Raw genomic sequence first — 144,179 nt, forward strand, 5'->3', positions numbered from 1 at the left:
GACTTGGGCATTCATCAGCAGACTTTAGTGAATAAGTGCCTTTGTGTTTGCTGTTTTATTTATTTTGGAGAAAGGGAGGCCTTCATCTAAATCTGATTTTGACTTACAACCTCACAGCAGTAACTTAGACTGTTTCCTCTGCCTCTTCCTCCTCCTGCCGTCCATCCCCTCTGCTGCCATTGAAAGCATATGCTTCAGTCGGTGTCCCCTGTTGGCTGGTGTTGGTCTTTGGATTGTTTGGGTTTATGCCCAGGAGTTACATTGTGCTGGAGACAAAATGACCACAGGGAAAGACGCACTCAGGACAGGGCCAAGAGCCCCCCAGGCCTGGGACCACACACGCAGTGCACATGGTAGAGAAGCTACAGAATAGAAGGTAGGCATTAATGATTCATCCATTGCTAACGGTGATTTTCTTTGTCTTTGTGGAAAGCTCCAATTAAAGACAACTATTTGCTGGAAGTGTTGGAAAGGGATGGAGGGATTAAAGTGACCAGGAAATCCAAAGATGCTCTCGACCATCTGCGCCGTGTTATTTAAGGCCCGCGCTGCAGAGTGAATGAATTGACGGTCCACAGTTACTCTACTGCTCAGACTGAGACTAAAAAAAGGGAGAATATGGATTGCATGTTTTAAGCATGACATCAAGGCACAGCTGCAGTTGCTGCACCTGTGGCAGAAAGAGGAGGGATGAACAGAGTGAACATGAAGTTGAGCTCCAAATCTATCTATGTAACAGGCTATATATCTGTATGTCTGTACAACAGGAACAGTTACAGCCAGGGCCGCTGGCAGGGTTTTAGACATACAGAGGTCGACTCTCAAGTCCCGCCAACACAGCAGAAAATATTGATTAAACAGACATCAGAGAGAAAGTCTGTAGAATGTTCTAATTGTGAGAATCTTTCCTTTTATGACTATAACTGTTCATGTATATTCCCCAAAGGTCTAAATACTGTTGCATATCTGCACTTCCATATAATCAAGGATGTGTAACTTTCAAATATAGAATGTAAATACCCCCTGGGTGCTGATTTGTCGTAGATTAAGGAAAGTAAACCCCAGGAACACGCTTCTATTGAGTTACAGAAGATAGAGGGAAACAGTGGCTCAATTAAATCACGTTTTTAAGCGAAGATTGATTTACACATCACTAAATTAATATGGATTGCTCCGTTTAGCGAGCTAATTCCTAATTAGAGATTAGTTGCTAAAGATTTGCACCCAGTGTCTAACTGAACCAACTGCTGAAAAACGAATGTTGATATATATCCAATTTAGATTGAAGAGTGTTAGTATATTGTTAGTATAGTATAGAGTCCAATTATAGACTAACCATCAATTAGACGGCATTGAACCTCTACATCTATATCAAAATAATGACCATAGGATTCACTTTTTACTCAAATTTGTTTGTCTTATTGCTGTTTATCCTCTGACTAGGCTAAAACACGGCTAAATTTTGGCTGTCAGTGAAAGTTTAGTTGACTAAACGTCTTACCATAGCCTAAGTATAGCCTAGTTAGTATACAACTACACATGCGTATATACGTCAAAACACCAAAATAATAGCTATACGATTCACTTTTTACTCAAATTTAACTGGGTCTGGTAACAAATGCTATAGCTAATTGTCTAATATACTTCAAATTGCTGTAACCATCACTGCATCCCATTATGAATCAAAATTGAATGTAGGTCTATTTAAGGTAATTTCCTTACCACACACTCTGGAGCTTTTACTGGCGCAGGATTGTCTCTAACTTCCTTTTTTCATTAAAAAAAATTAAATAAATGTATCCGAGAACTTTAGCTGGCTAACAGTGGCAAAACACGTTTTTCTCTACGATGTGTCGTGATTGGCGTGGTAACATTTAAACGTTACTGGTCATTGAAATTATGCTTTGTTTGAATATGTATGTGATTTCTTGAGCACATTTAGACGTAAAATTAACTAGCTTTGTAAATTACATTAACTTATTTATTTATTTAATCTAACCATTTAGCAGTACCTCCGCAGCCCACTAGATGGCGCTTGGAGGCCCACCAGTGGTTGAGAGTCGCTGCTTTAAACTGCTGGAATACTGAATCTGAAAATCATATTTCACCATGTATGCAGACAGTGAATAATAACTCATATTCATATGCTATCCACATAAAAGCATTGATAGTTAAGTTTATTAATTTGGCCAACAAAACAAAATTGGAAAGGTTTGTTACAGCTTATTGTGGAGTGACCGCCTATTTAGCGTTATCCTACTAATGTAGCCTAGTTGACTGCTTTTGATTGGAGGGTCGCTAGATGTTTTATGGTAATTTATATATGAATAAAGTCTTAACCGGCTAAAGACTACATTTTTTAATGATGTAGCTAATTTAGAAGTTAGGTAGAAGTCTACACAAATGGTACCCAAAACTTTCATGACCTCAGTAGCTACGGCTTTGTTTATAGAAACATTTAGAGTACACATCTGCATTGTATTGATGTATATTCATATTACCTTTTTTGCTGAAATAGGCTAATATTTTGAAAAATGGAATTGCATCGGATTGGCCATTCAGACTTCAAACTACCCGAAATTAGCCAGCAAAAACAACAAAAATCGAGTCCAAAAGGACATATATCACCATCACAAACCGCCTTTCTCGAAATGTCCCCCTGTCCCATCTCCATCAACTGCATGTCCCCTGTGTGTTCTGCTGTGTGTGCGCGCGCGGGTCCGCGTGTGCGTGTATGTGTGTGTGTGAGGGAGAAGTGGGCAAAGGCTCCGCCTCACTCAAAAAGCGAGAGAAAAAAAAGGAAAAGCAAACTGATACACACCTCTCAATTCTGGCAGGAGGAAAAGAATAGGAGTGTTTATGAACCGTAGAAGTAAACAGCAGGATAACCAGGCACACCGACAGCCGACGCGACTTCCCCCCGTTAAAAACGACACCAAGGCACCGTTTCCCAGCGCCGGAGATTGTCCCGTTGCGTTCAGGATTAAGTTTTTTTTATTTTTCTGTCATCTAAAAGGTGGATCATTATCTAAATCCGAGATAACAAGCGAATTTGAAATGCGTAGCCTGCGATGCTATTTCTGGAGCCCCCAAAGCCGACGTTTGAACTCTCAGTAAACATCCAGTCGAGGTAGGATTCAAGATTATTGCAAAAAAAAAAAAAAAAAAAAAAGGTGGTGTAAAAATATTTCAGTGTGTGCTCCACCGGGGTCTAGTTTGAAAGCTAGACTCGCGTCGCTGCCCATGTGTCCCTGCGCCATCGGCAAGGAGGGACAAGAGAGGCTGGGAGTAGACATGAGCCGATACACTTCACAGTGGTGTGGGAATAGGTTTGATTAAGGTCCTAATGAGCTGGGCAGCTACAGGGTAATGGTCAACTTAAATATATAATACATACATATATATATATATATATTGTAAATATTGATGGGCTGCTTTTCAAAAATACATTTGAAATCACAGAGACTTAAAGAGTTTGATCAAAAGTTTGGCACAAGTGTGTTTTGGTTTTTTTGCAACATTTCTTGCAAGCGTGCACACAACCAAATAAATCTAGTTTGAACTTAACTTATCATCTGTGGCCTACTAATTAATGAGGGCTTAATTAGGGACCCAACATGAGCACATTTTGATAGATGAAGGATGATCCTTCCATTTCACGGTTTTGACAGGCACAGTGGGCATTGGTTCCCAACTCTCCCCTCTTCTTCTTCTTTTCTTTTTTTCTTTTTTTTACTGCATTTTGAGGCTCCAGTGGAAGAAAGATTCAAGTGGAGGAGGAGGAGGAGGAGGAGGAGGAGGGCGGCTCCATTGTCTGGCCAGTGAAGGGGTGGGGATTGAGACTCTATGCAGATGTGCTCCTGGCAACGGACATCTGCTCTCCCCCTGTGGGCATTGTCACAACAGGCAGGGGAACTTAGAGTGGAGCCTGCCCGCAGAGAAAAGGCCTTTGTTGATGATATATGCAAGGCCGTGGCCCACACCCTTCCACTGGCGAATGTTTGCGTTTTATTTCAAGAACATTTGATCATCTCAAGTGTCAAACAAATGAGTTGCCGGTGATGCAACATATACAGCATAGATAAGAAAGTCATTTGCTTGCTGGGATTTTCTTTTTCTCCCCACCTGCAACACCACCCTCCCCGTTCGCCTCTCCCTATCCTTCCCCTCATCCGCCGCCTTTAACTCCGCTGGGGGTTGAACTTCCTCTCACGTCCTTGTGGCCCTGCATGTGTGTTATGTGATATGAAAGCTGGCCTCCCAAGGCAAACGCATCACAGACGGCAGCGCAATGTACACGGCAGCTCCTATCAGGCCTTTTTGAGTCATCGGCGAGGAGAAGAATGCCGAGAAAATGCTAAACCAGTGCTTTAATATTCATGATATCATGCATAGGGCTTGTGCTTGACGGTAGCTATCAGTGTTGACATGTGTGTGAGTGTGTGTGTGTGTGTGTTTGTATTGGAAATCAGGAGCCTCATTTGCCTCAAAAGATATTCCCCAGTGACTGCCGGAGTCGGTGTACTGTGATTACTAACATGATTTGTGCTTGCAGAGAGCACATGTTGTACATGGCGGATCTGCTGTACAACATGCTTGTGTAGGGACTCATTTGTGTGTGTGTGTGTGTGTGTGTCTGTGTGTGTGTGTGTGTCTGGCTGTCTGCTGTCTTTTGACACGGCGGATAGCGAAGCAGAGAGGCAATCTAGGGGAGCACGTGCACCGATGCAGGAAGAGATGATGGTTTTGAAAGGACAGGTGCTGTCTCTCACTTCTCGCTCACCGCCAGCATATTTGGCATGCGGTTTTCTTTGGACAGAGAATGCATGTCACGTTTATTCTGAGACCTTTTCTGCGTTGCTGCCTTCTTTTTTTTTTTTTTTTTTTTTTTTTGTTGACATACATTACTTTGTAAAGAGGAAGAGCAAAGTCTGAATCGTGCAATTGACTGCCTGTTTTGAAGTCACAGAAGCAATTACAATTGGTTAATCATATTCTCAGAGCCTAATACTCTATTTAACGCAGTAATTTAGACGCTGTCGAAATAGCTCTTATGAACTCTTATGAGAATTCCCATAATGGCCGGGCCACTAACGGCTTGTAAACGTTCCCATAGGAGCAGGTTTGAGAGGATTTTTGCCGTCACGTGACTGTGCTATGCATTGTGGAGAGGAGGTAATGGCTGTGAAATGACACCGTGCCATCTGCAAGGGGCCCGCAAACGCACACAGCCTGATGTCACTCAGACGTACTGCTTTGCGAAATCACAGAGCACGGAGGATTTAGGATTTATACCGCGGGCTCTTTTGACGTGGCTGCGATTCATTCTTAGTCGTCGCTTTTCTTTTATTTGAGAGTTTCGCTGCAGACATTATAGCCAATTAGCCAGTTATTTTTTTTCATCGTTCCGAGATAGAATATTTGAATGTGAAAACATTGTGCTTTGTTTCCAAAAAAAAAAAAGTCCTGCTGTATTTCTCTCGCGCAGATCTTCAGACAACTTAATTCTCGAATAGTATCAAGGCTTTGATGTTGTGAACAAAGATTGTTCTGTGAAGTAGTGCACTTTGGAAATTGAGAACTGTGTGCTTCAGAGGCCTTTGACAATGAGGTGACGATTGAACTCCAGTTATTCTTAGAGCAGCTAATATACTGTATCTCATGCCGGCTGGCTGGTAATAGTTTTCTCTCAGAGAACAGACGTTTTTGTAATCGTCTGTATATTTAGTGTAATTGCTGCACTCTACACATATTCAGCACCTGTTTCTTGCTTGTTATAACTTGCTCTGTTGCGTCTGAGTCCGTTTTTTGTTTGTGGTTGTGAAAGGATAGTTTCGGGAGAGTGGATGTCGACTGCACCAGACGGCAGCAGGTGTCTGATTCTCCTCACTGATAAGACCTGTTTGCTCATGTGTGCATAAAAGATACTATGTGCACGACTCTTGCCCGCCATTGTTATGATATATATACAGTTTGAAGAAAAGGTTACCTCCTCGATAGTATGCTCTTAAGTGTCATCTTGTTTTTTCCTCATGCATGCACAGCATCTCTGTAGCCCCATCGGCATCCCACAAGCCAGTTGTTAAGCTTTGCCGATCTAAAATAATGTATTTAACAGTCATAGTGGCCCGAAAACAAGCACTTTATAGTCCACTGCTATATTTCTACGGTTTTAAATGGAAACAACCAAATAGAAAACTGCAGAATTGTTGCCAATTCTTAAATATTCAATCCAAACTGATTAAGTACCACTGCTGTTAGATTTGCATTATTGTTCGTATAGTGTCTGATCACGGCTGCATCATTTCCCTGCCCACCACGTCACTGCGTGTTCACATGAAAGCGTTCAATGAAACCTTGTAAATATAGTGTTGCAGCATGGTGTCGAAAATTCAAGAGCAAGCTTTGATCTTAATTCTTTAAGATCTTTCACCTTTGAAGATTTTCCTCGTCGAGTTAAAATTCACATTGATGTGTCATTAAGGGACTCAAATTATGTTTTTTTTTCTTCATAATTGATCCGGTATGTTTTGATTAATCAATTAGTCAAGATGGTGGAAAAAGCCAATCAGAAATCACAAGAGCCCAGGAGCGTCGTTCCTGTAATTAACAACCAAAAAGATATTCAATTTCCAATGATAATACATAAAACAGAGTAAAGCACCACACATTTCAAACTGTGAAACCAGTGTTTCAAGTGTTTAATTATCAAAATTGAAGTCAATCATTTTTTTTGGTTGTTTGGCTAATCTCAGCTATATAATGTCATTGTTCAGATGGAAGAACAAAAAGTACAGTAAAAGTTTAGTTTTTTGCACATTCGGACATTTTGACACGTCGCAGTGGGAAAAGCAAAAGTATAAATAATAAAATTCTCACTGTCGCACTGTCACGGCTTACTGACACACTCGAGTCGAGCGGAGCCATCTTTAATGTTCATACTAACACCTGTGCTGAAAGGTCTGCTGTGCAGAACGCCAGTGTTTTAAGCGACTGTCGTCCTACAGCACGTTGAGTGTAGGTGCAGCATGGTTGTGCGGACGCATAAATGAGCATTTCTCTAAATTATTAACTCATGACGCTATTGTAGGAAAGCGCTTGGTGGCAGTTGAAGATGTTTACTGTTCCCCGTGTTTATGACCATGGGAGTTTGCTCACACCGCTTGGCTGTCTAATAGCCTCCCACCTGGTATAAACCATCACACTGTGCAGTCCCTGCTCCTCCTTAATGACTGGCTATTTGCCTCCAAAGAAGTCCTAATTGCTCTCAACTGTATGTATGGACATTATGCCAGAGATAGATGGTGCGAGGATGGATGAAGGGGCATAGTTTGCCGATCTAATAGGGATGTAATACACTGTCTTTCCAACATGGAAAAGCCTGTCTGTGTGTTTGCCAGCAGGAGAAAAAAAAAAAAAAAAAAAAGAGTTGATCTTCTCCCACTCACCTTCCCTTCCTTCTCTTGGCATAGCCAGCGCTTTAAACACCTGCCATTAACTTTCATGCAAACCACAGAGGATTAGGGATGAATAGTGGCACCGTCTTCCAACTCCGTGTGGATGCGACTGTGTGCTCGCGTTTGTGTGTCTGCGTCTCACTTTTGCAGGAACTCGCAGAGACAAAGCACCATCTGCACGCAGCAGGCTGTCCTGACTGCCTGATCCTCTCGCTGGGGCAGAGACGAGGCTTTCTGTGAGCATTGTTATGAAACCGACTCTGCCGCTGCCGCCGCCGCCGCTGCTGCTGCTGCGGCTGTTGCTGCTACGCTGGTTGTTAATGCTGACAGCTAATAATGTCCTCCTCCTGGATGACTGTGCCTTGCTGGAGCCAGAGGAGAGACGGACACTAGTGAAGAGAGGCAGGAAGTGAAGGAGAGAGGAAGACAGAAACAGATAGAAAGGAAGATACTGGTGGGGCATGCGGCCCTCTCTGTCTGAGCTGGTGAAGTTTGCTGAGGAAGATTACACACACACACATATATATATCTATATAGATATATATATATATCTATATATATATAGATATATATATAGCACACAGAGACTGAAAGTACAGGCATATTTATATTGTGATTTAGTTCCTCTTTCTTTTTCTGTTCCTTCCTTCCTTCTCACTCACTCCTGCCTCAGCGTCTCAGGAGGGAGGTGGGCATGAGGAGGAGGAGGAGGAGGAGGAGGAAGGGGTCCATTGTGTCTCAGCAGAGCCCCTATTCCAGTCCAGCTGACATAGGCTTGTGTCAGGAGGATCCATCCTGCTGATGTTAGGAAAGCTGTAAACTGAAAGAGATGTCTGAAATGCTGAAGTGGGCCCTGGCCAGTGGTGAGATGGCTCTTGTTTGTTTGCCATTCTGCTGAGCACCACTTCACAGAGAAAACTTTTCTGCCCAAATTTGCTGACGGGGAGAAAGGGACGGAGGGGGGGAGGTGGGGGGGGAGAGTTGGAGTTGGGGTTTTGGGAGTCACTTGTGGGCACACAGACATTGACATTTGGACATGGTGAGCGGGAGAAAGGAGTTAAAAGCTTACTTTTTTTTTTTTTTTAAAGCCGTCTCTTATCACAACTGTTTTGCCACTCCTCACAATACAGAGACAGCAGTCATTGAACCTTCCAACCACATGAATATGCATGTTAAGTCTTTTCTTCTCTGCCCTCTGAGCTGTATTTTTTTAATTTTGTTTTTCACCCAGAGACCTGTCGTGTTGTGTTTGATTGGCCCTGACATTTGAAAAGGTCCTTGAATAGGAAAAAAAAAAAAAAAAACTTGTTTATGACAACTGGAGAACTCTCCTTGCAGCAGAGTAAAAATGGAATTTTGAAAGGAGCACAGCTCCTGCATATTTAAATGCTAATGGCTCTGTGAATGTGCAGGCTAATAGGTGTTTCAATCTGGAGTAGTGCAGTATGTACACTTCCTGTGTGCAGGCACACTGTCTGAGTGCTACTTCTAATAGCTCTGGAAAGTGCATCAGCTCATTTTATTAACTGATTATGTGGAATCTGAAGTTTCTTTTGAATAAATGATCACTTTCTTTTTTTTATGGCCACATGGAGATTATCTTAACACAGAGGCACAAAGAATAGACTTTTATCCAGAAAAGAAAAAACCCTCAGGGAAATCTGTTATTTTTTTTATCTTAGCATCTGTGGTGTATTATCTCAATGGTTATGATGCAGATAAAGTTTAACAGCTTGTTTTACAAGCTTGCTGATGCCGTGTGGCAGAGTCTGACTGCCAGTCTTAGATGTTGCCCCTGGGGCTCTGCCTGGGCAGCCCTGTAGTGAGGCGAGGAGTCCTTGGTTTATTATGAGCTGCTTTGTTAGCAGTAGCCAGCTACAGGACAACTTTGACCTGCTCGTGGAGGCTTCGGTCTCATAGTCCTGCTTGCTTTGTATCTTTCACATTGTATACATTGTATTGTATGGTAGTTAGAGTGATTAGTTAGTGGAAAGCCACAGGAAATAAGTGTTTAAAAAAGGGGTGGTAACATGCTACAAGGTCCTGAAAGCAGAGGATGCAACACAGCTCCTAAGCTGTGACTGCTTTCTTCATTAAGGACTCTCCAGCTCTGTCACAGACGGCATAATAGCTATCGTGAACTTGTGTGTCAAAGTTGAACCGGTATGAACCATATTTGTGGATTTACTGGCCCTGAAGCGAATCCACTGATAGTGGCGATTATATTGGGGTGAATTGATTTTGCTGTGATGTTTCACTGGTTTTAATGCTGGTGTGATTGGGCCCTGAGGCCAACAGGATAAACCCAACCTTTATACTATTAATGCCGTGAGTTTATCCTTGCGATCCAGGTTCAAATACTCCACATACCTCTCGTTCATGCATCTAACAGCCTCTTTGTTTACATAAATACTGGCAGGCGTCCAAACAGAGAAATCTGGCAGATGTCCATGAAACCATTTGACTCCTAAACCACACTGTTAAGTGAGAGACGGCACATCCCATTGACTTACATGAGCAGGGGGCATCAAGCACGGCTGCTGCTACGGAGCATCGTAAACACTCACACACGCTTACACGATGTCATAAAGCAGTTATCCACTTGTTGCCGTATGGAAAGATCAACAGGATGAGCTGTCATCCTGCTTCTCATCGCTCATCTGTGGCGGGGAAGTGGCATATTATCTACTCGTCGCGAACAGTTGACTGGAAGTGTTGACAAAGTGAGCGGCGGAGCTGAGCGACGGAGGCTTATCGCCTCAGCTATCTCCATTATGAATATGGATGTTACCAATGTTTGGGGAGCCCCGAGGCTAATTCTTTGATTCCCGGCTGCTGAGAAGCTCAGTGGGATGGTTGGCTTTTCAACTTGTCAGCTTGTGCGCGCAAAGACATGTTTGATTTTCACCCGTATGGAGATGTTTGATTCCTGATCCTGAGCAACAAAAAAAAAGATGTACTGTGGGTTAATGTCTCACTGAGCCCCGAGTAGTCCCTCCTCCTCGGTCCTCTGTGAATACTCCCCCTGGGACTCTGTGCGAGGTTAGAAATAGGTGTCCCTGGGGTTTTCAGACAAATGCTATTTTAAGGCATTCTACACGTGTGTGTGCTGCAATTTTTCAACATCGTTTTAGTCTTTGTACTACACGACACGTCAAGCGGAGACACAACCCCCCCCATAATACATATAAAACATTTACTGAACTGGATTTTGCTCGTAGACTAAAAGTGCGTGCTCCCTTTTCTTTATAGCTCCCTACATCTTTTGACCTAAGGTGAACATTTTTTCCAATAATGACGTTTTGTGCCATCAGGAGATAAGGGGAGTGCATTAGTACGATAACAGAGCTTCAGTTCATTGGTATTGCCTTGTCAGGGATTTTGCTGATGCACGAGGTCTGTGTTTTACCTACAGCTATACCGAACTAAAAAAAGCAGCATAGTCAAATGTGAATAAGTAAGAGAGAAGTCTTTTTATCTCGTTCAGACATGCAGCACTGCTGGAAAGATCTTTTTTTTTTTTTTGTCATAAAATTGATGCACCAAGGGAAATATCGTATGAATTCCATGCACCAGTCACTTTATGCTGGTGTTGTTAATATTCCACATATTCCTCTCTTGTTGTGGGGGTTTGTTTCTTGTTTTAATCTTGTCTAGAATGTGCCATGAGACAGGTTTCTTCATTTCACTGCACACAGCAAGCTGAGATGATGATAAACTGGAACAGAGGTCATATGTTTTGCGGTCTTTTCAGCCCTCAGGAGAAGTTCAAAAACTACTGAAATATTTCAGATGACTCAAAGAACTTCTGTTCCACTTTTCACCCACTTGTCCGTGTCTTTTCTCCCTTTGCCAAACGTCAACCCTGACCTTTCTCTAAGCGCTCTTTCCTTATTTTCCTCTGAATATCAGTTGTGCATCCTGGTCCGTCTGTACCCTTATCACTTGTTTCCCTCAGTTTCATCTCTGCGTGCTCACAGGTGGCTGAGAGGTGTGCTGGCTGGCTTTGTTTCTTCTGTTTTTGGTATCTTTTGAATACCAGCTGCTGTCCTTGGTCGGGGAAGTACGCCAATGTAATAGACTTGCCTGATATATACGCGTACATTTACATAACAGCAGGCAAAAACCCCACATACCTGCATCGACATGGACAGAAACACATGTATGCAATGATAAATTGGTCTTATTATAAGCAAGCTAATAAAGCCTGCTGTCATTGAAAAGAGGTCTTTTCAAGTAGTACTGACACAAAATGTTCTGTGCAGACAGCCTTCATAGCTGCAATTATGAAGCCTCGTAAACATTGCTTGATATGATAGTTTGCCGCGCACCATCACGACCGCAGTCGCTATCGAATGTCTCGTTCCCCCATTCTCCAGCCTTTGATGCTGGGCAGAGTTCTTCAGAGCCCCCCCCCCTCCCCTCCCCTCCCCTCCCCTCTCTGAAGGCTGGATGCAGACACCCACCTTGGCCCCAGTTCCCAGCCGACACGTCTGTGTTTTTTGGTGTCCGTCTGTATATATATGTGTCTCTATATGTGTGTGTGTGTGTGTGTGGGCAGCAGCAGCGTTCAGCGGTGTTCTCACAGCCCAGCTGAGACTGACAGATGGAATCATTTCACACACAGACAGAAAAGCAGGATACAGGAAACCGGGGTGTGTTATAGTCCTGGCGCTGCTGTGGTTGGTATTAATCTAGGTCAGTGGCGTTCAGCTCACTGCGAGTCTGCCTCTGGGGCAGGCTTGGCCTTTCCTCAACCCCATTTACTCAACTAACTTACAGTCTACTTACCTCATACGTAGTTTGCTGTTCAAGAACCTGACAAGATGTTTAAGCTGTGTAGCAGTACACTACTGTACCTGGTTCAGCCCGAATAGCTCAAACCATTGAAGCCTCTGTACCTTCATAACACACTTCAACAATTTTTTAGAAATATAAATATTTTTGTGAAAGCACCAATGGTCAACCCTATAATGTCTATATGGAGGTATTTGTAAAAAATATTGTGATATTCTTTGTGTTGTTTGTTCTTTATGTTTATATTTCCTTTGCTGAATTGTATTGAGACAAAGTTCTCGTTTGGCTGCTTGTGTGAAGACAAACACTGATACACTGAGACGTTTGCCATCTATATTCCTCAAACTAAGATATTGACAAAAATACTGAATACCACTGAAACTCAGTTGTAATATTGACACCAGTACTGAAAATGTTGAAATGTTATAGCAAGAGTCATCCAGGTGGACTTCACAGTTTTGAATTCATTCCACACATGCCAAGAAAAATCATTTTAATTAGACAGTTTTAAAACGGTTCATACGGTGTCGCAAACCAAAAGAAGCGGTGTAACAAACCATATATTTGGGCCTAAACCAAGACGTGTACTATTTCACCTGTACCCAAAATGATTCAACAAAACAAATTGCTTTGCTTGAAAATGCTTGGCACAGCAACATTTGATCACCCTTCGTGTAAACAACAAATTTGCTTTATGAAAAGCTATTTAAAAATCCATTATTCCATGTTGTAAATATCAGCTCTGAATCTCTGAACTTCAACATGCCAAAGATCAGATTGGATTGAATTGAATTATGGGTACTTCATATGACCCAGGGGTTCAGCAAGCTCACTTGTTGTGAGGATGTCAGGTCTGGATCATGATTTACCTCTTCATTGGGAACCAAAGCTCATTCAAAATATGAGCGTTTGCACTCACACCGTGAACTCATCTCCACAGTTAATTTGCAGTTTAATTGCTTTTACAGTTGTTGCATATGCATCAGGTGCTCAGACGCTAATTGGTAGGAAATGACAGATTTTCAGGTTCAACAATTAAAACTTGCACTTGCCAACCTCGATACACACAAATGTACAAGTGTATCTAATTATACTAAAACCACTCTGAGGGGATTTCGCAGAAATAGTTTACAATTATGCATTCTCTGTGACGTGGTACCTGTTGTATTCAAATACATTTTGAAATAGATTGTTGGCAGTGATCATGGTGACATGGAAAAGAAGGCATTTGTGCTCGTCTGTCTTCATTCTCTTTATGTGTTTGCCTTCACGAGCCCACACGTAGACCCAGAAACAGTCGTTTAATAGTCCTCGTTAGTCATGCTCTGTGTTTCTTAAATATTCAGAATTTACTCCTTATGTGACTCTGGCAACTTCATTCTTCAATCAGCCAATGGTTGAGGGAGTTTTTAAGAGAATGGCTCTGTTCCAATACATTCATTTTTTCATTTAATTTTTGGGATTTGAAGGTCCATCTCCCCGAGGGGTAATTATTCTATAAAATATAATTGCATTTTCGTCGCTCGTCTTTGCTCTTTTCTCGAGGTTTCTATCATGATGCAGCTGAATGGCTTTAAACATTTCACTCTGGAGAGGTGTTAGAAATCAGTGAGCATAAGGTTACATATATTTCGAGCAAATTGTTTTGACTTGTGCTAAATGACAAGGTGTCTGTTTTTTTTTTGCTCTGGTCTCATGTTAATGAGCTGATAGCTGAGGAAAGGGGAGGTGCTAAAGAGCCGAGAAAATCAAGGTGAGACACCAACTGATTTCAGTTTCACACTGGCTGCAGGCTACGATTCACAAAAAAACTGATTTGTTGATATTTGATTGTGAATAAAAAGCAGCACTACCGCAGCTGTCCGCTTCACGCGCACTGAATGCACCACACGATGGGAGTCACACGACGTCACTTTTATTGATTGAAAAGGAAATGTAAATTTAGGTCAAGCCGAACGAGGAATAATTTAACAACAGTCATAATGATGACAGAGAACTTGGCCGCAGAGCGCTCTGTTATGTGAACAAACCACGTATACCTATCAGCTGTGAGCTCCAGATCAGACTGGAGATGTAACCAGTTGAAGGACGGTTGATACCTGCGGTCTTCTGACGTTCGTTCTTTTTAAACAGAAAACACGTTTTTTATTGTGAGATTTACTGGAAATTATATGACATATTTTCTAGCAAGTAGGAAACTTTGAGCTCCCTGGCGATTTCCTTGCAGCCAGCTTGGCACCTTATTAACAATACTCAACATCACCAATCAGCTGGTCCACGTCCATCGTGGTGCTTTCAAAGCGAGAGACAGGAATGACGTCATTCTCTTCAATAGAAAAGTAGAAAAGCATCCTGGAAACAGACTTTTATCCTTCAGCTTAAGTACCACAGGTTTTGGTGTGATTGCTTCTGCGGGTGCTCGTGCTTTTACGTTCTTGTGTTAGTTGAGATGAGTAAATTCAGTATTTAGTTTACCAGGCAAAGGAGACATGTTTGCAATGCTTTTTATTTTATTTAAACATGGATTCTAAGTCTTCAGTGGCCTGGGTTGTGAAACAAGAGATTATTCTAGTGGAGTTTATATATGCCAGACTTTGTTTTAGTTCATTAGATGTAAGGAGCTGGAGAGAAGAGGAATGCAGGCCATGCTGAAAGCCTCTCTGGGTTAAGAACAGGCTGCCATGCACAATAATGTCTCCATTATACGTTTCCTGGGTGACTTACACGAATAGGCATTATTACAAAATTGTGCATTAGCCCAAGTCAGCAGTTAGTGCTGCTGCAGTCTCATTTCGTTTAGAGTTGAGAGGAGAGAAAGATGGCGAGAATGGGAGAGGAGGAGGGAGGGAGGGAGGGAGAGGGAAGGGGGAAGATGGGAAAATGGGAGAGAAAAGGCGACGTAAAGGAGAAATGGGGAATGAAAATGGACGATATCTGCCAGAGGCTGACGGGACATGCAAAAGGATGTAAAAAGATACTCGGAGAGGCACAGATGGACTGACAGACTTGGTGGGATAGTGATGATGATGGAGAGGTAGAAAGAAGAGAGCTGTAGTTGTCAGTAACTGGTGTATTTAGACAGGGAGGGTTGGAGTAAGAAAGAGGCTGGCAGGCAGGAGGAATGTGTAAATCAGCGGCCTGAGCGACAGCTTTACGTGCCCCTCGGAGCCCCAACTATCCGATTAATGAGAGAAAAGAAACCTTAACCACCTTCCCCTCTCGGCTTCTTCTTTTTCTGCTATCTTGCACTTTCAGGGACATAAATCATAGCCTCTTAAGCATTTACTTTGGGTAGCTGCGACACAATTCTCCCCCAAAATGTTGGTACACTTAATTGTTTAAGAAATAGATGAGAAGATTGATACCATTCTCATGTTTGTTTGTTAAATACCAAGCTAACGCCAACAGCTGGTTAGCTTAGTTTAGCATTAAAACTGAAAAAGTGCATCTAAAGCTCACTTATTAATACATTATATGTAAATTGTTGTTAAAAACAGAACTGTAAAAAACAAGTTGCGGTTCTACAGGAAGTTGTGTGTCAGATTTAGATATCGAGGCCCTGGTAGGCAGATATTGTGAATTTTAAGGCAGAGCCAGGCTAGCTGTTTCCTCCTGTTGCCAGCTAAGCTAAGCTAAGCTAAGCTAAGCTAAGCTAAGCGGCTGCTGGTTGTAGCTTCATATTGACTGTACAGACATGAGAGCGGTATCAATCTTCTCATCTAACTCTCAGCAAGAAATTGAAAAAGCCCATTTTTGTCTAACTATTCCCTCAAAGGGATGACGTGTGAAGGGCAAGGCTGTCACATGACAAGGCTTCACTTAAAACGAAGATATTCAAACAATAAACGATGAAAAGGAGTGAAAAAGGGTGACTTCCAGTTCATCGTAAGGGCACCAGGTTTCCTTTCAGCTTAATACTTTGACTACAATCCCCATGTTTGTGCAGCTTAGTCTTTTTCGTGTGTGTCATGTGGTCATCAAGTTCACATAGTTAAACTAGTTCACTGAGGTCAAGGGCTGGAAGCTCGGCTGAACTAAAAACAGAACGAGCAAGATATTCTTTTTTTGCCTTGAAGTGAAGGTATTTCAGTCAAACACGTGTTAAGACAAAGTCAAAGCTGCAGCTTTACTTTATTCGGTGCCTTTTCACCTTAAGCCAAACCCACAGGTTTCTTAATCTGGCGAGAGGGCTCCTCTGAGAGATGGCCTCAGTCAGGAAAAGACCTTTTTCACTTTCTCTTCTCTCCCTCTGTGTCTTCTGTGCTATTACCAACCTAAACAGCATCTCCTGGGCTGCCTGCCTTGTTATATTGGCTTTTCATCACCAAAGGAGTAGGAAAGAAAGGGTGCGAGTGAGAGAGATGTAATGTAACACAAAGAGCTGAAAGAGAAATATGTTTCTGAAGTGTAAAACTGTCTCTTTCTGCTTGTGAAACATCTTGATGTACAGGGTGTCAATGGGGAAGTGCTGTTTGAATGCATAACTTCTTAGAGTGATGCAACAGCTGCAACAATGCAATGTAACGCCTGGAGCGACACCATTTTTTTTTTTGTGGCATTTTCTTGGAAATCTTACTTCTGTTTGTGAGACACAGTAGAGAAGCTGTGGTGGCACATATGTGGTGTATATCTGCCACAGTGTGAACAACTCAAACAATACTTTACCCAATTCACCCAGTGTAAAAGTACATCAAAAAGAGCCTCACTTTTTAACTCCATCATGTGAGTGCCATTTACATCTTTTGTTAAAAGCTTAACTGGGCAACTTCACGCTTTTGTAGCCCAATACATCTGTGTATTTCTAGAAAGTTTAAAGGGATTCATTACCAGAGATCTTGCACTATGACATGAACGACAGTTTTGTATTTTGCTGGTCACTTCCTGCATATCATGTAAATGTGCATGTTTGATTATATCTTACTGCAACTAACTGTTATGTAAAGTCTCAATCCATTTGCCCATTATTTTCTCAATTCATTATTTTGTAGTACATTAAATATCAAAATGTCAAATGTCTTGTTTTTACCAACCAAACTCAAAGATATTCAGTTTACAATGATATAAACAATTTGCATTTCAGGCTGATGAAATAGACTTAGAGTTAATTTTTCATCTTTAGTCTCAATACGAGTTTTAATGATATTGATGCACAAGAAAACTAGTTAAATATGCAGGCATTAAGAACTTAACAAAATATGTTGTGCAGGAACAACAGGGTGTTGCATTAATTTCCCAGGATACTTCAGCACTATCTTATGAACAATTACTTCATTATTCAAGACACACAGTATATATCTTGAAAATGGTCTCATTCGAGCATGCAGCAGGTTTTGGTCACAGACGAGAGTCCGGCAGTGCGTGAAATACATCAAAGTAGAAAGACAGGATGTAATTACAAAACGGCTATAATGCAGAAATGGTGTGAACTGAATGTCATATGTGTGTTTGTCATAAATCATTCTGTAGCTCGTAAAAATACTTTCATACATTGTTATGATGCATGTTTTTCAAAGTCAAAACCCTGGTTCATAAACGCCGAGACAAAAAACTTGTATTACCAAGAATATTGTGCGGTTTGCGACATTCATCAGATCAGACAACTGTCTCTTTGGTCGCGATCTGACTCGGTAATGTTCACAGTCTTGTCAGGGAACCTGTGAAGACGACTGCCGAGCCACAAGCAACACGGCGCTGTGTGTGTGTGTGTGTGTGTGTGTGTGTGTGTGTGTGTGTGTGTGCGTGTTGAGCAGAGCGCCTGCCCTCTCTCTACAGCGAGCCAGACAACTCCCTGGAGTTGTGTGTTCTTATTGTTTGCATGCATGTGTGTATGTGACTTTCTCCTCTTGCTCTTCCTCTCCTCCAGCACCGAGCACATATTTTATCTCAGGTCAATCCCCTTATTGTTAAGTTACATAACAGCACTTAGTCAAGTAACAATCCAGCAGCGCTGGTGCTAAGGGCTGCAGGATAACTGTACTTCCCCTCTGGCACTCCTCTGCCTGAGAGCCCTTCTCAGAGTTGCTGTTGACTTTTCAACCCGCTTAGTGGAGTCGACCCCCCCCCCACACACACACACACACACACACACACACACACACACACACACACACACACACACACACTTCTTGCATGAGTCAAATCTCTGGAATTAATTTATGGAAATGAAGTCATGTATACCACAGTTTTGGGTATTGGGTCAAATGTAGCTCTCAAAAACTGCTGAGCAGGCCGTTCTTCTAAGCCGGAGGGTTTTGCGATCCCTTCAGTTGAGACCAGCAGTGAGAACAGAAGTGATGAAATGTCATGTTTGATGAGCAGTGATCTGATTCTGAGTGAATGTTGAGGTGTGGGGGATACGAGCCTCGACATATTTTTTTATTGATATAATCAGTTAATCAATCCATAATAGTTGATCTTGGATGCTGTTTCTACAAAGATTGACGACTTTAGAAATGCAGTTGTACTGTATTGCACAATATTGTTTTGTGTAGCATCATGCTATTCCCATCCTGCTATTGTATAACCACCTCATGTTGTTGTACATTAGGAGAGAGTGCGCAGCCTGTATCACTGTTTTCCCACTGAGGCAGCCGTCAGTGAAGTGAGGTCTATATCAGAAGAGTTCATAACAACTCAATGACCAGATGCACCCATGACCTGTAGTGTTCCTGCTCATGCAGCACAGAGTAGGAGATGCCCATGCATGTCTCCTGCAGTCTATTCATAGCCAAGGCGGTGTGACTCCCCCCGTCTCTGCCTGACTGTTTCCTGCCTTTCCTCCTTGCTCAATTACTTCTTTTCTGACTCCCACATGTGGGTCTTCAGGTCTTTGGCAGGAAGGCCTACCTTGTGGAGGAGGGAAACTGACGCACAGCTGACTGGTGAAGCGAGGCGAAGCGCGTTTGCTTAAAGAAAGACGTGTTTGTGTCAGTGTCGGAGATCATAGTCTGTTGGATGCAAAAGAAATGTTGACGCTTACATCTTCAAACTTTTAAGTCCACACAACTGCAGTGCACCGCCTCCCAACAGCTGGCCGAATAACAATGCATCATCGATTCATAATTCAGCCATATATTGCTTAGCCTGCCCTCCACCCCACCAAAACATTACAGTTATAATTGCAGTCACAGCGCAAATATCAATATATATCATGGTATAAATACTCTAGTGTGAGCCGTTCTCAAAGTGCAGCACTCTAGGATTAGGCCCAGGGGCGAATATAGATATACACAGTGGTGGGGTTATGAATACGAAAGTGCTGAAAAAGATACAGTTAAAATGTAGGAGGATGGTGTCAAACTGTACTCATCCTGTTAGCCGATGTTTTTCTAGTACTTTCCACTCCCTCCCACCAACCCCCTTTTATGTCTTTATTCTGCTGATACAACCTCCTCTCGTCTGCTGACTAACTGACCCACATTCCTCTGTTTGACTCGCTACCCTTAGTGTGTGTGTGTGTGCGCGCAAGCCTACATTTTTGCTTGTCATCTTGTGTGTGCGTGTGTCTGTGTGTGTGTGTGTGTGTGTGTGTATTCTTGTGCACTCCTCTGTCTATCTCTGTCTGCTTCCTCCCCCCCTCAGAAAAACGGTGCCGCGTCCCTCAGGCTTCTGCAGGAACTAATTAGAAGATTGCTCTTTAGAGAAGCATCAGTCGCTGAACATAAATGATTCGTAAAACGCCTCATTTACTCACTCACTCTGTGTGTTTGTCTGGTCCTCGCTGTGTTCCACTCATTTTGGACGGCTCTGGTTGCAGAAGTGACATTTCCTCATTAAATTAGATAAATAGTGCTCGCTGAGATGAGGCTCCCTCTAGTGGAGAGTCACGTTTTCTGCAAGGTAAACGTCTGACTTTTGAGAGGTTTGAGGTGGAGACAGCTGTGCGTGATCGCTGTCGGGTGACAATTCTTTTTGTTTTCCTTGTGATGCACTTTCAGAAAGCCAAAGCCACGATCAGTATTGACTGAACGTTATCAAACTATTCAGCTTCTCACTGAGCATGACGTTAGAAGCCACAGCTCAATGGACTTATCTACCACATGATGAAAACAGTTCTGTCAGCAGCTTTAAAGACAAATCAAAGATTTAGCTAAAAGTAACCCAACCCTGTAACCGCTGATTGTATTTGTTTTGTATTGTGCACACTTTCCATCGTCTTTAATTTGCACATCATACACTTCTTTTATATGACAATATTTACATTAAATACTGTACAGTACATGGTCCATTACAAAAGAGTGAATAAGAACACAAATACCCTCAAATCCAACAAATTCCAATGATATACATACAAATCAAAGCCGCAATATTCACATTTGATACTGTACGTCACTGTCAGACTGGCTTTCGGTAATAATCTTTGTCCCTCTGCCTTGAATTTCAGGTTTAAAACATCAGCTAGTTAACGTCTGGAGGATTGGAGCATTTTAGACTTTAAGGAGGCGAGAAGTGGATACAAAAATCCAGAGAGTAGAGAGCATTTGACTCGGGGATGGCTCTGGTCGACAAACATAAAGTGAAACGCCAGCGTCTGGACAAGATCTGTGAGGGTGAGTCTCATTTAACTCCTCTTTCTTCCTCTTCTTTCTGCTTTTTATGTACATTTGGATTTGAGATGGTGGCTACACATTCGCAGATCACTGGAAAAATGGATTATGTAGCTTGTGTGGGATGCTTGTGTCTTTATGTGTGTACATGTAACTTTGAGTATAAGTTCCACAGGTTTATTTAAGCTATAAAAAAAAGATTCCCTCCGCTGTTATATGGAAATGAAGTTTCCACCAGTATTCAAGCCTTTCAGCCCGCTGCTACAAATTCAGTAAAAAAAAAGCCAGTGGGTTCGTTTGCATAAGTGTGTTTGTGTGTGTCAAAAGGGAGCCTTGGGACCAGACTACCAAACTTCAGCTTTGAAGGCTGTCTAGGAGAGTGTGTGTGTGTGTGCGTGTGTGCGTGTGTGTGTGTGCATTTATGTGCTTTGTCAAAAGGAGATTTTCCTGAAGTTTTTACTCTCTTAATATTTCCCCTTACCACCGTCAGAAAGTTAGTGTGTTTGCATGTCCAAAATCATACTCATCCTGCTCCACTGTATTGTGCAAGATTACATTTTGTAATGTGGGTATAGCCGCTAGCTGCTGTACCTCTAGCTTCTATAATTGCCAGACTCTCATGAAGGGTTTCTTTCATCCACCTTTGTGGGAAACCGAAACGTATATATCTGTGGTTTACTATCTCTACTTTAGTCAGGAACACCTACTACATCATAGAATTGACCATTTATTGTAACAAATATACAATTATGCTTGCCACTGATTGCTTCGCTCTGAAGATGCTCCCTGGATTAGCCAAGCAGGATGCTAAACCGAAACAGGGAGCGCAATGCAGCAAACCTCCCATGGGTATACAAGAGTGTGAGTGTAGCAGCATTGGTAGGGTTTAAGTGAGGAGGGAGTCATATTTGAATGGCCCGCCTCGTAGTGATAATGGGCTGTGATTGGTGTGTGTGACTGATTGGAAGCTGTCAGCTGATTACAGCTGGGGCCTATGACTTCCGTGTCCTGCGCGAACTAACGTGATGCTTCATTTCAGGTGAGAATCTTATAAAGAAAACACGTACCCCGTGTCTAAACCGCATATCGGACACGTTTTTCACCCGCCCGTCTGACACAACAGATACACTCTCTTGTTAATCTATGCAGTTGTCTACGCCCGGCTCTGTGCAGGCTCTGCGTCTCCAGCTGCGTCTCGTGGGCGTAACCGCGACTTCTTACTTTATGTAAACCAACATAGACGTTACAGTTTCACTTCAGCGCTCTATGAGCAAAACCAAAGGATTAAAACTCTACAGAGTAGCACGTATCAACATTCCTCTTCGCTCATGTCGAAGGAAAAAATCACGTTGAGATTGAGAAACACAGTATAATGAAGCAGTGATGCTGTATGTTTCCACCCTCAGAATGAGAGCCACATGTGGCATCTCAAACCTCTCCAAACCACCAAGCCTGCTTGCTTGGAAACACGTTTTCCCCATTTTCTTTAGAATGACTTGTGTCCTGTCTGCAACATGCTAAATATCATATTATAATATTTTCTGATCCGCCACATTTGTCCCCACAGACATCCATGTCTCCTCTGCTTATCAACAATGAAGTCATTCTATACCAAAGACGAGGAGGGATTTTTTTTTCCCCCCCTGCTGCAGTTCGTCATCACAGCTGCTCTTAAAAATGTGTAGAGGAGGGTGATTCACATCTCGGAAGTTAAAAGATCAGAGGGTGGTGAATCATGCTGTTTTCACAGTAGCGTTAAATCTGCTCAACCATATAAAAAGGGTATTTCAAAACCAGAGGCATGGGGTGTTCTGCCCCATAATGTCAAAGCCACCCACTATTGTCTATAAACAGAGTGTTGGGACCGAAGCGTGTAATAGAAATCAACGTTCGCGTCGTGTGTATTGACAAAAACAAGACCGTTATGGAGTGATTGTGATTGCGTTGCCGTCGTGGGTTGCACACGGCGAGACAGCGAGAGGAGCTTCTCTAATCTCCTATTTATCTTCAGAGGATAAGTGTGTCAATCCAATACTTGTTTCACAGCGGAGTGCATTGATTACATCTTTACTCATTGTGATGAGTGGCTAACTGAGCGACGCCTGTGGCCTAAATCCAATTCCAAATGGCTGATCAAGTGTAGCTGTTTACTCCAATCAAAGGTAGTCACGGTGCAGGAATGTAGATTTGACCGGAACGGTGGCTGTGTTTTTTTTCCACCACTGAGGATATGTCATGTGATTCACTGTCCTTTGCTTTCATGTTGGATTTTTGTGGTTTTCAAATTAGACCCGCAAGGTCAAAACTAAGCAGGAAACAAAGAATGTTTGGCTTTTTTTTTTTGCCTGATGAATTACTTTTGACAGTTAATCGATAATCAAATCAGGATTTTCCCCGAGGAAATTGTTTTAGCCGAGCTGATAAAACCCCCGGCTCTGGAAGCATCACGTCTTGTGATCACTTTTGTTGGGAGAGCACAGCCCAAACAATAACCACTTTTATTAAACATCATGGAATTATCCCCGGCTAGTTCATCTAATTATCTTTGGAGTTTTCGACTCAAAATAAATGAAGCATTGTGATGATATTACGTTGGACATTTTTCCCTATTAACAAATATAAGTATAAAATATAAACAGTCCTATGTATATATTGTTTCTGATGGGGGGCTCACCTCTGCTAAAACTATGGTAAATAGTAAATAACAGCGTTGTTTGGTTTAGATATCAGCTTTCAAAATGTATATGGTACAATTGCTCCTTCTGTTGTGGCTTTGATAAAGTGCCAAGAAGAGTGTAACTGCAATAAGGGAAATGTGGCAAACATCTGTTGTGAGCATCAGTTCCCATACTCTCTCTCTCTCTCTCATTCCCCACCCTTTTTCTCTCTCTCCCTCTCTCTCTCTCTCCGTTTCTCCTTCTGTCCGCTCCATCTGTGTACCCAGCATGCATTGGCTTGGGCAGCCGCGCGAGTCGTTGCCATTGCCGTTTAGCCAGAGCTAACTGACTGATCTGGGCAGAGACGGGTTTTGAGCGGCAGTGCGACGTGAACTAGGTCGCAGTAACAGCATGTTCCTGAATGTTGATTTACAAGTTGTAAATCTGTGCTTGGACGCAAACACCACAAGGTGGGGTAGTGGAATTTGTCATGGCGAGTCCAAGTGTTTTAGTTGGCAGTTAAATAAATATGTTAATCCTTGATAATCTTGTTTTGTCATGTGCACAACAAGAGGAGATGTTTAAACAGTGAACAATAAATAATGTGGCCAGTCAAGCAAAAATACTGGAAAACTTAGTCTGTGAATTATTCATAGTCTCACATTTAAGGGACCTGCGAGAGATGACAATCAGGGAGGCTGTGGAGGAAAAGGGAGGGGGGATGTCCTGATGTCATCCTCCCCTGCAAGGAGGGGGGGGGGGGTTCGTATCCAGAGCTTTTCAGCACAGATTCAGGGCTTTGCTGCATCCACCTCTTTGCTTTCGTCCCTCCCTCCCACTCGTCTCCCTACGCTCTGGCATCCAGTTATGGTATGAAGTCATCGGAGCGCTCTCTGGGCCTGACCCCCCCTCGGGCTTGTTCCGGGCTCCACACCAAAACCCGCGACTCCTTTATAGGCTTTGTGGAGAGGCAGGGAGGGGCATGGAGAACTGGGGGGGGGGGGGGGGGGGGGGGGGAAGGAGAAGAGCAGATGAAAAATGGTAGAAAGTGTTGTTGTTTTGGAAGGAAATTCTTATAATAATTTGCTGCAAACTGGCATGTGTGATTGTGTTATTATTATTATTATCATTAAAGTGTGACTCTCTTGTGCACACCTGAATGCAATGTTCTGGTACGGTTTCCCTTCTCTTCTCAGTGTCTTGTATTTGCCTCTGTTCGAGCTGGTATGTAGCTTTGCTGTTATTGAAAGTTGGAAATGAGTTCCTGGAAAAATCAAGTTTCAAAATGAATTCTTCAGCTACGACGCCAAGTATTTAAATGACCTGTGTCTTCCCTGGATCGGGCTGGAGATTGAATGAAAGATGGGTCGGCGAGAAAGCACTCAAAAGGAGATGGATTATGGGTAGATGGATCTCTACATTGAGGAAATTTGGGAGAATTTTTGGGCTGTTCTTGCTGTTTATGTGGTGCATGTATACTAGGAAAATAATAAACTGTATATCAATTCAGAATGTTACTCTAACTGAGTATGTGATTGTCATTTAGATAAGTACTAGCCTCATAGCCATCGACCTCCATTTTACAGTCCATTTAGTCTCTATGGAGATGCTTTCGACAAATAATCCCACTGGAAACGCATGCAAGGCAGCCATGTCGTGTCTGTTAAGTGTGCATTACAATTCATCTGACAGCGCTCTTTGCGGCCGAACTGGCATTGTAATCCCATTTCCAGTTAGTGCCTCCTGCCCCACGCTCATGCATAAATCAATGTGTGTTTAACATTCAAATCATGCCTTGAGTATACGTGACGTGTCACACTGTAGGAGACAGTTGTTTTTATTTCTGTTGCAGTGCAGCATTCACTTTGAGTTGGCATGATTATTCATGTATGCACGTCAGACCGAGGCCAAGGCTTTAGCGGCGCTTTGCGTGTGTGTATGAAAGGGACATTAACGAAGCGCTGAGGCCGCCGCTGTCACTGCTGCACGTCACAAGACGAGCAGAACCGGGTCAAAAAGGTGGAGTGGGGGATCCATGATCGTGCAAGCCGAGCGTGTGTGTGTGAGTTTGAGTCGGTGGATGGACAGCTTCTAAATGGGATTGTTGCATGTGAACCCTCTGATTGGCAAGGCATGCAAACATTTGACATAGTTAAAACATGCACCCACGAGCGCACACGTAAAGTGATCGACGTCCCGTTCCCCTGCTGGCTCGGCTGTGATGTTAATGTGGAGGCAGGGACTGAGAGGGTTGAGTGACATTGAGATGTGGAGTGTTTATTAAACAATGGCACGCGTCTTGTGTGAAAGGTTAGCCACAGATCTCACTGTTGTAAATCATGTTTGTCTTGTTACTTGCTGCTCAATGCAATTTTCTTCCACGCTGAGATTCAAAAGCAAAAGTAGTACACTACACCAGGCTAGAGTAGAGTTTTATGAAATCTATTAGCTCTTGAAAGAGCCCTGAGCTACCTAATTGCATCTTCACTCGAGGTTCATTTACTCCATCTAAAAAGTTTTACTCACATTTTTCACCAGTCAAGTCTTATTCAATGTAAGGTCTTCATAAGCTTCTGCTGCGGTGGTATTATATTTGTTCTAAAATCCCCGGCTTAATTCCTAAATCCCTCTGTTACAGTGAATCTGGCGTTGTGTGCACAGTCTGGCATGTATGGCAAATGGAGGAACATTAGAATTTGAAAGTCAAACATTGTTTAGTTTGAGGCAAACAGAACTCTGTGATTTACATTTTCTGTCAGGATTAGACCGGCAAACCCTGAGTACACACCTCTGCTCCTGTCGCTCTGTTTGAGGTTGACTTTGGGGGGGGGGGGGGGGGGGGGAGATGAGTGATCTGCTGCACTGAAAGCTACAGTCTCTTGAGAGCCGGGCTAGAAGAAGTAATGAGTGGAGTGGATGAGGTTGGGGAAGCCAAGGGATCACAAATACTCTATAGCATGTTGCCCTTGACATGGATGTGTGTCTATGTGTTTGCATATATTGGCTCTGAACATTTTCTTCCTAAATCTAAGGAGCTATAGTTTCAAGTCTCAAGGCTAAAAGAGATTGCCAACCTTGCAATGATATGAGCTTTTATATACATGAAGTTTGGCTTTTACAAAGGATTTTGACAAGGAAATTAGTTTCTATATGGCAGATGATTCAAATAAAAAACAGGATAGACTGTGTGCCTTTAGGTGACAGGTGACACCCATACTTGAAATGGCTGTAAAATGTGACTGACTTTATAATAGCTTTACTCTGATGAATGTAAATGGGTTTTCTTTCCAACGCTCCGCTTAATTCATCTTTACAATCGGTTTTTGATCTCTGTGAGAGCTCTTGCCTCCTCACCTTCCCATTTTAATTACCTTTTAACATCAAGCTGACTAATGTTCCTTTCACCTTACCAAAAGTTGTCAGTCAACTGTTTGCAACAGATTTTGGAGCCACTGTCATCAGCTTTCTCCCGTCATCTTGTGAAAATAGCAGAATACTCCGCTCCGCATCTGATCTCTTCCTACTTTAATTTCATAACTCTGATTAAACAAGATATAGGTGTCGACAACCGACATGCCTGCACAGTTTCCACAGGCACTAAGATATTCAGGAACTTTTCTCAATATGCTGAGACGGTAATTAAAAAGACTTCCTTCACAGTCTAAAATATGTATTACTACTCCGCCTCGCTCTGAGATTAGATTTGGATGGAAACGGACACTTCCTCACCTTACATCTGTTTTCATGCATTAATAAACAGGGATCCTCTGCACAAGGAATCAGGTTTCAGCCACAGTGACATGAAGTGAGACATGCAGGCAGCTAGGTAAGCAGGAACACCTTCAGCGTCCTATGTTGAACATCACCTTGGTTAAACAAAATGATGAATCATCATGTTTGCTTATGGCCAAACATAATATAAAATGCTGCAGCATAGTGCAAAGAGCTTCTTCCACGAGACAATTTCATACTTGAATGAAGTAGAATTAACTTGTGTTGTGTTGCAGCTTAAAACGCATAGTATGTTTGTAAGGCAAAGGTTGTAGGTGCTTTGGATTAAATGCTGTTAGAAAACCTCCCCCTGCTTCCACACACACACACCACACTCCCCTAGGGTTTTACTTTTCTCTGCAAAGGGGCAAATCCAGATTACAGAGCTTTTCTAAGTGGAGGAGATCAGAGTAGCTTTAGGAAAGATGGGGGAAGGTGCAGTAAGACAGTAAGATGCATATGGTTAGAAATCATGTAATGGCCAAATAAAACTATTTGGATTCTGCACATGGCCTTCATTTAACACTTTGTACTCTACATGACAGATGGTAATATTGATGATGGTAATATTGCTTGAAATGACAATCATTGTGAGGGCAAATAAGACAAACATTTTAGGTAGATTTGGTTATGCAGTCTGCATGTCATTCAGTTAACATACAAACAGCAGGTCTGTGGTGATCTCATATTTAGCAGAGTGGGGCAGTGACTGTGCGCGTCACAAAGGCATCAAGGACATTTCAGAGTTGGGCAGCAGTTGCGTGGTGGCTTGACTGCAAGCATGGGGCCTGGAGGATTAGTGTCCAATCAGAGTGGATTTGATGTTTACTGACAGCACATGGGACTTAGCTGAGAGAACTGTATTTCATTTGTATTCAATGAAGCCGGCACCCTGTCTGGCCTCCCCTCCCCGCGCTGAGAATCTAGATACTGAAACCTGTTGACGACTGTGCATCATCAACAGCTTCAGGTAGGTGACTCTTCAAGACGGGGTAAGGGGTTTGAGGGTGGACTCTTAATCATTGCCATCATCATCATATCATCATCATCACCAGATACGCTTTTATCTGGTTCACATGACGTCACAGTGGGAAGTGGAATTAAACGGGATTTATTCAGTTGTAATCCCTCATAGCAAAACGTCCCGGAGAAGCGAGAGATAAACCCTACTGGATTAGTACAAGCCCCTGCCCATCCCAACCTATAACCCAACCTATCCACTCCTTTCATTTTTTTGTCTTTTTTTAATCAGCGTTTGGTGGCCATCTCAAGCATGCAGCCTGCTACCTTGTCTTTCATGGAGTAGCTGTGCTACCTTTGCATTGTGCTGTGCCTGTGTGGTTTTGTGTAATGTGTTTGTGTGTGGTGTCCTCTTTCCTCACGCGCAACAAGGCAGCATGACCAGTGATTAATTATTCAAGGACGGACAGCCAAAGGGGGAGTCACCTGATAGCGCGGACTTACAATATTACAACCCGATATCAGGTGAAACGGTAGATACAGCTTCATTTTTTGGTGCTACTGTACAAGAAGACTTGAAAGACAACTCTCACAAACAGGTAGAAGCGGAACATTTTCTTCTGTTTTGTGCCTTTTTTCTTTTCCTCCGTAATCTTTTTCTCTACATTTTCCTTTTTTGCCAATGCTTGTCCCTAACAAACAGTTGAGTCTTGGTCGCTCCCACAGTTGGGACACATTAGGGGGGAATGAGGGTCAGTGGGACAGGACTGAGAGTGTCTACGAGCAGCAGGCAAGAGTAGCCGGCCGGCGGAACTCTCTGTCATACGGAGAGGGAGGAGGGTGGTACGAACCTCCACCAGGAGTGCATCCCCCTGACCTGGATTTGAAACGCAACCCGTATTCCTGCCAAGACTCTCTGTACGGACAGCTTTACGCAGAGCGACAGGACCCACGGGGGCTGAGGAAGGGCTCTGTTCCTGATCTAAACAATTACGAACGAGCGCCCATGGCTCATCGAGGATCCATTTCGCATCAGGATTACCATTCCCATGACCCGGCCATGACTCCTCGGCCACCCGAGGGCTTTTACCAGCCTCCGCCACCTCACCCGCACCCACTCAGTAGGTCTGGCTCTCATTTTGGGATGGCACCTGGGACTCGTGCTGTGTGGGATCAAGGTCAGGGAGGAAGAGCAGGACCGCAAGCCCCTACATCACCTCTCCCTCCTCCCCCTCCCCCTCCAACCGCACATGAGATGACTAGGAGTTATACTGCTGGAACTGCTGCCAAAATGACGTCAGATGGCCAACAGCGCATACCCTCTCGGGAGCCATCTCCTGCACACTATGGTATGGAGCATGCATCTCCTCGGTATGCCAGTGAGCCTCCACCTATGACCGGTCAAACGGTCTATACTGATATTAATGGCCGTCCGTTGGATCCCCAGCAGCAGGGTGCCACCTGTCTAGTAGTAGATCCTTCCAGTCAAGGTATGATTATGAGGCAAGAGACCGCCTCACCCTTCTCCATCCAACAGCAGCAACAACAACAAATACAACAGCAACAACTTCAACAGCAACAGATACAACAGCAGCAGTTACAGCAACAGCAACTTCAGCAACAACAAATACAGCAGCAACAACTTCAACAGCAACAATTACAACAGCAACAGCTTCAACAACAGCAGTTACAGCAACAGCAACTTCAGCAAGAACAGTTGCAGCAGCATCTGCAACAGCCCCTGCCACCTCCACCTACAATGCCTTCCTCCGACCCTAACCTTTCTATGATGGCTCCACCTGCCACAGTGCAGACCGCAGCAGTTGCTCCAATTGCACCTGCCCTTGCGCAGGTGGCCCAAACTTCAGTCCCTCCTCCACCAGTCACTCCACTTCCTGCTCCTTTTCCTCCTCTTCCCCCCATTGCCCCACAGACGCTTTTGCCTTTGGACCCCAAGAAGACAGTTGACCCTGAGTTCCTTGCCCTGCTGCGAAATGAGGGCCTCTCCGAGAGCACCATCTCCTCACTTATCCACCAGGGATTTGACTCCACTAGCATGCTGGCTGTTATGGAGGAGAATGATGTCCGCACCGTCGCCCCCAACCTCGGCCAGGCTCGTGTACTGTCTCGCTTGGTCCACAACTGCAAGCGGTCCACTGAGGCTCCGCCAGCCCCCTCCCAACCTCAGACACCCATGAGAGGCCGCTCCAATAGCTTTAGCCATCGCTCAGACATCTACCACCACCAGCAGCAGCATCATCCAACGCACCCCTCACAGGCTTTAACCTTGGATGCCCAAATGATGCACCCACAGACCCCTGGGGGCATGCAGACCATCTCCCCAAGGATGGGAGATGTAATGGGTAGGAGGCCCAATAGTGCCCCGTCTCAGCACCTCATGGAAGCCTCTGGAGGCTACCCAGGTCAACCACCTCGCTCCCCGGGGTCATACACTGGAGCACTTATGCCTGTTCAATCAAGACCCATGTCAGCCTACGCTTCTGGGGGGATGCCCATGCATGGTATGCAGATGATGCCACAGCAAATGACTGGGTCAATGCCTTCCATACAAGGGTCTATGCACTCCATTTCAGGTATGCCACAGCAGATGCCTGTGTCCTTGCCAGCTTTAACACAGCCACCACAACAGGTCCCTAAAGCGTACTCTACCAATTACACAGTGCCTATGGAGCTGATGAAGAGGGATAGGAACGTACTGCCATTGTCACCCATGCACAGCCCTCACCCTAGTCCTCAGATGATGCGTAAGGGTGGGGGAAATGCACAGGACAATGCTCTCGTAATTATGGGACCCCCAGGCCAAAGTACCCTGGCTGTTAACCAGAAACTAAGTCGACGCACGGGTCCACCAGTCATCGTGTCCACTATGGCGTCACCAGATACAAGTAAATCCTTTTTTTCTCCTTTCATCCTTATCATCTGTTTTCTTTTCCGATTAATTGTTAAATTTGGTCGCACTTTCTCATCGCTGTTTCACATATTTTAAATAGATAAGAAAATTGATTTGTGCTTGAGCTCTTCATTTTTGCCATGCTTTATGTAAGACTCCTTTCTCAAATCCTCTCATTGCTTTGAATAGCTCCACGAAGCGCTGCTGCTGCATTGTTAAGAATCATATCATGCCTTCACAATTTGGTTAACATTTCTAAGGGCCATTCAGTATACAAGGGTATGCATCCCAATGCTCATTCAGCAACAACTTGAGCATTGGGTTGCAGTCTTTGCTTTTAGAGAATAAGAGGGCACCAGAAATGTATTGTCACCCTTCATTTGTTGGTGTGCATACCATCTCTGTCAAATGAGTGGGTTTTTTTTGTGGGTTTTTTGGTATACTGGTTTGTGAAACCATCATTCAGCTGAGGGGCTTGTGATTTATTTAGCTGAATGTGCATGCTGGTGTAATGCATGATGTGTGACCTTAAGAAAGCCCCAACACAATGAGAATATTAAGTGAGCACTTTTTGTAAATCGTTTTATCTTTCCGGTCAGTGCTGTCATTTGTTTGCTGTCCTGTGTTTGTTCTCATTACATCAACAATAGATAAATGGTGTGGCTTTCTTTCTCATCTAGTCCAGTGGAGTGAAATCTAAATTGCTTGCTGACTATCCCTTTTCTAAAGCTGTTGTCAGGATTATGATTTATACCGTAAAAGAATAACTTTTACTGAGACATTCTGGCAATCCATTCCCTGTTCTAATTTTCGTTTCTACATTTGCCACGATCCTAAAACGATACTTACATCCGGCTGTCTTGTCTGCTTATCTCTGTGAGAGCCAGATTTGTCAGACTTCCATATACTTTGTGTCAAGTCCTTTATTATTTCAGTAATCTCATGTGGTTCTTTTGTCAGAATGGCATATCGCCCCATCAAATACAACACAAAACAGCCTTGATGAGGCGCAGTATGGAGGGTTTGGGAGGAACAGCTGTCAGCACCCTTTCTGATACCTTTTTAAATTTTAACAACTGCACACTGACTTCACGTTACAGTCTGTCAGTCGCTGCATTCATGTGTAAACAGTTCACATTAAGACTTCTATCATCAGAAAAGTCAGATATAGTGTGCGGTAGGGTTGACTGTGTCCTGGCGTTTGTGTGTGTGTGTGCGTGTGTGAACAATGTCTGTGTCTGAATTTGGCACAGTCTCCTTGCAAAGATATTTTCTCTTGGTGAACAATTGGAGCAAAATCAAAAGCTCAGGCCACTTTTTAAATCATTTAATCTGCCTCAACTATACAGTATTCATAGTGTTGCAGGATTAGTTGTATGTAGCTCTTTAGCTGTGGTACCTTTGTAACTGCAGCTGTTTTTGATGAAGACCTGTCTGCTCTTCACAGCCCCCTAGCTCTTGTTGTTGTACGCATGGTTGTTTTATTGCATTATGATAATAAGGTGGGTGCATCAGAGTAGCCTGGAAAGTCTATACAGCCAATCAGGATTCACAGCCGTCCATCAGTCCTGCTGCTGTCACTGTGGACTACTGACCTGACTGTTGAGTTAAAGGCAAACTTTTCATTATGTAGTTGTTTTTTCCAGCTGTTTTTTTTTGTCCCAAATTCATGTTTTGAATCCAGTCTGAAATTAAATTAATTCAGTCATTGAATGCATCCTTATTGTGTAATCACCTGAATCATTTACCCATATCAGATTAAAGCTTTAATTCCGCATAACAAAATTATCTTCTTTTCACTCCCAAGGCCTGATAAAAGTATATTTCAGACATTTTGGGCAATAAGGACTGATTTCTCCATCAACACCTGCTCACCAGAGGCTGACTAGCCGCATCACTGGACAGATAAAATCGAATTACAGTGCCGATGGCCGATGTGTGATTGTGTGTAATTTTCTCTGTGCAGGTTGTAATGAGAAGAGAGAAGAGGGGGGTTTAATCCTTCAGATCCTCCATTTCCACTGCTGCACTAATCCACAGATATTCTCATTTTGTTCAGACCAGCTTCCTGTCTTTCTGCTGGACTCTGTGACCTCACATTGCCAGTAGGTTGAAATGGAATAAAATAGGGGTCCGAGGCAGACTGGGAACACACGATTGCTCTCTCTTGCCTCTCTGATATTTTGGCCCTAAGAAGAGCAGATATTAAAAGACTCCCTATGGCTTGACTGTGCAAACAGACTGCTGCTCTGAGCTCAGGAGGACACATGCTTTTGAAAGGATGTCTTCAAGTCTGCCACATACACATGCATCGCATTGTTGGTACACACACACAGTCAGCAGAGTAGACCTCATTTGCATGTGGCTGACATTTGTTGCTTTAGTAATTTCATCTGTTAATGGACACAGCCGCAAAGCTGCTCTGAAAGCATATTCCTAAATTGTATGTTGCTAGGCAACGTGTTTTTTTTTTTTGTGGTAAATTCGTAGGCAGATTTGCCTCTCTAGTGAAAAGGTCGGTCCATTGTCAGAAGACACCGCAAATGTACATGTTACTTCCTTTTTAACAAAATGTCTGGTTAAGCTAATGCATCAGGAAGAAAGTATTAATTAATCATATCCATCCTTTGTGTGGGTGATAAATACAAAATAAAAGCATTTTCTTGCATATTTTTAAAGGAATTACACATTTTAGACCCGACAAAATACTATTTAGCCTTTCGGTTCAAATAAATTATTGAAATTTATAACATTATATTGCAGCAATAACACATTTTGCATTCCTTAAAATCCAATTTGTTATGAGCGCCTGATATTGTGAAAGCGTCAGACAATTAATTAGTTACGGCAGTGAGTTTGCACCCACAACCAAAAAGAATGTCTCTCTGAACTAACAGCCCTTGTGTAAATACAGATGGCATGCCCCCGCCCTCCTCGGTATATGATGCTTTGTGGAATACCCTTGAGCAAGACCCCGCCTTTATATGACTAACTAGGCCTCCCCATCCCCCACCCCGGCATAATCACCATATATGATACTGTGGGACTTCCACTCTTTCACCTCCACCCTGCGGAGTGTGTTGACTTCCTTCCGTGGACTCTGGCTAGGCGACCAGATGCCAGCTCAGGTCAGTTCTGATCCGCATGACACAGTAGCCACTATTTTTACTCCTTGCTCAGGCCTAGCGTGATGATGGGCGTGGGGGGGGGGGGGGGGGGGGGGAGGGAGGGTTGTGGCATATTAGTTTTGGAGATGGCAGATTATGTATTAACTGGGTCCAGGTCAGAGCTTCCGGCAGTTGTTACACAGAGTGAGGGATTAAGCGAGAGAGAGAGAGAGAGAGAGGGAGGGAGAGAGACACAGTCCAGCTGCTGATAGATGATGATTGCTTGCAGGGTGGGGGAGGGGAAACAGGGCGTTGACAGCTGTCAGTCAACCTTGGACTCTCAATGGAGATGAGGCTAGATGTCAGTGTTGCGTTTAGACTTTGAGGGTCAAACTTTGGCCGTAATCTGGGCTGACAGTCAAAGGTTGTTTTCGTTACGCTGCTGGTCACTCTGGCATATAGTTTCACCAGTGCTGCAACCTTTAGTAATGCTTTAGTAATGCAGCCAGTGGATTAAATTGGGGTGTTTTGCGGGCAACAATGGATTGACAAAGACATTATCGTAATTGTGCCTTTTGAAAATGTAAAGCCTCTTCTGTTTCAATCTGTAGAAAGTCAAATTAAAAAGGTAAGTCAAAGTACTGTTGACTTGGTGTGGATACAATAATAAGTGCCTGGCAGTTGGAGTACTTCCAAAGCTTGGACGTGTAAAATCTTTTGGTTGAATCTTTTCTACAAAAGATGAGCAAACGTGTAAGAATATATCTGGTTTAATAAAAAAAAACAAAGTTACAAGCTTGGGTCCATAGAAAGGTAGAGGAGAGAACTCATTTTGGAAACATAATCAAGTAATTATCTCATTCTGGGTCAGATTTGTATGAATTGATTGACTACGGTGCAGCATTTTGTTCCCAATTGCAATAGCAGCACAGGCTTATGGGTGTCGTAGTATTTAGAGCCAAACCAAATTTGCAAAGTTGAGATAATTAAAGCTGATAGCCATGTCTCTTAATCATCAAGGATACTGCTGTGTTTCTATGTTGAGGGACATTGGGGACATCCTATCCTCCCACATCACAAACTCTAAACAGCCCGTGTGTGTTCTTTGTATTTGTGTCTGTGTGCAAGCTGCTGTTGGCAGGTGTGGCGTCTGTTGTGGCACAGTGCAGAGTTCCTCTCACCTCCAGATGTTTCACTTAATAACAGGCAGTGATTTTCTTTCCCCTCATGACTGAATAAAGTCTGTGGTCACTTTCACAGCATTTGATTTATACAAATCCTAAGTACTCATTTTCTTTGTATAAATTGATCCCAGTTTCTCTTTGTCTCCTCTCCCTTTGTAAATTAATCTTTGTAGGAAAGGATTTTTCTCTGACACTCTCCTAACTCAAGAGAGTAGAGATGTGGGGGGGGGGGGCGGGGGTTGAGGTAATGGGAGAAATATGTCTCTAAACAAACGTCATACCCAGCTCAGCACATTCATCCATTGCTGTGGTTGTGGGTTACACAGCCCGTCTGCAGGAAAATTAGGGAAACGAGGGAAGTGGGAGGATGGGTGGTGATTGAACCCAACCAAAAACAGCAGAACAGAGGAGAAGATAGCGCCAGAAAGACCCAGGAATGGAGTTAAATGCACAGAGGGCTGCTTTAGATTGAATATTGAAGTATTGACTGCGTTAGAGGCAGTGATAGAGTCTTAGAAATCGGTGGAGGAGTGTAAAACGGGAGATTACATGAATGGAAACTCTTGGAGCAAGTGAAGGAGGGAAGGATAGCAGGAGGACAACCTAAAGTTTTTATTTGGTTTATTTTTATTATGAGGAAAAAGAACGCTTTGTAAACCTGAACCGTCATTGTTACATTTTTACACAATTCCCTCTGAGAGTGAATGACGCCTGTCAGCCAGGCACGTCTGTGTCTATTTGTTTGTGGATGTAGTTGTGTGTACAAAGTACAGATATTAGTCTGTACTGGTGCCATCAGCACAAACTGGACCTTGAAAGGTAAAATCTGACCATGGAGGCGAAAAAGGCTCTTTCTGGCCAGTTTGCTGCATCCTTTCAGCGAGACTTGAAGTGATTAACTGGAGGTTGTAGAAGCAGCGGTGGAGGAAGGACAAATACAAGAGGTCACATGCTCAAAACATTTGTAGCTCAAAAAAAAAAAAGCAGGGGAATAAAACCCTGACTCCTACTCCTCAGTCCTGCTACCTCCCCTCCTACCCTCTCCTACCTCTCCTTTCCTTTCGTCCTCTTGCTTCCTTTCCTATCATCTCATATTCTCTCCCTTCGTCTCCTTTCCTCGTCTCCTCTCAGTGCCGACTGGGGAGTCACCCTGAATTATTCATTTTGAGAAAATGAAATCTTCACGGGTGTTAAATCAGAGTGAATAGACAAAGATGACCATGTTCTCTGTATGCACTGTGTGTGTGTGTGTGTGTGTGTGTGTGTGTGTGTGTGTGTGTGTGTGTGTGTGTGTGTGTGTGTGTGTGTGTGTGTGTGTGTGTGTGCATGTGGGTGCACGTGTGTGTCTGTATGTGTGTGTGACCAGGCGTTGCAGAACTTGACACTTTGCTTGGCTGTGTTTTAACAAAAGCGAGGGGGGGGGGATATGTTTAGAGGTGCAGATGAATCTCATTTGCACCGAAGGAAAATATGAAACATTTCTCAGTCGGCATGTCAGTCGTGTTCAGGATCACACAGGGCTGTAAATGGGATTGTGTTTCACTGTGTTTTTAGCCTCACACAGGGCAGATTATTTGTGTGTGTCTGTACGTGTGTGAGCAGCCGTCACTCCATATTTCATCCTTAATTTATATAATGTTCTTTTCTGATATTTGGCCAAAACAACACATTTGAGGAAGCTAAACTTAAAGCAGCCAGGTGCTGGATGACTCAGTATCTCTGTGCATTTGTGCATGTCTGCATATTTGTCCATGGATCACTGTTTCATTTTTCATGGATGCCTGTTCACACTATTTGACTAAGCCTACAGCACACATGAAAGGTGTAATAAGCAACGCCTTCCAACATTCATCCCCTCAACACACACACGCACGCACGCACGCACGCACACACACACACACACACACACACACACACACACACACATCCTCTTTTACATCTCTTTCTCTCTCTAATCAGGCCAGTTGGCTCAAGTCACAGAGAAAGAGAAAGGTGGAGGAGAGGGATGGTGTTGGAGAGGTGGAGCGATGCACAGACGGGGTATGAATGGGAGAACAAGAATCTATGTGCTGCAATCGCCTCCCTGAAAAAACAAAGTACACAAAAAAAGCCTCAACATCTGTTGTCCACCTGCAGCTGTGCCATCTATCTCTCTCTATCTCTCTCCTCTCGCCCGCATTCGTGTTTCAATCATTTGGCAACAGCACATCATGTAGATCAGAAGAGGCAGATGGGATGGTGGATTTTGGAGGTCATATTTTACCGTAGACCTCTTCTCCCTCCAGCGCTCTCTTTTTCATGAATGAGGCTTTTTTTTTTACTCCGGGCCCTGTTTGTGATCTCTGATTACACGTTGTAACAAAACCTCAGTGGAACCCTTTAAACTCACTACACTCCTGTTGAACTCACGATCAATACACGCGGTACACTACAGTAAACACAGTATACAGCACTGCAGGTGTAGTTTGTTGATTTTGATTTTGTCACTTTTCTTACAGTTTCTTACAGTAACACATTCATTTGTTCACTCGGTCATCAGAGGTCTGCAACTAACACTTGTTTTATGAAAAACATTTGCATAATCGTAGATTTGGGATTTTTTTAATCAGCTAATTTTTCATTAGGTAATCAAACCTTTTTATAGGAAAAATCATATCAAATCAAATTTACATTTGTATAAGTCATAAATGGTTTGATAGGATCTTCAAATTCGAATTAAGAAAGAAAGCGATAAAACAATGCGGCCTGTAAAACAGTTATGCACTGTAATGTCTCACTTATAGTATCTGACAATGCTGCTGCTGACATATCTGTCACGCAATACCAAAGGTTTTACCGCCGCAACTATCATTTTCTAATTAATTGATAAATTGTTCGCTCTATAAAATCTGACAATTGTAGAAAATGTCCATCAAACTGTAATAATCCTGAGGTGACGTATTCAAATAGCGTTTATGCATTACAAGGAAAATAAGTGAATCTGTACTTTTTGAAAAGCTTGAACAATCAAAATGTTTGCCTTTGACTATCAACACGGTTGCACTTCTGAACTGTAACGAATGCCAGATTTCAGAATGCATGCTCCCCCTCCACAAAAGCAGTGTTGTGTCTGTGTACGACGACCCGGAAGCCCCTCTTAACCTTCATTATCAAAATCCTTTTCAAAGCGTCCGTCAGACTACGTCCGCATGCGTCGTAGTAAACCTGCTGTTACTGCTTGGGTTTAGATCCCAGGATCAATTAGACTCCTGGGAGGATTTTCCTAAGTGTTACCATAAGTTCACGAGTAGGACTCCTTTGTGCTTGTGTCTGCAAGTACACACACAACCACCACTCTGAGACACACACTGCTTTTCTTGATCCCCCAGAGAGCTCAGTAGCAGGTGTGCAGAGAGTTGTTATTGTTACATATGAGGATTCGTTTTGTACCTGCAGGGTTTTCTATTTCAAAAGACTGAACCCCAGATGTTTGTGCTACAGTAAAACATTTAACCTGTCTTTGCATGCCATTCTTCCAGTCTGGTTGCATGCACGTGTGAGTGCACACCTCAGCTTTCGGCATTCGTCCTCGTATATGAAGCAGTCATCACCTGTGTCTGAGGATTTCCACGTTGGTCCCGGGTTCCTTTGTGCAAGCATGAAGTATTGACGTGAACGCTGGTGTTGGAGCCTTGAAGGCAAAACCAATCAACTCCTGTTAAAGAGCGAGGATGAAAATTGCAGACTGAGATCGCGAAGGAGAGTTTGTGAGCAAGACGGAGTGAGACTGAGAAGAAAGGGGGGGGGGGGGGGGGGGGGGGGCTGGCACTCTTAAAGGACCGTGAAGGCCGGATCACAAATAATAAAACAGAAAGGCAGGGAGGGAGGGAGGGAGGGAGGGAGGTAGGGAGGAAAAAAAAAGAAGGAAAATATGTTGAGCGAAGGGGAAGGTCGGAGAGAATGGAAGAGGGAGTCGAACGTGTGCCAGGAGCGCTGCACCTCTCACTGTGACTGGTGCTCTTCAAGGATTTTTTGCTCCCTCTCTTTGGTCTTTCTTATTTACCTCCCTCTTTTATTTTCTTCTGCATAGCTGTGGCACCGGCTTGTTTTTTCTGTATTTTTTCGTCTTTTACCATTTTTCTCCCCCCACCCCTTCCTCTCTCTCTCTCTCTCACTCTCTCTCTCTCTCTCTCTCTCGCTCCCTCTCTCGCTCTCTCTGTCTTTCTGTGACTCGCAACAAAAGGCTGACGGAGTGAGCCTGACGTCTGAATGAATAGCCCAAACCTGCCGTGAAGGGAGAGAAGAGGGAGACAGAGCAGGGAAGAGAGGAGGCTGAGGAGAAAAGATGAGTGATCTGGCTGAAGAGGCGGAAAGAGGAGGACGCTCAGAAGTGCTGATTTCTGGCTGAAGACGAGTAGAGATCCAATTTTTTTTTCTCCCTCCCCCCCCCCCCCTCTTTGGAGATTAAAGGAGTTGACGCTGCCGCTTTGACCGCACGGGAGGTGACTATCGTAGTTCTCGCTCTCCCGTCCTCCCCCTCACCCACTGCCCTCCTGTGCCACCTTCCATTTTTTCCTCCCCCCTCCCCCCCACCGACCGCTCAAGAGTACCAGTCGTCTGAGAAATGGAGCTTCTGGGAGTGAGGTGACGAAGGAGGACGGATTTGGAAAGGAGCAGTGGGAGAGCAATAGCAGACAGAGAGAGAGGGAAGGAGGGAGGCTGGAGGAGGAGGTAGAGAGGAGAGGATAACCCCAGGACATACTGTGTGAGAATACCCCCCCCCCCCCCCCCCCCCCCCCCCCACCCCACTTCTTCTCTTTTTTTTTGTTTTTTTGTCCCTCTCCACCACATTTCCTCTGCCATGTGCAGCTCCTGATTTGAAGAATGTGGAGACAGCATTTCCCAGGCAAGGAGCATGTTTTAAATTGTCTTGTGCATATATGTGTGTGTGTGGACATACTCATCAAGGGTAATAATAAAAAGCTGTGGTGTGTGTGTGTGTGTGTGTGTGTGTGTGTGTGTGTGTGTGTGTGTGTGTGTGTGTGTGTGTGTGTGTGTGTGTGTGTGTGTAATGGCAAGAGGTGGGGGAAGAGAGAGTTGGATTTGGCTTAAAGGCTAATGAGCCTCTTATGTTTTTGCAATGAAGTGTGTCATGAAAACTGTGTGCGTGTGCATGTGTGCACGCATGAGGGCAAGCACCAATGTGAGCGTGTCAGTGTTTCCTTGGGTTTGAAACCACAGAACTCTGCACGGCAGCGAGAGGAGGTGAGATGAGATGTACCGTCATTTGAAGGGTCACAGGTCACAGCAGGATGGGCGTACGAGTGGCTCAATGTGAGTCAATAGGTGGTCCTGTGTGTGAATGCTGTGTGTCACAGCGTGTGTATTCAGGCATGTACCGTGGACATAAAGACCAATGTGGGGCTTTAAAAAAACGGTGGATTTATCAGTGCTCTCTTTTATGCTTGACATCAAATGAATTAAATATAAAAAACAATTAGTAGTAGTGAAAAATTGGATGAAAAATATAATTTTGACCACAAATGTTTAATTGCAGTGGGACTCTTGGAGCTTATAATCATAATCAGAAGCTTATTCACACTTTCTCACCATTTTTTTCCCGCGTTGTCAACATCGCAAAAATAGCTTGTTCATTGTAAACTAATAGTAATCAGTGTTGCCAGCAGTAAACATAACTTTAAGGTGCATGGGGACAGAAACTCTGCTACAAATGTGTTACATTTTCACAGGAAAATATAATGAATTCTGCAGATTGATATGTGTTAAATGTGTTTCATACGTTTTCCTGTGTGGATGAAACGGAGCTTGAAAGCCTTATCTCCCTCTCCTCTCAGGTTTGTGTGTGTTTGTGTGTATACATGTTCCTAACCGGCACACACTCACTTGTGAGTGTGTGTGTGTGTGTGCATGGGAAGTACAGCTCGAGAGCACTGTCCGCTCTTCATCAGCACTGGCAGCTGCTTTTGTCTCAGGACCCTGGTTGTTTCCAGGCCTTACTCGCAGAGCACAAAAGATAACATTTAAAGAAGAGACGGTGATGGATGGATGCTCTCCTCTCTCACTTTGTGTTTGCCACAACGCCACCTGTGATATCTTTATGTCAGCGTATGCTTCCCCCCCCCCCCCCCTTTTTTTTTTTTTTTCTCTTCCCTCCCGCGCACTTCTACATGTAATTTCTCCCCTGCCCTTTTCTCTCATCCTTTTATCTCTCCCCTCCCTCGCCCCTCTTGGCTGGGCATTTGGGTGGTGATAAGTTTGGAGGAGGGCAGGCAGAGGGAGGACAAACAAGGTCTTTGTGTGTCCACATAGTGGAACAAGAAACAGGCCGGGGTGGCGGCGGTGTAGCCGGGCGCTGATAGGGTCCGGTGGGGGCCTGGAGGAGGCAAGTCTGCCAAAAGAAAGATTACACCTCCCTTCTTTTTCTACAGATGCCAAGGGATCGTAAACACACCAAAGAAAGTAGACACTCCCAAGAACACGGGCGCCGGTTCTTGTTAATATGTATGCGCCGTCATGGAGTTTAACAAGCTGTTGTTATATTGTAAGTAGCATGCAGGTGGACATGCACAACCAGCACTGAGAGAACAGAAGTAGAGTAGATGCAAGCGTTGGCATCGAGAGCTGCGAATGCCCTTTAACATGTTATTTAACAAAATTCTGTGACATCCTGGCTAATCACTGATCATTAATGGTTATCATCAGTGGGTGTGTGTGAAGCTAAGTGCAGCCAAACACTGTGTGTGTGTGTGTGTGTGTGTGTGTGTGTGTGTGTGTGTGTGTGCGTAGTACCACAGCGAGCATGTTTGTGTTCCTGATATCTCTCTGGAAAATGCCGCAGAGAAACACCGATCGTGCAACTTGTGCCACTTGCGCTCCATGTTTGGGTTGCCAGGTTGGGCGGCCGGTGGCACGTTGCCCTTTTTTTGGGGGCAAGATTTGATATCATGAGATCAAGCTTTTCCTGTCCCGCTGCTGCACTTGCCACAAAGAAAGCACGCCGGGTTATCGGCTCGGGCCCCCTCCTCCTCCTCTCGCTCCGGGACTATCCCATCACTGAGGCCCCCAGCTTGGGAGTTGCTAGGTAACCAGAACCAGCTGTTGGTCCTAAGCCCGTTGAGCCCGTTTTGGCTCTGCGACAACTGCAGAGTAGCTTTCTCTGAAAGCTCGCTGTGAACCCAGCGACTGCTGCTGTGGCCCTGACATCATCGTGCCATGGAAAATCTTCCTCACTTCCTTTTGTTTTTTTGCAGTTTTGTTGTTCCGTCGATGCGGGTACCGGCATGGGAGCGTCCACGGCATGCATCACACCACTTTAGAGTAATTTAGGAGCATTTCATCACCTTTCTCACACAAATAAGATGTGAAATACAGCAAGAAGGAGGCAAGAGGAGAGTAAAAAAAGAATGAGCTGCTTTGCTGTCAGTTGAAAAAGACGTCAGGATATAAAAGAAGAGTCTCTAAAGTGTGTCGCTCTGTGAGGTGAGGATGCTAAACTGTCTCAGAGGGCTATTAACAGAGATTCGAGATGGTAGAGTACACAGTGTAATTATTCAAGAAATCAGTGCAGGTAAGTTAATACGACGCTCCAGTCCCCGAGTGGAAAATGTAGCTTTCAAAGTGTGGGACGACCTCGCAAACAAGCCCCGAGTGAGTCTGTGGGGAGCGTCACGTCATGTTGTAGATCCGTGAAACCACAAAACCAGAGCCCACGGTCTGTAAGAAAATACAGCATTAGTAATGAATAAACTGGTGTCGTGTGATGTTATTAAATATCAATTTAAAGATTTCCGAGAAACAGGTTTGAGCTGGGGTTTATTTTTCTTTCATTGATTGTTTGCGCTCTATTTAGGAAATGATCCTTCTCCCTCTGAAAACTCTGACTCACAGCGTCTGGCAGCGACGCTTTCTGAGCTGCTTTTCCGAGATCAGCCCTTCCGAAGGAGAGAATTAAACACCAGATAGTATTCAGCGAGGAGAGACACACTTCTATGAGTTGCTGCTGTTTAAAAAGATTTCTTCTATTTCTGTTGTCAGAATCCAAAAAGGCTTTTTAGTTTCGGAACATCTGTAATCCATTTGTGGCTATTGGCAGCTCTGCCAAAAGTTTTCATACTTGAGAATCATCCAGTTTGTGATTAGCGCTGGCTGAAGGATGATATCAGTCTTAGTCCATTCAAGCTTCCCTTGAGGGATGTAACAACACATGACCTCCACTGGAAAAGACTATCTGCTGTCACACTGAACACGGTTTAGGTTTAGTTAGTCAAGCTGTTGGCTTTCTTTCTTTATTACTCGCTGGCTTACAGACGATGCTGGCTGTTGATAAAAATACTTTGGGTACAATAACAGGAAATTGACACAAGCAATTTGCATTTTTACCAGCCAAGATATCCCACCGCCTAATGTAAACCATCTTTAGTCATGTTATTTCTCCTGCTCACAAGCGTTTACTGCAAATAGCAACTTGAAAAACGACTCTGTGGTGCATTTTTGCCCCGCTGAAGAATGAGTCTGGGGTTTTGTGTGGTGTGGGGCGGGACTCTGTGTTTGGATAAGGAGAGTTCTGGCTCTGCTTTTTGTTTCCTTGAGTCCGGGTTCTGGGTCTGCTGCCAGGTGGAGAGGCTGGCAAGCTGCCGCCAAACTCCTCAGGCTGGTGCCGACCCAAACCGGGGAGGGGGAGAGAGAGAGAGGGAGATGGATATAAACAGAGAGAGAGAGAGAGAGAGAGAGAGAGAGTGGCAAGACACGAGTTAAGTGGAGTGAAAGAAGCAGTGGTAATCAGTTTTTTTTTTCATAGTGAGTAGCTGGACCTCTGGCCTTCAAGTGCTGCCATGAGACCAGCTGCTGTGTGATCAGTTGGGGTGGTAGGAGTTCACCCTTGGGTGATTATTGGGACTCAATTATGTTCTCTCCCTTTTGGGCTCCTTGGCCAGTTCAGAAATCCATAACTTGCCATCTGAGATGAAGGCCGTAGAATGTAATGGTTTGTTTTCTTATTATGGCATGACTCCTATATAACAAGCTTTATTATCTTATTATTACAAAATAAGTATTAAATCATCTTCTTGTATTCATCTGATGAAAATGTGCCTGATTCTCTTTAAGTTAATCATCTAAGATCAACAGTCATAAGGTCACTGTTGCCAGTTACGTTACTGCTTTAACATCAACTGATGATATTTCAGTAGTCTGCTGCTGCAAACCCAATTCTGAGTCTCTGTAATATTTCCCCCGAGGATCAATAATGTCTGTGTGGTAATAAAAATGTAGTTTACAGAAGCCTTTAGTAAGCAAATAAGACACACAGTAAGGCAGTGTAATATTCCCATAATATTACTAGCGGAACTGATAATGTGTGCCAGTGGTTTACAACAAAGTATCTCTGCAATAATCTGTAAAAATACAATATTTCAAGCAATTCAATGTGAAAATGAGTCACATTTTAATAGTTTTACCTGAAAAAAAGCTGCAGTAAACATCAGCATGTGGTTTTGTATACCTTTGCCATGATGTCATGTATATATATATATCTATATAAGTACAATATTCGTAATAAATGTTCTCATGATGGCCGGTTATATTCTGCAACACAAATCAAAAGTACTCCTCGACTATCCTCTCCCACTGTCCGATAATATAAAAAAAAAAAAACAAGACGAAGAAATAAGTAAATAAAAACTAATTTTCTTCAGGTGGAGTTGAGCGATAGTGGTCAATACCACACTGTAGCTCTAAAAGTATGCATGGGAAGATCTCCTGACCTTATGAGATCCATATACAGTGTGTAGCAAATGTTGTTACGCTTCAGGCATTGTCTTCTCAAGACACTGAAAGTATGTTGGTGGGGCAGCTTCTTTTCGTCTGAGTGATACTGCTCGCCCAGCAAGAAGACAAAACCTTTACGTTTAATTGCGGTCAAATGTGCATCTTGAAATAGTTTGAAATACGTCCTCCGGAAGCCTCTCTGAGCTGCGGCACATGCAGATAAACTGGACTGGCAGGAAGAAAAGACAGTGTGGTGGTGTTCTTCTGACAGCGACCAGAGACTAAAGCATCGACACTCATTAACTTTGATGCGACAGTTCCTGGAGGGATGGTGATAAGAGGCCGTTACAGAGCCTCAGTCAACAACACCTTTCCGACAGAACGTGTTTATTTCTTTGTGAATACACATTATGATTGTCCGAGCAGTTGTGGATTTATTGTTTGTCTAAACCTGTCCTTATGTATATAAATATATAAACATACTGTCATTTGGACTTAGGGAAGATTCAGGTTTTTCTGTCCAAAACCAAAGAGCTTCTTCAAATCACTGGCCAGGTATCCGAGTCATTAAGACTCTCATTAACAGCCCTGTTAGGCGTTAATTATCCGCAGATTAATCATGTGTTAAATGCAGTGCCACGTTCTGCCTTATTAGGCCGTAGAAAGGCTATTAGCCACTAGGAAATAATGAATCAACAGCAGTTTGACCTACTTCCTGCGAGTGACGCTGCTTCTTTCCACCAGCGGCTTCTTGTGTATATGTGTGTGTATAAGATAGAAGTAAGTGAGTCTGTGTTGGCTGCCTTTCTGTCCTTTCATCTCAGAGCGTGTGTGTGTGTGTGTGTGTGTGTGTGTGTTTGTGTCATCATGTGTGCACATGGCCGCGTCTGTTTGAGTAGCGCTACGTTTCCCTGCGTGTGACTGTACGAGGATTGAAGTATTTTCTTGCTCAGCCGGTCCGCGCTGTGATAATGAACTCTGTAAGAGTGTGATGAGGAGGCGCAGGGAGAGCTGTGGAGCCACAGGTGTGTTTTGCAAGCAGCCCCCCCTCCTCTGGCTAACACACACACACACACACACACACACACACACACACACCATGAGTCCCTCCAGTGAGAATAATGCATGCTTTCAGCTCATACTAGGAAGAGAAGGATGGAGGTCACTTCTTCCAAATTGTTTCTTTTAACCTTTTTTTCTTTTTTTTCTTGCACCTTTCTTCTTTTTTCATCTTTCTTATCTTTTATGCTATTTAGGCTTTTATGATGCACTGCTTTTTATTATGGACGGCGCTGCCCATTCACAAGAAACAGAAATAGAAGCACAGGCCAAGATGATGACTTCAGTGTCTAGCATGGGTGAAGCGACCAAAACGCTGTATACTCCATTTACCATCATGCATTTCAATAGCCTATATTAATTAGATTCACCTTACATCCTAAATGCCCACATCTGTTAAACTCCACACATCAGTTTGCAGGCTTTCTGTCAAAAGATGTTAAGTCATCACCAGTCCTCCTTCCCTCCTCATCCTCTTTCTCATCATCACTACTACTACTACTACTACTACTACTACTACTACTACTAATACTACTACTACTACTACTGCTGCTGCTGCTGCTGCTGCTGCTGCTACTACCACTACTACTACTACTACTACTACTACTACTACTACTACTACTTTATCTTCATCTTTAACTCCATGAGTGTAGAACTCTCTGTCATCTCTGCCTGATGAGATTTTTGTGCTGCACACCTTAATTTCTCGCCTCTGAGATGTCTGAATTTGGTTCACCTTCCTCTTTAGTTGCATAGAAACAGAGACACCGCCAGTTATTAGAGGAATTAACCCTGAAAAAAAATGCAGGTTGTATGTCAGCTTGTCAAAGCTGTTATATTAATGTCACGCTGCTGCGGTCTTTTTAAACATAATCCCCTGTTTCCATTTCTCTGTGATAGGTCTAGCGCAGGTGGTTATTCCTTATGCTGTGTGTGTGTGTGTGTGTGTGTGTGTAAAAGCATCAAACTCTGCATAATTTACAGCCTGTTTTTTCAGCATCCTTTAGCGCTGCATATCTTCAGAAAATGGGGCACCACAGAGTATGTATGTAGCTTGTTAAAGGATCAATATAATCTACAGTTTGTATAAATTGCATGTAGAAGCTTTTGCTCGATATAAAAGCTTAAGTGACTCGGAAACACACGACCGTTTTTTGATTTGTATTTCATTGACAGTGTCCTGGCAACATAAACCGTCAACCCAACAACTGGCATCAGATTTCGATTCCAATGTTTACTTTTTTACAACTGCGCCTGGCATTTTTCAAACCAGTGAAAAGCACACGAATACAGAAATCTCTTGTGAAATAGCCAAAACTGTTCTGACTTTGACAGAAATGTTTGAATTCATGTCGTATCTCCTCATTCACAGTAACGAGCTGATAGAGAAAATAGGATTTTAGGGCCTTTTTAAATTGTAGACCAGTTCCAGAAAATACCAGTTCAGAGTCCCTTCATCCTTTAACTCGGAGCAGTAATCATTGCAGCATTTCTGATTAACTGTGCAGAACAGTAATACAAGCCTCCTGGTGCAGAATCGAGGCACGGTTAACTGAAAACACTGCTACATTTTACATGCGTCTCTTGTTTTTTTGTTTTCCATTAAACGCATCTGATCCGTTTAACATATGTTAGCACGTCGGGACGTGTAGGTTCACAAAACGCCCTCCTTGCTTTCCCAAAAAACGGAGGAGTTAGAGAGACAGACACGGAGCGAGCAGGCTTGGATACCCTCTCCAGCAGCGCAGATGTCACTAAATAAAATATTTCATAATCCTGCCCAAATCCTCTAATCACCATGACAACAGGCAGCAGGGAGCCAGAGAGTGGTGGTGTGTGGACCCCCCTTTCTCCTTTCTCTTTTCCCTCTTTCTAGTGGAATTTGGGTCCACACTGTCCCATCTTCTCCTTATATTACACTAGTACTTAAAGAAAACATCTCATTGATTTTATGGAGAGTAACAGTGAACTGGCTCATTCTGACAGTCAAGATGGATACTCCGCATTCCTCATTACTGGCACGTTTCTAGTTTCCAGCAGTTTCTCCTTTTAAAGGGCAATCGTATCACAAATCGACAGCAAGGACAAAGACAGAAAAGTCAAAACGCTCACTCTGAGAGGACAAACCTGGAGACGACCACCAGTTTGAATTTAATTATTGAATACCTGCTGATTTAGTTTTTGTTGTCTTTAGTGTCAGAACGAGTGTGTAAAGGCTGTAAACTGTACAGAAGGTGCAGAGACGCACACACTGAAGGCCTGCCTGCTTCTCTACGGTGATAGGATAATAGAGGTGATGACCTCATGGGGTGAAAGGACCTGTTGCCTGGTAACAGTGTGGCTAACAGCGAGAGAGGGGGGTATTCAGATCACCAGCATTGTGAGCGTGTGTGTGTGTGTGTGTGTGTGTGTGCGTGTGTGTGTGTGTGTGTGTTAATGATTCAGCACTCACACACTCACTTCCTGCCGCGGGATGCGTTTCCTACATTTTCCCGATTCCTTTGCAGCTCACTTGACTGTGTGTGCCCGACATAAATAATGAACTCCCTCTTTTCTCTCCCTGTCTGTCTGCAGGTATTCGGCCCCAGATTATGAATGGGCCTATGCACCCGCGCCCCCTGGTGGCGCTGCTGGATGGGCGCGACTGCACCGTGGAGATGCCCATCCTCAAAGATCTGGCCACAGTGGCTTTCTGTGACGCCCAGTCCACACAGGAGATACATGAAAAGGTACAAGAATAACTCCTCAGATGTCCCTTTTTCATCTTTAGATTTTAGAAAATGCAGCATGCCATTCTTATAATAACAGGATTTCATTACCTCCGTTTGTTTTTTTATATGTTTACATTCGTTAAACTGTTACCTGCGTTAATAGAATCTGTAGCATTGACCTTTTAACACTTTATAAAATGAACCTCCATCCTGACATGGCTCTGAAAGCCTTGTCCAAAATCTTATTATTATCTGGCACCTTTCAGAAACAAGTCTTAAACAAGACTTAAAATCCAGAAAATGCATAGAATGAAATAGAAGTCTGATAAACTGTTAGATTTAATCAAATGAATTAAAGTGTAAATGCGATTTAAAGCACAGAGACACAGAATTAAAACAAAAAACACAATTCAGTTATTTATTATAAGACTTTTTACAGCTTCTCCCTCAGAGTTGTCTCTTCCTGCACATCGTTTCTATGTAGCTTATGCAGAGTTTTACATTACAACTGTTTTAAATTTACAATGTCTTTGAATGCAACTCACAGCGAAGATGTGCAAACAGGAAGTGAGGCGTTGTTTAAAAGTTTAATTTACAGTGCGTGTTTGGAAATAGTGTCAGAGTAGGTTAGAGACCACATCTTTTAGTAGTCTGAAGCAACATCATCAGTGTGTGTTGCTTGCTGTAACAGCACACACACACACACACACACACACACACACACACACACCGTGATATGGACATAATATGAACTTTGAATGTGATTCTTGAATAATTTGCCTTCAGTTGAGCGCAGAAGAATCTCTTTCCTCCTCCTGCGTCGCCTCCTCTGTAATGTTTTAATAATATTTCAGCCCACTGGCTTGTTCCACTCTCCCAGTTCAACTATAATGGTTTCATCACAGACTCTAATCCCACTGGGTGCTGAAGTGCTGCTTTGTTAAATAAGGTGGAGGGGGAGGCTGGTAATAGAAATGCCGTATAATTGTTCTGAGCCAGAGTGGGTGAAACATTTGTCTTATTTTACTGCACATACACCGGAGCCAGTCAGCAGCAATTCTACAATCCAAGCGGGAGAGTTTGCGTCTTTACGCTCAAAAAGAGAATTCCACTTTACGCTATTTTATTTTAATGAAAATGCTATCTTGCACTAAATTCTCCAAATTGTCGTTTTTAATCTACAATAAAAAAAAAGTAGTTGGTTTTACTTTCAAGCCAACCTAACAGAATGAAATTTAAGGTAAATAAATGAGTTTTTTCTTGCTCCCATCATTTTCATACACATATAAACACACACACACAAGCAATATCTGTCCAGTAAGATGCTCTTGTAGTGAATACATTACACATACTGAGGACCCATCTGGGAGAAGAGATGTTGGCAGCGTTCCCACAACTATAACTGCACAGCAGAGGGTACAGATGGGGCACTCTACACACACACACGCACGCACGCACACACACACACACAAAACCTCACTGCAAGTTTCAGTAAGGAAGTACTGTTCACACACAAGTTTATAAGCAGACTCACACACCAAGCAAGCAAAACCAAAGCACACTGCTGTCTTTTTGCATGCGCTGCCTGGAAGTGAGCAGATGCAGCGATTAAGGAATCTGTCACTCAGAAGTCAGTATACTGTTTTGCTTGTGCTCTCAGAGGGCAGCTGCATGCCGGCGCTGACCTGCAAAAACATTGTGGCCCGCGTTGAGTTAACCTCAGAAGTCATTTATTACACGGCACTTGTGGTCTCTTAACTAATACGGCGCTGTCCTTGGAGAGACACAGAAGGAAGACTTTCAGATAAAATGTGTTTTTCAAGTGATTTTGACATTGCTGTATCAATAGCCACTCTTCTCACGAAGTGCTACTGTTTTAGTGCCGAGTAAAAGTGCACTAAAAATCTCAACCACAGTTTGAGGACGTGATGAAGAAGATCACGTGTGTGTCATGCAGAAAACACTACATCAATCGGGGCAACATGTTTTGCGAGAAATGGAGCAGATCAGTGCTTTGTCATACAGGAATGGCATTCTTCTTTTCTTTTTGTTGTTGCATTTTTGGGCCTTTATGTGATATTTGACAGTGTAGCGTTGGACAGGAAACATGGGGGGGGGGGGGGGGGGGCATCGTATTGAACTATGGTCCTGAACTGGAATTGAAGCAGAGACGTTGCACTTATGTAGCATGTGCCTTATCTGTGCTTTGTGGTTTTAATAATCTTAAATGTATGAGTCATGAAACTAAATATGAAAGTTTATAATGGTGGTTCATGACTTTCATGTCTGCATTCAAGCCCCCCTAACTGGCCCTTAGTCACTCTACGCAGAGGAAGAAGAACAGGAGTGTGATTAACATTGTTGTTATGTTTTCGTAAAATTGATCAAATACTATATTGTATTAATCAGTATATGGTATAGCATTTGGGCAGATATTCATGGAATAGTTTGATAAGTATGAAGCTAGAGCTCGCAGGCGGTTAGCTTAGCATAATGACAGAAATCCGTGGGAAACGCACTCAAAAACTCAAGAATATGCCCACCAACAACCATAAAGATTACTAATTTATAGTTGTAGTTTTATACATTCACGCTACGTAACCTCCTCTTAAACCACAACTATATGTCAATGCTCAAGTATGTCTTTAAAGCTTTGCAAATGTTCCATTACACAGGCGTGAAATAACTTAATAAGTGCCTTTGTCAAGCGCTTTATGTGCTTTGCAATATTCATGATCCCTTGCTGTAGGTAATAGCCTTGTACGAAGCGATGTAAAGGTTCACATGCCAGCTCAAACTGTGCACGAGTTATTTAACTAATCAACGTAACGCAAGAACCCCTTTCCTCACTTTTTCCACTCCATGTAAACTTGCTCTCAGCTTGCGTTCCTGTTGCTTAACAGTTGGCTGTGATTCCGTCTCATTTTTCCTGCCAAGCCTGCTGCCGGGCCTGCTTCGCTCAAGTAATGAGATTAATGCACGAGGAGCGCTTTAACCTTGAATTAAGCATCCAGCTCTCTCGCTACAGCTCGCTCCAATAAAAAAATGTTGCATGGAAATTCATGGCTATGCTAATCTGGCTGAGTTAGGGCAAATCAGTAAGCCGGGTTGTGAATTAAACCTGTTATTAAACAGCCGTACTTCTGGGTTCCTCAGCAGCCGTCAGTCTACTTTATGGTCCCGCCTGCTTCCACTTCAACCTTGTTTGCGTATAGTTTGAATGAATGGATTGTGACAAAAAAACAGCTTTGGCAAGCAGTCATTATAAACACACAGACAAGCACTCATATTTCAGTGCACGCATAAACAATCAATTTGCATTTAGATGAAGAAAAGCGGACATGAACTTAGGACCAGGAAAAAGGAGGCAGTGAAAGCTCTCTTAATCAGGTTTCCCATACACAGTGTGGCGGGAAAACCGGTGGATGCAGATTTCCAGTTTGCTTCCATCTCTGATGCCTCTGATGATTGTTGAGGGACTACTGATGCAATAAGACGGCGATGATGATGATGATGATGCCTCCTCCTCTCCCAATGTCCCTCAGGTGCTGAATGAGGCAGTAGGGGCCATGATGTACCACACCATCACCCTGACCAGAGAGGACCTGGAGAAGTTCAAGGCGCTGCGCATCATCATCCGCATCGGCAGCGGCTACGACAACATCGACATCAAGGCCGCCGGGGAGCTCGGTGAGACTGAGGGACAGATGCAGACAAAACGAGGAGGGGAGATAGATGTACAACGTCAGGTTGTTCACAAGCAGACAGTAATCATATGCCGAGAATAATGAACAAGGTTAGGTCCTATCTGCCCATATGGCTCATCCTTCACCACCGCGTGAGGGAAAAAATACAGAATAAATCAACAAAAATAATGCATTATGGATAAGGATAGTGCGCCGTTGGATGGGAGCCAAACTAAACTCTTGCTCGCTTTATTGACTTAACATAAATAACATATGTCACAGCAATTATTACATACTGTTAACAGAATATGTAATGCTGATTGCATATGCAGAGCAGATGCTCCAACTGATATGAAACTCTAATATTCCCATTTGGCCCCTTCAGCATATGTTTGGTATGAGAGCAGGATTTAGTGTGATATCCTAATTGTTGCTGTTTGTGGCGATACATCTTAGTGCGCTGACAGGGATGTTTTTTTTGAGAAATGCACTTTTCATGGGCATAATTAGCAGTTTTAATTATCCTTCACTGTTCTGTTTTATACACAGTGCATTTATATTTTTTAGAGGATCATAAAGAAAAGAGATTTCCTGCCAATTATTTTGCAGAATAATAAACTGCAGATGAATCTCTCTCAAAACAGCTACAGTAATTATAAGCAACTATTATAACTATTAAATCTGTGAAGCAATTATGTTGCGAGTCATTTGAAAGGATCTATGTCATTGTTTCTTCATTCTTTCTCTGCTATCTGACCTTTTTTCCCCAGGCATCGCGGTGTGTAATATTCCCTCGGCGGCTGTAGAAGAGACGGCAGACTCGACGCTTTGTCACATCCTCAACCTGTATCGGCGGAACACGTGGCTGTACCAGGCTCTCCGGGAGGGCACGCGGGTCCAGAGCGTGGAGCAGATCCGGGAGGTGGCGTCGGGGGCGGCCAGGATCCGAGGAGAGACGCTCGGCCTCATCGGATTTGGTGAGCTCCTTCTTTCTTATAAGCACTGGATTCTTTCTTTACGTTGACAGCAACTGTACGAAATCAGTAACTGTATGACTACTAATATATATATATATCTTCCTTATTTTATCTGCCTTTTTCACTTTGTGACATGAAATGTTCTTCAGTGGAGCTTCCTTTTTTCAAGGCAGCTCTTCCATTCCTAGTATCAGTTAAGAGTGCTTATCATACCTTTATTGGTGTTGTTACTGTGTTTCCAGGTTGTCAGTTTCCCAGTTAACCCAGATTTTTGTTTTTGTCAAATAACTAATGAATTATTAAATGAATCCTTTCAGCGGTATCACTCATACACACACACGCATGTTTTAGTGCACACGGTTGGATTTAGTATTCAAATCTGAATTGTCTCTGAGTCCGTGCTTTCTTGTCATCTCACGCTTCCATCAGGTCGCTCGGGCCAGGCGGTGGCGATGCGGGCCAAGGCGTTCGGCTTTAACGTGCTCTTCTACGACCCCTACCTCCAGGACGGCTTGGAGCGCTCTCTGGGCGTTCAGCGAGTCTACACGCTCCAGGACCTGCTCTACCAGAGCGACTGTGTCTCCCTGCACTGCAACCTGAACGAACACAACCACCACCTCATCAACGACTTCACCATCAAACAGGTAGGGAGAAAGAAGTGAATTGTATATCTTAACCTTTAGTGATAAAAGATAAAGACATGGTGGGAAGATTCACTGTAATCATTTTGTTGACGTGGTATGTTTATGCAGCACACCACAACTAGTGTGGGTCGCCAACAAAGCAGTCAGCAGGCATGCAAGTTAACCAGCCGTGGTATGAATCAGCAGCTAAAGTAACCACAGCATGCACTTTAACCCCCGATGTAATGTTTTTTTATGCTTTGTTGATCAGTCCCTTCATATGATAAATACAAGAAACACTCTTGAGTTATCCTCTTTCTCGTCTCCTGATCACTGCTGCCACCTGGAGGGCATAAGTAGCTGCTGGCTGTGTTAAATTCAATGGTTCAATAACTATTTGAAGCTGCTTAAACCGGAATATGTTTTCACTTCAAGTGTTATTATATTTATTTTGTTATTAAAGAAAATCAAGTTAAAGACAACGTATGTTTCTCGTATACAGGGAACAAGAGCTTCTGTGAATATGAAGGGATTCGTGTCATTTAAATGCCCCCTTTCTTTGAAAAGCTTTTTGTTACCTTGTCAGTCTTTATTTGAAAAGCATTTGTTCCTCCCCTCCCCCCCCTGTTGAGTTTTTAGAAAATGTCTTCCCACGCAGCATTGAGTCAACGATAACACCTCGAGGGGTGCAATCTCAAAGCCACACATGTTGATTGCAGAAATTATTGCTGAGAGAATCAAATGTTTTGCTGTGCCGCCGCGTCTGTAGATGCGTCAAGGTGCTTTTCTGGTCAACTCGGCCCGGGGAGGTCTGGTGGATGAGAAAGCTTTGGCTCAGGCCCTGAAAGAAGGCCGGATACGGGGAGCCGCCTTGGACGTCCACGAGACAGAGCCTTTCAGGTGTTTATGATCACACCTTTTTATTCAAACGGCTTTTGCTCAATTGATTCAATTCACTGATTCTTGGTTACAAGAAATGTTTCCTCTCGCATCGCTTATTTACGTTGTTTCTCTTTTCTGTCATGCATCTGCTGTTGAACACAGTTTTTCCCAAGGTCCTCTGAAAGACGCCCCCAACTTGATCTGCACACCCCACACCGCCTGGTACAGCGAGCAGGCGTCACTGGAGATGAGAGAGGCCGCCGCCACAGAAATACGGAGAGCCATCACTGGTACGGAGACGTCCCTGAATGCATCCCCACACTCATAGATTTGGGTTTCTCTGCTCACCGATGTTCGCTCTTGCCCCCGACACAGGCCGTATTCCCGACAGCCTCCGAAACTGCATCAACAAGGAGTTCTTTGTTACCTCTGCACCGTGGGGGATGATGGAGCAGCAGCAGCAGCAGCCTCAAGTTCACCCTGAGATGAATGGTGCCACCTACAGGTAGGAGGGGGATTTATGTGAATGAACCCAGCAGGCTACACCTGTTTCACATCAACACCTGCAGTAAATGAGGCTTAACACACGCCGGAGGGAGGGAGGGGTAGTCTCCATGTTCACATGATGTATGTTTGCCACAATTCTGACTTTCTGTTCCTGAATATTAGGCGTCTGGGTCCTAGTTTTTGTGGCGCAGTTATACGTAGAAGTTGGCCCAAAATGAATTAATCCCTTGTTGAGTTCAGGCTCTTCGTTTCTCAGTCTCTATATTGTCTCAACCAGAATGAACTGCTTCTCTCACACAGCCGAGTGAACCAAACCATGGTACAGGCCATAGCAACGGGGGGAATGCAGGACAAATTATATACCTAATTCTCAACCAGGTAAATGAATACTACCACTGCTGGCCCACAGGCCAGAGAAAATGAATAACATCATTAATAAAAAACAAACAAATCCCATTGAAATCTGTAGTCCTTTTTCTGCTTCACAATCACATGTCCTGTAACTGTACCCACTGTACCCAGCATCTCATTAATTCCCCAAACCCCCCCCCCCCCCCCCCACCCTGAAACAGAAACACAGCTCACCAAATCACTCTAATGTCGGACATTTTGAAACAAGTGTTCATACATTTACAGCTACATCTGGAAATCAAGAGGAAAATAAGTAAGAAGTGTGATCAAAAGAGTGCAATTACTTATTTTGTGAAAATAGAGGAAGAGGAAATAGAGTTACGTCGTTGAGGGAAAGAAAGGAAGGGATTGAAAATCTCGGCAACAAACCTGGAATATCAGTTGTTTTATTTGCTATAAGAGTCACCGCTACACTTCTCCTTTCCGCTCCCTGTAATGAAGGATCAGTTCACCCAAATTATGAAAACAAAACACACACAAAAACAGCTCTCTTACTCGGGACACTACTTCTGGGAAGAGATGTCGCCAGCGCCAAGACTTCCTTTTCCTTGTGCTGTTTGTTGTTTACACTCCGATTAGCAACTCGAGTTGCGAGACTGGAGTGTTGTTTAAAGACGACTTGTACACCCAGATTGTTTCACAAGGAGCCAGTTTCCAAGCTAATTTTAAACCAATAAAAAGCTACATCATCGTCAGACGATAGCCGTTGGGTTCTGAGATTGCATTTCGGGCAAAGCCTTCCTCCTCTTTTGCTCTCCACACACACCTAAGCCTGCTCGAACGTAATTAGTCACCACTACACAGACTACTCACGGACACCAGAATGCTAAAGATGCCAACATATTGTCCCATTTCCTTCCAGATTCTGCTTATGAATGCAGCATATGTTTACAGAGATAACCACGAAACAAACAAATGTTTAATCCAACTTCAGACAGTAATGATTAGGAGCAACAAATATCAGTTCAGCTGTGTGGTGGGTAAAAAACTGTAACTGATGAATCAGCCACTAAGCAGCAGCAGACGTTTTCCAGGATTTTGGAAAATAGAAAGAGTTACTTTTAGTTAAACAGCTTTCCTTTGCTCACCGGCTAATCATCTCCTTTCCTTCCCCAGAGTCCCTCCTGGTGTGGTGGGTGTCGCCCCTGGCGGGATTCCCGGACCTATGGAGGGGTTGGTGCCTGGGGGAGTGCCCATCGCCCACACCCTGCCCCCCGGTATCCATCCGTCACAGGCCACCTCCCCCAACCAACCCTCCAAACATGGTGACCACATGAGAGAGCACATGACTGAGCCTTAGGGCTGCTGATGTAACAGAGCCGATGTAAACACACAAAAAAAAAAAACAGCAACTCAACCATCCAAGTGTACGCTTGACTTCAGCCATCTGAACCTACCAGCAGACCGCCTGCCGGGCAACGTTTCACACGTTTTCTTTTTTGTATGAAACCACTTACGCCCAAGTGAGGACAGTGGGTGTTATTACACACATGAGCTGCCACACCGAGATGAGACTGACCATCAAACTCATGCGCCGAAGATCTGAAACCTTTCCTCCCACATATCTGTTTTTGTTCTACGTTGATTTAAGTGATTCTGTTTTTATCTTTGTTTCGGAGTATATTTTAAGGGGAGATTCCTCCTGACTTCTGGGACATTTCCACGTGCAGGACGGACATCTGACCCACACTCCCTTTTGTTTAAAGGAAGAGCTTGAAGAGACAGTGACTTCATAAACAATCCGCCAAGCCTCCGTTTCCCCTCCTCCCTCCGTCAATTACACCCATTTCAGCGCAAACATGTCTGTTACTATATCTTTTTTTATTTTACTTTCCTCTGTTTATCCTATATTCTGTGTTTCTGTTGCAAGTGAATATTAGTTTTTTCTTTTCTTCAGTGGGTGAAAATGAATGGATTTATGTTTAGCAGATAACAAAAGTCAGCTGATGACAACAGCAGCGTCTGCCGTCTCCAACAGAAACCTGGACTCCACCATTGCTCATTTCTACTTGTCGTGGGTTGGTGGCCCCTGAATGTAGAGACCAGATGCAGAGCAGTAGATCCGGTTTCCAGTTCCAGGAAGAATATTTCGGCTTATGAGGTAAAACAATTACCATTTTAAACCAAAAAAATAAAAAGGAAAAAAACAACTTGTCCTTTGTGGTTAGATACTGTACATTAAGTGTGTCACATCAATTCAATATTGCTGATAAGACTTTTCTAACTCTGCTGAACCGAGGTACCTACAATATTTGGTTATTGTCATGAACAGTGTCCCAAATATTATCTATTTGCATCCAAAGGACCTACAACACCGTACACTGCAGCACCAGCTCGCGAGTTAGGAAAAACAAAAACAGTAAATCTCCGACTGACTCAGGAAAAAATGATTAACCTTCAAATACGTCCAAAACAGAAAGAGAAAAAAAATGGGATTATTGCTTTTCATGTCTCCACCTCTTTCTCCATCGTGATATTTTTTTATATATCAAATGTACGTTTTTGTTGATGTTCAAGGTTTTCAGTCCTGTCCGATTTGTATTGCCTTGTTAAATGTTCTTATAATCATAGTCTTATGTGAACGAGCCCACCTTCTCCTCTTTATAGTTTCTTCTGCTTTGTTTTTCTGCTCTAATGAAAGCCAGCTGTGGCTCTCAGAGGCCTCGTGCCCTCTGTGAACAACAGCAGCTCACATCCATCCCTTTTAGCCCAGTGGAGTTAGCGAGAGACAGCTGCTAGCAGATTGTTTGGTTTTTAGTGCGAGTGTTTGTATTTGTTTCTTGTACAAGGTGAACATATAGCATACAGTGCAGCTGGAAACAATAAATAAAACGTACTGTTCTGATTGACGATTGGCTCTGTGGAACATTTGTGGGATATTCATTTTTTTTCAGTTATTTAAAAGATGCTTAAAAAAATCCTCTAAAAGAGGTTTTTTCAAAGTCTGACGCTGTCAATGTCAGTTATGTCAAAAAATATTTATTGTGCAACAAACATAAAAGAAGTTCATAATAATGGATTTTGTCACTCCTATTATTCTTTCCTACTTCTATTTGGTAGATAATCCTGCTTTAACTTTTACCCATAATTCTTGTTAACAGGAAGTGTGTTTCGTAAGTCATGCTGAGTTACTTGAGCCCTGGTTTTTTGCCTATAATTGTTTTGACTTTTTACATCATGCTATACTATGACTTTTTTTTAGTAACTTTTAAAATAAAGTAGCTTTTAAAATAAAGTAACTCAAAAAGTAACTTTTTTCAACATGCTACACTACAACTTTTTTCGACATTCTATATATTATGACATGTACTGTGTGTGTGTGTGTGTGTGATCAAATATCCTAATGTATTATTACAGCCAAAGAGAACACTTATCAATCATTTATTAACTATTCATTCAGCTATGGATGCTTCATGGGGCTACTTGTAATTATTGACAAATACATTCATACTAAACACTTTAAAATGTCCTTATATCTGCTTACAACTACGTTATAGTGTGTTTAAACAGTGTATTTGTTTGTATACAGCTTTAAAATGCTAAATAGGTAAATAAATAAAACAAGTCTTAACTATAAAAATTATACAATTGACCCATTTCTATTATGGTCACACATTTAAAATCCAGTAGAGGGTGCTACAATCATAGACACACGAGTTAAGTTAGAAACGCTTCAAAACCTGCATAATTGACCTACTGTGAAGGTAACAGTGATATCTAAAGACAAAAATCAAATGACTTGATGACGGAATGTGTTGAGAGTTTTCTTCATCAGTAAATCACAGCATAAACTGATAACTGAGAATATCAGACAGGAAACAGCTTAGTTGGACATTCAAAAAGAGTTTCCTTTATTTTTTTTTTCCTTATTTTGCCCGTTCATTGCGTTACACTCTGTATAGTAAAGTCAGGCCTAAATCCGCAAACCAACATAGTCACAACTGCAACTATTGCATAAATACAAAGCAACATAAAAGTGATGCTCAAAACGTGTATGACTTGAATGAAACACAAAAGAAGTTACAGAACGCAATGGCAAGAAAGACAAAAAGCAAAACATTCACAGCAAAAAAGTGTTTTTTTTCCTGTCAGCTTTGGTTTCATATGTTGCAGTCTCACAACGACCTTAATCAAAAACATAAAGATGGGTCCACAGAATGACAACGAACATGAATTACAGAGGAGGACTGACATGTACCATGAGGGTGAGCTAGACAACAAATGCTATGTGGGGGGAAAAAAAGGGACAAAGACGAAATAGGAGACAACGATGAGACAAGTGGGACGTGGGGGTTCATGTCTCAAACCCGCCTGCCCAAAAAAAAAAAAAGCACCAGATTTCAGGCATCCAGATGAGGTACTAAATCACACGCAACAATGCAAGTAAACTTCTCACTGATGGTCCTGATTGGTTCTTTCATCACAGCAACAGTGTTTCTGTGCAACGAGTCTTCATCAAGTTTGAGAAAATAATTAACAAAACCACAAAAAGAAGAAAAATAAAAACACATACAGAAGAAAGCTCTTATTAGCTCATATAAGTTTCCAAATAATAAATATGTCGAGTAAGTTCAGAGAAGAAAAAAAAGAACACGCACACACAACTTCTCAGTTCAATCAGTCTGAAAAAACGGTAAACCAAAAGATCCAACATGAACGTTTGTGCGCTGAAACTTAATGAGTGTAGATTTGACTTGTGAAGGGAAAATATCCCTTTTCAAGAGCTTCATATAAGACCTTAATATAAGCAATGATACTGTATTTATATAGAAATGTTTTAATAAATGTGCAATGCTTAGTAATAAGGATTTAAGTCATTTAGTATTACACAATCTCTGGTTTTCTAAAGACAATGATATTTATTGGCTTCGTCCCAGCCCATTCAAAAACAAATAGCTAAACAAGCCAACTCTTAAAACATCAAAAAGTTCAATTTGGAAGTGTGCTTTTGTCAGTGCCCACACTGAACGGATATAAAGTGTTGATTTGAATCAATGCTGGTATATTTCCTTATACTCTTTTTAAAACAACCACATGCATTTACATCTATGGATAAAGAATCCTTTTTTCCTTAACATTTGAAAATCAAAACAAATCCAAAGGTTATTTGCATTTGTAAACAGTTATCCTCTCCCCAAATCTGTGTTTGGCAGCAGTTGAGTTGTTCAGTCTCCTCTTTGTCCGAGTTAAGTGTTCGATGTGTTTTAAGTGTATGTCCGAGTGCCGGCGTGTGCTAGAAGAGTAGCAGTGTCTCCTGTTAGAGGTGGTGGGCGGGGGCTCGTTGTTCCCTGTTCTTCTCCTGAAGGCTTTCACAGTTTGTCCGTGTAAGGAAAGGAAAAAAAATAAAATAAAAACTCCCCTCCCCGCGCTTCAGTTCTGTCACTCGTCATCGTCGTCTTCCTCCTCTTCGCCGTCAGACAAAGAGGCGCAGGGGCGAATCTGCCGGTAGCCGTCCAGCCACTTCTCCACCATCTGGGTCACGAGCGGGTGGTTGCGGCGGCGGGAGCTTTTCTGAAGAGCCACCAGAACCCCGCCCTCCGTCACACAGCAGTCCAACCACTCCCGCAGCAGCTTCTCCTGCTGCTCTTCATTACCCATCTGAAGAACACGGGGGAAACACACAAGGCCATCAGAGGGAGCAATATCACTCGTCTTAATCGAGGATATCACGTACTCCTGCTGAAGCATCGTCTCTTAAACTAGCACTGACACAGAGGATGGAAACCAACCGATTTCATAACATCAACCAAAAGATAAATTCTAAAGGACAAACAAGAATTGTGTAGACACAGTGGGGGAGGTCCTCACTTCCTGCGCTGAGAGGAAGTGAATGTGAAGCAGCTTCCTCTCGCTGTCGACCAACGGCAGGAACGTGACGGTCACATCGTCGTCTGTGTTGAGGTTGGCGCCCGCGCCGCGATTGTCGAAGCCATCGTTCTCCATGGCCACCAGTGCTGAAAAGTGGCCCCGCGTGTAGCCCAGCGCGATGGGGCTCTTCCAGCAGAAACTCTGCTCCCACAAAAGGGGCAAGTACACACCTGGAGGGAGAAGGAGAGAGTTTTAATAATGTATTATGTGTTTATGATCTAAATGTAAAGTTGGTTGAGGGGACGCTGATTTTAACATACTTATATACTGAAGGGCTGGGGGTGACTCATCGAAGTAATTGATTACAGAAATACGGTGATTTGCATAACGTTGCAAATTATACCATGACGGTTTTATGACATGCAATACTGTAACTTTTTATCTGGCATACTATTCTATTGCATTTTTCTGACGTACTATACTACGACATTCATACCATGAAATATATTTTCATGACATACTAAAGTATGTCTTTTCTTTCATGAAATCTGTTTTTACCCTACTATGATTTTATAAATGACATTTTCTTGATACTATGATATATTTATGACATACTAATACTATGATATTTTTTATGACATACAATGTAGACTGGCTGTTAGAAGCAGCGGGCGGGTCTTTCACCTCGGACGTTTCATTTGACTTGCACCAATCGGGCTGTTTTTCTAACGATGTACTGCTAAAGGTTTCCGGGCAGAACTCGCACAGAGTTAGTAATTAGTCTCTTCGTCTTCTCTCCAGCTTCCTCTTGTCCATCATTTATAAGGCAATGAATCGCATTTGATTTGTTTGAAAGGAGCTATAAAAACTATAGAACTATAGAATGCCCACAAACGAGAAGAGGTCTGTTCCCCTCTTCCAGTAACTCTGTTTTTACTGGGTTCACTTGGTCACCGTGTTAACTGAGCTCTCCTCCCTCCTCTATAGGTAACCATATGCACGCCTCCCTCTGTGTGTTTTACATCGGCTCCTGGCGACAGTGAATCACGGATCCATCAGGCCGGCTTTACTACAAGCAGTTGGCCATTACAGAGCACTTTCATCATCCCCTGTGCAGCATCACTCAGCAGACAAACTGAAAGCAGGCTGTTTTACTGCCCGCCGTAAACGTCGACCCGGCTCTCCACACTCACGGGATTGTTTCTGATGGTTTACACATGTTCACATCTGTCTAGATGTGTGTGTGTGTGTGTGTGTGTGACAAACTCAACACGTTGACTTTTTAGAGATACGTGGTTCTCACAGGACCGTGACGCTACAAACATGATGATCTCATAGAATATTGTAGATTAAACATGATATAAAAGGAGTAAAAATTAGAACAACTTTACACATACAGCAGTAAAATGCAACATTCATAAGAATGCAGCAATAATATTAATCCAAAAACATAAAAAAATACATTTAAATATATAATAGTAACACATTGACAGGGAATATTCTTCTGCGTAATGAATAATTAGTTTGAATTTCATACTAACTGACTAAAATACATTTTGTTGATGATAATTACTTGAGTAACGTTTTGAATGCAGGACTTTTACCTGTTTAGGATTTGTAATTCCTCTGCTCCAATGACAAGTGTGTGTGTGTTTTGTTATGTTGTTTATGTTATTTCTGGTCACACCGTACTTAAATACCATCATCACTAGCCTGATACATGTTGTAAATAGCAATTACCGACAGTCCAGAGGGGCAGTTATGTCAGCTATGTAAGATAAGGACACACAAAGGAAGTCTCGTTTCCTGCTGCCATAATGATATTTACCCGAAACAACTTCAGTCCAAACAGTCCAATAACTCCTCACCTTGAAAACGGGTGTACCCGAGCGTTTCGCCACGGAAACTTTTGTAATACTTCACTCCATAGACGATAATAGGCCTGCGAAGAATGTGTGCAAGAACGAAGATGTGGGTCTGCTCCAAGCTGGATCCTGGCTGTAAAAGAATATGCGACACAAAAGGGGGATAAAAATAGTTAGAAAGCCGGGATTATTAAATATACTGTACATTCCAGATGGGACGCACGTTCAAAGGGAATTACAGATTAAGTATACTGTGGTAAGAGCATTAAAGCATCTTACATAATTCATGCATCATTATTATGTCACATTCTAAGCACATCAAGATCCTGTCCAGCATGTTAATGTTTGTCTTCATGTGCATGTACCTGACTAGCCAGGGACAGGATGAAAGCCCAGTCCTCCTGCCACTGTTCCTCCCGAAGGGAAAAGTGCAGGCCAAAGCTCTGGGAATACCACGACTCCCACTCCTTCCAGCGGGTGTAAAACCTGCACACACACACACACACACACACACACAAAAACAGTTTTGTCTGTTGACATTAATTGACCTCTCTGTGCTGAAAGGTGTGCGACTGCTATTCATCTCTGTTGTGGTTTAGGTTGGATGGCAATTACTCGAATCTAAATAGTAATTGTCTCACTTCAGAACCCACACTTTCTTACAAATAGACTTAAGTCACACTGGGCTGTTGTGTTCAATATAGAATCAGCACAGGCTGTAAATCGTTCCAGTGCTCCCTTTGCACTCAAGACTGTATTTATTTCCATTAAAACGTGTGTGACTGGTGTAAGTCCCCAATCACAGCCTCTCCTTTCCAGATCAAAGTCTCAGATCTCCGCATGAGGCGACAATCCAGACTGGATTTGTGTGTATATATCCCAACCTCTGAACCACATGTCCCAATTTCAAACATAGTCATGCAATGTTAAAGGAAAACAAAACGTAACTTGAGAACATTGAATGTAAATACAAGTATTCAGCTGTTTCGAGGTCCTTGAGCGAGACACTAAAACTCAACCTGCTCCCTTTTTGTAAACATCACTGTGGAAAACCGTCGGCTAAATGTTTAAAGACTACTCACCACCACAGCTGACATCAGTACCTCTACTATTGGTGTGTGGTGCATTATGTCATTCAGTCTGCTAAACACAGTACTAACAGGCCTGAGACTAGGTGCAGCATGCCGTAATGTTCACAGGTTGTCTTTTAAAGGACCAATAACACGCTGCAATGTGCTCTCCTAGTCCCCGGCCTGCAGGACTCACCAGTGAGAACAGTCGTGCAGGCTGTCGTGGAGGGTCTTGCGGAGCACCGAGTCCTTGTCATAGATGCCCCATGTAGCCTGCAGCACGGAGTCCAGGAGACAGTCCCCGGCCGTGCGGTTCCACAGGGCGTACAACCGACTGTCCAACCGGGTCCCGAGCTCCAGGGACCAGTTGATGATGGGCGACTCCTCTTCGAGTTCTGAACAAGAGGGGAAGAGAAGTTGAGTGCTCCATCTCAGTGGTATTAACTATTTTACCTCAAAAAGGGAACAAATTGTAGTGAGAAGTGTGTGACGGTTGTATTGAGGCCATAGTGGGGGGGTTTTCAAAGTTGCAAGACAGGTGATGGCATTTGAAAAGGACTAGAGATGTTTACACAGGTCAGTATGTACAGTACAAAAACAGATGACAGCGCGAAGTCAGATTACGGCGGGAAAACACGTCAGATATACAGTGTTCAGATACCCCGTAAAGGTATGACAGAAACATGTTGAAAAGTGCAAGTTTTGGCATTATTATATCTTTTTATTAACAAATGCCATGAAAAGTTTGAAACCAGCAAACAGTGTAAGCAGTAACGTAACACAACTCTGCTGAAGGAGAGCGATCAGTTTACAGGAAGACTTCTATCAATAAGAACAAAGAAAAGCACTTGAATGCACGGTTTCCTGTGGATCTCTTTTGTGAGTACACGTGTTTGTATTGTGTAAGGACGACACATGTTGGGTTTATAAACGGGTGGAAAACAGCAGCCGTTCTTTTATCCAGTCTGCCGTTACTAAGCAACCAAGAAAGAATAGACATGTGCCAGGTGCTTGTGCACCACGACAGTGTCGCTCTCGTCTGTGAGCATGCCTTCCACTTAAACACACCGACAACAATGGATCTGAGGGCGCAAATAGACCTGCATGTGAACAGCCGCCAGTAATAGTTTATAAAAGATGTGGAAATACAACAACCAAATTCAGATCATCACTCTGGAAGAGAAGGACAAGTGTACAGCGATACAGAACAACTTACAATGAGCTGCAAGGAGAATAGGTTGGGAAAGTCACTGTGGATGCAGCAAGAAGATAATATTCAGGAGACTGATTCAGTGGTTCAAAAACTAAATGATGTCAGCGCCCAGGAGGAGCCCAGGGTCTCTGAGAGGGACGAGGTCCTCCAACATGAGTCATGTGACTTGCTTTGGAGAGTCATAAAGGTCTTGAGCAATGGGGGCGGAGGAGCTTAAAATGCATTGTGAGCATATGGCTGAAAAGTAATTGGCAGAGAAGAGAGAAAAAGAGGCCCGGCAAAATATAATTCAGCTCCACATCAAGCTCCAAAACGACAAGGATTTGTAAATACAGCATCAGCTGAAAGCCTCCGAGAGGATTGTCAAACTGTTACTCAGTTATAAAGGGCAGGAGGGGGGGGTCATTGGTTGGAAGTGCTGCCTCACAGCAAGGGGAGTCGTAGTTTTCCAATCCACCATCTCGCCATGAGCTTACATGGGTTTCTCTGGTTGCTCTATTTTCATTGTGGGAGAACAGTGTTTTCTTACCGTGAGTATGTATGTGAGATTTACAAATGAACTCGATTAACTGACTTATTAAGTTATGACGTTTTTAAGTTCATGAAAACAACACCACCACCATCATAAAAAGCTCAATATGGTTTTGTTCAGTTTAAATCTGATTAAATATTGAAATATTCTAGACACAACTACACAAAGCTTCTAGGAATGATCCGTCTGGCATATTGCTACCGTGATACTTTCCCTCTCCTGGGTTTTTGTTCTCACTCTCACACACACACACACACACACACACACACACACACACACACACACACACACGCACACGCACACGCACACGCACACAGCACCTTGAAAGGTCTCCATGGCGTGGTAATTTCGTCTTAATCCCCTAACCTGAAAAAGGAGACATGGTTTTCTGTTCACTTGACGTTTCATGTTTCTGCCAAAACTAGTTATTGAAGTGAACGCAAACGCACAGAGAAAGGATCTTGAAATAAGGTGAAATAAAGGTTGATGTCTGTCTGTGTACTTATGCTGCAGTACAGAACATTTGACACATTGTATTTATTGAACAGGACACACAAATAAGCAGGAAACTGAAGAAAACAAGTGTTGCAGAGAAGCGATGCCTTTTAAATGTGTGTGTGTGCGTGTGTGTGTGTGTGTGTGTGGGGGGGGGGGGGGGCAGAGAACTCCCTCAAACTTAATTAGGCTGATTAACACAGACACAATTGGTTCACACGATGAAGACCGGCTGCCTGGCAAAGAGACAAGCAGGCAGGTAAAACGCTGAGTTGGCAACAGGGAAAATACAAGTAATGCAACACTGCCAGGTTTGGGCAGCCTCCCCCATTACAGTAGACAGTTTGTGAGGGTGCTCCTTCTGTTTTACAAGCCAGACCATGGTTCCCATCTTGGATCTGGTTTTTCTCTCTCTCTCTCTCTCTCTCTCTCTCTCAAAGTGTAAATATGTAAGCACAGCATGTGATCGGTGTTACTGCAAAACTAAGTAAATATTAGTAAATATTTCACCTTTTTGTACGTCTCGGTCCAGCACCTCATCGAACAGCTTCTCCTGAACAGCTGGGGGCAAGTCCTCAATGTCTGACACAAGAAAACAAAAAGAAGAAGATAAGTGAACGATAATCATTATTAGAGCGCACACAGGCGCAGAGACAGTAAAAGAACATTGTGTAGGATTTAAGGGGATTTATTGGCAGAAATTTAATACAATAACACTTAATAGAAATGACCGAAAATGGCTCATTTCAACTCAAGCCACCATGCTTTTTGTTCTTCTCACAATGGCCACTGGCCTTCGCTGCGTGCTCTGAGCTCTTGTCAACACAGCGGCTCATTCTTCGGTTCCACAAAGTCGCTGCATTCATTTCTTTTAGCTGAAGAGAACGTCTCTCTATAGTGGCCAGAAGCCAAAGTCTGCATTGTCCTGATCACTCCACAGCAAACATCCTTAGCTTCGTTACCAGCAACAGACTGGACCATTAATAGCTATTTCACACACAATGAAGTTCAACGGATATAGCACTGAATGCAATTTTACAGAGTGTCATTGGGGGAAAAAAAATGCCAAATACAGCTTAGTCATGAACGGGAGACGTGCATTGTTGGCGGGCTGGCCTACTCAGTATGCAAGAACAATACTGAAACAGTGAGCCAGAGATGTGGCCTCCGTCTTCTGCAGTTTGAAACAGACAACCGTAGCATTATGTCCCCTCAGCATCCCAACAAAAAGCAATTTCATACGCCGCGAGTAAACAAAACAAGCATTCAATCACACAGTTGGCAGAGCCAGAGGAGACGGTGAGACTGGGTTTTAAGTTACCCTTATACAATGCACGTGAAGTGCACTTTGACAGCGTCTGGAGTTTAAGTTGTAACATTCAAGTCAATTGTTTTCAGACATTTATAATCATTGTTTGTGGTGCTTACCTGCAGGCAGGGTGAAGGTCACCAAGTCGGTGAGGAAATAGCAGGTGAAGTCGCCCTTACGCTGGTGAAGTGAGGCTGCCACCTCACGACGGATCTGCTCCGTTAGCTCCGGACACACCATGGCGGGAATACACTTGGCTGCCTGTTGGGACACCTACAGAGAAGAGAGGAGAAAGGGAAGTATAATCCAAATATAAAGGAATGTGTGACAGAGGCTGATAATCGAGCAAGAGAATTTATAACAATTGCGGGGGTTTTTTTAAAAGAAGGGAAAGACACAAAATGTGGCTCCAAAATAAATGATTCTTCCAGCATTGTGGACTCAGTGATCTGATCTAAATCTACCTTCACTAATCTAATCCAAGTTGCCTCCGGGACAAGATGGGGAAAAAGGAAAGGAATCTGTTTTCAAGCAGGCGTCAGCTTTGAAGCATTTTCAGGGCATGAGCCAGCGGTTAGTCACTGACCCCTCGGAAGAGAAACGGGCACAGTGACCGAGTGTGGGAGGAGAGGTGTGTGTACACAGATAATCTGGGATCACAGTGCTGACGGCAAGCGAGCTGCAATCAACAACAGCACACACACACACTGCCGACAAACACATACACGCATCAGCTCAGTGAGCCTTCCTGTTACACAGACACACCAGGGAACCCACATCTTTAACAAAATACTCTATTATTATTATTATTATTAGCAACACAAAATGAATGAACTATCAAAAAGCACAGAGAGAGGAGTGTGTGGTTGAATTCCAGACCCTCTGCTCATGTGATCCTTCCTGGCTGATCTCATTGGATGTTGAGATTAAGAGACTTCACAAGAAAAGGCGACATCATCGCTGACCCAGAAACAAGCACCACTGCAATCACACCCATAACTCAAGGGTCAAATTTCTACCATAGTCCCTCAGTTTTTTACGATTTTTGGTAAGCTAGTAAATAGTTCAAAATGATTCTGCTCCATCTTTTAAATGAACGAATTTGAGTGATGTAAAAGACTAACATGTTGTATTTGCTGAAGAGAATGATCCCCGTTGCTCTACCAGCATGCACACCTCTCCGTCAGCCAGTATCTGCTGCAGGCGATTCCTGAAAGACTCTCTACTGACCTCCGTGAGCAACACCGCCAGCATGTCCTGCCTCTGGAAGCGGATGGCGAGGTGGACCAGCGTGAAGCCGTCATCAAACGCCGAGGGACGGTTTAATAGACGCACCTCGTCTGACGTTAGCTGGCGTGCGATGTCACCTCCCGATGACTTGTAGGCCTCCACGGCTGCCAGGTCGCCTTCCACAACACCTTTCACAACAAAGAGGAAGGAAAAGAGTCACATTCATAATTCTTTAATTCTTAACAACTACTTTGTATGAAGTCTTTCAAACACAGAATTAACAGTAGAAGGATTCGTATCAATCAAAACATGTGAGAAGGAAAACAAAGGAGTATCGGTTTACTTTTGATTGCATTATGCGGCTTAAACGATTGTACGTCGAACACGTCGATCACTGCGGTTAAAACCACATCGTGACTGGACATTCTGTGCTCAGCCACGGAGTATAAAACATTAGAGATCAGACGGTGCTTTATCTCTGTGGCAGCTGTAACAGCTTTGAGACTTCACTGACTTTGAAGTCAAGGGGGGAAAAGACAATGGGGGGGGGGGGCCAGATTGTAATCCGTCGGTTATTATTTCCCCTCTTCATCTTCAGGTTCAGGTTCAGATCTCAGCCTGAGGGTCGAACGATGCGTTTGTTCCGACAGATGCAGGTGTTTACTTTACTTTACACAAAGTGCAAATATTACTACGACAGAAACTATTTATGTCAACCACCAGCACACAAACTCAAGGGCTAATCTATTCAACGAGACAATAAAACTATAGAAACAGTTGACCGTGTGCACAGTAAACATACTATACTCTGCAGTATTTTGCTTTGAAGGTATTATGCTGCGTAAATGATTATAGTGATCTTCCTCTTAAAAACACATCGACTACCTGGATGTTCAACTGTGGACTAAAAAAACTGTTTCTCCATGAACTCAAACACCTCTGAGCATAATACAGTAAACGCCTATGTGGTATTCTCTCGTACATTTAGCAGCATTAAAGACTGTTGAGCTTTTGTTCTGGCGTCAAAAGGACCACACACACACACAACGCTCAGCTGCATAATCTGTGTACGAGTGAGCCCGAGAGCGCGAGAGAGAGAGACATGGAGTGGGTGGAAGGACTCGCTGTGCCGTGTGGAGCTGGCTAGCACTGTGAGATGAGGAGAGAAACTACACAAAGGCAGCGCAGTGGGATGGAGAGGGATCACAGCCACTCTCTCCACACAAAACTCCATTAGTGTGGGCGTGCCTGTGGCCCTGCCGTCAGTACTGTACCCGCAGGTCTCTTAGAGAAAACACAAAAAGGTGTAAATACGCAAACAGACGCACACTTAAAAGGCAGCGAGGAAAGGGAACGGCTCAGGCTAAGTGGCGCTGGTCTTTTGCATGTTTTCTTTCAGTGATGTGGATGGTGGTTGACTCTATCATAAGAAAATAAACAACAAACATTATTGTCCTGCTGAACCAGCAATGTCAGGTTCTCTCTCATAGTTCAACAAATTGTTGGTAATAAAGTGAATCAGGCTTATAGTTTTGGGGGTGTGCTTTGTGCTTTTTCTGGTAGGAATCTGAAAAAAAGTTTGTCAAACTAAGCAAGTCCACCATAGCTTTTAAAATAAGCAGAAACAAGGTAAACCACACTACGTACAACATCGATCATAACTAAATATCCTCCCTCTGCCTTCTTATTGCTGCAAAGGTGAGCCTTTTACCAAGACATCTGACCTTTACTTTCTTAACACAAGCCAAACTAGAGAGCATCTTTTGATGGGATTAGACCAGGGGCGTAAAGTGAGGGGTGTCAACGGCCCCTTCTCCCCTTCCTAACCCCTTACTTCCGGGGCCCTTGCTGAGACCGATCTTCATACTCTGCCTTCATTTTAATCTCAACTACCCACTTGTGAGGTTACGTGACTGCATCTTACATGGTTGCGATGCGATCACAGAGACTAAATCTGTCCACAGAAATATAAACACCTGCCAAAGAGCTCAAAACAGCCTCTGTGGTTGTTCCCTCTTCAATAGGAAACAACACAAGCATCGCTGTCACGGCTGGTAATAATACGGTGAGATTATTTCACCACTTTCCGAGACAAATTGTTTTCTTTCTATTGTTTGTACTCAATGTGTGTGTTGCTTGGGACAAAAAGCGATAAATGTAACAATAGCGGACAGCATTCTAAAAATACCTTTTTGGCAAACACTGGCACAGTTACAGTGACGTTGATCAATGTGCATCGCCCCCCCGAGCATCCCGCTGGCAGCTCATGTTTAGAAAATAAGGGCTGAGGGTTGAATCTGACACATCACTAGTTGTGAGGATGGATGTTATGTGCAGTGGACCCACAAATAACCCCTATTTGATAGACATTAATTAAAAATTTTGACATTTTGACATGGTACAGTAAGGAAATGTAGAAGTACCATCAATAGCATTGTAGCTGACTTTTCATTCTGAGGGACCTAAATGACCCAGAGCCATTAATAATGCTACCACACATGTGAGTAACACCATACGCGTTCAGGGAGTTGATTTCGGGCCATCCACACTATAGGGGCGACGGTCGTTGTTGTTGCCAAAGACTTATGTATTTTTGACTTCTGTTGCACGGGTCAAGCTATTTTTAATGAAGGAAACTAGAGCGTCTGTCGGAAATTTGAGGCCACTGTTTATAAACATTGATGTAGATACGCCAATGACGGGAAAACCGCCCTAGCAACAGAGGACAGACACACTTAACACCAACGGGCTTTAAACACACACACACACACACACACACACACACACACATCTGTGCGCTCTGAGGCTGCAGCGGGGTCACATCGCATTCACTCACTCACTACATTATGATAATTAAAACTAGGCAGTGTATTGTACTCTGAGCATTAAATTGGGGTATCAAATACTTGGTAAACAAACCATATGCATGTGCTCTGAGAAACTGTAATGGCCATGTTTCCAAAGACCAAATGATAAATTGAGGAAACAATAAGCAGACATCAATCACCAAAAGAATTGTCTGCAGCAGACCTAGTCTTCCAAATGATATGGCGTGAATTTGCTGGTTTCTGATACGGCTTCGATTTCATTTTCCTTCAACTGACGATGGAGAAATCTCCGATCAGATAAGGAAAGCTCACACTTGAATATGCCGAAAGAAATCAGAGCCACGCACATCAGACGCTCCACCAGACGAGAATTGGTCCCGAGGGGACAAGCTACACAGATATGAGGAAACTCACCCCGTCACATGCAGTAATAGACCCAGTGTAGGACCAGAAGCAGACTAACTCCAGTAATGTTTCTCTGACATTCACACCCGATTATCTCTTTGCTTCAAGCAATGCAGCAGCACTGCGGGTGCTTCATTTGGGATATCATATACATGCGTGGCAGTCAGTGTGACACTGAAGAATTGTATGTCGAAGACACATATATGGGAAAAAAAGGCCTGGAGGTTGAGTGGGTGTGCGGGGCATCTCTACATAGTCATGGGAGAGAGAGAGTGAGATAGTGGTGCGAGATCAAACTAACAAACAATCACTGGTTGTTCTTAAAATGCTCATTCTACCTCCCACTCCACGTTCACCAGTGGACAGTGTGGGCGGCCGGACACCGCTTGTATAGGTTTTACACTAGCTGAATGCCGGGGATTTCTAAGCATTTACACTATAGTAGCATCAGGAGGACGCAAATCACCATCGCTTCGACGTGGCTATATAAATTTTATTTTAACCAATTACCTTGCAGACGATAAAACAGTATCAAGCCGTCACACAAATTCTGGGAATTCGCATTTCACCCATTTCTCTTTGTTGCCTGCCTTACATCATTCTGATGACTTATTGCCCACCTCATAACATAACAACACACCAGGAGAACAAGCTGAATGTGCAAGACAATAGAATAAATTAGAGTTAAGGAACTCACCAACACAGGCATTGAGGAACAGCCAATCAGTTCTTCTCATCCGGTTCTTAATCTGCTTCAGTTTTTTGAAGTCCACCTCCAGCTCCTCTTTGCTCCCAATCCCGGCCCCCGATGCCAGTTCAATCCTCTGAAAGTCCATGTTTACCTCCGACTCCCGTTTTGAGGTCGGGGGGGACCTCCTTTGGCTGCTGCTACAATCCACCACCCCACTTACCACACCCCCGACTCCTTGCCCAAGCACGTGCCCAACCACGCCTCTCCTGTTGTCCCTGTCCTGCTCGATGCGTTTTGAGGAAGGTTGTTGGCTCTCGGACTCTGACGCCAGCTCAATGGGTTCAGCGAGCAGACTATTTGGCCTAGGGTGGTCACACACCACACACTTGAGTGCCTTGGCCCAGTTCTCGTAAGTGCAGGCAGTGCAGGTCCAGCGCTTTACATGAGTGTTGAGCCTGTTACGGTCATTGTATTCCTCACAGGGGTCTGTAGTGGTGGCCAGGGGAGCAGGGCGGCATCCAGAGCCCGAGGTCTGGGGGGATTCTGTGGGGCTGCGTGGCTGCCGGGTATGATGTCCGTGATGGGTTGCATGTTGCCCATGCTGTTGTTGCTGAGCTTGTTGCCTCTGGCAAAGGCACTGGGTGCAACGGATTGCCCGAGGCCAGTTCAAGTAGGTGCACATGTGGCACGACCACTTGCTGCTAGTCTCCGGTACATCAGCAATGCGTACACGGGGTCGGGCACTGGAGTCTGGACAAATAAGTAAGCTGGAGCCCCCCTGGGTTGGGCTGTTGCTGAGGCCAGCAGGGTCCCACTGGTGCAGACTGGCATCCAGAGCAGGGCTGCTCTTGAAGGGCTCCTCGGTAATGATGGCACTCCCGCTGGGCCTCTGAGCACGGCACATGGTGCACTTGATGGCTGACGGCCAGTTCTCGTATGTGCAGTATTCACAAGCCCACTTGGCGACCAGCTCGGTCATCGTCGCACCGCCGCTGAAGGAGGCTTCCCGCCCTTCAGAGGGGTTGTCAGCTCGGCAGATCCACTCTTGAGGAGATCACACAGCCAGCAGTACACTAGGGTAGAGAAAAAAACGATTTAATGGTATGCAAAGTAAACATATTAAACTAGACTACAAAATGTATCTTATAACTCAAAGACAAATACTTTTCATAGATAAAATGATCAACAATACAATTGGGAGAAATGGTCCTGCATTGCAAGATATGGTGCTCAACTTTCCAGGTTGTCAGTAGTAAATCTCTCCAATGTTGTTCACAAAACCTAAACAAAGCGCGCTTTATTACAGTTACCTTTGCCACATATTCACTGTCAAACACTTGCAAACATCTACTGCGGTGTTTGCTGTTGACCTAACACTAAAAAAAAAATCAAAGGGAGCAATGTTTACACACACAATGCAGTGCCAGGACCAAGACGCAGCAGCCTGGGCTGCAACACCGGAATCTCCGCGGTTCTATTACAACCCGACACTGGCTTTAAAACACATACAGTAAGTTCTATACACCAGGCTGATGTGCCCTACAACCGAGCTAGGTAACAGGAGACAAGGACATATGAAACCAGACACCCAGCAGGGAGGCGCGTGACTGGTTAAGACACTTAAATGATGCACCGAAACTGAGTTCACCCCCCAAAAGCCTATCACGCACATATGAAAGTGAATGGTGCAACATGCTGAAGGTTTTAAAAAAAAATAAAGCTGATAAGATAAAAGTTAACTCGCTGGGAGTTGGTTGCACTGTGCACCACGCCTCTAAGTTTACCAACACGCCGCGATGTAGTCAACCCATTTGAGGGATACGATTCTTCCAAAGTTGCATGTTTTGAGGAGCTAACAAAAAAATGAATATCTGCACGGAAACATTGCCCATGTTAAACAGCTAACTAGGTTAGTCACGTTCAACACGTTTACTCGTGACTAGCAGATGCATTCGGCTGAAAAACACAGTTTAAAATCAAGTGTGCCATGTGTGCATTTATCAACTTTGCGTAACTAACAAACCAGCTCCTAACGCTACATATCGCATGTAAACAGACCCACGGAGCGAGCTAGCCGTGTGTTATCCTACATGACAACTAACGTTACGCTATGCTGGTTCGGTTGCGGAGCCAGGAATTAAAGCCGAGCTAGCTGTCTGTCCGCTAACATTACGGGATTATGTTTTGTTTCAAAGGCCCTTATCAACTCTGCAAGACATTGTGCTAACCCCTTACCTTTGCTGTGTTTACACTCCTCAGTTTCCAACTGCAGCCAAAACAAATGGAGACGCCCCCCCCCCCCCTCTCTCTTCCCGCCCACCCCCCCAAAAGACCAGAGAAACCCACTCCAATCCGAACTCGGGTTTCTCTCACTTGGCTGACACTAACACCGCATATTTACTTCTGTGGGGCTCCGTTTAGTGGGCAGCTGAAGGTCCGTACATACCGCGGAGCAAGAAACCCCCCCCCCCCCACCCCCGTAAGTCCCGTCCCTCGGGCGTCTGCTTTGACGCTTTAAATCATTGTCATCCTTTTTTTCCTCGATTCCCAAACAAACACAGAGCCGACGGGCTTTAATGGCGGCACACAGGGAGAGGGAAGCAACCGAGCCAGGGCAACAAAAAAAAATACACTACGAGGGGGAGAGCTCTGGGTTACAGTCGGAGGCAGGATCAGGATTTACCTCCTGAATCCGCCAGCCAATCAGATTGGTTGATTTTCGTGTATCCCTTGACTTTGACCAATCAGAGTCCACGCCTCTCATTCCCAACTGTTAAAAGGCTCAGTGACCACAAAACCGGCTCGAATATCACAGAAACGACACATTATGTTAACATTATCTTTTAGGCGACGGGTCCCAGTTAGTTACAGTAAATATAGGTGCTTATTTTTAAAACGTGTGCATCATAGTGTGCTGCATATTTGGCAAGCAACCACGTGGTATGCCCTCAAAAGGGATGATGTCATTGTAAAAATACTGCAGCAAGCAGTCTGCAGTGATGCTCGACAGGTTGAGCAACAGTTCTCAGCGCGATTGTTATTATTGACGTGCATGTACACACTCAGAATCCGAAAATTAATTTTAACCATAATACTTTACCAAGTCAAAATGAACGCATAGACTCGTTTACAGGAAAGCCCATAGATACATATCCAAAATAAATGTATGAAATGGGATTTGTCTTTGGGATAAGCTAAAATTGTTTCTCACTGTTGCACTGTTTTTATTTCATTGTCAGTTTTTGCTCTCAAATTAACCTGCAAAAATATTTGTGTTAAAAAAAAAAAAAAGAGCATGACGTCAAATCATTTGCACATTAAAAGTGGTACATTTGTCACAATAAGAAAACAAGGCATATCATATCACATAATGCAGGTCTCATTTATTATTCCCCAATTTAAGAACCATATTCTCTGTGCTCGTCCAAGCAAGTCCTTGATCTACTTTCGTCAAGTACACACATCCAGATAAAAGCTGAGAAGTTCGAAGCTGTGCGCTGGACTTTGTGCTTTCAGGGAGGTGTTGATGTTGCAATGGCCCACTCGGGGAAGTGTCACCCCACACAGTAAGAGTACATGAGTGTATATCTCTCCTGTGTTGGAACTTAAAAAGGTATAGGATACGAAGTTAGTGCTCTCACGCTTTTTACTAGTGGCCCTCAGCACCCTGCTGATTTTCATTCTGGTCATCAAGTCAGGGTTACACCTGGGGATGCCAGAAAGAAAGATTTTAGAAGCATCTGCAAGGATTAGTAGGGACCAACATATGGCTGCTCTAAACCACCACAACACTCAACTGAGACAAGCTTCTACAGTAAGTGCTGTTTAAATGCTAGTGCTACCCCCTCCTTGTCTACGATACATTCATTATACATTTCCTTATATTCCAGTACTCAAAGGAAACCATATTCCTAACATATTAACTTTGCCATCTATTTTAACATTGTGTGATTGTGTTACTCTGGGTGATTATTAAGTAACATTTTAGGTGCCAGTTCCCCCAATAAGTGATGCATTGGCATTACACAAAAAACAAAACATGACATACAAAACAGGCCGCATAAATAAAGTGGAGCTTATTCACAAGGCAACGCTTCTGTTTGAAAGGTCAGTCGTGATCATCATACCATCTCGGCCTTACATGGAGGATCAGTTACTAAGCAGATCCCCTCTAACTTTACAGTTAAAATTCCAGTTTCAAATTATAAAAGGAAGCAAAGTCACAGCTGCATCCATGAGACACAGGTCCACTTAGAAGTCGTCAGTGAAAGTAAAAAGGGGAAAATAGCTTTAGGAAGCAGTGAGGATTGTTTCAGGTAGACAAAACACCACATCATAGCTGCAGGGCAAATTATTGCAAATACAACACAGCTTGTTATACTGTAATTTTACCTCTCAAGAGGGATCTGTGAATGTGTTCTGTGTGCAGCTAGAAACTGACCTGAGTGGAAGGCACTGTGTATTGAAGCATTGTCATGATGTCTTCCTCACATTATCCAGGTCCTTACACGTGACATTGACCCATCAAGGTCAGAGTACACGAGGTCTGACGTCGACTATGCCAAGACAGGAAGGTGATCGCTCGCTCTCTCTGCTTCAAAGTTACAATTCACACTCTACAGGGGGTATCAGCCTTCCATTGTGACTTTAATAGAGAACAAGTCAGTGAGAAGTGAGCTTGAAGTGGTTATAAGATCACGGTCAGTAGTATTGAAGACAACCAGCACTGTGAGGTGGAAGTAGCAGCCAGGTTTTTATATGACGAAGAACAGACAGATGCAGTTTTTTTTTTTTTTTTTAGTGGCGGCTCTGTGTTGCAGCAGCAGAAGGGAACCATAAGCATCTGGTTAGTAAAGCTACAGTGCATTGTGTTTGCCCTGTGAGCTCCGTACAACAGACAAAAGCCGAGCTGAATGTGGCTCAGGGTCGAAGAGGACTACTCAAGTGGCACAACATGACAGCATTGGTATAGCACAATAATAAAGAAATCTTAAATTGTGTTAAGTGCAGCAAAGCGCATACAATTTCAGTGTTAACCGAGAGGAACAAGACATTGACATTCCTGTCAATCAAATTAGATTAGACTAATAATCTGACATATATATATATATATATATATATATATATATATATAAAAAGCACCCATTATAGAAGTGGCAGAGTAAATTTTGCTTGAAATCTATTCTTCATCATTTAAATAGGAAATTGTATGATTAATTAAAGACTGTGGAGCACGGAAAAGAAAATCTAATAAATCCCAAATCAAATGAGAGAAATGTGCACGTTAAAGAAATTCTAAATACATATATAGATCTCTTCAAGAAAAAAATAATAAGAAAAGCTAACGACCATTTACTTCTTTTAAAAAAAAGTTTGAAGGCTGCAGAACATTCTCCCTTTGCTTTTCTTAAGATGACAAAAGAAGGCAAAAAAAAATAGTGCAAGAGGTAATGTAAGTGTGGGTGCTCAGAGTTGGTGACGCAAAAGTGAAACAAAAAGGTACAGAAGAAAGCGTGGAGCAGGGCCTGTCTTTTAGGGAGCCGAAACATCCACACTGAAGTACCCACAGTGACCCCATTCCAAAAAATAAAAAATGAAAACAGACGACTTTTCTCTCTAATGAGACACACCCGTTAAGCCTGCAAAGCCGAGCAAAGTCTCCCCTTAAAATGGAGATCAGACTAAGACAATAAACGCGAGACACCACCTGTGCATGCCTTTCACTTTCAGGACTGGCACTTTTGTCTATATCTTTGATTGCTTAAGATGCCCACCTCTCAAGGTGCGTCACTTATTTGTGTCCCATACACACCCTGCGGCATGTTTCTATGTGGCCTGTGAGCCGCGAGCATCCCCATCCGGGCCGAGGGCAGCCGGCCGGCCCTGCGCTAAAACGCTGGCAGAGACCATCGGCGGATGACCGGCTTCACTCACCAAGTTCTCATATTCGCTACTGTCCTCATCTTCGTCATCGTCTTCATCCTCATCATCTTCCTGCCCTGCGGCTTGTCTGTCTAACGAGTCAGAGCTCGATCCGTCGCCATTGCCGAGGTATGGGGTGTTGGGCGTGGCAACGGGATTAGAGCTGGCGGCGAGGCCCAGGCCCATCCCCAGTGGGCCAGGCGTAGGGTGTCCCGGAGAGCCCACGGCTTGGGGCCGGGGCAGTAGAGCAGCACTGGTGGGTGGGGAAGAGGAGGAGAGCAGAGGGTCACCCTGGGACAAGAGGTCAGAATAAGATGGTGGGTTAGGTGAGGTACTGGGCCGCTCCGGAGCAGAGGGTGTGTGGAAAGGTATTCTGGAAACAGGGGAAGCCTCAGAACGGTCTGTGTTCTCATCCGGAGTGGGATGGGAGTCTGCATTTTGGGCCTCAAGGAGCCCTGTAAAGCAGAGAGAAAGATGTATCTGGTCAAAAGGGTAAAGCATGTGGACATTTATGCAAAACGTTAGCACATAAAATCTGAGGGAAAGGGATCGACACAGAAGAACTGACGCTCAATATACCGAGTGCTTTTGCTGTTGGCTATAAAGCCAGTTTATATTCAGCACACATTTGAAATTTTACGACACAATTCTAGTTTATCGAATATAAAACAGGCTCCTACTTCTCTCCTCTTCTGCCGTCTTGCGTTTCCTGAGAGCAATTTCTTGTTTGAGTTTGTCCACATCCTCTTGAATTTTCTCTTTCACACGCTCACTTTGTTCTACCTCCCCACACACAGCCTGAAAAGAAGACAAACAGGTAAAGAATTCACACAGAAAAGGAAAAACAAAGTCATCGAGTGAGAAAACTATTTCACCACGCGTCTTCCACCAGCTATCCAACATCCAGCTCACCTGCACTTTATCTTGCAGTGCACTGTAGACTTGGTATATTGTTCGGATATCCTTCATGACACCATCTTTGTCAAAGAATTCGGCCCTAGAAAGATATTTACCAATAGGTATATCCATTACATCATTCAAGACATAATATATAACATCACACAGAACGAGCTCACCTAGCTTGTTCATCAAAGGCAAAGGCATTAGAGCAGTAAGGATGTGTAGTGGGTACATTCTGGATGCCATCTATATCGTTATGCACATGTTATGTCAAGGTAAAGCTGTGGTATGCTGTCAGGTGGCTGCTGCCACTCCCCGCATATCAAGGGGGACTTATGGCCATCTAAACTCTCTCTAACATATGTTTGCAGTGACGTCGGTGCGGTGCAAAGAGGAAGTTGAGAGCCCCGATCTTACCCATGCTCTTTGATGACCTGGGTGTAGCTGATTGAGGTGTTGGGCACTGAGGAGACTTTGTATTCCTGCTGGCTTGTGTTGCCAAGGTTTGGGATTGAGAGGGTGATCCTCTGGTTGAACCTACTGAGAAGAGATGACCAAATAGCACTGTTAAAACAGGAAATGAATACTATATGAATGAATACTATACCCATAATATAATATTACAGACAATCATTCATTTAAATTTCTTATATATGCGTGTGAAATATATATATTTGTATACTTTAACTCTTTTTTTCCCCCAAGTAGCACACATATGCAGAACGTTTGTCATGTTTTAACTTTATAAACATACTTCCCAATCCCATACCAGTGCTCCACTTCACTTTAGTAATTATAAAATCTGTACACGCCCCTGAATGAAATTCATTGGGATCGTTTTTTTGTGAGATGACATGAGGCCAGGGACGGAATAAATGTAACCGACACACTGAATGACATTGATGAGATTTGAGCATCCCTGTACAAAAGTTTGACATTGTACCATAAATAAGTGCTTTCTTGTGGCCAACATGCAGTTATTACCTGTGGTTAGGTCTGAAGAGCACATACTCCAGTGCGTGCGTGGAGTTGTTGGCGGTGGAGATGAAGCTGAAAAGAAGGAAGACGAGGTCGGGCACACCAAGCAGCTCAGACAGCTGTTTGTGGATGATCTGTTCCCTGAACGACATCTGCTGCTGCGTGTTCCTCCGGAACCGGTACCAACCAATAACGTTCTACACGCCCGAAGAAACAACTCATTTTAAAAGTGTTCAATCCAGTAAAGTCTCAAGTACATGGGCGACCAAAATAAAATACAGTGTGTGGAACAAAACTGACACCAATAATTATGAAACCTGTACAGCTACTTATTGAAATACTTCAATGAGAAAACAAATAATTTCAAAACAATGGTAGATGCTGTATAATATCCACAATATTATATCCACAGCCTACAAAGTATGTTGAAATGACAATAACACTCACTTTCCGCCTATCTTTAAGAATGCTGTTGAGATTTTCTTCATCGAGTTGGCCAGCGTAGTCATAAAAGCTGAAGACAGGAAAAAAAATAAACAAACAAGTACGTTCAAACTGATTCAACACATGTTCCTGCTCCTCCACTGCCTCGGCCTAATTCTTTTACCAAATCTTGTCAAATGAGGCCATCTACTGTCCAATGTCAGATTAATTCAGCCTGTGCCAAAACACATGTAAGGCAAGTGATCTATCTATTGAAGTTGTCAGTATATTTACAATGACTTAAAACTAAGACACCACAAGCTACTCTGCACAAAGGGCCTTTATATTGAGGGTAAAACAATGCTAATACACGCCTGGAGCTCTTGGGCTGTCTACATGCGTTAGACAACAGCTCTTGTAAAATGTCACTTCAACCTACCTTACCTTGTTTTGCCTGTTTTACAACAGTGTTATCTCAGGTGTTCTAAACAAAATGGTCATGGCCCTAAAGCAGTGTCTGTTCTAGATTTTGGCAACATGTACATTGATAATTGATGATAATAGTAGCTGTTTGAGAATAAAAAGCTCATATCTTACCTAAATAACTGTGCACAAGGATCATGGGTATGAATTTCTGTTGGGAACAAATAGTGACAGATGTTTCAGTTATATAGCATCATACATGCAAAATCTTTAAAAGACGTAAGCCAAAGTGTAGCCCCACACCCAAAATGTATGTACTTAAAGAATGATGAAAGTTGTCCCTAATATATGCAACAAATAGGGGAGTGGGGAATATGTCAACAACATATCTGTACACACCTACACAGTCTTGGAAAGAGCTCTTAAACTAAATAAGTGGGAACACCTGTGTGGGCACAGGGGCTTTTACACAACTTGTGATACATGTAAGCCCGGCCTTTTTGGAAAATGGTGCAAAATGACTGTGCTATGCTGAAGGCCAGCAGACATTTTGACTTCTCATATCAGATAATGCATAGGTGTTAACAATGGTTCTGTCCTATTTAAGTAATACCAAATACCAGGACACTGAAACTTAAGCAGCTAAATGGTATTCAGCCATAATTAACTCTATTATTATACCTGTGCTTTTCCTATTGTGACATAAAGAAGGCTATTATAGTGTGATCATGTGAACTTCTTCACTCTCTCAGACTTGTTTTTGTCTGTTACAGGGCTTACCTACTACCTGGAGCAATTCTGCAGTGCTGATCTGTGCATCACTGATGGTGACAGTCTCTTCTTGCCGTACATCTCCTAATAGGAAGCCCTCCTGTGCAAAAACATTTAGACAAAACTGTGGTTAGGGCACTAATGTAGACCTGAAACAATTAGTCAGTTAATCAGTTATCAACTAAGAATTGAACAGCTGGTAAATAAACAACAGCACTGCCTTTCCCTTTTTGTTTCTGTCAGGAATGCAGACAAACTTGTTAACAACTAGCCACCTGTCCAGGGCCGACTTTTCAAAGTCTGGCACGTAAACAGCGCTGTCGTTAGCTTCGTTTGCTCTTATTGTAAAAGGTGAATTTCTCAAACGATGACCACAAAGGATATATAATCGATTGCATTTCTTTAACGAGCACGCCAACGTACAAAAAAAAGGAAAAATAAGTATATTCTTACGCATGTGAATCACTTTGTTAGACGATTTTGACTTGAATAAAACTGACATTAGCAACGTGGCTAATAAGCTAATCTAGCAATGTGGTAACAACACAAACAAAACGGTTTCGTGTAACCTAGTTATGAAATTAACTGCGTAAACTTCACTTCATATCATTGATGACACAATAAACGGATACCAGATGACATGTCGAAGTGCAGACGTTAGCGGCACAGGCACACGGAAGTCACTTGACTTGGCAGCTAGCTAACCTGCTAAGTAGCTAACTGCTATGTATTTCCTGGAACTCAAACTTTCCCAACAGCATTTAGCCATGTTTAAATAGCACGTATTTGTTTTGAGGTAGATATTTAACACATGTGCAGCTGTAAGACATGGGATCATCTTAAAATGACTAGTTTGCCTTCATGTTTCTGTAGCTACACATTATGATTACACCGGTAAATAGACGGAACCGATACTAGCTAGCCTGCAACAGGATGATGACACTGGAAAACAACACAAACTAATGGTGTTGATGGGCGATCAGACACATCGCCGAGCCACGCGCACTTTAGCAACAATTCCCTAATAGTTTGTCAACATAATTTTGAATACTTACATGATCTGAGTTGCTGTTGGCGCTGTGATAACACACAGAACTAAAAGTATAACCTGAAATGGATGCCGCCATGATGGAAACATCCCGATCAATCCTGATGCCCCCCCTGCGTTTCCAAGCACCCTCCTCAAGCGCAATGTCTTCTGGGAACTGTAGTTCTGCGACGACGACTTGCCAGCCAGCATGGAAGTCGCTGCAGAAAGCGTGGAGGTGAAACGTGGAAATATATCGGACCAAGAGGACGACAGCGGCTCAGATACCGATTTTGAACCTTCAAAACTCGGAACGAAAGAATAGTAAGCTCGGTAGCGTTAACGGTAGTCTTGTGATCCGTTATTAACGTTAATTTAGGATCATGGTGGTTGGTTGTTGTTGCTATTCTCCACAGCTAGCGACAGAGCTATTGGTTAATAAAGTTAACTGACGCTGTTAAAAACAATATGAAATATTTGTATATGTTAAACTTCAATCAACAATTGATATGAACTTGAATCAAGCTACTTACGTTTATTTGTTGCACCACACTTTACCATGTTGCTAATGTAGCAGCGTGTCATCTGTGCTCATAGTGTTTCTATAACTAATTGTCAGTGTCTTTTTTTCTGCAGTTGGGAAGATGCATACCAGAAAGAACTGGAGACATTCGCAGACATTGGGGATGTTGGTGAGATATGGTAATCATATTCACAGTATTGCAATGCTGTCATGTCCATAGCCAGAATTAACCCACTGGATATTACAGTATTAGTATCAGTGTTGTCAAAATGTAATGATTCATAATAAGATGTGTTTATTGCAGTGTTATTGTCTCATTAATAAGGTCTGTGTTTCCATCATCTTGTAAGGTTTGGTGAGGAAAGCATGAGCCGTGTGCTGCGATGGATGGACAAAGCTAAGATCCCAGCAGACGCTGCCATTCTTGACATTGGCACTGGAAATGGAGCCTTTTTAGTTGAACTGGTGTGAACAGAGTACATTTTGACATTATTATGATTTTTAATTTGCAGGCTTTGTTTGGGTGTTTTTAAAGGGTCACTTCACCAAAATCACAACCGATCATTAAAGCAACATCTGTGGATTATCCAGGGTAACAGGGATATTGTTAATGGATGCTCACATTTTTTGTTAGATTTTTCAACGCTTAGAAACCAACAATCCGAATGCCTTCCATCTCCAATGTATTGGGATGATGATTGAAGTCTCAGCAATCTCAAAACTCAGCCAAATATATTCAGCATGACTAAAACCTCTACGGGTTTAATGGAAAATGTTTGTTATTTAGGTGATCTGGGTCTTTAATTGAGAGTTTGTAAAGACGGCTAGCTTTACTTTGATGAACTTTCCTTGAACTTTTCTAAGACAGTTGATAAGCTTAGCTCCTTTTTTTGTGTGTGTGTGTGTGTGTGTCAAGGCTAAACACGGATGCAGGACTCTGACCGGGATAGATTATTCTCCAGCGTCTGTAGAATTGGCCCGAAACGTTCTGCAGGCGGAGGACTTGACGCATGTCACTGTAAAGGTCGGTTCGCTTTTGTTTGTCATTAAAACTAAAACATTACTTCTCAGTTAATTAACTGACTTACACAAGTATCACAACACATGTAGCTGCTACAGGATATTGAATGATATCATTCACATTTTGAATTGATCACGGGTGTACTGTGTGAGTACTTGTAGTGCCAGGAGAACAGCATGAATCAACATTTTCTGCAAAATTTAAAATTCACTCCAGTTGAGCACTGCAGTGTAATATTTTAGTGTACTTGGTGGATCTTATGCCATGCACAAATCTGCTATTGACACAAAATGAATCCCCTCTATTCCTAAATGCCAATAATACAACATAGCTTTCAGCATACTGTGAGCCAGCCTGGGAAGGCCGGCGGAAACTCTCCTGTGTTTACTATGTGGGATAGTTGGACGGGAAGACGGCCCCCGAACATGATGGAAGTCTGCCCACCATTCAGATTAAACCACCTGAAATGAATTGGCAGGATTTAACACATCTTCTGACATATATATGCAAGAAAAACAAGTTATAAATAAGGGATGTGATGAGTGAGCGTTCCTCTCCTGTGTGCAAAGTACAGTTGCATATATGTTATATGCATCACACGCCTGTGACCATATGCTTTGCTTGGACAGAAAGCCTTCTACTGAAGTCAATATTGACCGTAGCTGGACAGGGGGAGCACAGTGGTAGTACGAGTCTGTGTGTATGTGTGAGAGAGAGAGAAATATTATGTTGGTATTTCTTTAACGCTGCAGATTGCCAAAATAATTAGTGTGGATGTGCTTGTGTAGCCTTGAATGGAGTGTGAGGAGTTTGAGCCACATGGTAAAGGGTAAAAATGCTTCTTCGACGGGTCTTACCTTTAATTAAAGGTCATTATGTCAAGCTCTTTAGTCATTATGTCATTTTTATACATTCTTTTAACATCATCTCAGTTTCTTTCACACTCAAATTTAACGCTGATCAGTTGCAAGAATATGGAGGCATTTTTTCTCTCAACTGAATCTCTTGATCGTCATAGAGCACGCATTCTGTGACCCATGGTTTGTGAGTATGTGGCTCTTGAGCTCTCCCCAGAGGTCTGGTGTTCTGCCCTTGGTTCTAATAAAGGGCTCCTTTCACCGCTGGTATGGTAGGTCAGCAACCTCTGCAGAATTAACGGCTGTCATGTCGGCAGTTGGAGTTTAGTGTTGTAGTTAAACAGTGAGGTATAACTCGTTTCATCTTGGTTGATGCTGAAAGATATCTTCTCCAGGTGGCTGTATAGTTTACCCCACATCTAAAGAGTCAGACTAAGCATAAGGCGTCATATTTGCTGTAAGGTTGCTCACAGACATTTCCTTAACTGCTGACTTTTTTTGTGTGCGTGTTTTAGGAGATGGATTTCTTAAACTGCCACGGTGAGCTCAAAGGTTTTGATGTCTGCATCGACAAAGGCACATTCGATGCAATAAGCTTGAACCCGGACAGCTCTAAGGACAACAAAAAACTGTATCTCCAAGTTCTGAAAGATGCTCTCAAGGACAAAGGATTCTTCGCCATCACTTCCTGTAACTGGACAAAAGAGCAGCTGCTGGACCGATTCAGTGAAGGTAAGGGGAAACACTTGAATTGTTTATTGTATGTGTGATCATTTATTTTTTTTAAAGATTCTGTTGAATCTCGTTAATTTCTTTGTGAGAGTGCTGCATAGGACTATCCCACCGTCATACAAGGTAGATTGACTCTCCACAAACCCACTCAATGAGACACGTAATTCAGAATTGATCCATTTTTACGTCACTGATTTAAGAAGCCTTACAATCTGGTTAGCTACTTGGTAGTTGTTGCCAAATAAATAGCTGCCTGGAGATGAAAATGCATTAAAAATCTAAAAATGTATATAACAGGTTTGCTCATCATATTAAAGGTTCCCCAAGGAGTTTTTGACCTCTCGTAGCACTCTGAAGCGTTTTTTCTATGACTGGGTCCTCATTTTCTTTATCTCATGCATGTGCATGAGGACGCACATGTCACCTGCATCCGGGTGGAGCACTACACAGTCCTGCCAATGGTTTCACACTGTTTCACTGATCTACAGGTGGTGGTAACACGCCAAGATATTCAGCAATACTTGTTTTGTTTTATACATGAAATACATTTGACATGTTTGTTAGAGCTCAAGGATATACACAATGGGTTTTGGTGAGACTGGATGTAAACATAACTTGTATTGGTTTACAAGACGACTCCACAGGGCACCTTTTTAAGTGGATATGTGCAGTGGTGTGAATGTGTTCTCACGATGGGAAAACAGTTTTGTTGTGAGACCCACAGTCAAAGCACAGACACAGTTTGCTGGCACCTTGTTAAACTTCAGGCAACAACAAGTCAGAATCCCGGCAAGCTTCCATTAGCTGTCACTCTTCTAAGTGTAGTCACTCTGGAGAGCCTGCAGGGGGCCGAAGGGCTTTGAGGTCTCATCTGTCACACTGACAGGCCTCTCTTTACAAGGCCCCAGGAAGCGCCACAGATGGTGGATGGATAGTTCTTGACTCGGAGTTCTTCTCCTAACCCTCTGTAGCCACAAGTCAACAAGAAAAGCTTCCGGGTATCTTGTGTTTAAGACGACAATGTTGATGTTCTATTATCTTAACCTGCACATTTTCTCTGTGTTGCCTCACAGGATTTGAGTTTGTAGAGGAGTTGCCTACACCAAGCTTCCAATTTGGAGGCAAGAAGGGCAACAGTGTGACAGCCCTCATCTTCAAGCGAATACATTGACTCACATGTGCCCAGAGGATACTTTTTCTGTGTTATCAATTTTATTTTTTTTCTTGTTAATCACAGGAAATCATAATTACTGTACATACTTTTTTTATTACAACACTTGATTCACTTCTAAATTGTGTAATGACAGTGTAACTGAGTGGAATTCTCTTGAAATAAATATAGTTTTGGTTTTGTTGCTGTCGTATTATTTTTGCCTTGATCCATCTGTCACATTTGTATGAAATTGTTCAGTAATATTTGATACTGTTACGCAGAAAATGAAGATGTACAATTGAATAATAGTTCTCTCTGACCCTTGATGTAATGTAGGTTCCTCCATGTCTTGTGGCACTTTCAAATGTGAACTCACCCACACTTTTTTGACTAACGTTGCTTTTCTGAGGCCACTTGTAGAAATAGTTCAGCCACACGATTATTCAGTCTCTGTTTGATTTTTAGCCTAAAGGCTAAAACGTGTTCTGTATTCATTTTACAAAAGGGCTAGAAGAGAAAGAGGATATTCACAATACTTTGCACTGAACATTTCTTCCCGTTCCATAAATCATCTTATAGCCCCTCAAATTACTTTGCAGTTGAGAGTCCTGACCCGCAGTTTGAACACCACTGTCCTGTCTTAGTAAATAATGAATTGCATCCATCTTTCATGTCATGTGAAAAGAAGCCTGTACCTAATTGGCTCAACTGGAAGCCAGCAGAGCTTGGGGTCCCGAGGACCATGATCAAGAACTTCTGACATAATGAATATGTGCCGTGCCTTCTGTGCAAGAGAAGCCTGTCTGCCATTTACTTCCTTAATGACATCGTTAATAACTGTCAAACTCCGGACTCTAATTGCAAGCTGGGCCAGTGGTCCAATGGGACCGTCGATGTTGAGTAAACACATTCAAGCTTTACAAGATTTGCTGCCTGGAATTTAACAAGGCCCTGGATATCCTGCCTGGATGTGCATATTATGCCCACATTTTCCCATGAAGTGAAACCTTCATTAAATATCTCCTTTACCTTTGTCAACATTCACGCTCACCTAAACAAAACATATGGTTAGACAGATCTTTGAGTGTTTTCTTATTGTGTAATTACATTTTAATAAGTACTGGAGCTACAGTACCTCTTTGAATGTACTGCAGCCTACTCATTTCCCTTGTACAGGTGCAGTTGCTAAGAAACAGACTACACCGCAAACCTGTTTTCCAAAACAAAGTCATGGGTTTTTCCATGAAAACATTATTCCTAACAGTGGATTGCTCTTGAATTAAAATCAGGATTATTCACATACATTGAGTTTATACCGTGGCATTTTGGTGCATAAAAACATAGTAAGAAAAGAGAAATAAACAAGTACTGCATGTAAATAATCTTAAATAGTATACATACAATATATCTGCAACAGTAATTAAGGATCATTCTGACAAATCCATACTTGTCTTTGTCAAGCTTAGTTGCTTAAAACGTATGTGGGTAAAAAAAAAGTATCTAGAGATTACGAAATGGGTGCTGGCAGTTAAATGTGTGTTCGTTATTTAAAAACTGAATATGTATCTTGACCATGTGTTTGAGACATGCTCCACTGTGCACTGTAGATTAATTCAGGAAGCCAGTTTTTGAACCGTTTCTGTCTCTCATCTTAAAAAGTATTACCATCTACCGTGAAGTAAAAAAACAACTTAAGATCTTGCTGGGCTGAAGTGTGCTGTGCAGTACATTTACCACCGTCAGCACTTTCATGGCTTTTGGGTTGGCACACACATCTGAAGCTCCGCTTTTATTCCACTCATAATAAGAACATATGGGTTTTTAGACGTGATGCCATAACCCACTGGCTGCCCTACCAGCGTGAATGCCATGCTTTCATTTTAACCTCTCAAGTGTGATACTGCAAATATTTGTGTTTGTTCTCACTCCATTTCCCTGGAAACACGCTTGAAGTGATCCTAACAGGATTTCTGTGGATTGATTTGAATTACTCCACCATGTAACGTTAGCGGTGAAGTTTTCCATCGCAGGAAAGCCAGACGTGGGAAAGATTCCTCTTTCAAAGCACTTAAACCTTTTCACACTCTTCTTTTTTTGCGTAATGTCTACCGTGACTACACCAGAGCATGATTGAGTCCCGTGGGACCTCAACGTTCATTTTTTTAAATCGATTTTTTTAATAACTTTTTCTGGGTTATTGCTTAGGCTGGTTACGACTAGACGTGAACGACCAAGAGGCGTAATAGCAACTTTTGGTTGGTTGATTAGTGCAATTCTAGCTTTCTTTATAGAACTGGAAAGTTATCGCATATTTGCTTGATAGACATCAATGAAAATCATAATAATAGAAAGTAGCACACGAGTATTGTAAATGCCTCAGGGAGGACCGCGGAACATACCAACTCGGAAGGTGTGGGGGTGTCTGTTTTAAATAAAGCTTTGAGCTGAGTGTTAGAAAGCCCTTAACATATTTCTTGTTTTCAATTACTAATTACACCGTAATGATTAAACTGTGCAGTAACCCAATACTCCTGTTGTTGTACAAGTTTCTTAGTCGACAACTACTCTTCCGGTCCCCCCCCCCCCCCCCCCTCCCCGCCCACATGGTTCGTCTGTACACGCATATTGTTACAAATCAATGTGAAAGGCTTGAAAGCAGCAGCGAGCCTCCAGCTGCTCGCAGTCCGGCTCAGTCCTGCGCTGGCTACGCTGAACGGGCGGCTGCAACTGCGACAAAAAAAACTTTTGTGACTTTTCCTGCTTTGGCTTTTGCTGAAGATGACCTAACATCGACAGAGCCTCTGCTGGCCAGGTAATAGGGGATTTGTCCAGATACGTGATCGTTATAACTGTGTTGAGGCGTGCATCACCGTGTTTCTTTCACCGCTGTGGAGTTCACTGTGGCCGCTCATGCTGGGTTTTGCTGTGCGACTCAAAACGTTAGATGACAAACATTGTTGGGTTACTCTGGGCCATAAATCAGCAAGCAGGAATGTCTTTGTTTTCGTTGAATTATTCCATTTAATACGTCTCTGTCTCTGCTAGTTTAGGCACAGTGCAGTTCGTGGCAAGTAGCACTCTTTGTGGATGTCACGCTATTGCCTCCAGCTCATGTATTACAACGTTTTCTGGACATAATTCGCTGTTTTGGAGTTTACAACTGAGTCTCACTTTGCTCGACCAGCTTGACCAACCTGTTGCTGCATTAGTGGGTTGCACACATTAACAAAGCTCTGTGAGCCAGCAACCCCCCCCCCATATCTATCAACCATGGTAATAAAGCCCAGGCTGGTATTAAATACAGTACCTGTGTAGGTGGAGAGAGGCCAGTGTGGTCGCTTTGCAGCTCATATTGACATATGGCTCCTTACCACAACCTGCATGAGTGCTTTGAGTCATAAGGCTTGGTAGCATATCTCTCACCAATCTCCACCATGCATTTACATTTTTTTTTTTTTACTCCTGTGTGATCTGTAATTACTAATTTCCCTGCTTTTCTGAGCATATATCAGAAGTATTGAAGGGTGAAACTATGAGCCACTTTGTTCCTCCTCAATTTCAGTTCTGTTTTCAGAGCAGAGATAAAAAAAAAAGAAGGCTGCATCCTTGGAGTCCAATCAAAATATACATTGTGTTTATAGTCCATTGTTATGACTACGTGAGTCATACACACTGAATTTATGCTATTACACATTTATGCAACTGAAACTAGGCTTACACATGTTGATGAGATACTGATAAGAACATAAAGAGTAAAGTCAATTGTCTTTTTATATCTATATGAGTGGATGTGTTAGTAGCTACGTGTCTTAATCACAGCAGAGAGTTCAAACTGCTTTATTGGCTCCTTAGTTCAAAATGAAAGGCACTCTGATTATGGAGCGCCATTGCAGCAGAGCACGAAACTTCTTATTTGTCAGTGTTTCCTTTCCTTTGTGGGTTAGGAAGTAACTGTCGGTGCTTATGTTTACCCTCTCGAATATCGCACGGCAGTTGGTTGATCTTTGTGGACACCATAAACACAATTCCACAAAGAACTGGTTTGGTACCAGGGTACCTTAATTGAAAATACCTGGAAATGTTTCTGGCTGCCACCATGGCAGCGGTTGTCCTTGACTTGCAGGCGATGGCTGGCTAGTTTGGTTGACTAAACAGGAATTTCATTGCTGTAGTTTTCTCAAGAATCCGGCTCAAAGGTGTAGCTTAAGTTCATGTCGGAAGTGAAGAAGAGAGCTGGCTTTACGGTGGAATCACATTTCAGCTCTAGTGTCTAATTACACAGGGGATGTTGACAAATGCCTCACAAATACAGGTTAGGAGGATCAGAGGAGTATTTCTGATCTGCCTTTCCAGTTTCTGGAAGATTATGATGACCACACCTGGCTTTGATTTAAAAAAAAAAATAAACCACTGCTGGAATGTTACAGCTTGGTGTGTTCAAGCAAATTGGATGTTTCAAATCCTATCGTGTGAACCTACTAATGTGTAGCTGTTGATTTTATCTGACAAGGGATGGGCTGCAAATGTTCGATATTGTTGCCAATATCTGAGTTTCGTAAAAATAAATGTAATACCTCACTTTGGCAACATACAAAAATCTGTTTTCTACAAAACCCCTTTTATTGAATAAAATGTGCCAAATGCATTATGCATATTTATGTAATACTGGCATAAACTACCAGTACTACTAATACTTTGAGTAAATACAGATGGAAATGACCAAAACTATTATTTGAATCTGGAAACATATGGTGACTGACTACGTCAAAATCAAACATTCAATGGCCTTGTTATGGAAACATTTGGTCTCGTTCAAAAGAGGTTTGAAACCAAGCCCAATATCTGACTAAACAGGAAGTAACACATTCTCATCACAGTTGCTGGTAATCACTTTTTGCTTTACATGTTTTAAGTGAAGCCCAACTTTTCATGCACTGCAATTGTACTCGGCAACAGCTCTGGCATTGTTAGTCTGTAGACTTGTTTTGGACATGCTATAGACATAATTTATGGAAGCAATTAAGGCCGGTGTTTTTTTTTTTAAAGGGGATCGCTCTGCACTCCAGTGTGTGCTCAAGACGCGCACATTTGCAACGTCTTTGTGTTGCAGGCGAAAGGCCCTATTAGAGCTCCATTCTGTCTGTGGGCAGCTGTGTGCTGAGCGAGCCACTGGTCCATTCTCCCTCTGTGTGTACAACTCTCCCTCAGTCTACACACTGACACTTCCACTCTGTCAGTTTCTCTCTGTTTGACTTTCTCTATATTTCATTTTCACTTTTTGGTTGCCAGAAAAGGTGAAGCAGAAAACATTTCTGTTCTGCTAATACTGTGGCTCTCTTTCGTTCCCTTGTTCTCCGGCCCAACGCATTATGCAAAGCTAACAGAAAAGGATTGTTAGCCATGCCTGTCTGTGCCGCCATGCTACTTTCCATTCATTTGAGAAGCTTTCCTTTCTTCTCTGCGATCTGCAATCATAACCGCTTCTGCTTCAGACACACTGAACCTCATAAGTCTTGGCTTCAGGGAGTTAAAAAAACAAATACTTTATTATTGCATGTTGTCAGAATACTTGTTATTCTTCATTTTGTATATTCCTTCCTCACGATGGATTTGTAAGTCTGGCGTCTCAACGCCCACAGAGCCTACGACCTGCAGCTGAAAAGAAAAGAAAGAGGCATTCTCACGTACACCAGAGAAGAACTCCCCCAACCCCCCAAGACAGGCACCACTCTCTACTTAGAGATGAAAAGCATTCTGGGATGAAATAGGAAGGCTCCCATCAACACAATCCACAGTGGTTTTCCTATGTGGCGATAGTAAGGAATCATCTTAACTTTAAAAAAGAAAAGTTGTCTCTGCTGTTGCTTTTTGACTCTGAAATGAGTGATTTTATACCCTCTGGGTCTTAGTTCTGTCTGCATGTCCGTTTATTTTCCTGAGCTGCTTTGGATTGGCCTCTCCTCAAAATGTCAGCCATCACTTAGCTCCCGACTGAATCATGTTTATGTGGAGGTTAGCTTTTCTGTAGATCCAGTCTGGCGAAACAATCCCTAGAATAAAGAGAATTGAAAGTTTCGGTTAGTGTTTGGCACAGGCACCCTGTATTTCTAGTAGTCCTTTTACAGTCCTGTACAAGGAAGTTCATACAGTTAACTTCAATCATACAAGCCTGACACTTGTGTCCTTCCAAAGTAGCTTTTTGTGCAAGCCTAGGCTTGAGAACAGAGCCAATATGTCATGAAAATCTTGCTTGCACAAAGAAGGCTAATTATCATGGCGCCATTGTCATAACGGCCGGCTCTCAGCCTCTGCGGTGTATTCTAATTGGTCCTCAGTAGTTTTACATACACCTGCATATGATTCCCCAACGACTGCTCAAGGCTGAACACCAGCAAGATTTACAACCAATTACCTTGCTGCAGAATGTCAAGATGTAGGATGGTGCAGATGAAGATCTAACATAAGTGTTACAATAGAAAAGTTTAAGCCAATCATTAGTTGTCTGTTATTGAGCAAAATGTCACTTCTATTCTAACTCATAACCCAGTAAAAGTAAAAAAAAAAAACTACTTTCTTGTTTCCCGTCATATGGACCTCATCAGTGCACAGTGAGGGTGTAACAATTCAATGCAAGTCTTTCATCAAAAATTAGATCCAGTCACACATTCTGCTCACAGTTTGATTTGATATGATTTGATAAATTAACTCATTCCCATGAGTATAAGAGCTCTATAAAAGTTAAAACAAAACCGATAAATCATCACATGTTAAAACATGTGTTTGCTTTCCACACCTTCTTGACAACACTTGTTCTATCTGTTCAGCCCTGCAGAATGGAGAGCTCAAAAACATTTTTATTTAACACGATTTATTTGCAGTGTAAACAGCTAAAAACACCCCAAATGACACACTTTCAGTTGGCTTTCAAATATTGAACCGATGCAGCCGTTTTACACCACTACTACACACCATGCTGATCATTCACAGGGTCCATATGTCGAGCTGAGCCCCCTCATGAATGAATGAATGGACCGGTGGAATGCTGCTCATAGATTTTTTTTTAATCCCAACCGTTGCACACCCGCCCATAATACACCTCCGCAACGTGAGCATGATAGTGCGTAACACCGGTTATGTGGCTTTATTAGTTGATTGGTAGTGACAATCTGTACAACATCACTTTCTTACACAGCATAGGAGTGGTCACCCTTACAAAGCTGATCAGTAGCAGGGGGATTGCTAGCAGCGCTGGAGGCTCCCATGTAATGTATCCCTGATGGATTAGGGCTCTGGTTAGTGTGCACAGAACAGAACAGGCACTCATGGATAATGGAAGGAACCACAGGCGGAAAGGCCGGGATTGATGGGGGGGAGGGTGGGGTGGGGGTTAGTGTAATTAGTGGGGTACCTGATGTATGGAGAGTCGTGGCATGCGAGGGTCACTCCAGGGGGCAAGAGGCCCCCATACCTCCCTTTACTCAAACTGAAACACCTGATCCTACGCCTGTCAAGCTTCTTCAGATTTCAGTTAACTATAGTTCTGGTCTGAGATACGGGGGTCGACCCCGAATAAGTTTCAGGCTGCCTAAATAGAGAAGCTGTGTTGTGTTTTGCAGGTTGCGTGTCACCATGCTGCAGCTTAGTAAACAGGCCTTGCTCAATAGTCCTGCCTCCTATAACAAACACACTCGCTAATAAAGAAATGATGAGTCGTTCAGATGTTGCTCTACTGTACATGTCTACTGTGTGGTGTCAGCCTTACTCACATCACCAGTTGCCACTGTTGTCATCTGTTGTGTACTTGGTTGCTATGGCTACCTATTAAATTTACCGAAACAGTGTACTACTTAGCAACTGTTTTATGACAGAAGTCCGAGAGACACTATCCCCCAGAAATATCTGTGAAATCTTGATTCTACTACACCACAATAGTAGATATGTTTAAGTTAGCCTTACCTTAAAGCTGTCACATACGAGTAAACCTATTGGGGGGCGATCAAAGTCACTACTTATTTTATGATGCAGCTTACCAAATGTGAAATTATGTTGGGATGTAATGTTTGTTGTTGTTTATGTGAACTCAACTCTGTCAGCGTGCTTGGTGGATATAACTTGCGTTTGTCTCTCTTCATGTATTTGGTAATAAAGTCAGTGCGTTCCACACCCAAATCAGCAGCGGCATGTGACCACTAGGGAAGCACAGCCCCTATACTGCAAGGGGAAGTGTGCTTGCATATTTGTGTTTGTACTAGTGTGTCTTCTTGCTAACTTAACTTAACTGGACTTTCAGGTTGAGTTCTTTTGAGCATCTGCATCTGTTTTCATTGCAGAGTTGTTATTATCGTTAGCCTCTCCTGTTTCAAAGTACCGGTGAGGCGAATTCTTCTTTTAAATTGCTAACAGGAACTTTAAGTGCCGGTTGTATTTACGCAGAGGTTGATGATCTCTGTCGTTGGAGGAGCGATCAGGGGAATCTGCGACTACTGACAACGCATAAAGTTTGACTGAATGAGCTCTTCCTTGTTTATGCACTTCTGAGGATCTAGCGGTGTCGTGGCGTGTTGTTTTTGGCTCGTGTTTCCGTGCCACTGGGTACTAGGGTGATGGCCAGAGGATTCAGCGGTATGTCTTGACCTCCCTAGGACCATTTTTACGACCCCTCTCATTATATGAGAGAGGGGTGGCTGTGTGTTCGCCATGAATTAACAATCCACACCGCAGACCTTTCACAAAAGAATGGCTCTCGCTTTTATTCGGACCAGACTACAAAAAACCTGACTTGTGCAAAACTTTTATTTTTGATGTTTTAATTATGGTTCCCATGGCCATATCCAGTACGCAAAACAAATACCGACGTCCAGCACCATAAAATGTGTTCTAGCGATGCAAGACTGAATAGAGAAAACTGTTCAAATTTGGACATTTGACCTTTTTGAAAATAAGAATCTGACATCCACACGGTGCTCCACTTGTATCGCACATGCAGTGTAAAGTTGGTTCGGTCCTCGTCGTTTCATTAATATGAAATTAGTGGGTTTCTTTCAGCCGCAGCCACCGATCAAAGTCTTGACACCAGACGCGCTCTGCACAAGTATGCAGTAACCAGAGCCAATTGGTGATGGACACCAAACACCCCGTCACAGAACTTTAGGGGGCCCCGGATAGGCTTCTATTCATCTGCCTGTACAAATCACCGCCTGGGCAAAGAGCCATATTATCTTAGCTGCCCTTTCTAGTGCCCTCCTGAGTCACTGGCTATTGTGAGCCAAGAGCTGCTGTCTGCACCCCAGAGTGCACAAGTCTGACTTGAATTACCATTAGATTTTAGTCCACTATGGATGTCAAATTTAGTTAAATGAACTTAGAATGTTTTATAGGCCCAAACAATATCATAGTTTCCATTTAGGGTAGAGGGTTGTCTTCAGTTTAGTGCTAGTATCCAATGTGAAATGACAACATAACATCTCAGGAGACATTTGTTTAAAACAGGCGTAATTGCACTAGTATGTATGATAGATAGATGAGTACGTCTTACTCCAGATCATGAATTTCTTGGCTGCCATTGATCTTTACTGCATATTTTTTTCAAACTGCAAAAACATGGTAGTTGAAATGCTCCTGAAAATGTCACATTTCTTGTAATTAAACTAACCCGAAGGGAGAAGTTGCACGTCCAGCTGCAGGATCGCGCATCATTTGATATCTACAATGCCTTATTTAAATGATTGTGTTCGATAAGGGAGTACTTGTAGGCGAGGAGGTGTCCTGCAAACTGATCTCATCCTGGATTTTCTTAAGTAAGACGGCAACCGTGAGATGTAGCCAACAGGACGACTCACTTTAAGTAGTGAAAATCTGATCTGATCAGTAGACGCTGCACACAAATGCTCTGCAGTTCTCTCTCCATTAAGCTCTGGTTTCCCCATCATGAGGAGTCGGTTCATTAAGTAAGCATGGCTCCAGGGTGGAATTCACACTCGGTCTGCCCTCTCCCATGACCCCACTTGCCAGTCACTACACACGCACACCAGTGCAGGACAGCATAGACCCACACGCATGTACAGACACACGTACTCGTTCTCACTGTCGAGGTGCTTTTTGAGCCCTGGTGGAACACGTCTCACTTCGGTCAAACTGCACTCTGTAACAACCTTTACACATGGCCGTCATGCTCCTCAACTCCCACTCTGTCTAACAACCACGCTCGCACAAACCTTGCTACACTACCGCGCCCCTTACTCGGTGTCAGTCCCAATCAGTAAAGCAATCTGCAAAACTGATCAAGAAGAACTTTCCCCTCTCCTCTTGACTCCCACCACCAACAACACCAGCCACTCTTGCCTGCGGAGGCCCAGTTGTGCTCCACTGACTCTCCGGGATAAATGGAGATAATGGGAGTCATATGCTAGCAGTTGGTTTGGGTCAGGCCTACGTGAAACATTTATAGTCCTCATGTAGTCATGGGGCTGGAGAAGAGGGAAGGGATAGAGATGACACAGTAAAGTAACAAAACATGACTAGACTAGTTCAACATTTCTTTATCAAACCACCTGCCCATCTTTTTCTTTTATGATGGGTCCCTTTTTTAGTTTGCACAAGTTACTGTCCCACAAAACTAATTTAACTGCAAGTGCTTGCACCCTTCTATCTAATGCGTGTTATAAAAGTGCAACCACCCTTGCTTAACATGAAACCACATGTTACACGGGCAGGATAACATAGTCGGCCTGGAACATCCATTAGCTTCATGTGTTGCCCCACAGCAGAAAGCTGTCATTAGTCAGGAGTTGATTGGGAGTAGGATCTGAACCACGCCGGTACTCTCTAATTGGATGCTGTCAGTGTGTTTGGTGGTTGGCTAATGACTGGGAGAAGCTCAAGGCCAAGGTCACTGCAGCTATTCCTCCTTTTTTTTTTTTTATTGTGATAAAGAAAGCGTAACTGGACCTTCCCGTCATTTACCCAGATCTTTCCCATGCGCCAAGCAACATCAGAGAGACTGAGTAGAGCAGACATGACAAGGCATGTTGAGCATATGGACCATCTGCTTTACATATAACTCCCTCCAAGTGTTTTAAGAGTTTGTGTTTACTGCCACAACTACTGTCTGTGCTTTACCATCTGCGTGGTGCAGGCAGTTGATGAGGCAATGGCAGCCCCATATATGTTCCTTCTCTATCCATACTTCTTAGCCACATCTGTAGTCATGTGCTGTGAGTGATTCCTTTTCCCTGATTAGCTAAACTTTGCTCTCTGTTACAGCATGTTTAGATTCCCATATGTTCTGTGGATTACGTTGACAAGCCAAATGTCCCATTATTTACGGGGTTAAGGAAACTATTTCACATATGGCAGCATGTTTTGTTTGACAAAGACGGTAGTTTTATAGGCGTGTAGCTATATGGAGAACTGGGTGGTTAAGTTGCTATAAGTGTTCGGGTGGTGAAAATGCTGAATGGAAAAACAGAAGTCAGCACTCCCTTTTCTCAACTATGTCAGCAGTGAAATTTTGCACAAAGTGGTTAAATTACCTAGTTTAAAATGCCTGCTCCGAATCTGTGAATGAAGCACAAACAAAGCATTTAAAAGGAGATGTTATTTGTTGTGTTATCCATCCGGTCTTAGCACCATGCACAGTTCAAACAGCCAGGCACAGTAACTGCAGTTTGCATGTACTGGATGGTACATATTTATAGGAATTCTAATGAGCCTTGTATTAGATTGTTGTCTTCAGTAGATTTATGAAATAGAAATGTAAAAGTATTAATTTAGAATATGAACGCAACACTTAATTCAGGGGGCACATATTTTAGTTGGGAGGCTGGACTTGTCCCACTGGCTGCTATGTGCCTACCACTGCCTTAGGCTATGCTCAAACTTAAGCTGTTTTGTGATCAGACCAGACAGTGTTCTTTCTGTTGTGTCCGAGATATGAACCCAGCGTCAGTGTATTTACTTAGCTCATCTCTTTCCGTCTACACAGGGATCGGCTGAAGTGTGAGAGACGCCCCCCTACCTCCGCCACCGCCGCCATCAGCACTCGAGGGCTGCCTTGCAGATGGGAGGTCACCAACCGGTCGCCCGTTTCTCCCAAATGCACTATCTGCCCTCCGCGCTCGTCTAAGATGGCCGCCTGTGGCCTTCTCCTGAATCCGAACAGACTGGAACAGAGCTGCGTGCTACCATGGTGATCATTTTCTTGAAAACACTGGAAAAGAAGAAGGCTGTCGATGATGTGAACTCCAACAACACCGAGAGACGGCTGGTGAGAGGAACTTAACCTTTTGAATTTCCCACAAAGCAAACCAATTGTTGCAGTCAAAGGGCTGCACAGTGTTTCACGTGTTGGGCATTAGTCAGCAAAGTGAACCGGTGATGTGATTATATTACATCGGTGCGTGACCACATGCCACAGATGACACATTTAGTCACGTATACTACTACTACTCGTTTGCACAATGCATGTAAATGCGGCAGAATGGTAAGTATTTGTCTTTAGTTGTCATTAATGTCACAGTGAAATGAAAACAAACTACTTTCTACAGCCACATGAGAAGTTCCAGATCAGTTACATTTTTTGGTGTTCACCACCAAGAGGTCCAGGATGTGTTTAGCTTAGCTTAACACAAAGATTGACGGCAGGAGGTAAAAGCTGGCCCCATGTAGCTCAGTCCAAATAAAAAAAGCATTCTAGCAACTCAAAGCCATTTTGTACAGCTTCTATGTAACACGTGTTAAACAGAAAATGGATATCTTTGTTAAAAAGGAGTTAGCTTACACACTGTATTTTGCCACCGAACCTCCCTGTCCATCTCACGCCCCATTTCACCCTCAATCGTGAACAAGACCCCGAGATACTCAAACTCTCTGGACTGGGGCAGTGACTCACTCCCAACCTGCAGGGTGCAATCCACCGTTCTGCAGAGAACCATGGCATCATACCCGGAAGTAGTGATTCTCATTCTGCCCGCTTCACACTCGGCTGCAAACCAATCCAGCGCTTGCTGGAGTTTACGTTTTGATGGCACCAACAGACCCTGGCTTTAAACTAAATCAGTTAATACGCAGTATAAAGGCTTTTGGAAAAGTTTCCATGAATGTTGACCATGTTAGCACAATAGCCTTTATTGTGGATTCTATGCCTTGTATCTTAGAAAACATTTTTTTATTGTGGTGATGACCTCGAGGTGAGTCAGAGCAATGCATCGTGGCATTTCCCTTTTGTCCTTTGCGCAGACAGCCACCACCCTGTTGTAAGAAGTGAACTGTGAGAGAGGATAGGTGTCTGATGAGAAGATAAGCGCAAGTAGACAAAACTTTGTAAAAAAAGAACTGTGTGGTGTGAAGTTTTTTTATATGACTCTCTAAAGGGTAAAATTATCGTCCAGCATCATCGTTGTAAAAAAGTTGTAGTAAATTTTGAGCGAACTGTGAAACGAGTTTTTGAGTCTGGTCTTACAAGCTTAAAAGAATTGGTGAATAAAGACATATAAAGACATTTGGAGTCACGTTTCAAATAAATGTAAGTCAAAAACAGTCATTCCGTTTATGTTAATATAAAGATATTGATTACTGCAAGTACCTTTTCCTTAAAAACATGTAAAAATAAAGTATAGACTCATTAGAAAGTGATCCTCTCAATTATCACTTATGACACACTTGAAGTAGAAGTCTGCAGAGACCCTGCCCTCTGCCTGTATTTTCATATTTCATCAACCTCTATGAAGACGTAGCACCCAGGTGCCAGATCGTAAGAACGCATCCAAGTGGAAGCTACAAAAACGATGGACACGGCGCTGGCAAAACGGCAAAGCTCCTAACACTTGAACTGTGGTCAGGGGGCGTGCGCTTCTGGCCTCATTGAGCCGGGGAGGAGGGGCCAACTTTCAAAGTTGTTTTTACCAACAAATCCTACTCATTGTATCTTTTTAAGTAAATATACTTTGTCACGTTCCACCACTGGACCTACAGGGTTGCAGAGATTAAATCATTATTGATTTTCTCATTTGATCGTGGTATGATGGAAAACATGTTGCACTTTTTTCCCCCAATGTTTTGATTTGTTTTTGTGTCTCCCTGACTGTCGGTCCCTCTGTTTGCCTGTCCTCCACAGTGTAAGCTCCACACCATGAGCAGAGGGACCACCCTCTTCTCCTGTGGAACTGTGGGTGGGTTATCTCCATTTATGTCTCTCTGTTTGTCTTTCCTTCTTTGCAATGGCAATAAAAAAAAAGTCCCATCTTTCTGTCCTCTGCATTCACTCAAGATCTGGACGCTGGACAGTACTAATGGTTGAGGTGGGGTCCTTTGTCATAACATACTTTCCTGAATGTAATAGCATAATGGTTGCCCCTTTAACCCATTGTTAAGTTGAACCATCAAAGTCAGCGACCCCCAACTATAACCGTCTCATTGTTAATCCACTCGGTCTCTCACTTCTCCCTTTCTCTGTCAGTCACTCATCCCCCTCTCATGATCAGGGTGCACCTGCGTCCACACAACGTTGCACACCACTCTCATGGGAGTGACTGTAATTGAATATGCTGTTGCCTATGTCAACAATTTCCCTTTGGCTCCATCAGTGTCGCAGTAATTGCCCCCTGTGTTAAAAGACATGCTACTGTAAATTCAAGCCCCCGCTATCATGCCGCATGCTATGTGACGTTACAGGGAGGAGCATGGCTTACTGTTTCCACTGTTAATGTTGGGCATTCACATTGTCTAGCATGTCTTGTTAGTTCAACCAACACTTTGTATCTTGCTTTCAAAGGATGGCCTTTTGAAGTTCATCCCTTTCTCCCTTTGTCAAGACATTCCTGTCAGGTCGTCACTGTAGCCCCCGTACATTGTTTGTCCGCCCAAAACAATGATTTCCGTCCACAAGTCTGTGAGAGAGCGTGCCAAAATTGGAGACAAGCATCCAAAAGGACGGGAATTTGGATCAGCAAGGGGCCCTTTTTGCCAAAAGCTTGAATAGATTCACAACATGACCATTTGGCTTCGTAGCTCAAGCCACTATGGCCCTTTACTGTAGGTGTATTATCTCCCACAACTGTGTGATAGACTCTTTTGTGCAGATGGGGAAATAGCTGGCAAGTCATGCTGCTTTCTGAAGCATATATTGCTAACCACTTGACTAGGGGGAGTGACTTGCCAACTGGTTCACTGGCTGATTCTTGTCGTAATATGTAGATCAAGTTTTTTTTGAATCACCCGTCTTCAGGTCCAGGTTTTAGATAGTCAGGAGTGTAGATGACGCTTTTTCTGTTAGGTACCTTAAAAACAGCAGCCATAACCTTTAGTGGAACGACTTTTTTTGTACTTAGGAACAGACTTCATTGGTGATCTAGGATTTCTATCATAGTTTATTGTCTGTATCTATGAAAGTAATGGAGACAGGAACTTGATTATAATGCTTGGCGCCAGAACAATTTACAGCTGAGCTTTTCTCTTCATGTCCTCCAGCTGTTTATGTGAAAAATAATCAAGACATGGCGCACAGTGATCTTTTTGAGTTATGCTGTTGGCAACTCAACAATTCAGTATATCATAATTAGCACTTACTTAATAACATTGTAATTGTAATTAATAACATTTAAGTTCTTCAGACATACAAAATATGAATGCTTGCTGTCAGCTTTCAGTACAGTTACACAAGAGCTGTGTTTGAACTGTGCAGCGAGTCACAATCCTGTCATTTACCATAGAGCAGATGACCGAAGAAAGATTATTTGTTCAGATGTATCACAGCTTTTCTGTGTTTAACTAGACTCAAATGACCCAACAGAAAGTGTGTTCAGCTTCTTTCGCTACTGCAGTTACCAGACGATAATCTCCATCTTATCCTCACAGCAACCATTCCCTCTTGACTTAAGCTCGCTTCTGTTTGTTTGTGCCCTTGTGTCTGTGTGATTAAGTATCAAATGGTCCTTTCTTCAAGCTAGAATTCATCCTGCTGAGATCAACATATTGCAAGTTTAGGTTTTTATTACCGAATAAGATGACATACAAAGAGAGCTGTTATTGAGGTCCATGAGAATGAGTTTGTATGTTTTGAATATTGCAGAGGCAGATAGGTGGCTGGACCTGGGGCAAAGCTGTGCCATCCAGCAGAGAGCTCCCTGCCAGCCTGGTGCCAGTCTGGAGAGCCTCTGGGATGTGATGCCTGAGCCGGGGAGCTGGCACTGGGCCAAGGAGCCAGGCAGCGCCACGGCAATCACCAGTCTGATAAGAGATCTGAGCCTCGGCAACAGCGGCATGACCACCCCCCACTCCCCCACCACGTCCACCACTGCTCACTACACCACTACAGCTACCAGCCAAGCTCCTACGGCACCCCCGAGCAAACGTCAGTGTCGCTCTCTGTCGTTCTCTGATGAATTTTGTGGGTTCCGCTCATCTTGGAGGCCCCAAGGCTCCCGAGTGTGGACAACGGTGGAGAAGCGAAGGTGCCACAGTGGAGGAAGTGTTCGGGGAGGAGCGGGTTTCTCCAGTGGTCATCTTCCCACCATGCAGCGTAGCTCCAGCTTCAGTTTGCCCTCACGCTCCAGTGTACCCTCAGATGGTGCCATGGAGCTGCAATTCTTCAACCAGCGGCTGCCTCCCCACCCTCAATTCACTGCCTCTCCAGTCTCCCCTACCTCTCCTTCCTTACATCATCACCACTCCCTCCATCACCACTTCCTCAGGCCCCTCTCCCTCTCCCATGAGCAGATCAGCCTGCCAGAGCTTCAGAGGGAGGAGGCGTCGGAGGCCAGCTCTCCAGACTCCACCCCAGAATTGGGGAGGCGAGCCGGCCTGAGAGCCAGGGCCACGGGGTGTCTGTCCCGGAGCAAGTCCCAGCCCTGCGTGCTGAATGACAAAAAGATTGGTATGAAGCGCAGAAGACCAGAAGATGCCCAGGAGCAGCGGCCCTCCCTGGACCTGGCAAAGATGACTCAGGTTAGCTGGAAATATCAATCACATGGTGACATGCACAGACAAGCACACACACTTACGTTCAGTTCAATGTGTATTATTATAATTTGACTCGCTTCACAGAGTTTAGTATCCTTTACATGCACTGATTACATCAACATAACATGTTCTTAAATCATAACATAAATCGGCATCAATATATTCTGTAATCTTGCTTTAATGCTGCAAAATGTCCTATTGCATTTAGTTACATCCTGGACCAAACACACTTACCACACAGACAAACACCTTTTTGTTCTGAGATCAAGGGGACGTTCAAGAGATCCTCAAACACAACTGGGCCTGTTTCTCTCTCTCTGAGTCTGATCAGGGAACTGGACTAAATCAAGCTGAATTAAGTTTTCTGGGTCGTCGGTCCGAAACTTCAGGGCTAAGTGATATCAGGCCTCCCTCACTTTAACTCGGGGAGTGGTGCTTACTGAAGAAGCATTCCTCATGTTCGGTCACGCTGCCTAGCGCCACGCTCTGGCAAGCCCGGCTCCGGTTTATCATTTCATTTACTCTGTTGGGTAAACAACCCGTCCGAAGGTTGGACCCCTCACCGTTCATTTGCTTCCTCTCTACTTCTACTTCTGCCCTGTATTCCCATCCTTTCATTCCCAGTACTGCTTCTTTCCTTTGCCCTCTGTCTACTACCAGGCAGCTGGAGCAACCAAATGTCATTCATGATGGGGATATTTGGATGAGTTCTGAATAGCTTTCCCCAAAACAAGAGTTTGTTTGTTCTTCTGTAAGGTCAGAGGAAGCAGTGTAACAGCCAGATGGTAAAAATGACCCCTGGACAAACCAAAACCTAAAATAGAAGTATTTTAATGACATGTGCTGTTTTGATGCTTGGCAGTGCTCTGATGTTTTTACAGAGCCCAGAAAGATCTCGATTCTTCACATCCTGCCTCATTATTCATTTGAATGCTCTTGAAATTCTACATAAAAGCTATAGCAACAACGGCGGGCATCAATACCAAATCCAGCCTGTACTCAGACTCTTGAATACTCCTGCTGTCCTACGCGTATCACTCGTACGACACACTAAAATCTTCCTTCAACTTACCTCCTGTCTCGGAAATATGGTTCTTTTCCTGTTCTCCTAATAGAAAGTACCATCAATTTATCCCTCTACCCCTCCCTTCCTCTTCCCAAAGATTTCTGTTCCCAGCCAGTCACCCTCAGGACCTAGCCAGGGTTGGATCAACAAGGCTTTGGTAATGGAGCCTAGCGAGCATGTTTCCTCTAGTCATGCCAACTGCTAAGAGGGGAAAATCAGGCACGATGATCACAGATGTATGCACAAATACACACACACGGAGTCAGTTTTACGGTAACGCCGGTCCCAGCAGTTCTCTGATGCAGGAGCAAACATTTGCAGATGACAGGCGTCGTATCTGTGCTGAGCAGTCAACAGGCAGAGCCATTGTTTCTCGCCCCCGACTTGAGTGATTGCGTGTACTTAACACTGTTGAAATGAGTCGGGTTGTGCAGGTTAGATTCTTAATTTCCATATCTACTGCCACTGTGTTTACTTTCTCACTCTTGTGTATGCCTGAAGTGAGAAAAGTAAGCAGCAACACAGCAAATTCAGCACATTTATCTCACTTTCTTGTCTTTCTCTTCCTACGCTACTCAGACTTAACTTGATGTTAGCCTCCTTCACAATGACCAGTCCAGGTTAAAGGCTGCATGTACTGTGCCCGGGAAGCTAAACAAGCAGTGTTGTGCTCTGTCACGTAAATGAAATAACCTGAAGCACCTGTTGAAGATGCTCATAGTTGTCATAGGTTAAAGTGGTGGTTTGTCTCAGTGATAGCTAAGGGAAAGCTCTAGTGCCTGGCAAACTGTCTGGAAAAGGAAGTGATAATGCGCAAACGCTGGGCTGGTTACAACCTGTGTCACTCCTTTCATCACAACACTGTCGAACTGAAAAGACATCCCACTCCTATGGAAGCATTGGACAGACTAAATGAAAAATGAAAATGGAATCTTGCATTCTCATTTACCACTTACTTGTTGGTAGCTTAAATGTAAATTGCATTATTGAATTTTGATTTAAATTTTGACCTGATTAATGCATATGTAATTGTGAAACCAAATGATATTCCGCCAAATGCTTCTATACTGTCTGCCCTGTCTTTGAGTGTACACTAAGAGTTATTACCTCTCACACACTTGGCACCATACTTTATCCCTTTTATAGGTGTGTGTGTGTGTGTGTGTGTGGATGAGTGATACAGTCCATGTAAGAAAAACTAAAAAAAGTCTGTCACTTGTCTCCCTATTGCAGAGATGTTTTTTTCTTTCATTTGTTGGACCATTCAATGCAGAAGGTTGTTGTAAAGTCTGCCGCAGGTTGGGGTGGGGGGTTAAGGATTGTGAGGGTCAACATATTACAAGTCCCCGAGTGTGTTGTCAGTGGAACATGGTGTAACTTGGCCTCTAGATTCTTCAACCACGTCAATGAAGGCGGGTGTGAATTGTGGGGATGCATGTCATGCTTATCGGCTATAGCTCGACTACCGTAGGGATTTACGTGTGACCACCCCCAAAATTCCTTGAATATTCTCCCTGTCTGCCTGGTGTATCGGTTCATTCCTCTCTCCGCTGCCTTATTTTGATCCCAGACTGCCTATTCACCTTGGCCCTTCGTTGTTGTTTCCTCTGCATAGTGGGTGTAGCGAGTTGTTATCTCTTGATTCTGGGTCACTTTGCTGAATGATGGTTGACGCAGCTCACACTTTGCTTTTGAGGAAATGGCCAATGTGAAATGCCTCGTTATACATTTTAAAGAAAAATTACAGGCCATCATTGGCTTAGCTGTGTTAGCAGTATGGGTGGTAGACGGGGGCGTGTTGAGCCAATGCCTGGATGTGTGTGTGTGTGAGCGCGAGTGCTTATGCATTCAGGAGAGAAATGGCAGGGTGAAGAAAGGGGGTATTATTTCTGCAGGGAAGCTGGCAGACAAACTCCTCACCCTTTCTCTATTAATATCGTCTCCCTGGCCCAAGTTCAACCTGCTCTGCTCGCCTTTCTCCATCTTCCTCCATTCCTGGGATGGCACACATGGTGATCATAGCTGAGTGTCAAGCCCCGCAGGTATGAGAACACCTAGGTAGGCGTCTTGAGGTGCGGTGCTCGAGGTTGAAAAAACGACATGAAGTGACTTGTCCCAAAGGTGCTCTGTTAAGCATTGCCAAACGACAGTGTGCAGTCACCCCCGCTTGTTCAGCCTTTGATTCATCTCAACATATTTATCTTATGTGTCTCATCTTACTTGGATGTATTTTCACCTTTCTGCCATACATTCCCTCTGAGGTACAAATACAAAGAACAAAGCAAAGGCAGACACAGACAGCAACACAGATAATTGATGCAAAGGTGTCCAAGTATGTAGTCTGTCTGTCTGTCAGGAATGAGTTAAGTTAATGTACTCATTATGAATCTGTAAATACAATGCCAGTACCCGCATGTTGTTGTTTATCTCTGTGTGTGTGTGCTTATTTGTGTGTGTATGTCTCAAGTTCACAGCAGATCCTTTGCCAAAGTACTTAGCAGGGTGTTGTTAGTTGTTTCCCCTAATTATCAGGAGGATATTTGCCTAGCCTCTTGGCTTTAGCTTGTGCTTCTCCCACAGCAGCTGCCTTTCGATCCCCACGTTGTTTAAAATGTTGTTACAGTGGGAATTTTGGTTGTGTTGATTGTGGTTTAGAATAATGGAGGACGTCTACCAGAATATCAGTTGTGTACATAAGTGTTTTATTTCTTTACTTTTAATGATGAAAAAAAAATGGAAAAGTGAGCTCGCTTTTAGAGAATAATCCAGTGTGACTGGAATAAAGTTGTAAACCTTAAGATTTTCAATATGTGATATTTCATTTTTGATATTATTTATTGCCAACAAAGCGACATCATGAATCTGCTCACAGTTTGTTTGGTAAACAGATACAAGACTTGCTGTGCGTTCCAATACCCATACTACCATAGTATTCTAGAAGAAGATTTAATATGTCCTAATACATAGTACGTTAAATGCAGTGTGTGTCCTCTAATGCATCCGGTCGCATTTTGCAGAATGCAAGCCAACAAACTTCTGCCTAGCAAATGGATGTAATGACGAAGTAGTACGTCCAAATTGGATGCAAACTGCATGCAACAGTGTGTACTTTACCAGAACAGCTGCAGCATGTACTAAAAGTAAAAAGAAGTATTATGTGATTTGGGAGGTACTCTTGCTCTTCTTCTTTTGCACGTCTGGCGTGTTTGCTGCCCCCAGTGGTCGATATATGTGTCATACTATTAAAGCGCCATTGCCTGCTGAGCACTGCACTGAGTTTGGGCCCAAAACTTCAACAATTGTACCAATTTTAAGGATTACAGCTTTAAAGGGCCAATTATTTTGTCAGAAACTGATGAGATTAATAAAGTAATTTACCCATCTGCTTGTTATGGCAGTGACTTATGTGAGATGCGTCAGCATGAGGTTAGAGAGCCTAAATGTGCGTGGTTATGGTGAATATGGTGAGTGAGTGAGTGAGTGAGTGAGTCCATCTGGTTGGGGGTCTGCTCAAGTGAAAGGAAAGAACACACAGGCAAAGCTGGGTACACAGCAGAAATCTAACCCTGCTCCCCCAACACACCCACCCAAATCCCAGTCAGCCTCAGTCGATTTTATAGAAAGCATATTGTGGAGAAGCTACCTCTCCTCCTCCTTTCTCCCTTCCTCTCGTCTCCTCCTCTGCTGTGGTAATTAGTAGTGGGGTAATACCGGGGGTTGAACAGAGAGAGCGAGGGCTCAGAAATCCCCTTTTCCACTCCAGTGGGGTAACTACAGCAAAAGCCAAAAGGCCTCGTACTCCTCACATGAGCACCTTTAAGCATTTGCAGATGAGGTATCCTGCGGTTGAGCAGCTTACATGTAAAGTCAATCCAGCACAAGTGAGCCAACCTTCAGACAGCCAAAATCCTGCGTTGTAGTTTTCTTTTGAACCGTGCTAAATCAGAGCAAGGAAAAGAGTGAGTCTACGAAAGTGAGACTTAAGAAAAGGAGACTCCCAGCTCATTGTACCAGGAAAAGCAATGTCCTAACACACTAAAGAACATTAGAGGTGTCCGTCATGTAAACCGAGGCTCTATAGAGAAAACCTCATCTCTATTCACCTCCATGCCTCCAACATCTGCTGCTGGGGCACTGCAGAGATCATTAACCCCTTCACTGCGCTGCACGGCTGCCTCTCTTTGTTGCACGGAGGAATTCAGGGTGGAAAGAGAGCACGAAAGACAACTTCTTAGTGAATTAAATCTCCCTACGGTCAAGTGCAGAAACGCAGGCAGTTGTTCACATACAGATTCTCCCCGTCTGTCCATAGAGGGCAGAACTACAAAATATCAGAACCACAATACAATTTTGGGTTCCCAGTATGTGTTTCACATTGGCTTCAGCTGTGATAAATAGGCATAAGTTTGAAACAAGATACCTTTTGTGGTTTGCAACTCATCTCAATGTTTTGTGTGGGTTTTTTTTTTTCTGAAGCCAGAAGGTTTTGTGTATGTTCTTCGGCGGTTGTTTGTCTACTTGTGTGTTTGCGTGTTTACACGCTCGCATGCCGTCGATGAAAGGGAACGCCAGCTCTTGGCTGCCCACACTGAAACCCAATTTCAAACTGACATCCAGGAAAACCCTGAGCTTTTATAGCCTCATTAGAGTGAAGCCAGAATGTGAACATGAGCTGAGGAACACAAACAAACATGTATTTTCCCTCTTTGTCTCCTCTATACAGAAACTTCAGACTTTTCAGAGCTTGAGCTGCCCCGGATTCTCGGCCACCGACGGCTTCCAGTTAGGCCTGCCCCCTCCCACCTTCAACCAATCAGATTCGGACTTCTCTGCTGTGTCCGAGTTGGGACTGGAGTCACGGCAGGAAGTGGCAGGAGACGACGAGGAAGAGGATTCTTCCTTCGAGGAGCTGGATAGCGACTCGGCATGCAGCGTGGACTCGCGGCCCGGCTCTCCTGTAGGCATCGTGGGCGGTAAACGCACCCTCTGGAAGGGTGGGACACAGAGGGACATTTTCCAGCTGGGGGGAGAGCTCGATCTTGATCAGATTGAGAGAAACTGAACATTTTATAGGAGATTTAAAAAGAGTGAGTCTGGACTGTTGTGGAAAGTTACTGGACATTGATGATGTACCGAGAGATGGCTATTTGGAAGGGCTGTGAGTGGAGGAGTGGACATTGAAAGGCAAAGGAAAGGAAAGTGTCAGATTATAAAGGACTAAGTATGTTGTTAACGACTGCGTTTTTAATGACACATTTGCCTTGAACATTCTTACTGTTTGAATCAAAAAGCAGTGACCTTAGTTGTTTTTTATTGGGTATTCAGCTTAACTCAGGAGCAGGAAAGTGAGGGTTAGTCTTAAAAACAACTCCCAGCCCCCACTGTCTTTTCAACCTGATGACCTTTCCAAAGTCAGCTAACCGTAGGTTTGTAGTACTGTAGCAGTAGCTGGGCTCGCCTGTATTTAGCTTGAGTTTGTTTGTTTTTCTCAGAGAAAGTGGGGGTGTCAGGGAAGGGGTGAAACAGGGAGGGCGGGGGGAAACAACATGAAGACGTATCTTCTCAGACTTACCCTTGACCTTCCTCTTTTTTGTGCACACATGAAAATCAGATCTTTTTGCTGAATGTAGGCTCAATAAGCTTTTCGAGGAGTTCAGAAAATGACAGTGCCTTCTTTTGGATGTTTGCTCTACCGGTTCTCTATCCTCAATCGAAGCCACCTTTTCTGACCTTTCTTTTGGTAGTTTCTTAATATGCAAATTGTATATTTGAATTAAACACTGAATCTCAAGGTATCAGTTCTAACATCAATGTATATTTTTCTAAGTAACTGTTTTTTATGAGTTGTTTGTGAAGGAGGAAAATACAAGGCCTTTTCTCTAACAGAATGAAATAAATTTACAACCTGCACTCATATGTCTGGTTTGATTTCAGCTCATTAATGAATGCTTTGTACTAAGACAGATTCCACTTTGACAGATCAAAGGTCTGAATAAGTTGCTAAGTTTCCAGATACCCTTTAGAAGTTGTGCCCACTTCCTGCTTCACATTTCAGAACCATTTCAATATCGGTGTCGATAGATGCATTTCTGATGTCCTTCTGTTTTAGTCATTTACAGCTCTTGATGAAGACGGCAAGTTAAGTAAACATCTGTGTAATGCCCTGTTGTTGCCCACCAGCCCCAAACAAAATGGCAGGAAGTCTAGACATGAATTATCCCTGGCCTGTAACCCAGCAGTGACCAGAGGAAGTGATGTCAGGAGAAAATTTCCCTGGACCTGTGAGGCAGACGGACAGAAAAGTGTGTTCCTCCCTGGGATTTCCTATCAAGTCTCTCTTATGTCTGTCCAAGTCACTAAAACAAACTTGAAGCACCTGCCACCTATTATAAGACCTACATCTTTGCGGGTCTCTCTCTTTAAACGGCATTAAAGGCTTGTGTCGTCACTATTACTGGCCACCGGAGAAGCTGAATGCTGACATAAAGAGATAGGACAGATTGTTTTTCCAACACGGGGAGGAAAGCCTTGGCTGCAGAACAGTGTTTACGTCCAAAACAGGATGTTCCAGCCAGTTGCAGCTTTTCCTTCGATCATGGCCTTGAAGGAAGGTGAACTCAGACATCTCAACCCCCGAGGTGTTGGCTTACACAAACACTCACCCAAACGCGCACCACACACACACACACTCATTCAAAGGCCCTGAAATGGATACTGTGTTTGCTTCGCTTGTATATGCAGAAAACCTGTCACCCGGCCAAGAAAACTGTATTAGCTGTCACTTTTTCATTCCCAATAGGTGAGAGATTGTCTATCTGTTGCAAAAATAAGGATCAGTTGATGACAAGGATAGAGGGCTCATATTTAGAGGATGGAAAACATAAACTGGCTCAGACATCTGTTCACGCGTCACTTCTTTGACTTGACACAAAAAGGCTGGAAACACAAAATCACGTTGCCATCAACAGCAGTCTGGTTGCTCGCTGCTCCCAAAGGTCAGTGAACTACACACACACACACGTTTCCTCTCAAACAGGAAGTGGCGGGCTAAGTGGGGGAGTGAGTTAATATCTGAGGTAAAAGAGCTATAAATAGGGAGCATTGTAGTTGCTGCTGACAAATGTAGACATTGGAGAGAGGGAGACCGGAAAAAGGCCACGTTACACACATTTACAGCATCCTGGACTGCACACAGCCTCGATTACATGTGAGAAAACATTGGCCGTGTTTTCAAAGCAAGCTGTGTTTTACGCTGTCAGCAAAATAACTTCAACTACCCTTTGAGAACTTCAGAGGTGGTCAGAATAATGACATCACTTATCTCAACCTTTTTAAGGCGTAATCTAGTGTTTATGCCCATGGTTCCCGAGTGGGAACCATGTTTGCATCTTAACTTTAGAGGAATATTTCTAGTGAAATACTGATTTATTTTAGGCCTCTAAGACTCCTCTGGTGGGTGTATTTGTGTTTTGGCTGAAGGTCTCTCTTTTTCTTGTCAGGGATAATTGACATAGGACATATGGGTTGTCAAAAATAGGGTAAATGAGACATTGGATATACTTTCTGCCTAAGAAGAGCAGATAACGAGCCACAGAATAAAAAACGGTACACAAATTGATAAAAACACGTAAAAGCAACATGATTACAATAGTTTTACTAAGTAAGTTTAGTTTTGAGTATCAACAACTTTGATCCACATGAACACTTCTAGTGCTTTCACTATTATCTTCTCTGCTGCTGTTGTGTTCATGTGCGCAATGATCACCTTGTTAGTTGGGAGAATTCAAACATTTTTGTTAGTTACCAGTAAACTGTCTTCTGTTTTTAAAGTGCATATGGTTAAGCAATTATCACAAACTATTACAAAGAAATGCTTAATAGCAAATAATATCAAATAATTTGTTGGTAATAAATCTGTTCAGAAGTAGCCTTTTTTTTTTATAATTCACACACCTCATAAGTCATGACACATCGTTTTCCACCATTTGAAAGTACATTAGCTGCTATCAGGGGGCTATTTTGTGGAAGGTTTATTAAAGATCAGGGATACTATAAAAAGTATGTTTGTCTGTGTGAATAATGTGCTAGATGTGCTGTGTAAGAAGAGAGCAAGAGAAATGAGCACAGAACATGTCCATACAGCTGCGTTTATCTGGGTCTGGGTGTACTTGTTAGTACGTGCATGTGTTAGCAGACAGCTATCGTAGCTGGACAGGTGGCCGGCAGTGTCGCATGTCACCGATTGACTAATTCTCAAAGGTGACAGAGTGCAACCCAACACTTTATCACTATGGTTCCCATGAATGCTTTGCCTTCCCCTCCACCTCACAGTGTGATTTACATCTTCATAACATGCTGTAATGACTGGTTGTGTTGTATGCCAGCCACCCAAGAGTACCTGGAAATCCCTCTAGTACAAACCTAGCTTTTTTTTCGAAATCCCATAATTTGTTGAAATCTCACCAGGAGTTTTGACTTAACAGGTTCAAAGACAATTCACTAACGGTTACATTTAATGTTTTTATAATGGTTTGAATAAAGATCAGTGTTAATCATCTATTACTGTACTTATGATGCAAAATGTCTCTATAGAGAGACCAGTCTTTTCCTCGCAGCTGTCAATTAGAGGAACAGAGAGTGAGATAGTGATGGTCACCTGAACCGTACATGTTGTTGACTCGATCGAGATGAACGTCTGGAAATGCTTGTAGCTGAGTTTATGGGGAGCAGATGGCAACATTGTGTGGTGTTGATGTGCTTTGTGGTTTTCAGAGCAACTCATTCAAATCAAGTGTTTCTCAAAGGACTGATGCTGCCAGCCCTGCTAAGTACTCTCCTATTATAGAAAAGAGGAGTGCCATCGTCCCACAGACTATTTGACAACGCATATGCTGCCAAGCATTTATTCCATTTTGGAAATGTGTTGCCGTGTCCGCCAAATATTTCCCATTCTGCGTGTGCTGTGAATTATAGAATATGAGAGAGAGGAAAGTGGGAGTTTCACAAGGTGGAAGGACACATGCGGAGAGAGAAGGAAGCACATGCCCCCTTTTTTTTTTGCTATGAATCCTTTTTCTTTTGTGAGCGAAAGGGTAGCACACACAGGAGACTGCCTGTTGACTTGCTACAGACACAGTGATGACTGAGTGCCAAACAATGGGGGACTGAAATAGACATGTTGTTGCAGTGGCTGGTCCACATACATACATCACACCAGTCACATCTGGGTCGACTAGTGCTGCCTGCGAGCGCCTTCCTCCTGGTCCGAATCCAGAGTGGCTGCTGCTCATGAATCAAGACGAAAAATGAACCGTGTAGCCAGTGAATATCAGAACGATGAACACTTCCTGAGTGAAAACGTAAAACAAATGAATTGCTAGCTGCTTCGTCTGTTAACAACTAATAGCTTTTATGCAACAGCTTTGTTTGTATGCAACAACTCAAATAACCCTTTGCATAAAATTGATAAACACAGTGCACGGGGTTAAATCCCTGGATCATGCAAAGGCAGAGTAACCAGATCTGTATCACTGTTCTGAATAAAAACCTTGATTTATAATCTGGCTTCACGTCAGCTGCTCTGTCAGTTTCAATCGCTGAGGTTTGTTTTCCAGCTCCAGTTTACGATGCGAGTGACCAAAGCAAGACAGCTGTAGTCAAACTGAAATCAGCCATTTCTATCAGACAAGAGCCAGCACAGCTGCAGCCTGCCTGCTTACCTTTGACCTTGGGTATAAAGGTGGTGGTGGGGGGGGGGGGTTGTCATTTCAGGAGTCTTGCCTTGGTCATGGCTAATAGAGGCTGAATTGGTGCGACTACCACCTGGGGTGATAATGGGTGTGAAGTGAGGCCTGGTTTGACAACATCAGTTGGTTTAACGTGAATTGTTGACACGAATTTTTAAGAAGACGCTATTCATTATATGAAGTTAAATGTGTACACTTGAATACCAGAGTTTTAGTGATCGGGGTGTTGTCTCCATGACATTTATTTATCTCAATATGTTGCGATAACAACTGTCCTTAGTATTATGCAGACTTGTAAATGCCACAATATATCCCGACCTATTAGCTCTGTCAGCACTTTCCCCATTGTTTGCACTGTTAGCTCCGTTTGCACCGTTAGCTATGCGCTGCAGGCTCACCGTCGACATTTTGATGATGTTGTGTCCTGTGTTTGTCATTAAAAGACTCCAGAAAGAACAGACATTTGGCTATTACATTTGATCTTGACCTTTATAACCCACACCCACCCTTTGCTTTTTTCCTCACACTCTGTGTTGCCACGTGTCTCTGAAATCCAAAATGAAGTTGTCCATTGTGTCTTTGCTCTTATTCTCAGATACCATTTACACAATCCATCTCCTTCAGAGAGACTTCAGACAGAGCAGATGACTTCCTCTGCAGCCATCTAGCAGGCGGGTGACGTGCAAGGCTGTGGCTACTTCCTGGAGGCAGTACATACCAGTGTGGACCTGGGGGAACAGAACTTTCAAAAGAATAGGTACAAAAGAATAATTTGTTTATTTTTTGTAAGCACTATTGTTGAGCCTGTTTCAAAGGTCTTATTGAGCAATTATTTCTCTAATGGGGAAAAAAACTGAAAACAACATATCTGAGATGTGATATGAACAATTTGCATGTGTTAATATAGCTTACAGGCATCTGCTTTTTTCCTGTTAAATGAATAAAGGACACAATTCTTGTTTCATAATATAAACTGATACAGTTTGCATGTAATAGATGAAAAAGAAAACATACAAACACAACAGCAGCTCTTTAAAAAGTGTGTTCATTAAAGTGCACACATGCAGACCAACGCACACAAAACGCTCCCTCAAAGAGCTTCTGTGTACATGACTTGAAAAGAACTTGCAGCAAGTAACCTCTCTATAGAGGTGTGTTCTGTAGATTACACAATCGCAGTGAGAATAAGAAGTTCTTGTGTCTACCACCCTCGAGCTAGGTCCCCAGGGTGTGCACAGGAAAGGCGCCTGCCGTCGGTCACACATCTGTAAACATGGGCAGACGAGGAGGCAGCTGACGCCGATGTTATCACACAGACATTAGCCGCCGGGCAGACAGCAAATGAACATGAAAATGGTAATTAGTTTCCATTTTAGTCCCTGAATAAACTGGTTTGTATAGGTCTCTGACATATCAACAAACACAGAGGACACTTAATACTTTACACTATAATGGGATTAAAACATTATCTACTTTAAAGGGGGTTAGTATATTTTTAACCATTGTCAAAACCTTCTTTTAGTCATTACTTTGTACTATTAAAAAAGAGTTCTTGCACTGAAGAATCCTCTTTGGAATTGTCTTTCAGGAAATTCGCGAATGGTCTCCACATCTTTTAAAAAATCCTTGAATTCTTTCCCTTTAATGTTAATGTTTGAGATAGCAAGCATGAAAGTCCCTTTCGTCCCTCGTCAAGAGATTTTCAGAACACAGCAACTGAATATTTGGTGTGCAGCTAACCAAAATATCCGTCCTTTTAACTTCTCACAGCTTAAGTTACATAGTGTTTAAAAACTTGAGACACAAAGGAAGATCCTAATCAACAACAAGAGAAACACTTTCAGAAACATTTGAAAACATTTTGATTTGAACCTCATCTCCTTTTCTGCCTGTAAAATAATTATAACAACTCACATATTGTATTCAGGAAAGTGCTCATTAAGCGATTGTAGCTGCATGATGAATGGATTCAGTTTGATGAATGTTTTCATTTTGTTTCCCAAAATCTGAGGGGAGGAGGAACAAACAGGATCTTGGAATCCCCTCAAACCATGTGGGAGAAAATATTGTTGATGCGGCTGGTTTCAGTGTTTCAGGTTCCCACCGAGTACTGCCAGATTATTAATCTGTGTGAGCCAGTGTTGTTGCTTTGGTGTGGGTCTCTGTCAAGGATAGGCACAGATAGTCCTCTTTGATCTTGCTGGAAAGAGAGAAAATTAGAGTGCTTAGAAAATCCTTGGTAAAGCATCAGCAGCTTGCCATTATCTCTTTAGTACATCGTGTCGTGTTCACTTTACTTTTCTCAGCCAAGCAAAGCCATCAAGGTTAAAATGAATAGTTTTGTTTGGTCTGTTCTACAGAGAGACGGTAGATGTGACACCTGTAACTGACAATGAGAGCGAGATAGGGAGGTTTACTGTGTTGTGTTTGTCAAATTTTTCCCTTACCTTTACATCCTCGCCTCAAAGTTGGACAAGCAAAGTCGGCCATTGTGCAGAAGCTCTACAGGTTCATGAAGTGCAGGTGCCTTTATAATGTACACTGAGCCATCATAGAGATATGAGTAAATAAGAAAGAATAGAGAGTACAATAGAGCTCCATGGGTAAGTAAGACAGCGCTGGTGTCTGCTATTTCTGCCTCCCTATAGGTTTGCATGTCTGTGACAAAAGAGAAAGGCCTCTCCCCGTGTTTGCACAGTGTGGGCTTTCCAAGTGCGTCCTGCTTCTGTACTGTTTGTGTACAATCTGTGCATGCCTTTCAACGATCAAACAATGCCGTCGTATGTGTAGGAGTCACAAAGTTTTTGTGTATCGCACCGAGTGAGTCAGTTGATGCACTTCACGCCTGTCCCAGATTTGGACGTTTTCTCCTGTTCTGGCTCTTTTTATTGCTCCTCCCTTCCATTGCCATACACTCATAATCAGGGAGATTTAAGGACGGGATGAGTGTCAGAGGAGAGAGCAGAGATGTTGTTGTTTTTTCTACTTCTCTTTACTCCATCACTGAGTTGTCTGATCCCTCCTCTCTGGAGCACGTGGCATTTCTTTCCCAAGGTTAGGGAGCAAAGTCCATTCAGGGGGGAGGAAGTCGAACTGTCACTGGTGCTCCAATTTATCAGCTTCCTTTCGAGATTTACAGGCGTGGTCTACTCTTCTGCACGAGAATCCACAGGCTGCTATGAATAGTGAGGCACACAGACACAGACACGCACATTAACACGCACACACACACACATACAGATATCCGTGCACACATGCATGGGCAGTGGCATGCATACTACCCCAGGCACTCCATCATGTCGGTGTGTTTATGTATGTACATGTGCACACTCTCAGCACACGTCTCTCTCTGAGAAAAAGAGGAAACAGGGAGAGGATGAGTTGTGAAATATAGGGGAGAGTTGAATCGAGGATTGAACCAAGTGTGCAGCAATCTAACACAAACAGACAAGATTTAAACAGCTTCTCTTCTGCAAATTTACAGTGTTACAAGGAGTAACCACAGCATTTTCCACATGAGTGGGAGAAAGGCACAAAACATGTTTCAACCTTTGTCCTTCATCACATGGATGGTTTGTAAGCTGGGGTAAATACGGGTAAATGCAGCACAATGCAGTCCACAAAGGCCTTGTACGGAGTCCGGGTTTGGAAAGCCCCATAGCATGCTTTTCATTTTCCCTCCCCTGCACTCTCCAGCTCACTCTGCCCGGCTATTATGGCAGGGTTGCTCTCCAGGGACCCCCAACACAGACGCTAGTTTGGAAACCCCAAGCATCCCCGACAGCCTGCATTTCAGCGAAGGAAAAAAGGGGAAGGAAAGGACAAAGAAAATGAGAGAACAGCCTTGTTCCTGGCTGCATCGTCCTGAAGTCTGTGATTTCCATCCGCTGTGAATGTAAACAAACAATGACATGAAAGAGGAAAACATGGGCAGAGACGAGAAAAAACAAGAGGAGGCAAAGGAGGAGAGAAGAAACAGTCAGCGGGCAAAATATATCTTGGCATGAGGCATGAAATACAAGTCACCAGCTCATTTTATGGTACCACTGCCAGATATTAAGACCAAAAAGACATGCAGGCAACAAAAGCTGTCTTCCAGACACACCGGCACAGAGAGGACTTTCTATGAAGCCTATGACACATATCAATTAAAAAACGTTTAACTGCTGCAGGATATGGATTTCTGATCTTGGGTCACAATTGAAATCTGAAAGGTTCACGATGCGATCAACAGGATACGGAACATATTTCCCTTTCTATGATGCCTATGTCTATAATGCATTCTAAACATACTTATAATGTGCTATAATCTGTTTATAGCACTTTGTTATTATAAGCACTCATATATATATATTGGAAGCTATGTGTGAAGCCGCCAGCTCTAAAGTGTCTGACGCTGCAGACGCTGACGTTTCCCTCAGGCCCTTGATTGCGCCAAGAAGGGAGAAATGTCAAAATGGTCCCTGCTTGTATTTGCACAGCTTGTTAATCACACTGAAGTCACACAAATATGAGTACACTGTTAACAATTAAAGTTCTTGTCAGCGAATGACAGACATCCAGGCCCTGTTTTGTTACAAACTGTTACATGACCTGTGCAGAACAAAATGGCACCATGTGAAAAAGCCCATACGTTGGCGGACCTGTGCAGAGAACAGGACGTCAGGGACAGATTGATTGGGTGTCCGGAGAGCAGGAGGAAGGAGCTTTATGAGCTTTAGGCTCCAGTTTCTTTTTCAGCATTAGTCACTATTACCTTGTTCTGTTTCCCACTAACTTCTCTTCTTCCTTTCATCAAAAGTTTAGTGACAGGAACAACAAAGTCGTTGATTGAGTCAAACCTCATGTGTAAAGTATCTGTGCAGCAAAAATCTTTTCCAGCATCAAAGGGGTCTTTGTCTATGTTTCAAAATGTGGTTCGTGTTTCACACGAAATGAGTATTATTTTTCTCCACAATCCTAGATTTTCTGCTTGACCTTTGTGGAGTTGTGGAGATTATCAGAATTTGCTTTCCTGTTCTTCAATATCCTCCACTGGGGAAGAATGGCACATAAATTCACCAATCTAAGCCCATATTGAGCCGTTGTAACAGCTCTGGGTAGACGCAGAGACTCCTTGCAAGAAAACGTGAGGTTTCATTTAAAGCAATTTCCTTCTTTTCTTTAATTTTCTTCATTCCATTTTATCTTCCCCTGATGCATATACCATGGAAGCTATAGTGATGTTTCCAGCTGCCAAAACCCAGCCACAAAGTGCTTTCAAATCTGTGTCATATGGCCCGTCTGTGCTTGGCCCTCCCCACGGCCTAACCACTTAAAAAACTGCAGCCACCGTGACATAAAGGAAGAATGCATTGGATGTTCAACAACAGCAGATGTACGCAGTTGATCTGCTTTCTGATCTGTAATGTAGCTGTATGTAAATATTTACTGAAAACTTCCTTCTATTCAGAAGATTTCATGTCCAGGAAGTGAGGCAAAAATCACTTCCAAGCATCAGATTTTGGGGGGCAGCCAGTCATTGAAACGGTTGCTGTGACAAGTGATCCTGTAAGGATGTGAGCTGTCAGAGCTGCATAATACTGTGTGTTGATGTGCAGATACAGGCAGGAAAAATAACTACAGCACTGGGTGGTGATGTTGTGTGTCTCAACTTTTTGATTATATTTAGTTTAAGGAAGGAATGCAAACGACTTTAAAGTCTCAGTAAAATATATCTTCTATTGAGACTTTAAAGTTGTACTGTACTGTGATTATTTCCCACTGAAACGGGAATATTTCGATGTGGTGCACACTATGACCGGATCTAAAAGAGTTAAAAAGGCACTTTTCATTTCATCTCGACTGTAAACCTGCATTCATTGATTTCCTTTTTTGGACAACTGATTGCAGTTCAACAAGCAGTAAACACAGCATCGATATATTATCACGCTTTAAGTCATGGAGAATGTGTTAGCACACAGTTGACTATTTACATGGAGCAAAGTTCAGTTGGTGTGTTTCTGGCCACTTGTTGAATGTAAGTCTAATATTCTATCTCCTTTTAGCTCTGTGTTGGTCTCCATCAGTTCCTGAGGGAAATATGACGAGCTAGTCACTAACTATGCCTGTTTCTGTTCGGTGCTTGGCTTTTGCTGAAAACATCTGCCTGCTACAGCTGGAAACAAGGTTGATGAGAGCAGTGAGACTGAACCAAGCAAAGCTAAACCAAAACAATCGGCTGAAAACGCCCTGTTGAGTTGAGTCAATCTGCAGACATTCACATTACATAATAGTCATCTCAGCCATAATTAATGTCAACATATTCATTACTTAAGCTTTAAAGTTACCAAATACACAGTGGATGACAGTGATGACGGATTAATAGATAATAAAAACATTCAGTAAGAAAGTCTAAAAACCCTGGAGTTTCTGTGTTTTCCTTTGTCAGTTTCTATCTATGATTCCTTGATTGGATGGAATCCAGACTTGTGGCACAGCTTGTTTTTGTAGATGACTGTTTCTTTCCTTGTAGGCCTGCTGCTCACACTGCACTGTATGTTTTGCTTGGAATTACCTGAAAACCATCTTATTACTGGCATTAAGCCCTTTGGATCACTGAAGGTGTTTGTCCAACAGAGAGTGTCAGACAGGGAAAAGCTCTGAGCTCTGACATGGAAATTGTAGGGTTTGTGAAAGAGGGAGTGAGTTGACATGCAAAACAAACAGCACTCTTCCTTCTTTTGTGAAATCCAGAAGGGAGGTTTCCCTGCTGACTGCAAACTTCAAACTGTCATCGGTCGGTCAAAGATCTTATCATGGCAATCCTAAATTAGTTTTTCTGATAAAAGCAATGCCGATGATGAAGGATTGAAAGTAAACAACTTGAATCACTATTGATCTTCTCCTTTAAACATTTCAGGCAGCTCCTGCCCCCCTCATCCACAGATTGGTGTAAGGTTTCTGCCTTCCATCTGTCCGGCTGCATGCCTCCCCCACTCCTCTGTCAATTTTTTTCAGCGACTGGTTGTGTTCAATAAAAATGCACAGAAAAGTCTCTCTAACTCACATGTTCAAATAACCTGGTGTGACATCTGTAAACTCTGTTACAGTAACCCAGTTAAGCTAATACCTGGTCATGAGAAACACAGTTAAGGCGCCTGACTTTCTCTGATGGTTAAATAAGTAACTGTTTAATGTTTGCTACGTCAGAACTTACTGTGTAAAAGCGTCTCAATATTCCATTTAGTGCATCAACTTTTTTGTTAAGACCACCTCAAGCGAGCATAAAAACTTTTTTGTGCAACTGACCCTTCGCTAAGCCCAGCAGTCCCCCGCTGGTAATCCGTCAACCAGTCAGAGTTACCATGGAGCCCACACTGTCACTAAATGCACTCCCTGAAGAAATATTGCATTCGAAGGATATATCCAGGATGTCAAACTGATTCAGCAGCGAAAAGCAGGTTAAAAATATAAAAATAGAAGCTGAAGCTACAGATCACAGGATAAAAGTGAACCACCACCTGGGGATCGAACAGAAGACAATGAAATTAACGAACAACACTGTTCCTGTAAAGCCGGGTAGGTCTTTATTCACTGTTACAATCATTAAAAAGCAAAAGCTGCATGTGTAGACATTAAGTATACCTTCAAGATATATCTTGTTTGCTTAATCTATAAAAAAACAACACAGAAGTTGCAATGTGGGGTTATATGTGGACCAGCAATTCCAGGAAGTTACTGCGCGGAGCCGAGAGGTTGTCTAGTACATAGCGGCCTGTATATGAGCGAATTGCCATTTTCTTAGAGTTTCTGGTGGATTCTGTTGTCTTTGGACAGAGCCAGGCTAGCTGCCTACCCTTGTTTCCAGTTTTTATGCTAAGCTAAGCTAACCGACTGCTGGCTGTAGTTTCATATTTCGCAGAGAGTTGTACATATCTTCTCATCTATCTCTCCACCAGTAAGCAAATAGGCATATCTCCCAATAAGTCAAACTTTAATGCAACAGCTTTTATGCAACATACCGGTACTTTGAAAAGCCCACCCTTATATATGCTTATGAATAGCTACACAGTGCAAAAAAAAGGGCGATGTTTACCACAATTCTGAGGGGTTATCTGTAAAGCAGGAAGTGCGTGTGTAATGAAGGAAGCCTAATTAAAAGATAAACACACCACACCTTGTACTGTCTTGTCCTGTCAGATCCTGTCTCACTCTGCCTGACTGCTGCTGCCTCTGGGTCAACAGGAGTGGCATCTGACTTTTTAAAATTGCTACCAGCCTTAGCTTTTATTGTCCGGAAAGCATCAAAGCTGTTGCAGCACTCCTCTTTGAAGGGAATGCTACATCCATATGGAAACTGAAAACATACTCAAAACTAAGAACGCATTATATCATGATTTCTGAAAGGGCCTTTCCTTGATGAAACTAGGTGAGCTTTACCTGCCACCTCCACACTTAAGGGCAGTAACACAAACAAACGGATGCATGTGGAGACACATATAAAGGAAAGTGAGAAAGACAGAGCGCGGCCTGTTTACTTTATCATCTCGTCGTGGCACGGCCCGAACAAAAGGCCCTGTTTTTTTGCCACACAATGCTCCTTGCAGGTTATTTCTGGTGCCCCGGCCGTAGAGAAGGATGAAAGACCAGCCACAAAGGGAAGAATGTGGTTCCTGTTGTGGTCCGAGGGGGTCATTGGCGAGTAGATGTGGGGGTGGGTTGTCTGCCTTTTCACATTGGGTGGCCCCTGGGGTGCATGAGTCGAGGTTTGCTGTTGGAGGAGGGGTGAAGGGAGGGCAAAATGGGTGTTGAGCTGGAGGGGTCACAGGGATGAGTTACGTTATGAGAACAGGACGATTCACACCTTGGTATAACCCGGTCAAGGAATGAAGACAGTCAAGCTGTTTAAAACCTCACTGAAAACGGTGATGGAAGTTGTCTTTTTGATTCTTCACAGTTTTGGTTGTATGGCCTCTGGCGTCTCTGAGAATAATGCAGCGCATAGAGTATAAAGGCCTCCGTTCATGCTCGGAGATCGTGCGTCGTCTTTGGAGGCTCGTGCTACAGCGCCAAGCGTGAGTATATGCAAAGCTTGATTCTGTAGAGGTTGACAAGTAGGCTGACAGGGTTGGCGTGAGAGACATTATGTTTCTGCCTCTGGGAATGTTAACTGTGTTAATATCCTGTGCTGTGACAGTATGACATTACATACATAGAAGATCCTGTTACCATATGATTTATGCGTGATCGCCTGACACTGTGTGAGTGTTGTTCTAGTAGCTTGTGTGCACACAATCCACTTTGGGCAGGCTGCCATAACTGCCATCGAAAAATAGAATCTGGTTCTACCGCTGTCTGTATTTGTTCACTACAACCACAGGATTGTCATTATCACAATTTAGTTATTGATTCTAATTTTCTACCTGCACAAGGAGTTGGATTGACGCCAACCAAAACGCAAAACAATTCAGACAGAATAAAGACTTTAAAGGCACAGAAAGCATCCATCTAAATGGGCCCAAAAGAACTCACACAGAGAAGTGAGACAGACCAACCTTTTGAGTCTCCTTAGCATCTCTATTTTTGTGCAAATTGTTGAGTAATGAAGGGATTGAGTGACGATTAAAACAAATGTGGCGAACAAATGTAAAAAAAAGTATTTTGTGATGATGATGGGGGCAGAAAACAAAATCATCATGTTTTCACTTTCTGTGTCTTTTTAACATTCCCCACTCTCCACATTTTCTCTGTTTCATGTGCGTGTGTTCAGTCTCATTGGCAGACTGGACTAGGACTCTGTGGCTGCTTGCCTGGAAGGCTGGCCTAACAACACAGGAAGCCAGCACTTATCTGGAAGGGATGGGGAGGAGGACACAGCAGACAAGTCAACTGTGCAATAATTCTCATAAGATTTATTTATTAAGGTAATCTTTGTTCAATTATAAATCTAAAGGAAGGAAAACACTCTTTGTGCAGGAGAGGACAGCATGTGAGAAAACGAGAGCAAGGCAGCAGTGTAAGCGCCCGAGGATGTTTGGAGTTCACACCGACCGCCATTTACTGATATGTGTGTTTTGGTGATGACATGCACAGAACTTTGCTGATGTGTATCATCCAGAGTACAGCTGAATCTAATGTGACGGCAGGAACTGGAAATATCAAAAATAAAAAATCTAAGTTGGGCGTATTCTCAATAGCAGTTTTCTCTTTATTTGGTGTTGAGAAATTGTTTGCTCACACGGAGCTGATGTGTCTTCGGGGCAAGTAGGAAATTGACTTTGCTAGTTTGCTTGTACTCATGTTACTCCTCTTCATTGTGTGCCACAGCGTCTGCTCCGGGTGATGTTGATTAAACAAAAATTAGGCAGACGATACAGGAAATGATTTATAAATCACGCTGATATTATATAATATAATATTTAACTGTTCAAATAAGTTATGCATGTAACTGGCAGCATGTTACTTCTACTCCACATGTCAATGACAGGGTTTTATAAGATTGTTAAAAACCAGGCCTGCTGTTTCTTTGCATCAGATAAATGCTGACTCATCGTTTAACCTTCAGCGCTGAAGTGAACGCCACTGTCTCGAACTGGCCAATTTATTCAACTCACCCTTGTCAGAAAAAGTTGAGTAAACCTGAACTCCATGCGAGCTCCTCTACGATAACAAAACCTGTTGAGTTTTCTTTGTCTTGTGCAAGTTTTTGTAGATGAGTCTGGGAAACATCAATCGACAGATGGGTTTTGCTGATGTTAGTCTGACCAAAGAAATGTACAAATGTTAATGTGGAAAACAGTTTTCCCACTAAGCCATGCACACGAACCACATGAAATATTGTGAGTGTTACATTCTCCTTCAATTTTGGGATTTAAGCTCAGTTTATGGCTGTCCATCCCGCCATTCATGCAGTCCTTATATGAGGCAATTTCAACTCAACAAACCTTTGTTGAGAAAAAAGAATGAAGAAACTGCAATAGATGACGTGTGTACAGAATAGACAAAACAAATCAGGATGGTGATATTATAGAGGTATCGTAAACCACACAGATTAACCCTGAGCCACATGACCTCTCCACCATGGAGACCTGGAACGAGGACAGAATACACAAACACACAAGTGGCAAGTGCATCATTTACACAAGAGAGAGAGAGAGTCTGCAGGGACCACATGTTCCTTCTGCCTGTTTACATTACGTACACAAACAGTACTAGAACAACAGGACCTCAAACTAAACTGTTTCCCCACCGGATTTCTATTTGGACAGTTCAGAAAATAGGCAAATAGATACATGTCAGTCCATCCCAAATCCCCTTGAGCTGCAGGTAATCTCCCAAGATTTGCTTTCACTGAGCAAAGTGGTTGCACCATTGACTTGAAAAGGCTGTGCAATGGTTTGGCTTTTTAAATTCCTGTTCTGCCCCTGCAGGATCACTGTACACACTGGAGGTAATTGAGAGAGCAGAGCAGTGTTGAAAAACACAGCAAGGCATAAACATGGTTTGGGTAAGGCAGTAAATAACTATTTTATGCAGTGAACCAAAGCTTTTGCATCTGGCTTTGAATAAATCATAAAAAACACATTACAAATTGCCTTCAAGTGCATTGTTAATGTACACAGAAACACAATCTATTTACCGCTAGGGGTATTACATACCCTTCCTCAAATGCCATTCTATTGCACTGTGTTCCAGTAAAAAGACAGAGATGCCTATCTGGCAGAAGGACAGGGAATTTGAGAAGCCATAACCAAACCAATAAGCCCAGCGATGATTATTCAACACCCTGGCCGAGAGGCAGCTGTCAGGGATATGTAGTCGACACTCCCCATGGCTTTGAACCAGAGCAGAGCCTTCGTGGGAGAAGATAGATGAAGCTGGGCGAGGAGCTGGATGGCTCTGACTTCAGAATGGCAGCTGTGTGTGTGTGTGTGTGTGTGTGTGTGTGTGTGTGTGTGTGGGTGTGGGTGTGCGCGCGGATCTTTGACAACAATATGGCAGTTAACCTTCCTTCATCTACCTGCTGAAATGAATAACCCAGAATAACACTGCTAATGTTTAGGTGACAGGTGACAGGGATATGTGTGTGTATGTCTATATCCTTTAATAACCCCTTCCTGACCTTTCTATCAGAGGCTCATCTTGTAATAGTCCTTGTCAGGGTCACTAATCATTTCACGGACTGTTGCACAACACCTTTCACTGGCTCCAGGGAACACACTGTGCTGCCAATAACACTCATACTTAATAAAGGCAGCAGCCTCCCATGTGCCACACACACACACACACAAGTACACGATTTACAGTACACGTTCTAGCAACATTTGAGTTGGTGAGTTTTATGACATATAAAGGCTAAATCCAGTGACCAAAACAATAAAGCCCATCGTGTAATATGTAATTTGTGGGGAAACACTGTAGCCAGCACACTCCGTAGTGCCTCATTACAGTGCAGAACCAGCAGGTGGCAGCATTTTTCTGCTATATGTGCCGAGGTGATGAGTTCAATGTTCAGTCCAGAAGTCATCATGTACCCCACAAACTGCACCTCCAGACTTTAGTTATGTTACACAGTGACTCTCCCTTAGAAGTTTTTAAGTGAGTTTTTGTGTTCTTATTGTAAAATAAAAGTTTTTTATGTAGTATTTTGGTGTGTCGCGTTGCTCCACCGGATGTCACAAGCATGAAAATATGATTGAATTAACCTTATACTATTCATCATTTAATTATTTATGTTATTTATTAATAATCACAAAACACATGTAGACCTCCAGAGGAACTCCTCTGATCAATGTTCAGGGAGAGATCTCTGAGGTAACTGCTCCCTCTTCTGACACAGAAAATATCACCAGACAGTAGCTCACTCCACTGGATAAATAATGGGACTTATATGATGCAAAAGAAAAGTGGGCTATTCAAATAATAGGATAAATAATTAGAAATTGTAATTGAGGCGTTGAGTTTATTTATTTAGGCCGATCTAAGTCTGAAATTGCTCAGATGACATTAAACAACACACTCTTCCCTGTTTCATAATCCAAAACAAGAACTTGAATCGAAGTTCGAATCAGAGTTTAATCAAATGATATGCCACCATATATATATATATACGGCGTTGAGTGACAGGTACCAGGTGCACGGCATGCTGGGTCTGGCTAACATGCTGAATGCTAACACGCTCACTGAAGAACTTTCACCTTCAGTGAGGTGTGTGAAGACCCATTGCATTGTTTTGACAATGTGACTGCTGAGTCTCTTTCTGCTCAAAATAGTGAGAGCATTGGGACAGAAACGCCGAGTGGACTGGTTGTACTGGGACATAGACGCCAACTTTAGGCCTACTGGTTATCTATGCTTTGAGAATGCGGTACTCAAGACTCACAGAATGATGTTAAGACAGGTGAGTCGGCCTGCAATAACACACTCACTGTGATGGTTGTAACTCTGTCCAGGGGAGAATAAATGTTTGCATGTGTGTACTACAAGTTGTGTAAAAAACATGTGAATTGCTTTAATATATGTTTGTGGCTATATCTGCAGTGGAGTTAATATGTATTTATATGTGTTGTCTGCTTCGGTGATGTTTTATTCTTATTTATTCCACCATGCTTAATGTCGGCCATTTTGGTTTAATTGTCTGGGTTTTGTCTGTTTTCTGGTTAACTCTGAAGCTACTCTGAAGAGGAAATTGTATAATTGATATATAGTTGTGTGCACTGGCTGCAAAGTGCGTCAATAGAAAAGGAATTTATTTATTGTTTGGACGTGTGATGCGTAACATTATACATTGACATGTTAATATTTTGTAGCATTCATTACTTTAATAGGTCGACCCCCTCCCCCAAACCTTTTTCTGAACGATTTAACTGACCTACCTTTTAGGTTATTTTACTTGTATTTAAGTACAAATTCTTTAAAGTAAAAGTACTTTTACTTGGGTATAATATTCTAGTACTCTTTTCAACCCCTGCTTAAAACCTTCGTCAAAAATACGTTTTGGTTCACACAACATGGCACATCACAGTACTCCAGGCTGCAAACCATTGATCATCTCACTTACCTCGACTGGTATCTAACCACACAGATGGTTTTGTTTGTCCCGGTTTTGAGATAAATATCTTGGAAATTGACTCTGGCCCAATTTGAAATAAAATAATTTTCAATGCTGTGAGCCTGACTGCCTGAATTCAACACCTCCTTTGTATTGAGGTGGAGGCAGAAATCTCAGTGATAGACCAAACTAAATGAAAACTATCTCCACGGATACAATTAGAGGTAAAATTGCTTTGTTTATTTTTTATAATTTGGATGAATAAACACTTTAAAGTATCTGGACTGAATTGTCCTTTGTGGCCCTCATGCGTTTATTTATAAATGTTTTAAATTTATGCTGCATTAATTTTAATGGGGTTTGTATGAAACCATTAAAACATCTCACCATATGTGCAGAAAAGTATGATTCAGCATTCTGTAATGCTGCTTTAACCGAGACAAACTGGACCAAGCGGGGATTACATTTGGCAGATTTTTTCTGTATGCAAACCAAAATACAATGATTCCCTCTAGACTTTAAAAAGGAAACTACTGGTAGAAACTGGTTACAGCCAATTTCCCCATACGAACCTATCCTCTGTAATTAAGGGCGTGGCCTATAATTGATGGATAACTTGATGTTGCCACAAATGCATTATTAGTTAAGTGGGGATGGGATGAAAATGAAGTGAACCCCCCTGAGAGTGCTCTCTGTGTCCCGGAGGTCTTATCAGTTGCCCTCCGTGTCCCTTATGCGGCCCTATTTGCTGCTGACTGTCACCCAGCCAGATAGATAGAGGTCTAATAGAGAGGCCTGTGCTCTGTTAAGTGATTGAGCTGTAAATACAGATTGACCTGAACTAAGACTCTCATCATCTGTAAACTCATTCAACACTCTGCGTCCTCTCTCCCTTGATGTCTGGGAAGAATCCGAATCATTTCCATCACTGAGCGCGGGGGGGGGGGGGGGGAGAGATAGAGAGAGGCACACAGCTCATAGTGTATATAGATGAATGTGTGTGGGTGTGTGAGTGTGTATATATAAATGTGTATGCGCGAGGGTGCTGGAGCGTCAAACGACAGCCCCCCGAGATGATCTTTCCATCAGCCTCACAGAGATTGGAGATTGTCCCAGGGAGAATTTATGGAAATAGTCATAAAATGTGAAGACTTCAGTAATGGGATATGTCGATAAAACCCACGGCGGCACAATCTACGGCAGTTTACTGAGGAGATGAGTGGCCCGGCTGTTAGACAACTCAAATCTCATTTTCTCAATAAAGCCCTGTAAGTCAACAACCCTAAAGCTTCCATAAATCATAATACAGGACATATTCATCAAGACCATATTTATTGTTATGGCAGAAAGCCACTGCAGCATTAATCCTATCACTATGTGTGCTCAAATGTAATGTGTAGCATCTCATCAAGAGTTATTCTAGATCTACAATTATTCAGGTTTTACACAAGTATTAATTTGTATACAATACCACAGTTAATTCTAACTCGGTTGAATTATGGGGATTAAAAGAAAGACTCAAACTCAATGAAGTGGTTTCCCTTATAATTATTGTTTATTTAGGGAGAATATTGGATAATAAGACAGGAAATCATTTTATCAGTGATGGACACTTATGTGGGTCTATATTGTTAAATGAGAATCTGTATTTCGGGAATTTATTTTGGTGTTATGGATGCATTTTCAATGAGGAGACATAATTTTACCACAATTATAATAAGTTTCCTCCTCTCTCAGAGGTTGGCTATTGTGCATTTAGTATAATTTGGGAATGCAGAGTGAAATCAAAATATTTCGGCAGTGGCTCTTCCTGGTGCTTTATTCCCTACTCTCTGCTGCAAGTGTAAAATCAATGAGGTTAAAGGGATGGCAGTTCGTTTTAATTTCAATAGTCATATCTTATTTAGAGCCGTTAATGACCCACAACCCCCCCTCCCTCCCTCCCTCCCTGGCAGATGACCCCCAGTTCAACTTGCCAGAATTATTGATGGTTTTACGTGAGATAATTTTGAGTATTTAGTGAACAATGCTTAATGTGCATTGACTTCTGAAAAGCTGTAAACTCTTTAACCTTTTTTAAAAGCCAGGATCAACGTTTCTGGATTTAATTTTATATTAGTCAAAATTGAATGAACTACAGTGACTCTAATTGCATTTCATATAAAAATGGTACAGATGTGTCTGTCAGAATAACTGAAAATGAGTCAAAGCGGTGCGAATGTGCCATTTGTTGTTACAACTGAACTTATCTCAAAGACCCAAAATATCTCCCCCTTTTTCTTCCTCTGCACCAGAGTTGGTCCTTTGCCTGCTCGATGCTCCACATGGGCAGTGATGCCTGCAGAGCCAGACAGGCAGGACGGACGCCTTATGAAAGCCAGCGACTCCTCCCCCTGGGGGAGGAGAGGACCCACACCGTTTTACTAGCACAGAAGGGCAATAAGTGCTAAAGGAAAACAATTATACCCCAATCATTTCCGATTCTTTGACAGTCATGGGCCAAAATGGTCTTGAGGATGAAGGTTACAGAGCAGCAGAGGACAACTATGAACACTGACCAACGTGTTCATGGGACGCTTTGCTTAGAAACTGAACTGACAAACAGAAATATCAGGCACTAATTAAGACAGTGATGCTTAGAATATGAGTTGCTTTGTTAAGGAAAAAATGGTTTAATAGCATTTTAGGAGATTAATAGGAATCCGCTTCACTGCTGCCAACATATGCCAGTGCATTTATAAAATATATGCTCTATAGCTGTAGCTAATAACAATAAACTTAGGCTTTATGAAGAGCATGTCGGATCTCTGTTGGCTGAAACTACATTCCTGTTTATTGTGCAGGGTTAAAGTACAAGACAGCTGAGCTGTTGCCTCAACATATTTAGGTCTTTATTTGAGTCGGTGGTCGTGTATCAGAAGCGAGGCTGCTCTGGGGAAGCTTGAGCTTGGATCAACAGTAATCCTCCTCCCACGGAGGTCACTTTCTAGTTATAGGAGGCAAAGGTTCCCTCCGCTGTTTTCAGCCCAACTTCCATTAGCAATCTGTTAGCCACAGTCCGTTGAGAGGGAGGACTGGAGCACGAGCTCCTGGGAGCACACAAACATACAAAGAGCCACACACATGCTCACGGCACAGACCTTGTTTGATGAAAAAGAACAATTAAAGGAGAAATGAGGGAGAATCATCAGGGGAAACGGCTGATGAAGACTTTATTGATTAGAGCAGCTCCACTGATCCAGCTCTCACTGTAGCAATTACAACCAGCCGCCTGCCGTTAGTTGGGGGTTTAAGACCACGATGTGAAAAACAGGAAGAGAGGAAGCATTTGGACTAATATTTACCCGGAAAAACCAACATTAAAACAGAATGTCCCTGACTCTCCATAAAATCATCTTTTTTTAATATAATTACATGATTTTTTGATTTCATAATCTGCTATTTAATACCATTTTTATCATACCAAACAGCTGCAGATTACTAATAAAAACAAGTAGAGGCACGATACATAATAGAGGCAAAATGGTAATGAATACACCTCTAGGGTCAAGGGAAAGGAGGTCGCTTGTCTGCTGGGTGGAGGGTAGTGTATGTTTACTAGGACCTGCTCCTCATTATCATAAATAATTCCTTGTCCCTTTTGTTTCACCACATTTACCAAAACCCTTGACTTGCATGTTATACACATGCAGCAGAGCAGGCTGGGATCTGCATACGACGGGTGCAGAATGACCTGCCGTCTTCCTCTTTAAAAAAAATATATCACCAATGATTTATTCAAATCCCTGGTGAATAAAGCAATAAAGTCTTATGGGGGCACATCTGCGTCTACATACCCACCACGGTGGCCGGTCTGATCACTTCCATACATTTGTTTGCTCAGCTAAGACGCCTTTGTATTTGTATTGAAATCAGACTGTTGTCTCTTCTTAGACCAAAGACACTGTCAGTCAATTGATGTATGTTGATTTATCAATGCAGTTGTTTCAATTGGAGACTCTCTCTCGTGCATGGGAGGCTTGAAACGGTGTCCTCTCTTAGCTCTTACCATAAATTATAGTAGTTTAAATGTAACAGCTGCATTCGAACAAGACGTCTCTTCATGAGAGGGAAGGGGTCACATCGTATTGTGTCACATGATGTCGCCATCGTGCACTGAAGAGAAAGTGAATGTGCTGGATTAGATTATGGATCTTCATCGCTGTGGCCTAGATACCAAGTTCAAAGATCAGATGAGGTGACCTTGGGAGAACCTTCATCTAATTAGAAGAGAAAGGCCAAAATGTAATGAGAAATGTGACTTGGTGCTCGACGAACCGCATGAGGGTATTCACAAACAGATTAAGTAGTAAACTAACATGAACACAATGGTGATTTTATATTTCGAAACTGAAATACATAAAAACACTAATTACTAGAGGTACTTAAAAATACAGTCAGGGAATACTGTCAACACACTGTATGTTCATGGTAAAAATATATGAGCAGAGACTTTCTGGCTCTTTTTTACTGAATGCTATATTGAAGACATACGTCTACATTAGCACCTCTTACTTTATTCAAAAGTTAAAGCCATGCATTCAGATATTGTTAAAATAAATATTGTGAGCTACACTTAGTGGTCTTCTGGAAAATGTTACATGTACAGGAAAAAATAACAGCCTCTGTTAAGAATGTCTGCTATAAAATAAATTGCAAGTGTGTATAATCACCTCACTCAAATAGATATTGCTTTAGAAAAATGCTTTTTCTAACAAATTAAAAACAAATAACTTATATATATGTACATTAAAACCAAAACTACCAAACTCATGCTGATAATTTACCAAAGCAGAACTAAAGAAGAAGAAATGTTGCTCTCGTCATTTCAGGCTGGGGAAGGATGAAAAGATACCAGTCCTGCCAGTAACATCTTCCATTACCACTGTGTGCTCATTCTGCAGCTCACTAACTACAGCCACACAGTTTCACAACCGAGGGGACCATTTGGCAAGGGCACAGAAACAAAAAAGAGATAATAGTCAATGGAGAAATATAAAGGGACAAACACAATCTGTTTCTGCACTAGATGGAGATGAATGGGGCATAATCCATTGCCTTCCATCACACCTACCCAGCCTGCACCGTGGCGGCTCCACCGCTAACCACAATGATGATTAATCCTACACCCACTATTTATATTTCCTAATTGTAATTAGCACGAATTATCAATTATGGTTAGTGCCTAATTGCCCTTCATAAAGACAGCTCCCCAGGTTTAAACGAGTCCATTTAAATAATGTAACTAATAGCTCTTGCCTTTGCGTTGCGGATACATCTTCATTGTTCCACGCGTGAACCGTGATGGTTGCTCGTAATTTAACAGGGCAATCGAGAGAAGGAGTGCAGGTGGCACTACGGGACTAATTATTGTTAATGAATTATGATGTGACCTTCTCAGAACAATGGCTAATCAATGCTCACGTTGAGTGACAGTGCACTCTCTGCAGAAGCCAGGGATCACAGAGCCATTACTAGCATAGCAGGCCTCAGCCCTGTGGAAAACAGGCAGCGGCACCTCTTTCTCTCTGTTTACTCTTGGTCTCTCACAATATCGACGCTCTCCTTTACCCTCACCTCCCTGTGGTTGCTTTTGCTATTTTTGTGAGGAGAAGACAGGCAGAATATCTGTGTAGCCTAATTTACAGGAAAGCTTAAGGTCTAGCCAGGTCATTAGGCCGAGATAGCTTAGCGTCTTACCCAGTCCTTGTGCCCTCAGAACGCAGAAATGCTACTGTGTCACCTGAGTATTTTTCACAGTGTAATCCTTATTATTCATATTTAATGTTTTTTATAATATCTCATCAGTGCTCTCTGCTGTTATACAATCAAAAGTGAGACCAAGCTTAAGGAATGGAAATCAGATCAAATGCTCTGATCATTTTGTCCATCACCCACAGCTATCTCACGACTGAGGATCATGGTTCCCATTGATTTCTGAATCCATGTTTACCTGCAAAGCCATGTGAATGCCTAAGGAAACTAATGCATATGTGTGTGTGTGTGTGTTTTTTATGAGATACGACACAGCACAAATCACTGTTTACCTTTTGCACAGAGTCCACACAACAATGACATGGGAGCAGAACATGACTGCAGCTTTGCCTTCCGTTTCTCACAGGACTGTATTTTGAGTTTTAGTTTTAAAGGAGCACAATACACATGCGGGAAAAACATTAAATATTAAGTAACATCTTGACAATCACGTAGAAATTAAGATTTTATTTTTGCACATATACATCCAGCTATATGGAACAAGACGTTAGAAGATACACTTTGAACTGAACATCTCTGGCCATGTGTGTTGGAAAGTTTGCACACTTTGCTGACATGACCACTGTGTGCCGGTTGTTAGTTGCCAACATCAGCATTTGAACTGACCTTTACCTTGTTGTGACAGGGGCGCAGTATGACTGACAGTGTCCCTCAGCATAATTTACCCCCAGCCCACATCACCCTCCATCTCCTCTGTGATGCAGTTGACCCCTTTACAAATCACCCTCAACTTTACACATCTGCTGCCTGTCAGCATCTGCCAGGCGCACTCACCCGTTCCGCCCATAATGAAAAACTCTCATTACTCGCCTCCACCCAACAGGTATACAGGCCGTTAGGACAATTACTGGGCAATGCCACTGACCTTGTTGTTAGAGAGAGTCAAACAAACACGGGGTCTAACTGAAAGGAGGCCGGGTGGCAAAACCCCTAAGCATGCAAGTGCAGACGGGAGAGTTGGCCAAATAAGGGAAGCTTCATGCACGTTAACGGAGGTTGTACTGTATTGATCTACAGTGGCGAACATCAATGCCAACTCAGTGCAGTCATTAAGTAAAAACATAGATAGTAGCTCAAATATGGTGTTAAACACAGCAGTCAAATGAGCAAACCTTGTGGAAAATCTTCCACGTAATACCTTAGGTTATGAGCTTTATTTCATGTAAGCACAGTATGAAAATAAACCTGCAAAGACTAAAGCTTTGTATGATTTGTAATGCATCAGTTATCATTTAGTATTCTTAGTTTTTTTGTCAAAGGCGCATTGATCACTTGCCCAAAACAAGCTACTGTACGATATCATCAACCCTAGATTATACATAGTAAGCGAGCGGATGTTGTAAAAGGGATCATGTTGATTTGGTAAAATAAAAAATAAAAATAAAAGAGGTCTCTGCAAGTTGATACTTGTATGGTACTGAAATGAATGCAGACAAAGAGGAAGGTAATCTATCTAGTTTGGTATTCTTTAGGAACAGAATAATAATGAGAAATATAAATTTATGGCCCAAAACATGCAAAACTATTCGTAGGCTCTTCAGTGATGCTACTGTATCTTAGAAACCACAACAACTACAAAGTTTAGGAATCTGGCACGGAGGATCTAACAGCCTCACCCAGCGATTCTCCAGACACTCGCTGAGCCTTTGTTTGAGTCCTGTTTACAGAGAGTTGGGGAGGACTTTAGAGAACACAATAGACACTACAGTCTCTGACTAGAACCTCAGCTCATAATGCGGCTCCTGCCATTAGACAAATTATCTGATGTTTAGCAGACTGGGGTCAGCCTTCCTGCGAAGTGATGACTTTATTGACCCTTGAAGGGGGTCTTGGATGGAAGTGTGTCTCTCTGACTCCCTGCGGAGGAACGCTCATCCTCTCTGAAGTCTTGCTCCGGCCCGTACAGACTCGGAGCTGAGCCAACTGCTGTTCCCGCTGCTGTTCCCGCTCTCTGAAGTCTACCCGAGGGCCCCTTTGCCCTGGGGGGCTCGTCCCTTTGTCCCGCTGACCCACAGAAACAGATGTCCAGCCACTGGGCTTTCTCGTAGGAAGTTGTAAACCTCCAGTGTGCAGTGGGCTCTATTCATATGGAGGGTATACAGTAATGGCCGTGCAAGTGCCATACACATGCAAATGCAGACATGCAGACACCCTGTAGGGGCGGCTTTAACAAATGTTTGACTATGTAACTACTGCAGACCATGCCTGTGCACCAGACTATGACTGGGTAGCAATGAAACCTCCATGTAGCTGAGTGATCACCCTAAACTATATAAGTAACACAGGAAGTTGTGCAGGGAGGAATTTCAGAGACCTTTTAACAGTTTGTAAACATGATCGGATCCCCCATGTCACTACCATCAGACAGAACTGCAGACAGAGAAACAGCATCTGTCTCATCCACACACAATGTGGACCTCACAGGCTTAGATGGTAAAATATGTTAATATGTTAAAAGAGTATCATCGAATTACAGCTATGCTTAGAAAAAATATATTTTCCTACAAAAATACAAATGACTATTATTAAATTATATTAAAAGCATTCACTCAAAATGAATGTTGTTTATAGACTGAGGAGTTATAGGAAGCTCTCTTACTAACTGGTTTGGCCTTCCAGTTTCCAAAATGACTGGCTGTAGCCATCAGGTTTTATCTGTATCGGACACCTGCTGAGAATATTGATCCTGCGCTGGTTTCACCATTTTAGCCATCACCAGGCATCAAGCTTTAAACAACCCTGTGTCACTTTATATTGAATACTAATAGCAAAGACGAGGGAGCCGACTGATTGTGAATATAAATCTATCACCTTAGGTGAGAAAACAATCAGCCTTATTCATTGTATGCCTGCAATTTAGCTTTGAAAGCTTAAAATAAGCATCTAGAATAGAGATTTGTCATAGATCATTTTAGTCCGTCCAACACACACACAGACTAATTTAATTTTCTCTAATAAGCCAGTAAGTTACTGTCATTTTGTCACTATATGAATTCAAGCAAGCAACTAAACCATTTTCTGCTATTTTTTTTCTGTTAGTTGCTGTGAAGTGTGAAACGGTACTGGAAATGCATTACAGGAAATATTATCATCACTGTTTCATGAAACAACTGTAACAAAGATGTAACATGTATAACAGGAGACACCTGCAGTTATGACAAAGCAAACATGCTATAGGAAAGAGGATGCTATAACCATAAGTTACCTTCAGTATATCAAGTTTTTAAATCAATCCAATTTAAGCTGCTGAAGCATTTTCAATGTTACTGAAACACAATATCTGCATTATATCCGGAACTCTCATCATCGGTGTGTTCCTGATTAGTATATAAACACTTATATATCACCGGGATACGTTATAATTGACTTCTTATCTGTGCTTATAGCTGATGCCTCCGATATTGACACCGTTAAATTGAGAGAGCGGCATTTCAATACGTTTCGCATTTCAAAATGATTTTTTCACTGATAAGAGTCAAGGCTCTCTGAGTTTATAAGCAGAAACATTTTGGTTTCGATTAAGAGAATGTTTTCCTCAGCTATAGGGACACGACAATCTCCTCCCTGATAGTAACGTCTCCTAAAGAGTCCAATTTGGGAAGACAGGGCGATCCTTGATACGGATCAAGTGCCATCTGTGCCCAATTTACTTTCACGTTGTGGATTATTGAATTTAATTATATGGGTGATTATCGACGAATGCTTTAAGCCCATTAGGTGGTCGTGTGAAACACTAATAGTGTTTGTGTCACGTGGGACTAGGGGGTGGGAGGGGGGGGCAGACGGTTTAAAGACTGCGCTCCGGTCATCTCATTCACGCTGCAAGACTGACAGACAGAAGCAGAGGAGCGAAGTCCACACACCGAGGGGTCATCGCCACTTATCCGGTTTGATGAAGCTTGAAGACAAGAAGGCTAAACTATGAAAAGTTCCGCTCCACGCGCGTAATTACGCACGCCAGTCCGTTTCCTCCTTTTAAAGGTGTTTCTCGAGAAAGGATGCTGGACCCCGAGGACTGTGGAGTGACAATGACGTCCAGTCATAAGATTTCCTTTTCTATTATTGATATATTGGATCCGAACAAATTCAACAGCAAAAGGGGAAGCGAACTTTCCGTCGTCACGGAGAAGTTCCCTGTGCCACACGAAGAGGGAACAAGTTTAGAGTCGGACAGCACAGCAGACGGAGACTTCAGAGTTGAACGCACGAAAGCAGGTAGAGAAAACAGAGAATTTTAGATTATTCCTCTAGATCAAACGTTTACGTGTAATAAATCTATAATTGTTTTGCTTTTTTTTTTTGCATATGCCAGTTATTTCAAAACATCCAGCCTTATCACAAATACGGAACCATATACTGTCATATCTATAAAGACTTTAAAAGAAGAGCATGCATACAATACATCCTTAGTATTATTAAAAAAACTTTTTTTGCTTTGGGTCTAGACTAAACACCAGCAAGTGAGACGCTATTTTCTATCAGATTTATTGTCATCTCTGTGTGACCTTCCCTTAATTTCCAAGGCTGCGTTTCCTTTCAAGGAAGCCACAAAGGCTTGCTCCCAGAGCCCCAGCGTGTGATTGGCACTGGGACAGGCAGGCTAGATAATTGTTTAAATCGTCCCATTGAGGATGCCTCTGCGCGCTTTGATCGATATCCCATTACTGCATCCTGCATATCTCCCTCCAGCACCTTGCAGGTACAAACTTCACACCCCATCCATGTCTGATCCTAAATATCGTTCGATTAAAACTTCCCTTTAAATAGATGACATTTATCGATCCACCTGCAAATATGAAACTCCATTAGCACGTCGCGGTTGAGGTGGCCGAGCTGGATTTGGACGGGATTTCTTTCCGCAACATGACATTTGAGGCACTGTGTGGTTTATAAATTATTTAAGGATTAGTGACCAAGTCTCCCCCTCTCCTCTGAATCTGCGCGTTACGCTTCAGCGACCTCATGATCCACATCAAACGCTTTACAGATGTAATCTTCAGGCCCTCTGTGTTTGGTATTTAAACTGCGGTTAAAGCAGGACAAAGTGGAACGCCTTTGCACAATGGAGATTCATTTCTTAAGCAGGTGTGGGCCTTCAGCTTTGACGTTTGACACGTGGCTTCTGTCTTATCAGGAGCTGTCCCTTCAGCACCATGGCCAATTTAGCCCATTAAACCAGCTTATAACTCAAAACACAGACCCTCTAATTTTTTGAGATTCTTATTGAATCGTGTCAATCACCTTAATTAAAAATACAGTCAACTAATTCAGTTATATTTTGAAGAACCACCAGGGACGCCAGGTCTTGACGTCCAACATTATTGTCACTAAATAACTAAATGTTTCCACCCTCAAAAAGATTTTGCACATTCACCACTACTTGAAGATGGATAGGGCTTACTTGCCCTAACGACTGGAACAATAATTCATATTAATAATCTAGCAACTCCTTACACTATCCGTTATATGCTAAATTTGCTGCAGAGGTTTTGCAGGATGTGGACTAACTCTTTTTAAAATTATTTACAGAGGAAGAGACTGGAGATGAACCCTTTGCATCCTCCATGCATCATGCGGTTGTTGCTGACCCCCTTCTGCTTTCCCCACCGACTGAAACAGAGCCATGTCTCACCGGGGAGCAGGATGAGGGAGAGGCAGCAGCCACCCAGGATCCCTCCCCGCATAAGCGGCGGCGCCCGGACCAGGCCTGCGCTAAACCACGGCGCGCCAGAACAGCGTTCACTTACGAGCAACTGGTGTCTCTGGAAAACAAGTTCCGCTCAACTCGGTACCTGTCTGTGTGCGAGAGACTAAACCTGGCCTTGTCCTTGAGTCTGACTGAAACCCAGGTGAAAATCTGGTTCCAGAACAGGAGGACCAAATGGAAAAAGCAGAACCCCGGGGCGGACAGCACCTTGCAGCCTGGCTCCAACTCCCTGGTCAGTCCAAACCCTCCCACCTGTGGGGCAAGCCCCGCCAACTTCCACCAAACTTTCCCCAGCTTCAGCTCTGGTAATGTGATCTTCCACACGGCTGGTGGTGTTCCGCTTTCATCCACTGGAGGGCTGTTGCATCCCTTCATGTCCAGTGGTTTCATCCAGCCGACTTATTTTAATCCACATCTATGAGAGAAGCCCAGACGGACATGCTGCTGCTGGGTATATTGTTGGGGCAAATCTTTAAAGGAACAAAATAACTATTCAAGAGTGAAGTTTTGCTGCCCAGAATCATTGTAACTGTTGCATTAATGCGATATTATGTTCTACTAACTGAGGAGAAAAGGAGGCCCCTGCTTTGTCACAGCTTTTGCCATCTCTCATTACCCTTTCCTCAATGGGGTTACCTTTGAAAGGAAATTAAAGAAATTCCAGAAGAAACTTCAAAATAGTATGTTATATTATCTTTAATCATTTGTCGTGAAACTTTTCCAAAATTTGAACATCATAACAAAAGACCAAATCTGTGACGGAGCCCAACACTTGTTCAAACATCCATACTCCTTTATAGCTCTGTGAAAAGACTGCACCACCGTGCACTGATTGTCTGTCATCGTGTTTTGCTGAAACACCTGCTCATGCTGTAAATTTGACAGCTCGTACAGTTTAATTTTCGGCATCGTTGTTTTACATCTCAAACTGTGGCATATTGCAACCTTCCGATAACCAGCTGTATGTCTACCTCTCAATGGCTTGCACAGCTCTCGCCTGTTGCCATTTATACAACATTATCCGTGTAACTTAATTAAAAAAAACATAAAACATCTGTGTGTGGCTTGTGTATTACAAAGTAAAAATACTTCAAATGAGAATGAATTGCAGGACATTTTGCATCCCACTTACCATTAATTTGGCAAAATGTGACATCAGTAATAGGTTTGTAATAGTGGTAGATCATGTCCTTGTTAAAAGGCCAGGAAGGCTGCTGTCTCCTGGGCAACACGGTGCAATAAGAGGGATCTTAATTACTTTATGACCAGAGACTGAAGCATCTAAACCAAATATGTTCTACACATTGGTGGAAAGCAATTAAGTGCATTTCCCCAGGTAAAAAAATGTAGCCCCTCGTAAACTACTCGAGTATTTACGTTTTAAGTTGCTATACATTTGTACTCACTACTACATTTAAGCTGTGTCTAATGGCTTTATTAATGGATGATGAATCAATTGCTAATGCTTTATAGATCAGGTGTCATTAATAAGAATAACTTTTGGGTTGCCAGGTTGTGGAAGATTGTCCTCCAGCAGAACATTTTTAGGTTTTTAGTTTCTAAACCTGCAATAGCTGAATTATTTGGCCACCTGGGGGCAGCAGAAACAAGCATTGAACACAGCATTCACATATCAGACCTTATATGATGAACTTGTAAGTAAACAGTTGCCTAATTACTGATCCATAGTCAGCTTTTACGCCACAACATCTGGAACAACATCAAAAGAATTATTAACTTATTAACATTTATAGCTACAGACTTGATGGATTATCAAAAGAAGCCTTTATGAAGAATTTCATACTATCTATAATTGCAGGTGACTGACCAACTGTCACTGACAACTTTTAGAAATTGAAAAATCCGTCACCATTTATTAATGAATTAACCTTCTCAAAAATTGAGAAATTACAGAGCAAAGTGTCATGCTGGAGGAGAATTTTCTACATCCTGAAAAGCCAAAAGTTCTTCTTATTAAGGGCCCATAACGGATCTATGAAGCATTAGTACGTCATTTATTAACCATTACTAAAGCCATTAAGTGTATTTTACAAACCCTTTATAAATATTGCCAAATTGGAAAGTGTTATGAACATATGTTCAATAATATAAAGAGGCAGATTAATGAGCTGAGTTAAGAGCTACTTTTTAATACTTAAAATACTTACAGAAGTACTAGCCGTACGTTTTGGGCTGGTACTTCTGTACTTTAACTCATTTAAACTTCTGAATTTAGGACTTTTACTTGAATGCTTCACTCTGAATACTACTTCCACCACTAGTTATACTACAGTCCACAACCTTCACTTTCATAACACAACCACACAGTGTCACCATTTCCTTTCTTTCTTTTTACATAATCTCAGTTTAAATGCAGACATGATTGACAGAAGAGCCTCTATTTATTGGAATTCATGATATTGTATCATCAGTGTCTTGTGATTTAAGATTTGTTCATCTATTTTCACGTATTTTCTATGGTTTATAAACGTTTTATGGTATATTTGTTGCTCTTATTTTATTTTAGCAATTTTATTTCAATAAAGTCATTTCACTATGTGTTTTTTGAACCTTGACTTCATATTCAAATTTATTGGAAGCAATTTTCAGGAGGGCATGTATGCACACATGGCATTTACAAAGAGATAGATTAGAAAAATAGAGCCATGCA

General features: G+C 42.8%; 6 protein-coding genes across 14 annotated transcripts; 4 read left to right on the top strand and 2 right to left on the bottom strand.

Moving 5' to 3' along the window:
* Positions 1-2,502: 2,502 nt before the first annotated feature.
* ctbp2a (C-terminal binding protein 2a) lies at positions 2,503-58,861 on the top strand. Of its 6 annotated transcripts, XR_012947406.1 has the most exons (12): positions 20,641-20,803; positions 27,218-27,283; positions 28,113-31,094; positions 48,789-48,943; positions 52,471-52,615; positions 53,382-53,588; positions 54,018-54,232; positions 54,981-55,111; positions 55,256-55,383; positions 55,469-55,598; positions 55,878-55,978; positions 57,128-57,198. XR_012947406.1 is itself a non-coding variant. In XM_076075870.1 (11 exons), exons 2-10 carry the CDS (start codon positions 20,746-20,748, stop codon positions 55,965-55,967), a joined length of 1,236 nt encoding a protein of 411 aa, XP_075931985.1. In that variant the 5' UTR covers positions 2,511-3,130; positions 20,638-20,745; the 3' UTR covers positions 55,968-55,978; positions 57,128-57,264. The 6 variants fall into 6 exon arrangements, 5 of the variants coding, with proteins under 5 accessions (XP_075931983.1, XP_075931985.1, XP_075931981.1 ...); XM_076075870.1 differs by lacking the exons at positions 27,218-27,283; positions 28,113-31,094 and adding an exon at positions 2,511-3,130 and having other exon boundaries at positions 20,638-20,803; positions 55,901-55,978; positions 57,128-57,264; XM_076075866.1 differs by lacking the exon at positions 55,878-55,978 and having other exon boundaries at positions 57,128-58,861.
* Positions 58,862-59,376: 515 nt separating this feature from the next.
* Positions 59,377-79,529, bottom strand: zranb1b (zinc finger, RAN-binding domain containing 1b). Of its 2 annotated transcripts, none has more exons than XM_076075872.1 (10): positions 79,392-79,529; positions 73,464-74,530; positions 69,534-69,721; positions 68,423-68,576; positions 67,505-67,576; positions 64,951-65,149; positions 64,050-64,170; positions 63,688-63,817; positions 61,820-62,049; positions 59,377-61,609 (listed from the first exon to the last, which is right to left on the bottom strand). In XM_076075872.1, exons 2-10 carry the CDS (start codon positions 74,434-74,436, stop codon positions 61,391-61,393), a joined length of 2,286 nt encoding a protein of 761 aa, XP_075931987.1. In that variant the 5' UTR covers positions 74,437-74,530; positions 79,392-79,529; the 3' UTR covers positions 59,377-61,390. The 2 variants fall into 2 exon arrangements, with proteins under 2 accessions (XP_075931987.1, XP_075931986.1); XM_076075871.1 differs by lacking the exon at positions 79,392-79,529 and adding an exon at positions 75,693-75,794.
* abraxas2 (abraxas 2, BRISC complex subunit) lies at positions 76,816-84,037 on the bottom strand. The gene is made up of 9 exons (XM_076075875.1): positions 83,930-84,037; positions 82,884-82,974; positions 82,278-82,314; positions 81,705-81,771; positions 81,264-81,454; positions 80,697-80,819; positions 80,292-80,376; positions 80,060-80,177; positions 76,816-79,834 (listed from the first exon to the last, which is right to left on the bottom strand). Exons 1-9 carry the CDS (start codon positions 83,999-84,001, stop codon positions 79,284-79,286), a joined length of 1,335 nt encoding a protein of 444 aa, XP_075931990.1. The 5' UTR covers positions 84,002-84,037; the 3' UTR covers positions 76,816-79,283.
* Positions 84,038-84,069: 32 nt separating this feature from the next.
* On the top strand, positions 84,070-88,389 carry eef1akmt2 (EEF1A lysine methyltransferase 2). Its single transcript, XM_076075882.1, has 6 exons — positions 84,070-84,225; positions 84,538-84,603; positions 84,775-84,889; positions 85,341-85,448; positions 86,818-87,034; positions 88,108-88,389. Exons 1-6 carry the CDS (start codon positions 84,113-84,115, stop codon positions 88,203-88,205), a joined length of 717 nt encoding a protein of 238 aa, XP_075931997.1. The 5' UTR covers positions 84,070-84,112; the 3' UTR covers positions 88,206-88,389.
* Positions 88,390-90,840: 2,451 nt separating this feature from the next.
* On the top strand, positions 90,841-112,123 carry LOC142931734 (protein FAM53B-like). 3 transcript variants are annotated; one of them, XM_076075807.1, is made up of 5 exons: positions 90,841-90,999; positions 100,171-100,452; positions 102,301-102,355; positions 104,254-105,128; positions 110,933-112,123. In XM_076075807.1, the coding sequence occupies exons 2-5, from the start codon at positions 100,372-100,374 to the stop codon at positions 111,269-111,271; spliced, it is 1,350 nt and encodes a 449-aa protein (XP_075931922.1). In that variant the 5' UTR covers positions 90,841-90,999; positions 100,171-100,371; the 3' UTR covers positions 111,272-112,123. The 3 variants fall into 3 exon arrangements, with proteins under 3 accessions (XP_075931922.1, XP_075931924.1, XP_075931923.1); XM_076075808.1 differs by lacking the exon at positions 90,841-90,999 and adding an exon at positions 93,858-94,003; XM_076075809.1 differs by lacking the exon at positions 102,301-102,355.
* Positions 112,124-139,799: 27,676 nt separating this feature from the next.
* Positions 139,800-141,929, top strand: nkx1.2la (NK1 transcription factor related 2-like,a). Its single transcript, XM_076075964.1, has 2 exons — positions 139,800-140,016; positions 141,331-141,929. Exons 1-2 carry the CDS (start codon positions 139,800-139,802, stop codon positions 141,927-141,929), a joined length of 816 nt encoding a protein of 271 aa, XP_075932079.1.
* The last annotated feature ends 2,250 nt before the right edge of the window (positions 141,930-144,179 follow it).

The sequence above is a fragment of the Anarhichas minor genome, unplaced genomic scaffold (genome assembly GCF_050575085.1).
Source record: "Anarhichas minor isolate MPS153535 unplaced genomic scaffold, ASM5057508v1 ptg000054l, whole genome shotgun sequence".
Taxonomy (NCBI): Eukaryota; Metazoa; Chordata; class Actinopteri; order Perciformes; family Anarhichadidae; genus Anarhichas; species Anarhichas minor.

Bases quoted from the DNA above. Each gene is read 5' to 3' on its own strand.
- ctbp2a (XM_076075866.1), top strand. From the start codon at position 28,871: ATGCTTGTCCCTAACAAACAGTTGAGTCTTGGTCGCTCCCACAGTTGG. The intron at 31,095-48,788 runs GTAAATCCTTTT...GTCTGTCTGCAG, and splicing joins TATGGCGTCACCAGATACAA to GTATTCGGCCCCAGATTATG. The intron at 54,233-54,980 runs GTAGGGAGAAAG...CCGCGTCTGTAG, and splicing joins ACGACTTCACCATCAAACAG to ATGCGTCAAGGTGCTTTTCT.
- zranb1b (XM_076075872.1), bottom strand. From the start codon at position 74,436: ATGACCGAGCTGGTCGCCAAGTGGGCTTGTGAATACTGCACATACGAG. The intron at 67,577-68,422 runs GTAAGCACCACA...TTCTTGTGTCAG, and splicing joins GACCTTCACCCTGCCTGCAG to ACATTGAGGACTTGCCCCCA. The intron at 62,050-63,687 runs GTGAGGAGTTAT...TTCTCCCTCCAG, and splicing joins CGGGTACACCCGTTTTCAAG to GTGTGTACTTGCCCCTTTTG.
- abraxas2 (XM_076075875.1), bottom strand. From the start codon at position 84,001: ATGGCGGCATCCATTTCAGGTTATACTTTTAGTTCTGTGTGTTATCAC. The intron at 80,820-81,263 runs GTAATAACTGCA...ATCTCTTCTCAG, and splicing joins CTCTTCAGACCTAACCACAG to TAGGTTCAACCAGAGGATCA. The intron at 79,835-80,059 runs GTAGGAGCCTGT...TCTGCTTTACAG, and splicing joins GACGGCAGAAGAGGAGAGAA to GGCTCCTTGAGGCCCAAAAT.
- eef1akmt2 (XM_076075882.1), top strand. From the start codon at position 84,113: ATGGAAGTCGCTGCAGAAAGCGTGGAGGTGAAACGTGGAAATATATCG. The intron at 84,604-84,774 runs GTAATCATATTC...TCATCTTGTAAG, and splicing joins GGGGATGTTGGTGAGATATG to GTTTGGTGAGGAAAGCATGA. The intron at 85,449-86,817 runs GTCGGTTCGCTT...TGCGTGTTTTAG, and splicing joins TGACGCATGTCACTGTAAAG to GAGATGGATTTCTTAAACTG.
- LOC142931734 (XM_076075807.1), top strand. From the start codon at position 100,372: ATGGTGATCATTTTCTTGAAAACACTGGAAAAGAAGAAGGCTGTCGAT. The intron at 102,356-104,253 runs GTGGGTTATCTC...TGAATATTGCAG, and splicing joins CTTCTCCTGTGGAACTGTGG to AGGCAGATAGGTGGCTGGAC. The intron at 105,129-110,932 runs GTTAGCTGGAAA...TCCTCTATACAG, and splicing joins ACCTGGCAAAGATGACTCAG to AAACTTCAGACTTTTCAGAG.
- nkx1.2la (XM_076075964.1), top strand. From the start codon at position 139,800: ATGCTGGACCCCGAGGACTGTGGAGTGACAATGACGTCCAGTCATAAG. The intron at 140,017-141,330 runs GTAGAGAAAACA...AATTATTTACAG, and splicing joins AGTTGAACGCACGAAAGCAG to AGGAAGAGACTGGAGATGAA.